Here is a 139691-nt window from a genome sequence, read left to right as displayed (position 1 = left end):
TTCTTTCCCTTGGCACAGTACTCTAATTAATTCTGAACCATTTCTTGAGTAATGTTTTTAAGGTCACTAGCTTGGTTGGGTATTTGGTAATAAAAATTACACCCCATGTCTGCAATAGGACCACTAATTTAAAATAGCCATTTGATTCAAACTGACCTGCTTGCCAGCATAACTAATGAAGTGTCACTTTAATATTTAAAGTACTGTTCTTTCAAGGTAATTGTTATTTACTGGTAATTCTTCTTCATTTGATGGTTTATTAGGTACCTATAGGAATTTAAATTGGGCAACTGAAAAACTGTAATTGTCTAACTAGCATAATACTTCACTATAAATATGCCTGGGCACCTGTTTAAGGAAGGTTTTTTTTGTTTGTTTCTGTTTTTTCCACTCTGAAAGAATGGGGAAGGCTGATTTGGGAAAGAGATTTTACCTGTTAGTAAGATATTAGGAAAGAGCCAACAGAAGGGGGCTGACATCCTAAGGAATGCGAGGACTTGTTTTGGCTAATTCTGCACCCACCCACGTGGGCGTCAACATTCCACTCAAACACTGCAGGGCTCAGTCTCTCCTCATGGAGGGACTGGCAAAATAGATGTGTGTGTGTGTGTGTGAGAGAGAGAGAACATCCAGGAAAGAATTAGTCTGAAAAGTAATCGCAGAAAAGGTGCAAAATGTGTGTTCTCCTAGCAAAGGGGGGGTCAGGAGAAAGGACAATTGTACTGGAAAAAAATAAAAAATAAAAATGCATCACTTGTTCATTTTTTATTTTAGCTTATTAGTGAATGTCTTTTTTTGGTCCTCAATGCACCATAAAGCTTTATTTTACCCAAGAAATATAGGTATTTAAACTAATCACCTTGCTAGACAGATGTTGAGCTTTGACATGTCCCCCTCAATCTAACAAAGACATTTAAAAAGGCCAGCTACAAAGCAAACACTTACCTGAGAAATTCCTGCTCACTTTGGTTTATAATTCCTCCTTAATAAAAGGGCTTTGTGACTGGACATTGCAGGTTACAGTCTTATTAACTTCTTTCTTCACACTTTTCTTTTTTGGTGGTTGAAGCTTGAGTCCCCAGTCCTGTATCTGTAAATGATTTTGAGTATTGTTTCTGTAACATTTGTGTTTTGTTGTTAGCCTTTAGCAGTGATGGCTGTTGATCAATGTTTAGATTACATGACTTTAAAAGCTTTTATATGCCTGCTTAATTTTTTTTTGGTAATATCTGAATACTTCAATTATTACAAACTTATTTTCATGCCTGTAGATTGGGACTTAAGAAGCAAAGCAAAATACGTGTTTTAGTAGCTTATGGAGGACTTTTCCATGAAGTAGGAATCTCCTTTTCCCAAGATTAGAAGTCAACTCATTTATACCATCTTCATTGCAAAAAGGGGAGGGAGGGGAAATATAGATGGAAACAGATCCTGTCATGGAAATTTCAGCTTTGATAGCTGAAGTTTAGTCAATTTATAGTTGAACAAAAATGAAGCACTTATACTGGGAAATGCTAGGCAGCTCCAGCTTTTGGTAGCTCTACTATTACTTTTTTTTTTTTTCCTCTCTCTCTCTCTTTTTTTTTTTTTTTTTTTTTTTTTTTTTTTTTTCTGCTAGAGTTTAAACTTAATAAACTTAAGAAAGAAAGCAATAGTGTTCCCTCCTCCAAAGATACAACAAGTTAGGTTTGGTTTGTGACTTGTCCACACTTGGGCAATGGGGATCACTGGAATATCTGAGCATTAGAGCTGTCTGCACCCAGATTCCAGTCTAGTGGTGTATCCAGTGGGTGGTGTGAATATGCTATGTCATTTGCTCCTAGGTGCATCATCCAGTGGAGATTTGCCAGATGACTTCATCATCCCACTCACTCTTGCTACTGTATTTTATAATTCTGCAGCAGGGAGACAGCACAATATCCTGGCAATCTGTGCATGCATTAATGAAGTGTCTGCCCACACTTCTTAACATAGGGTTACTAACAATGATTGCTACCATAATGAACTATTTAAATGGCCTGTACCGTCTAGTGTAGCTATATACATGCATAAATAAACCACAAATTATTTTGTCAGTTTGCTGTACTTTGTGCAAACGTTTAATGAAAAGCACTGTTGCAATACTGAGAATACCAACTTATTTTCTTCATTTTTCATAACTGAACAATTTCATTCTTCACAGTTGTGTTAATATTGTTCTTGTCCACTTGCAAATTGGAAGAGTTAATATTGACACATTTTGTTCTATGTCAGATCCAATGGAAAGCTCAAAAACAAGTAAACTTTATGATGAGGCTCTGGAGAGGATTGAACCTGAAATCAGATTTGCTGCTTAGGCCTATTGTTAGTCTAGATCCAATGCTTGAAAAAAAAAGTGGGTGTTCTGACTGAGAAGTGCAATTCTCCAAGTACAGAAGAAACTCCTCTGGAAAGAATGGTCTACATTTAGGACTGCGCTTATGTGAAATGAGTATTTATGTACATGTTCATACATTCATGTGAACACAAGCTCTTTAGATGTGATGTTTTGCTTAGATTCACAGCAAAAGCTTTATACCTTGTATTTTCTAATGTATGTATAATTTTTTTTATATACTAATAGAAAACTCAGTGTGAATAAGTAAGAAATTTACTTTGCTTTTTTGAAGTGTTTTTCCCCCTCTTCTCCATTCTTCTACGTCACAAAACCCCTCTTTCAGAATAAGATGGAAACAGGAATGTAAAGTGAACCACTATGAAAAAAGCTCATGACATCCACTACTGTGGTTGTTGATTGCTATTTTTCCCTCCCTGTGCAAGCTCACAAATACCATTCTGAGCACTCACAGCTTATTTCTTCATTGTCTTAGCTCCTCACACGTGCAGAGCCAATGGGAAAACTTGCGAAGGCTTAAATAAATACATGTATTCAAATTAAAACTGAGCTGGCTTCCAGCAGTCAGATTTCCCATTATCTCATCTTGTTTCAGTCAAAATGCTTACAAGCAATGCAATTAGAGTAAACAACAATGCATACGAATTTATAAATACTCTGCCCTGCCCACAACTGTTCTACTCCTGAATAAGGAGCTTTCCTGCCTTGAATAGGTTCTCAGAGTACTGAGTAGGTGCTGTTTCTCTCATGTAGGTAACTTTATCACCAGTGGCATACGGGATGTGGGGGTAGAAGTTGCTGATGGAGTTGTCGCTCCAGTCCATCTTCAATTCATATTTTGTTTATGTTCAAAGAAAGAAAAATTGAAGGATAGTCATCAGGGTGATGAACCATTCTATAGTGGGATACTGGAAAAAGGTTTCCAAAAACATTTTCTCATGCTAAATAGTTCAGGGGTTTTGTAATAGTTCAGGGGTTTTGTCTCTCTCTTGTGAGGGAGGGAGTTCAGGAATGAAGTTTCTTTGCCCTACTTCCCTTCTGTCCTGTCCCCCCCCCCCCCCCCATCATAGATGCTTGGGGTTTTTTAGGTCCCATTTCCTAATGGCTTCCCTCTGTGTAGTTTCACGTTAGAAGTCTATGTAATCTTGTCTTATAATGCTGAGGACTGGCACAGCTACATTCCTGCAACATTCAGTTTCTGGTCCATGAAAAGCTGACTGAGATGTGGAAGGCTTAGTCAATGGGAAGCTGGCATGAAGGGTTTTCAGACCATGAAGGCTGGTGTCAATAGTTTTCATGACAGTGGCTCCTAAGGAAGGTCGCAATTTTGGGACTCACCTGATGTGGTCACAAGGCATGCTGGGAGGAGAGAGGACATGCTTGGTGCTTAACTCTGTTTGCTCTTGGACATTCTTCTGTGAAACACCTGCTGCTTTCTGCTTTCTAACTGCCCCCTGGCCTTGAGCTTTTCCGCTCCCTTGCAGAGGGAATAGAAGGTACTACGTATTGGTAAGCTACCACCTAATTGTATTTCCCTTCCACCTAAGCACCTGGTCTTTTTTCCACAGTATTTCAATGCTTAGATTTCTCACTACTACTCACAATTACAGGATGCAATTTTGTGTCCCAAATGTTCATTAGGTCTTTGTCTTCCACTGTATTTTTCTAATCTTGCCTGCAAAATGGTGCTTTTAATGTCAGCTCCAGTTCCCCATACTCAGTATAAAACTGACGGAACTTGAAAGAAATTTTGAGTTTGGCTTATCCATGTGGCATGGTCTCCCAAAATGAGTGACACAGGCAAGGTTCCATTGCAGTGCATGCTTACAGTAGGGGCATATGAAAGGATTGCCTTTTGAGAATGTACATGAGCTGTCCTGTGAAACATAATTCATCTCCCGGACGATGGCAGAAGTGTTTGTGTGTTATGGTAATGGCCAGAGTTCTCAGTTGATGTCTAGGTTCCTCTCTACCACAGCTAATATAAATAGAGACTAGAAATCTTTCTTACGCAGACTGAAATTTGCTGATCTGTTTCTGCTTAATTACAGTAAAGAGAAATCAGGGGTATCTGAGATCCACAGTCCCGTGTGGTTACACTCTATCATATCTTCTCAAAGAAGCCCAATTTTGTATCTCTAGAGTGAAAAGACACTTTTTTTTTTTTCCTATAGGCTTGCCTAATAAGATATTCATATTTAATATAAAGCTTTGAAGTATTGTTATGGTAATGTCAGGTAACTGCTCTTCAACATAGATTGACAGCTAGCTATTAAATAAGGGTAGGGAAGAATGTGGCATCTGTGTACTGAATGATGCATGTGGTTTTTTAAAAATGTTTTTTTATAAGCAGAGACACGGCAATTGCAGGTTTTCTATGCCTTTTTGATTTAACAGCATTTCAGAGTTCTTTGCCAAACCACAAGTAAGAGCTGTGTTTAGATCAAACTGCAGTCTCAAAATATTTTCCCCCACCCTGTTTCAAGCACAAAGGATTTAATTTCTAATTGATTGCAAAATGGGCTACTGGAAGGTATCTTCTGCATATGTCCATTTGAGCCCCTGAAACTAGTAGAACTGTATCGGTTTCTAAAGTCACTCACTTTCTGACCAGTTTTCACCAAGGTTTAAATTGGCAGGTACCTGACAGCTGTAATGAATTCATCTTCAGTAACAAGCTGAGCTCTGAATTGCTGCTAGTTGGCACTGGTACGGATACCAAGATGAGCTCACAGAGCTCAATACATACGCTCCTTTTCACAGTAGAAATGACATGTTCTGTCAACCCAAACAGTTGTTAGCAGGAAAAATAATATTTTTCCATGCCTCCTTGCTGCAGGTTTTTGGGACTGCCATCTTTTTCCCAGGCCTGGTTTTTAATATATATATTTTCACGTAGCAAAGGGTATGGTGAGAAACAGGACAGACGTCTCATAGAAACAGTGGCCCCCTTGGGACAGAACACAATAATGAGAGCTCTGTGATGTCTGGAGTTGCAGTGTGACAAGTTATTTTCCATGCCTCTCTCCTTTGGTTCCAGCAGCCTCCTACAAAGAGCCAGTGCTGCTCATGTATCACTTGCATAGACTGGCCCTTCACTCTGTACAAATCATCTAAGCAGAGGAACACAAATTCCTTTTTTTTTTTTTTTTTTTTTTTAAGAAAATGGTGAATTTTTGAACCTTTTTCTCTTACAATTTTAACTGAACTTGACCTAAATATAAAGATAGAAATCTGCATCAACTTTTTTCTCCTGGTTGTGGTTGAGAAAGGGAAGACAAAAATATCAGACTGATTACTTGTTCTTGTAGCTTGTCCAGCCTGACAGGCTGGTGGGAATGCCCATCAGTCTCCCACCCAGCTCTCAGGCTCCTTGGGGCAAAATCTGAAGTGGGTCTAGTGTGGTGTAACTTGCATTCCAGCCAGAGAACAATTGCTTACTAAAGTACTCCTGAAAATTGTTTGTTGAGTTTCCCTTGTTTGTAGCAACTTTAACATAGCTTATGAAGCCAACTTTCAACTCTGTGTGCAAGTCATATCTTTTCAGGTTCCACCACGCAAAGCTAAGCAGGCATAAAAGTAACTTTAAGAAAGTCTCTCTCGATTTATTTATTTGAGTGGGACTATGCTATAGTATGGGAGTCTAATTAAGTAACACTGCATAGGTCATTGCTGAGTCTGCCTCAGGAGAATGGCTTCTGGGCTCTCAGGCCCATTGAAGTCATTATTTCTTTCCATATGTTGCTTTGAATTTGGCATTTCTTGTTGATGCTGTACTTGAAAACAATTGCAGATCCAGAGAAGCACAACAAGAATGCTGAGAATTTTTCAAAATGCAGAAAATCAGGGTATTGGCTTTACTTTTTTTCTTAGAAAAACAGATGATAAATATGACCATGCTTAAAAAGTCATTATGGAGAGGACAGTGATCAATCCTTTCCTCAATGAAAACAGCTAAAATAAGGGGAAATTGACTTTGTTAGCAACAAATCTAATTAATGCTGGTTATTAGGAGAAATAGTCTTCTGAGAAACACTTAAGTATTCCAAAAAGCTACTCGCAAAAGCAGTTGGTGCTCTCCTTCACAAGAGAATTTAAACTGTAAGTTTGATAAACCTTTGCTCGGAATGGTCTTGGGATACTTGTTCCTGTTTCCTGAAACTTCAAATTTTATTCTGGTCTAGCATTCCTGTGGACTTCAGCTTTAACTCCATAACTTCCCCTGAAGAGGAATCCCCAACATACATGTATGCTGATAGCAAATTGTCCAAATAAATACCATTAAGACAAAAGGACGTTTAGAAGGACCTCCCAAGAGTCCTCAGCCTTCTATGGTGAAGTGGGTATCAATGTCTACCAGCAATGTTTAGAATGCCTGTAAAGTTTATTGGAAAATAAAGCAGTGATGGTATCTAATCTGTTAACCCTAGCAGAGGATCTGTTCCTTTGCTTCAGATTGCAGGCATACCATGAAGTGCTGAGATTGGCATGAGTAGCGCACATTTTTATTTGAGGGGAACATAAATCCTAAGTATCTTGTTTGTGTATAATTACTCTTGCCCTGCGGTTGCAGCATCTTGTGCACACAGCTGCATTGTGAACATTTTTCCAAGTTTATTTAGCACTGAGTGCAAGTACTTTACATGTCAGAGCTGGGAACGCTCCTGTTTCAGCTGACTCCACTCCTTTGGGGTGTTGTACAGCGCTTAGGTGACTAAGCGAGAGGCAGTTGCACAAGCCTGGGGAGACAGGGAGCTTATTTAATCACATTAGAGAAAGAGAGAGTAGGCACCCAGGAGCAGATTGAACTAATCTGCGAACAGAGAGAGAGTGAGAAAGTACGTCTTAAGGAAAGGATTTGGAGGTCGATGGATTGGCAGAGTCAATGCACCTTTAACAGGGATTTTCTACGTACTTTATTAATTTACATATGTCCACATTTAAGAGCCAAACTAAGGGCTGCAACTCTTGTAAACACACAGCTTGCGATCTTAAACTATCTTTCAGGAAGAGGGTTTTTCTTTGCTTTTTTTTTTTTTTTCTTCACCCACCTTAATTTTTAAAAGATTAGCAAATATGTCAGTAGCAGTGGCCTGAAATGCGATTAACCAGTACCCTGGTATTTTCCTGTTCTCTTTGAATTGATTGTCTGTTTTTGTTAAATGGTACAGAGGGCAAAATGAACCTGCTGTGTGGCAGAGATGCCACCTGGAAATAGGGACCCAGCAGCAACATGCTGGTTCTCTAGACTGTCTAGCCTCAGTATTACTGTGGATACAGTGGACAGCTTGAGAGGCTGCAGTGTTTGTTATTTTATAGTATAAATCTGTAGCATCTGTCCTTGGTGGAAACAGGCACAGCATAAAGATGTGATCCGTGTGATTCTGACTAAATGCCAGTAATAGTATGTCTGAAATGCTTATGTGTACATTGTGAAAGCATCTAGGGCACCTATTTACAGCCCTTGCAGCTTACTGTTTTTTTTTTTAAATATTTCCTAGAGTAATATTTTGTCATAAATGATAAATTTTATTCTTCAATCAGCCCTTTTATAATAGCTTCTTCTTAATGGAAGTACATCATATGGCAAGTCTGGGTGTAACCATAGTGCAGGTCACTGTGTAGTTTTGTATTTCTGCTGTAAGAAAGACCAGTATAGGATGCAGGAAGAGAACAAGGAAGAAATGCCTATAATATACATTCATCCTTAGCAGTGCTGCCGGTTATGGTTTGTAGTTGTTTTTGTTTTGACAGTCAAAGGTGGAACATAAATGAAACCCAGCTTTCGTCTTTTCAATGTAGAGCTTAGAGGGAAACATTTTTGTGAGTGTGTGCGCAGAGCTATACACACACACACACAACTTCTTGACCTCCAATCTGCAGGCAGTCCAGGAACATTGTGATCGATTGAGACTTGGTGTGGGAAAAATTTTGATCATGGTGTGACTTTATGAGGTGACTGATCTCTTGAATGATGTCAGTAGGCTGTAAGACCAGCCACATGAGAAAGATATCATGTTTTAATATGGCTCAGACGTTGGCCCCTTGTTGGAAAACAGCATTGTTAGAGCAGGTATGAAACTGAGTCATATGGGGCATTCAAAGAGCTGGAATTCAGAATTTGAGTTACGGCTCATTTCAAATCAACACCAGTTCCTTGTAAAACAGAAACAGTGACAGAGATATGGTGATAACAGTAGCGTAACGTACAGCTCTTGATGCAGTTTTTTTCTGGGTGACAATATAGGAAAATCCCCTCCTCTCCCTTTTCTTTGTGGTGTCAAAAGAACCAAGCAGATAGCTGTGTAAAACAAATGTTATGAATGTTCTAAGTAGATGAATCTCCATTTCAGGTTTTATTGCAGCCTTGCAATTTGGGCTCAGTTCTCTGAACTTTGCTAACCTTGGCAGATCTACAGGGAAAGCCTGCAAAATCCTTGAGTTCAAAGCAGGTAAAATATATGACACCTTTTGAAAGTTTGGCTTTGAGTGTTGAGTTTATTTGAACTTGTGTTAACCAAAGCCAATAAAAAATGGTTTGCATGAGCTCCCGCAAGGTGAAATTCCAGCAAGTAGTAGAATATGAGAGTAGACAACCTGTTTGCCAACCACATTTATTTTTATTTGTGTTAAAGGGAGAAAGTTGATAGAGTTTTAGTACTTTTATGTTTTATTTAAGGTAGGAATAAGGGAGATTATAGTTTAAGGATATTATGTAAGAATATTAGCCCTCTGTGAAGATCTCCCAAGCAACCTGGACTATATATATTGATCAGGTAATAATGCAAAAGAACTCTTTCTTCGCCATTTATATTTCACTGTATCTGTAAATACTAAGGAAGAGGATAAGGTGGGGAGCAGAGGTCAAACTACTAATGACACCTTTGAAAAATAAATATATTTTGGCCAGATTTTTATTTCTGCTTCATAAATTGTTGTTTGCAGTGGTAGAATCACTCTATGGACTCCATATTGGGAGTAGGTTAGGGGCTCTGCATCTGGAGGTACAAGGCTGATTTCTTCCCTTGATGATAGCTAAAATCTGGGTTAGCATCATGCTGCGAGGAGGAGCTGTGCTTGTACTAGGCAAGAAATTAGCATGAATAGTCAAGAACCAATGGTAGGAAGTGGTCCTACAGATATGGAATTAAACATATTGTAACTGGGAGGGTACTAGGTGGGGAGAAGGACTCTTTTTTTTTTTCTGAAAACTTTAACAAGGAATGAAGAGGATGACAACTGAGGCACAACAGAGCCAACAAAGCAATTGTGGAGGTTAATAGGAAAGTTACAGATTGCATATTATGCCTGAGCATAATTTCTTCACAGAAACTAACCAGGCATGGCATGTTACTGAATGGAGATGCCAGAAGAGTAAAACAGGAGACTTCATTTCCACCTGGAAACGGTGAGGTTAGTTTAAGTGAATATCTAAGAATGACAAAGAAGATGGGACATGGGGCTAAGTACTTATTTGTAGACCTGGAAATGGTTAATAAAGGGAAGGGTGGGAATTAGAGGAGTAGCAACTAAGAGGAGCACAGGTACTGAAGCATACCTGGCTTGTGAAAGACAGATGGTAAGCAGTGTGATGTTACTCTAAGCCTTTAATGAGATAAATAAGGAGAGATAATATGAGTTAAATAACCAACCTAATAGAGCCAAATAAATGCTGGGAAAGTATGATTGCTGAGGCAGTGTGGTGTATCTGCCAGTGACCTCTAGAATTGGATTTGGTAGATAAAGATCTTGCTATTGTTATTAGAGGTCTGTCATTATGGGAGGCTTTGACTTCCTGGATTATGCAGGTGAACAGATAGCTAAATTCAGATATTTCTGAATCAGTAACCAATGGAGTTTCTTGCCAGTCACTGAAACAGCAAGAGGTAATATTGTTTTAGATCTGACACTGTTAAGTTGTATAATGAAGTAGAAAATAACCTTGGTTTAAGGGATTTCAATTTCAATTAAAATGAATGATAAACAGTTGCAGATCTATAGCTAAGCTTCTCAGTTCCAGATGGATGGCATTTGATATGTTTAGGGAACTAGCCTATAGCCTGAAGAGCTCAAGAGAACTGGATTTTAAAGGGAAGCTGTCCCTTCTTTGAGGCAAAGGTGCAAAAAATATCTGGAACAGATGTATCTTGCGAAGTGGAAAACATGGAAGAAAAGCTACCAGACCTGACTGAATAAGGAGTAGAAAAAATAACAGGTCAGAAAAGAAAGCCACGTGTAAGAAGTCAGGAAATGTATGGGTAAAATGAGAAATGGCAGAAGTCATGTTGAGTTTTACTCTGCAAAAGAGATTTAAATAGTAAAAGGTCCTTCAGACATATAAATAAAATAAAACAAAAATGATAATAAATTGTTCAAGGCCCCAAAATTTGGCAGATACTTTGCTTCTGTTTCTGTTAGATGCAGACACTGAATATACGGGTATAGAAGGCTTTTTAGTGGAATTCAAAATAGTTTCAGCTGAAGTGGGAGAAAAAAACCTCAAGGAGCTCAATGTTGAGGAAGGCTAGAGCCTTGCTGTCACAGAATTTGGAAAAGACTGATACATGTGGTTGCAGATTCAACAACGGTGTTTTCTGTTGGACTTGACACATGGCAGAAGACACCATTCAACTGGAGACTATAGATCCATCTTTAAGAACTGGCAATGATATCCTGTGTGCGCTGCCAGTAGTGTGCATGCTATTGGTAGCAACTACTCTAAAAGAAAGAGTAGGGCATATGGGGATGGAAAAAGGGAATAAAACAAAAGGGTAAATCTAGCATTATCTAGGTAAACCTAATCACTACCTTTGATAAAATCACTGATACTTCTAGCCATGGAAATGCAGTCCCTTTCATTTAGCTGCTAGCATCGTGTAGCATGTGAAACAGTGAGAGAAGCTGGGAAACGTCAGAAAAATGACATGTGATAGGAAAGTTAAAGAACAGATTTAAGTGAAAAGAGACGTCTCAGACTGGAGGGAAGTTATTGAAAGGTCTCAAGGATTGGTCTGGGGACCAATCTTCTGTACTATTTAACTAATGACTCTCATACAGAAAATGGAAGTGTGCTAATGAAACTGGCTGCAACAGTGGGTGGTAATGTCAGAAGGACTGAATACCTGGAGAACAGTTCAAGTTATAAAATGAGAGACACTGGGAGAAAGAGATGTCAGGTCAGTGATAATAAAAGTAAATGCAAAGCTCTTGCTAAAAGAACTGCTGTAGATGTGGGGCTTACCAGTGAAAGTAGCTGAAGAGGAGGGAAACGTTGATTTGATAAATATCTGATGAACTATTACAACCTGCATGGTATGTATATTTGTGAAACAGACTTCCAGTTCCTAGAGTGGAGCATGCAGGCTATTTTTAGTATGCACATGTACTAGTACTATTGTACTCAATTACACAGTCTGATTCCTAGGATGGGATACCAACCGAGGGATTTTTTCAGTGACAGGCATTTCTGATTTGTGTTCAAATATGAATACAATCATTTGCATGCATTACTCATCCTGCTCCATCTCCTTTGATGCTGAGCTTGGGATTTAAAAGAACATAGAGCTGTCCAATGTTTCTTAATCCAAAACTTCATTTTGACTGTCATTGGCAGGTTGTGTTTTTAAGAAGTTTGCTTTGAAATGTCAAATCTTATCCTAATTGAAATACTACTATCTGATATGGGATTTGTCAAGCCAATTCACTTGGGTGATCTTGCCATGAGATGTACCACTGTTGCCAGTGGACATTAGTCCCTTGGGCTCTGGCTAGAGGTAGATAAGGACTGAAGAGTTGTAAGTTTGGATCCCCTGTCTTCTGTCTCTATCACAGCTGCCATGCTATTCTTCTTCTCTGTTCTCCTTTCTTCCCTCCAAAAAATAAATGTTTGGTTTTCTTCTCCAGGAGTAGCTGTCAGGGCAATATGTGAGACTGACGATATCTAGAGGTTTTTTTTTCTTTTTTTTTTTTTTTTCGGTCTTCTATCATATTTTGAGACTCTTAAATAGAAACTGTCTGCCTACATCTTTCTCTCTGGGCAGCATAGTCCCTCTCCCTTCGGATAAAACAACAATTCATACCTAGTAATTTCCAGCATTGGTTGGAAAAATAGATTCTGCTACATTCTGGGAATTAGTATCTATGCACACCCCTTTCCCTCCTGGATGGCGATGATGTGCTGCAGCATGGTAAATCTGTTCAAGACTCTGCAAAGCTCTACCTCACTGTTATTTTTGATTTTTCCTTTAGATAAGCAGTTGATTCTGTTCACCACAAACATTTTTGTGTTTGAGCATAAATGTTTTTTCTAATAGTAAGATTAAAGTGATCAAGCCTGGCTTGTGATGCTGTATAACTTAGTGCCATGCAGGCTATTAAATTATGTCATGGGAGGGGAGAACTAAGAGGTTTTTGATCTTATGCTCTGAAAGAGGAAGGACATTTTCTGCTTTGGTTTAGATGGCACCTGGAAAAGTCTGACACTTTCTCTGTTTAACGTGTTTGTTCCCAGTCAGGTCAGCCACCATTGCAGGCAGAGTAGATGTAGTTGTGAGGAATGCAAAGGATTTCAGTTGAGAAGAGATGGGTGGGGGCCTTCAGAGTCCGTGAATTCATTAAAATTCCATGTTGTATTGCAGGGTAAATGCGTGGGCCTTAATATGCAGGGCTCCAACAGGTAAATACTCGAATCTTGGATACAAGACGAAGCAAGTTTTTACCTGCCCTTCATCCAAAAAACTCATGAAGTACTCTACACCCACCCAAAAGGCAGTGTTCACCACTACCTGAATGTAATGTAAACTGATAGATGCAAGCACAGGTTAGGGGCAGTAATTCACCTTTAGATGAATATCTACCACAAGTGTGTGCATGTATTTACACTTAAGAAAACTCACTCTCAGTTTTGAGGAAAACAGACTTTCTTTGTCACTGTTCTCTTTGAACACACGTTGCTTTGCTGACAGCATCCATTTGCGCTGTGGATTATATAAACAACTCTCAGTACCTGGAGCTGCCTTCTCAAACTCCGATAGTCACAAAACATCCACCAGGCAATTACTTCCATGGATCAGAAATGCAGAGATTAGGGGCCAAATACTGCCCGAGGGCACCCAGCCTTTGTGCACTCTGGTTGAACTCTGTGAGGCAATTTGGCCCTTTTCAGGCACAGTCTGCTCCATATACTGCAATCCTCTCATAGCAACGCTGGTAACTTTGCTCAGAGCAATTTCACCACAGACCTGACTCTGCAGTCGCCAAGCCAGCGGCAGTGCTCATCATGACATGCAGGAGGAGACTGAGGGAGCTGTGGCTTTCTCCAACCAGTCTCATAGTCCAGATGCATTAAAATCAATTGGGGCCAGACCTGCTCTTCTCAGGGCCTGCAAATAGGTGAATGTGCTTCAGGAGCAGGTGCCGAGCTGTACCTATGGTAGGTCTCAGAGCTTCACTTTCGTGGTTGTTCCCACCTTGTGGGATATCCAGAGTCTTGTCCTTCAGTCAGCCTTCCTCCTTTTCAGTTACTTGCTCCTTTCACTGGACAACTCAGCTGGAGGATATGAAACCACATAGCCTAATCTTTCATTTATTTCTCTTTTAAAAATAAAACAAAAGGTTAAAAGAGAGCTGTGGTTGCAGGAAAAAAAAAAAAAAAGATTACTGTAACAAGGGAATGAAAACATCTGCATGAAGAGAAAACGCTGAAAGTAGAGAATTGTGTTATTCTTAGGAGAGAATGTTGGGATTAAGGTTTAAAAAAATCTTTTTTTTTTTTTTTTTTCTTCAAGCATCCAATTTCTATGGGCTTCAGTTACTTCAGGGATCAGACAATTGTAAGACATTTTCTTGATCTAACTTTTTTTTTGCAGGACCTGAGTATTTTGAAAGACTTCCTGCACATACATGCCAGTTATTTGATCTGATCATTGTTTTACTAAAACTATTATTTAACTAACCACGAGTTAATTTCTTTGGTCCTCTGGGAGCCAGCCACAAATAGTAGCAAGTTATTGTTTAACCTGGCTAAAACTGAGCTCCTTGTCTTCCCTGCTAACTCCCAGCATTGACAAAACCTCTTACAACTGCATTTTTTTTTCTTAATGGAGTTGGCCTTTTATTTAAAACAATAACAGAACAACAACAAAAAGCCCACACCTTGAGATCCTGAAAACTCTTCTTCATGTAGCCTTTTTCTAATACCTTTTAACTTGCTTTTGTGTCCAAGATGGTGTGAATAGATGCTCCCTGAGGACAGAAGAGACTGTCTGAGGTCTGTTGTGTACAGCAATTGGCACAGAGAAGCAGTAATGATAACTAGAGTGCCTGGCCTTTACTTCAATGAGAGGATATTAATTCATTTTAGCACCCTGCCAGATGGAATTATTTTCCCCTTTTGCAAAATTCTTTGAGAATTATTAATCAACCTGCAAGAGCACTTTTTAAAACTATTCTGGAAAAATTCAGAATGTTGGTTCAGGGTTGGGTAATTTTGATTTGAATTATCTTTGCCATCATGTTTCCTCAAGTGTTTCCTTCTGTGGTGTACCAGGACACAGCAACAGAACCCAGGAACTGAAGGTGAGGTGGCAGCTGCAGCCTTGCCATAGCGGCTGTGTGGCAGTGGACAGGCATGGTCCACCGTTTTGTAGTTGGCAACTTTTCTGTTTTGAAACTATTAAGAGTAGGTGCTCCTTGGCACAGAAGTTTGGTGATGAGAAGTGTTTCAAAACTTCCTTCTGTGTTTGCAATGACGCTTTGAAACTGAAAAGATGCTCACGCAAACATGCCAGTGAAAGAAGAGTGATGCTTGTTGGGAGTGATTGCATGAGACTATTATGTTCCATGGTGATGTGTTAGTAAAATATGCATGATGTGTACAAGAGGCTCTGTTCCTAGCAAACACATTCCCCTACACACAGGCATTATCCTCAGTGTTTACTGCTCCCTGAGTCAGAACAGTGGGGGGTAGCTTGGTTTTGTAGAGACGTTGGAGCTGATGCTCCAGTGTAACGGAGGCCTGTACTGGCCCAGATATTTACTCTAAGTGAGAAACAAGCCAACCATTTCCAAAATGATGAGACAGCCATCATGCAATCTGTGAGTGTTTAGTGTAGCATAGGAATCTGTGGCTTCATTTTATGCAGGACAAGATGTGCAGGGTAACCAAGGTCTCTTGGGAAGCATCCTTTCTAATAGCATGTGCTCCAATGCCGGGGGGGCATCTAGGAACAAGTACTTGGCCATGCCTACAAAGCGGTCTGGTGGTATGAGAAGGGAGGAGATACAGCTTGGAGGACATGATTTTGCAGAGGATTTCAGATCAGTGGGCAAGTAAGTTCAGAGGTCTTCCTAGGCTAATATAATGGCCAAAGGGATTAAGGCAGCCTTTGAATGTGTTGAAAACAAAAACAAAACAAAACAAAAAAAACAACAAAACAACAACAACAAAAAACAACAGCCTACTGCTTATTTTTAGTAGCTGTAGTGAAGAGCACTTTACTGGTGAAGACCAGATGGAATGTGATGTCTTCTCCTGAAACACACAAGCCAAAAGGAAGTTGAGAAACAGGAAGGAGGCAGAAAAGACTGAGAAAAGACCTGTTGGAATGGGGAAACGGGAAATCTGTGTGTATTATTTATGTTCCTCTGAGGCTGAGGTCATCTGATGAACAAAAACTTTCAGGATGATCCTGAAATCTCCATCTCTAGAAGTGGCCAAAACAAGACCATGAGACTAGCTGTCTTCTCTGAGACCAGCTGTCTTCCCCAACAGAGACATGTTGCACTTGAGCTAGGTTTTTTGGCAACAGAAAAAATTTTCTCAATCTCTTCTGAAGAATGTCATTTGCAGTAAACACTTTGGCTCAAAAATATGTCAGATCTGTAGGGGGAGCTAGTCAAATTATTTACACTAGCTGAGTCAGGCTGTGTCTGGTGCAAAAGCCAGGAACTGCTTACAAATAAGTGCATGATAAGGCATTTACAGGCCTTGTAGCTGTCCGGAGTCAGACACGGGAGAAAAGGCTTTTCTGTTGTTGGTCAAACCTAAGTTGTCTATGGTTCTCTGTAGCAGGTTAAGCTGTTCAAGGAAATGAAAAAAATAAAAAAAAAAACAAACAACAAAAAACAGCAACGACATACAAATTGTCCCAGTCCCACCAGGCTTTAAATAAACCATAAACACTCCCTGGAATGGTTTATGAGTAGGCAAATAAAACAAAAACAATTTAAAGGTGATAAAGCCCTGTTGACATGAATACCATTCAGGTAAACCACCTTGGACATATTTCAAACATAAGCCAGCACCTATTTAACTTCATCCCAGATGAATGAAACAGCTCACACATGAGGCTTTGCAAATACAAAAGGTCTTGTTTGCCTGCAGACTCCACTGCCTGACAGCACTCCTTGACGACAACAGTATGCTATTTTGAACCAGTTCGGGAAGTTTTGCCTCCATGGAGGCAGTTGTGGAGCCTTGTCTGTGAGGCCTGAGGATCGCTGCCTCCACTCCCTGCCATCTGGAGCCAGTACAGGTTATGTGCCAGAGGAACCTGTGCCACTAGACCTGCTCTCCTTGGATCTGGAGGCAGAAGTAAGAGTTTCTGGAAGGCAGATAATCTGTGTGAGAAGAAGGGAGCAGATCCCATTGCAACTCTGAGGGCCTCCCAAGAGCTAGTTGGGGGCCTCAAAGCTTTTCCAGGTTGAGTATCATTTTTAAGTGTTATTGCATTGTTACAGATGAATTACAGAAGGAGAAAGTAGGGAGGAAGATGTTCTTTCTTCAGCTCCAAAGAGCATGGAACCCATGTCTGTAAGATTTCTCTCTTGGTAGGGTGGAGCAACCCATGCAATTTCCCACTCTGAAGGAGCAATAATATTTTGCTTTGCAGCAGTTTTCAATAAATTGCTGTAATCCTCAGGCTTGCTTACGTCTCTGTTGAGTGCATGTGTCTAATTCACGCCAAGGAACTACCTACATATGGGGAAGCATTGCTATATTTTAGCACTCTTTCTCTTCAAGTTAGAGTCACGGAAGAAGGGAATAGATGCAGCTTGAGCCCAGATGCTATTATTTCTGTGGATGAAAACCTAAAGTATCTTCAGTACTGCTGGGGAATCAGTCAATGTATCATATATGGATATTAGGGGTTTCTCAGGATGCTTTCCTCTGAAAAATAGGCCCACAGTAAAGGGACAGGGCAATGAAAACTTTCACTGATGGTAATTCATATTCATTGCTCTCTGCATCCATGGCTCTAGTCTTAACTACTATGAAACCCAAGTAAGCAACCAGGAATTTATCATCCCTGTAGGTACCATGAAAAAATAAAAATAACAAGAGCATGCTTCCCTTGATAAGTAGGAATTCTCAGACTAATTATTCCTCAGAGACAAAAATGACTGATGAGTGAAGTTTAAGAGTAAAAGGGCAAGAACATTTTTAGACAATGAAGAAATTCATTCGTGTAGTTCATAGAGAGTTGGGTTGTTTTGCACCTTTTGGTCTTGCTCACGTCTTCTCATCAGTTTATTGTTTGTCATGTCTGGAAGGGATACAAAACCAGCCCTTGTGAGGAGAGCTATCTTTAGGATGAAAGCTAGAAATGAAAGTGAATGCTAAGTTTGCAAATGTACCTGCCATAAAGAACAAACTGTGCTGGCACACTGGAACAGGTTTGGCTATGGAGGACACTTGGAAGCTTTTAGAAATAGACTGACATGAATACATCCAGGAAATGACCCCACTTTGGGGCACCAGAATAGTCCATATGACTTTTGGGGGTCCCCTGAAGGCCTATTCTTCTCTAACCGATAGCAGAGTAGTCCACTGGTCTTTTTAGCACCAGAAAATCTCAACCTAAGGTAGTGACATGAGTTTTTGTCTTTTTGTCTTTACATGTTCCAACCTCGTGGTAAAGCATTTTGTCCTTGCATACTTTATTTCCTTCTCTGTACAATAGGGATAGTTGGAGTGCTTCCCCAAACAGCTTGGACTGATGCCCCACATTGTGCTAATATCCTGATTGCAGTGGTGTAATCAGTCCTGCTCACAGACTTTGACCACTGCTGACCGAAACGGGGTCAGAGAGGAAGCCTTGGGATGCTGATCACCCACATTGCTCCTTTCTCTGCATCCTCCTGAGCTTTGTTTGGGCTCACAGCACCTGGCTAGGACTCTCTGGCACAAGTCCCTGGCTAGGGTTCTGACTTCCCTGACTCTGCTTCTCTCTCTCTCTATGAACTCTGCTTGGGCTTGATTTACAAGTACCTTAATACAGTTCAGTTTTGGTGCAGCCTAGCAGAAGTCAGTGGTTTGGACAAATGGAGTAAAGAACAAGATTTCTAACTGATTTGCCTTTCAGTTTGCTCAATGCTTATTGGAGAGAAATATTTTTTTCAGTATTTTTGTCTTTGGCTACCAGAAGTAATTCTGACACATTATATGTTGAATTTATCTTTGCGTCTATCTAGTGTTAGTGGCTTGTTTAATTTGGACATTCCTTGAAAGAGCTGATGTACTCTGTGCACAATACTAACCTAAATGGGTAGAGTGGACGTGAACTGGATACAAAATTGTGCCTAACATCAACATACAGTGAAATTAGCTGGAGCCATGGAGCTGTGTAGCCAGTCATCTATGTCCTGTGGCTTTGTTCATCTGTTCATCTTGGTTGGCTAGTAAGGGGTGGGAGGATTTATGCTGAAGCACTGTTCTTGTTTCATTTCCCCCCCTTTGTGTTGTATTCACAGACCTATGACAGAGGGTAGGACAGCTAGCAAAATATTTTCTGTGTGACACATTTAGACATTTTTAACCATAGCACAACATGCATTCTTTTGTGGATGAACGTATATAAACATGTTACATATATGTAATATATATTAAAGGTATTTTAAATATATGTGCAATATAATATAGTATAAATTTCATATAAACAGACAGACATATTTGCATAATTGTTTGTGAGCATCTGTGCAAATATGCAGGTGGAAAAAACACACTTATTAGTATCAGCATGCATGTAGAGAGAAGATATGAGTCAGGCTTATTTGTTCGTTTTTATTTTGTGCGACTGAGAAAATAGCAACTAAAATGTGCCATGTTAATTCTCATATCCAATAGGCTGTATATAATGTAATCCAAATAAGTTGGTGTAATATGGCATTTGGATTCATAGGTAGGTTCCTTCTTGATTCTGCTTTTATAAAGAGACACAGTTGGATGATTCAGTATTATTCTAATCTGGATTTCAAGTACTGATGTATGAGCACTCATACAGTTTGTGTGTTTATATTAGTGTCCTAAAGCTTTGGTCTTGCTTCTTACAGAGGAAGAAGCAGGGATCTACAAATATGAAAAGAAGGTGGATCAGAAGACGGGAAGAAAGTGAGCTAGCTCTCTCTCTTCTACCTTAAACTAGGCTGGTGTGAACACAAGAGGCTGTATATGCAGATCAAGGTTACCAAGGGACAGAGACACCTCTGGCTTAAGTTATTTTCCTTATTAAACTGGCAGTGGAAGAAGTAAGTGGTGTAAAATTCTCTACATCAACTCAAAAGTACTGAAAGATCATCCGTGCCCTAGAAAATTAAATTGGCTTTATGGTCAGACAATGCCCAGCAGTGTAATCCAGAGACACGGGAGGATTTGTATTGTAAAGTACTCGAATTAAAGGAGTGCTTGTATTCTGGGAGTTTGATTCTTCCCACCACAAATGGTGTTTGGATCTGGGATTTTTGTTTGGACCTGCCTGTGCCTCTTACAAAACCAAAACAAGCAAGCTGTCATTTTTACAAAAGCCCAGATGTATTTTTATTTTTTACAAAGACAGACAAATATCAGTACCAAGGTACTAAAAAACATAACTACTAAAATGTGTCACAGCTTTTTTCTGTTAATTTCTCCCCCCTTTCTGTGTTTGCCTACTTTTTTTTTTTTTGTGCTGTTCAACTTGTTTGCTTGTAAAATCTTCCTTGGGGCCACATTCGTGCAGACAGACTAAAACATTTTTGACTCTGAAGGAATCCCCTGAGGTAAAATTTACTCAGATAATATCTCGGTTACTACCTAACCTGTTTGGGTTATTTTTGAACACTATAAAGCGGTAGCACCAACAAAGAAAAACCCTGCATGCTTCATACCAGTAGCAGCTCACTTCAAGTTACTTAGGAGCACAAAACCCATACATTTTGTGGCTCTCTGGATTTCAGAAATGAGAAACTGAAATGTTTGAGGTGATTCCCCTCTGTGCTCCTGCCATCCAGCATTTTAGCTCCTTTGTTTGAAAGCAAAAAATCGTTTCAATTTACCTGATCGTAGACAAAAGTAGGTAAAGGATGCCAAGTATACATAACAGCACAGAAGTAAGTAGTACAGAGACTACAAAATGAATGAACTGGACAAGCAGTGCTGAGTAATCACTTTATAACCAGCTGTGACTAGGCATAGGGCCCAAACCAAAAGCCAGGTTCTGAACATGCCTGAGTTTTCTGATTCAGATCAAAACCTCATGGCTCTTTGTTTCTATAATATTGAAATGAGTCTCCAGTTCTTTAATTTGGAAATAAACTCCGATTTGGATTCCAAACCTGTAGCTTAGCTTCATCTCTAATAATGCTGATGTTCCACAGAGTTTGATTTCCAGTCATTCCCCCAGATGTGTGTTGTAAGAAGGATGCTGTTCCAGCGGAGGCTGCCAACCTGGCAGCATGGCTCCTTCTGCCATGTGTGACATGGGGGACTAAGACAAACAGTTCTGCTAGCACTGCACATTGGGGAGAAAGATGGAAAAGTGATAATCAAGTTTTTTTGTTTGTTTGTTTGTTTGTTTTGCCTTATAGGTAAAATGTATTTTTTTCCTCTCTGCTGCTGCAAATTTAGGAGAGCATATATCAGAATTTATCTGCTTTAGGACTGCAAGACAGGCCCAAAAGTAGTGGGAAAGTTTTTAAAGGGAAAGCAGTATAAAAGACAAGCTAATGGACATAAGAAGAAACCATGAAGAACAAGTCCAGACACATGAGTCAGAATGAGTTGAATTATAGCTATGCGACTCTTAAAAATAAATAAATCTCTATTAAGCTCTACAGACTTACTCCCTAAGAAGGATTTCTATTATGCACAAGATTTCAGGTTGTATTTAGGAATAGTATAAAACATAGTCTTGTCAGACTCCTCTATGCTGCTGAGGTATTTTACCCATCAGCTCACAGGTGAAGAAGTCAAAGCCCTGCGAGGCTGAAGGACTTGACAAGGTACACCTGCTGAGCTGTGCTGGGGCAGAACCTTGTTCTCCTAAAAAACTCTCTTATATCTTTTGCACATAGAGAAAAGTGCTCTTCTCTGCAGGTAACAAATGTGCCTAACGTGTATTGTCTTGTGTAATGATGGTGGTAGGAAAGTTTTCAAGGAGTGCTACTGTCTTGGTCCTGTGTTTGAATAGTGACAGCAGGGCTCTGGAGAGAATGTCTTTGTCCTGCAGCAACTGAGGTAAGTAATGACTAGGAGAGATAATAGTTGCATGCAGCAATGGAGCAGGTCTGGCCTAGGGAGGAATTCTGTGGAAAAGTCAGAACTTCATATTTTGGTGGAAGTCATAATGAAAACCACAAACAGATGACAGCAACAAGAAAACAAACCAGCAGATTGATCCTGCACTTGGCTTAGATAATTTTTAACTCACTTTAACTCCTATTGATTTAAAGGAGGGAGAAGTAGCATCATGTATGCAGGAATTCAGAGACAGGGTTTGTTTCCTTTCTCACAATAAGGGCTTTCCTCTGAATAAAACAGTGGAAGAATTCACACAGTAAGGAGCTATTACTCTAATAAGCTGCTGGTAAAAATAGGATGAAATGTTGTAGTTCCATAAGGAGGAGTTTTACTAAGAAAAGTACAGAGAAAATTCTAACCCAGAACACTTTTAAAGCTGTTTTATCTATCAAAGCCTATTTCAGGCAGAAATCCTTCCTGAACCAATGCTGGTGCCATGTTTATAATCATGGCTGTGTGTGTCTTCTGTCAAATGTAAGCATCTTTTTTTTCTTCTAATACATAAATGTTTCTAGACAGAATCACAGAGGTTCTGACTGAGTCCTAATTTATTATATGTATCAACGTTTTTTCAGTTCTGAAATGTCTTTTTATTCTTGGGAGTATAGACTGGAAGCACCAGAACCTACTTTTAGGATTGAATCGAACTTAGTATGACTTCAGAGGTTACAAAAGTTCTCAGATTTCACTCTATTCCTATTTACTAATCTGTGAATAGGCATGTGAATTTAGGGACTTAAATGTAGGTGTCCATCATCAAAAATGAGGGTTGATACCAGTTAGCAGAGTGATGACATCCATTTTTCAGACAGGCTCCACCACTGTACAGATTCACAGACTATCCTGTTGAAGGACTACAGTGTGATACAAAGCAGAAAAGTAAATTTTTTTCAAAGGTATTTTAGTTGATAATTTGTTTGGTGTAAACACCAAACTATCACAATTTGCTGAACAATTAAGCTCTGATTCTGTAAAGCATGGAAGTACATATGTTTTTTAAGTTTCATTGACCTTAGTAAGTGCTTACATGCCTTGCTTATGTCTTAGTGAATCAAGACCTTATGGTTGCTTTTTGTACTGAAACTGTGAATGCCCAATTGAACAGATACAACGGCAATCTGTGCATGCTCATGCCTTGTTTACTAATCAAAATGGGCTGCTTTGTTTAAACCTGAATTAAACTCAATCATTTTGGTTTATGCTTTCAGAAGCAGTCTGAGATGTGTGCAGACTGCACTACAGACACTGACGTGCTCCTTTTTTTTTTTTTTTTTTTCTTCTTATTTATAGCTACCTAGATAAATTCAGGGTAAACTTCTCCTCCCTTTTGAGGAACTTGGGCAGTTCCTCAGATTACCGCTCCTTGGTTTAGCTGGGTGTGCCTTTAGTTTTTAATTAACGCTGTTAAATAAACAAAACAACTAACAAACAAATCCCAAAGAGAAATAAACCACAAGAACAATTTTGAAATACTCATAAGAGCTAAGCCTGAGACCCAGCATACGCAATGTTATGGCCATGACTCTGCCCTTGACGTGTCCTTTTGCTCCAAGAAGAGGCACTTTTTCCTGGGCAGAGGGGGAAAGGTGATATAAGACTCAGTGTGGGAAGCAGTGTGAGCTGTTCAGTGCAAGTTCGGGTGCCAACTGTGACTGCCCTCCTAAACTCTGGGGTGGGCATTGACCTCTTTCCTCAGTTTCTCATATAGTGAATGGAAATGCCAATATAAATTCCTGTTGGAAATAATTAGTAGTATTAGTGCTCTTCATTTCTGTCCTTTGAGAGGAACATAAAGGTTCCTCCTACCTTCTGCTGTGGCAGGCTGGGAGGTGGCATAGTTAAGAGGTGCTGTGTTGAAAACAGCTGAGGAGAGGCTTCTCCTTTGGTTCCCATTTCTTTCCAGGTGGATCATGGGCAGGCCCAAAATTGGTCCTTCATCTCCCACCAGTCCTGCATGGGCCAGACCTATGTCAAGAAAGACATAACAAAGGCTGAATATGTCATGTCTTAGTTCCAGGGTAGGAATAAATCCCAGTTGATAATCTGGCTTTTGATGGTTACCAGACACACTGGAGTGATACATCAGAAGCAGTGTTCCTGAGCATTGCTGAAACTTGGTAGCAAAATTCTGGAATAAAGGTATAGGGTAAAGTTTCCAACTTAATAGCATTTAATTGGTTTAACTTAAAGACTTTTAAATGGTGCTAGAATGGATTTTCCTTTGTTTAGCTTCTTTTGGTGTGGTTTAGCAGATTTTAACCATCTAAAACTGACTCTTGGTTGGGGGGACCTTAGGTGGTACAGCACATATCCTTTAGTGGAATAATGAAGTGTTTACATTATGCAGTCCTATTGTGAGATCAATCAGGCTGCAAGGCTGGATGTATAAACAGAATCTGCAGGTGGTCCCTGTGTCTCCTTGCCCAGAAGACATGCTTTAATCCTCAGGAAGTAGGCAGAGTAGAGGTTCCAAGAGGCAGCCAGCCCAAGCAAAATAAAAGAACAAAACCAGCCTGAACAATGCAATGCATGTCAAGCTTATAGCATGATCACTACAAATAGCAACTGACAGGAGACTTTATGACAATTCACCCATCAGCTAAAATTGCCAAACTTAGGATCCTAGGATTAATGAGCATCTCACTCAGGTGGTGCAAGCATGAAATGTGAGGCAGAAAGAGTGGATAATGCATCTCATGTGGCCTCCAAATGGCTTGCTCCCATTCAAGCTGATTTGTTACCGGGCAAGTTCACTTGTGAAAAATCTTTCCATCTCTGCATCTTCTCTACTTTGCTTAGCTATTATAACCTGTAAGTAGTTCTGCCCCTGATGGTGCAAGCAGAATGCTAATTATTGAGTTACTTGGATCAAAAGGTGGAAAGCAAATGGGAGAATTGAGCATTCACACGTTAGTACCTTCGGTGTGGGGATCATGCTAATAATTCAGACACACAAGCACTTCAGGAGTAGGAGTGAAGTAGTGTGGTTCAAGCTGGTGTGGACAGAGATGTAAATGAATAGTCTCTCAAAAGGTTTTAACAGTGTTCTGCCAGGGCTCTCTGGAATGGAGGAAATTTTTGCCTGAGTAAGGGTAAAAAGGACATGACTCAATTAAAAAGAGGTAAAAGAGGATTTTTTGACTATGGAATAATGAAACAAGTAGATGTCAATTTAGAGGAAAAATAATAATAAAAAGCCAAACCCATGTAGTTGAGTTGGCTTACCTGTAGTTTGCTATAGGGTTGTTTTAATTAGATTTGTGAAGCAGGGAAATGCCAACTGAGACGTTCTGCAGCATGAAAAAAATAAATTTTCAAGCTGAAACATGGAATGATGAATTGATTTGTCCACACGGGTGCATTCTCTTCCTCTTTTTGAAGAGAGAACCTAAACCAGTTGAGTCAGGAAGAAGTGAAGGGTAAAGCTCAAAATGTCTGGAGCTCTCCTGTCTCTTAAGATTCTTATCTGAAGTGTGTTTAAGCCTTTGGAGAAGGACTTGCAATCTTAATCTCATGATAGTTTTTTTTTTTTTTCCCCCTCCACCCCAAAAGTGTTCAAACATTTCCTGATTCTGAAAGGACAAGTCATACCTCAGGAATGACTTCTTGGGGTGGTTGGGAGATGGGGACAGGCTTATTAATTTATTTTTAGCACCTTCACATTTCATTCTACCTCAAAACAGGAAGGAGATATTCGTAGTATGTGGAAAAGGAGAAAAACGTCAGCTCCTTTGCTACTAAAGTCATGCAGGTGAAATATGTGAGGACATAGGCAATTTTTATGTTTGACAATCAGGTCCATCTTAATGGATGACATAAACATATAAAGGATGACCTTTATATGGGCGCTAAGATGTTGACCATATACCCCACAAGATCAAACTTGCCTGCTTCCTGAGGCAGGATTTTTGTTGACAAAATTAGAAATAGCAAAGTCTACATTGAGACTTACTTCCCTTTCAGCTACTCTTAGATCTCTGTGCCTAGCTCCGGTTCTGATATATCTTCTTCCCCTCCAATATTATTGCATGCAGGCCAGCAAGTATAACTGAAATGTAACGTCATTGCCATGTCCCCTCTTCCAAGGCAGCCTGACATCTCTTCCATTCTAGCCTATTATCACATTTATCTATCATATAACATCTGTTCAAGCTACTTTAAGGAAAACGCAGTGCTGCTTTCCAGTGATCTTATTCATTTCTGGATCATGCATCCATATTTGGATTTGCTCCAAAGCCTGAGGAATGGTTAGACCTGAGATTCTCTAAATGGTGTCTTTCTTGAAAAACACATATTAGGAATACCTCATTGCACAGAATTTAGGAAAACCTTGCATGGCTTAACGTGCAAATTACAGGCAACATTTTTTTTAAAGTCCTTGCTATTTATTTACTTATAGGAATATTTATAGCAGCTGAGCAATATTAGCATGTAGTCCAAGTTTTGCCCTTTGGAGTTGTCCTGTTTTACTATTGCTTATGGCCTTCTGATTTGATCCTACAGAACTGCATGAAAGCTCTGCTTTTTGAGCTGTTCCATGGAAAACAGTGAAACTAAAACTTTGTAAAGTTAAAATCATGCCCTCTCTTTGTGAAGTTCTGACTTTAGCATGTCACAGGAGCTAGTAGGTTGTTGACATGAAGAAGCAAGAATAATTGGGGTACCAAAGATGATGGGTTGCTACGATTATTACTGGTTTTCTTTTTTTTTTTTTTTTTTCCTACTGACCATGGAGATTGTATGTCAGCAAGTCCTATGTAAAACTGGTATTGGTGTAACAGTTTCCATTAAGTTATGTTATGGAAACATCCCTTTTTGGTCAGAATGGTTTAGGGCTAACAGGAGTGCTTGAACTGTGTCAGATGAAAACGGGGTCTCAAAACAATGTCTTTATGAGAGTAAGAGTGATCAGGCTCAAGAGAGCTGTCTAATCACCTCTAAAAAAAACTGTCCCCAGAGCTCATGTTCCTCTTGAAAATTTATATTAAGGTCTCATATAGTTTATGCTTGGCTTTTTGCTTCTGGTAGTCCCAGAGCAGCTAAGTTTTTATTGTGCTTATACAGAAGGTCTTTGATGTGTTTGGAATTAATCCATCAATGGTGACATGAGAATCTATTCTAAACTAGTGATGTGAACATCTTGTAAGTGCCAACACTTACAAAAATGACAGCAAATTATAAGCTGAGAACCCCAGTTTACCATCTGCCCTACCCATTTATTGTGAAGTAAGATCTGAAGGAAAAGGAAATAGTAGATTTAGAGATTTTTCTAGAATGAATTGCCTAGGCTCGTGCACATCAGTACTTGGGAGAATTACTAGGAGGTTGCAGGATAAGAATCACAATTTGAGATGTACTAAAAGATGTACAGGAAGACAGCATAAAGTTAATTTGTCAGTGACTCTTCAAGTGAAAAGTCAAGGCAAGAAGGTTGTGTGTGTTGGATGGAGAGTGCTAGGTGAGCAGAAGAATGGCACGGACAGAGCTGAGGAAGTGACCTCGGCAACTGCTTTGACCTATGTGGAGCACAGACTGGGGTGGAAGCAAAGGTAGACTAGGTCACAAAAATGGTGAAGTAATAGCCAAAACAGCAAAAGATTTGGATTCTTAAGGACTTCTATGTAATTTAGGAAGATTTAGCTTTGTTTACCTGTTTTGTATGTCTTTGCCGTGAAAATCTGAAGGTGCTTGGCTTATCTTAGGTAACTCAACTGCAAATGAGCAGCTAGGTATGATGTCACACAGTTTTCTACAGCAAATATGCAATATACCAAAGCCATTCTAGTACAAAGGGTTTTTTATTTTTTTTATTTTTTTTCCTTTGTTAGTTTCAGTAGCATTTTAGTGCTTGTGTAGTTCTGCACTTCAATTTTACAAGACTGTGGTATCTCAGCCAGTGAGGAAGAAGTCAGGGTCTTCTTAACCTCAAAGACTACGTGCAGCCCCTAGGGTTTCCAAAGTGTCCAAGCTGCAGAATGGAAAAAAACAGAAGGGTAGCTAGGACAGTATATGTTGCTGTATGTTTGCCTTGTTCTTACGTACTTTCATAAATAGCTGCCACTGGCTATGAGATGCAGTTTTCTGATATCCTGTGCTATCAGATACAAGATAACAGCTGAAAGTTATGCAGCTTTTCTTCCATCTAAATGCTACTAATTTGTACACTCTTTGTGGAGGAAGCATGTTAAGTAGCATCACATGTCTTTGCACAGTTGTCTTCCAGTGGACTGAGGAAATCATCAAATTCTTCCCAACTCCTAGGTATCATGGAGAAAACAAAGTACAGTAGTAGCAGGTGCTGTAGGTAACTTCAGTCTCAGCAGTTAATCCTCTTTTTCTGCTAAATATATGGTTTGTTTAACAAAAATGATTCTCACTACAGCAAGCTGATTCAGCAAGGCTTACAGGTGCTGTGTAGTTGCCTAAACAGATGAGTGAAAGAAGCCCATGTTTCCTGAACTGGTGAACCATGTGAGGAAGTGTGTCTCTAATGTAGCAGGCTGGTTCTGCAACCTAGAAGCACCACCATGTGATGAATCCTTACAGAAGCGGCAGGATGTGACTTTGAGATCTTTTGGAAAACTGAAGGTAGATGCAATGTAGGACATGGGCATTAACTAAAAGAGTTAATTAAAATAAGACTTAGTATGAGGTGCTGTGAGACAGATACGCTAAGTTAGTGCAGCTCTCCAAAATCTTCTTATTAAAAACCAGGCCTGCAATTTTTAGGTGATCACAAAATGTCAACGTGCTCAGTCTGAATAAGAAACTTTGGCCTCGGTCCACATATGTAAAACAAGTTCATTTATACATACTCCCCTAAGAGCTATATACGTATGTATATATTCCAACAATGTAAGACAAATATGGAAAGATTATTCATAGAGCAGGACTACTTTTAAATTGCCTGTGGCCTGAGCTGGATCTTACATGCATGTAACAATTAAAGAAAAAAGGGTAATCTTTTTTTCTACCCCATCTTACAGGTGTGGAAACACAGGCACACGGAACTGAAATGGCTAGCACAAGAGCACAAAACTTATGAAGGACAGAGCACAGTTTCTACTCTAGAGTAATTTGCCAAAAATCAAGTGAGCAGAAAACTCCACCACCCTTGGTATGCAGAGAGCCGGAAACATCTATTGCTATTTGACCCGTAGTCAGTTTACTATTTTCTGCTTCTCAGTCAGACTGTTTATTTGTTTCAGCTGCTTTTCAGGATGACGACTTGTCTAAGAATGTGATGGTGTTTAGCAGGAAGGGGGTGTCTTTTAACAGGCCCAGCTACCTGAGAAGAAGTATTGAAAAGTGAACCGCATCACTGAGCTTAAACCTCAACCACTGCCTGACAAGCAAAAAGAATTCAATCAATGAGCAAAGTGTCAGCCTTGCATCTTGAAGTGTTGCCTGTTGTATGACTGCATGGAAAGGGTTCATTGTTCAGTTAAATACAGTTCTGATAGCAGGGCTGGGTCAAGGAGTAATCAAGTTTATCAGGGTCTGCCATTTTCAGACTCTTCTTCATGCCAATCGTTTTTATTCTTGTAGTAGTTGTATTAGCTAAATGGTGATGACTGCTCATGCAATATGAGATTTATTGCTTTTAGGAAACAAACATTACAAAAAATCAGTGTCATAGTTTTAGGAAATGTGTGAGTCAGTCTCTGTAAGTACAGTAAGATCTCTTTACATATGATTCTATGTTAGGAATTTGGGTACAGGAACCGATTCTTCCACCAAAGCTCTTGAGGAAGAACCAGAAAGAGGATGGATAAATGAAGGTGATCAGGCAACCAATTAGACTGATGTCTTCTGACTTCTAAGTCACACTCACTGCCTTTCTTGTTTTCAGTCCAAGCAAGTTTAGGGAAGGGTGCTGTCACTTTATAATGAGTGGAGGTCTGTGGTCAGTACAGTAGATGTAACTAGCAGTCACCACAACTTAAAAATACTCTTGCATCTGCTGTTAAGTGAGAATAGCCTCCTAGTTTCTGTTCGTGTTGCTTCTGATTACAGTAGCCCCAGAATCATTCCCTGCTTTGTGGGAGAAGGATTCTGCAGTGCAGAGGAATTTTGCAGGAGGGTCATAATGGCTTCAGGAGATACTGCATTAATAACTCTCCTCCATCATTTTCCCTGCCAAATCTTATCCTGAATCATGAAATACACCCTGTTTGTCTCCACTTTATGCAGCCCCTCCATGGCACCTGCAGAACATGTATTAGCAGCACAATACCCAGCACTTTCTTTGCCTTTAGACTGTGTCTGTCACAAGGTCAGGAAACAAGAGGGATGTTGCAGTCCTGAGCCTTGGAGAAGGATCCTCTGCAGAGGCAGCAGTATAGCATTGAGTGTTTGTCTCCTTCACAGGGCATGTGGGTCCAGAGGAGAGTTCTGTGTGTGCCTTTTTCAGCATGAGATTCCCCTCAGCGGACCTCAAGACTCGGATTGACATCCAGAAACAGTCAGAGGTCTGGGTAAAATTTGATATGGAAACTTGGACATTGCTAGCATTACTTCTTGCTTTGTGATTTTTAAACACAAGGTGTAGACAGGTAGTCTGAGAGTCCAAGAGAAAGATGGTAATTGCTCCCTTTTTTTTGAAGCAAATGACTGTTCAGCAGGTTGGAGATATGCTCCAACACTTCCTCTCAGTTAGAAAGAAAGGAAAAAGGAGACTTTTTCTGCAAGTCTTCTTTGACTTAAAAAAAAAGAAAAGAAAAGAAAATGAACAGATAATTAAATACAAGTTAGGATGTCACAAAAGATAGCATATTTCAAAGGTAGTTTCACTTGCCAGCTGGTGGTCATTATACCCAGGAGAGCACCAACAGGAACAATTTTGTCACTCTGAAACACTTGGCATTTATAAGGACTCGTATTGTACCAGGTAGTGATGTGCTGGCAAGCTTTGTGTTAACACAAGAATGCCTGTCTTTAGAAATATTTGGAGCCTTTAGCTTTTTTTTTTTTTTTTTTTTTTTATATATATATATATATATATATATATTTAGTAACTACTGGTTCAGACTTTGGGATCTCTCTCTTTTTTGATTATGGCAAAATTATCTTAGAAGATTACCGGAGGCTCAAAGAATATAATCACATCTACCTGAGTCTAATCAGAACACTGCTACTTAAGGTGTGCAATTTTCAGTAGACAAAGGCACCAAATAAAGTGATGAGCTCAGCTCTGGTTGCCTTTGATTCTTTTTATCAACTGGGTAATAATGCATTTACAGAAGCATTGATTTAAGGTAGTATTGAAGCGAGTGTGTAACATGCTATTTGACTTCCAGAGTGAGATGCCTAAGCCTGCTCTAATTTAGTACATGCTTAAAGTGAAAATGCAGGTTTTGATGGTCATTATCATGGCTTGCAGTTGTGCCTGAACTGTTGAGAAACAAGTACGTAGAAAACAGTTTTTCTTTCTTACAACTACTTCATCTTTTTCTGGTGCAACTATATAGGACACTGTTTGCAGCTATTTGAATTCTGACTCACTGGCAATAGGGAACAAAAATAATAAATATATAATAAAGTAAATATCAATGATTATTTTAATTAATGTTTAATGATAGGACTAGCATTATTAGGTTCTCATGATCTTTTAGGCCCATTCATTCCATTAGCAGTATATTTAGTGACATGCTTTCTCTGTGTAATCCACTCTATGAGGGGGGAAAAAAAGCAAAAAAATCACAAGATCTATCTTTATGTATACAACAGTGCATGTGCAGAAGCCCTTCTACAGTTAGGTAGATGTTTTGATCTTTGTCAAACTTCCTTCATCTGCAGGAAGTCTGAGTTCAGATTAACATTTGAGGTTGCTCCCATTGAAGTACAAAGCAGTTGTTCTTGCATACATATCTTTCCAGTAGATCAATCCATTAAATATGAGCTAAAGAGAATGTTTCAAGATAAGCGTAATGGAACTGTCATGAATTTATCTTAGACTTTACCTGAATACAAAAACAAAGTCCAGGTTTAAAAAAGTAAACCAAGAACTAGTTATTCACATTAAAATAAAACAAACAAGCAAAAAAAGGAGGGAGATGCTGTGATTTATAAAACATCCTTTGGGTCTTAGTCTTGTGGCTTAGAAACTCACTGAAACTTCCATAGTTTTTCAGAGAAAGTTATCACTGAATTAGGATTAGGGGAAAAAATAAACCAAAATACTTTCTTTTCCCCTGTTCCAATGCAAATGACTACTAAATACAGGAAACAAAATTACCCTTTTCTCTTGTAGGGGAAAATGGGTGTGGATTTTGCCAGATCTATGCCTGCTCTCCTGGCTAGCAGCCATGATGTGGAGGTGGGGAGCATGCTTGCTGCTGCACAGCACTCCAAGTTTATAGCAGCATTAAGAAGTTATAGTAAATGTTTCTGTGAAACTTCTCCTCTCCCAATCTGAACATGATTGCTGTTGAGACAAATCCTCTCTGCATGACCTGAGTTCAGAGGTGAATTCTCCTTTGCACATGTGATCCAATCATGTACTTCCAATAAATGTAAATGTGAAGATTAACGTAGTTCTTTCTTCTATAAAAGTGATTGTGGATTGTCACAAGTTGCCTCAGAATGACTAAGCTTTTGAAACAAATTATGCAAGCATAAATTAATGCAACTCCAGTAATGAAGTTGCACTGATTTATACCTGCAGTGCTATGGCCTTAAAGCGTTCTTTTTTTTTTTTTTAAGGTGGTTAAGCCTCTAGCCTACTCCCCAGACAGATTTACATAAAATTACCCTTAAAACATTAGATTGTAAGGACTTGAGAAATCAGTTTTACACTAGAACAGTGTGAAATTTCCATTACAATGGAGAAAATGTAAATATTTAATAGCTATTTTCATTACACAGATAGGTGTGGTTCTTATAGTAAGTACTGTTTCCCCGTGGGGGGAGGAAAAAGCTGCATACATTTTTCTTAACTACAGAACTATGAACATGTGCAGTGAAATCAGTTGAGAGATTTGAAATCCATTTTTCCTTTTATCTCTAAACAAAGCAATTAAATTAAACACATGTACATTAATATAAAGTTAAAGTTACAATTATGATCATGGAGTCTTTGAAATTGGTGGCAGAATTCCCATTCTGTAATGATGAAAGCCAACACTCAGGATAGGGGGAAAAAAAAAGACTTGGCAAAATTTTTTCTTCCTCCTGGGACTGTAAGAAGCAGGCTGAAAGTGCTATCACTCTATAGCAATGTTAGATGAAAGGCACACTCGTACTTGCAATAGTATGATAGCTGATTTTCTGTTGAAAGTATTTTCTTATAGAAAATCAACATTATTTTTTCCTCCCAGTACTTTTTTTTTTTTTTTTTTTTTTTTTACTGTGTTGCACTTGCTGTGAAGATGTTGCCCTTGGGCTTCTGTAGCTCAGGAGAATTCTTGTTTTCCTGAATGGATCATGTGTCTTGTTAGGCTATTTCTCCTGTTACAGAGAGTGGCCAAGGATGTGCCTCTACATCCAAGACCTAGTCTGATTGGGAAGCTTGATCTGGCCTACAGAAAAGAGGTCAGAGCAGTATTCTTGGGTTTCTAAGATGCAAGGATTGATCCTTCTGCTGGAGATAGCTCTTTGTGCTGACTAGAGAGAGAGTCTGGGCAGGTAGTTTAAGCCAGACATCTTTTAAAACAGTTAAAGTTGGGTAGGACAAATCTCACTTAATGTGGTCTGGGTCTCTGCATGTGTTCCATTTTGTTGGTAATCCATTTCGTTGAAAAGCATGGAGCTAGAGAGTGGGGAATGAAGTAGCTTGAAGGAAGGGGGATCTTGTGATTGTGTAAGATTTCATACATTTATATGGAAGGCTTTCACTTAGATTGTAGCTGGACAGAAGATGCAGAAGGAAATATGTGGATAAAAGTGGCACATCACTGGATTTCTTGGCTTGCTATCCTGGGGAAGAGCCCCAGTACCAGCCCTTTCTTGTGGCATTTGGGTGAGTCAAATGAGGCCAGTTTTCTTATGTATTATTTGTTGCAAATTAACATTTACTCTGTGGTACCACCTTAAGGTCTGACCAGGTCAGGAACTCAGTATGCTAGTCATAAACATGAAACAAATGACTTTCCCTGTTTCAAAGGCTCATTAGAAATTTTCAACAAATTCTTTCTTTGTGTTCCAGCTCTCAAGTGAGTGTTTACTGGCAGGAAAGTTCAAGAAAGCTGAGAGCATTTAGTACAGATGACGAATGCAGAACCATGAGTATTCCCACCAGAAGCCAACTTCTAGGACTTAATTCATGAGGGAAGAGAAACATAATATTCCAGGTGACCTGTCTATGTAGCTTGAATTACAAATACCAGCTAGTTACAGCAAATTGTTCAAGAGCTCTGTCTGGACTTACTTATGAGTAAGCCACAGCCTGCTTGTGGGCAGACTAGGACAGGGAGATCACTCAGTGATTATCGTCATGGGCAAAACAGACTCAGCATACAGGAGGTTAATGTATTATCTATTGATAAACTGGAGTAGTGAGAACTAAAAGCAAACTAAAAGCACCTTCCCTCATCCACCTCTTCTACCTTCTCGCACCGAGTGGTGCAGGAGAAGGGGGAATGGGGGCTGGGGCTGTGGTCAGTCCCTAACACTTTGTCTCCACTGCTCCTTCACAGTCACTCTCTGCCCCTGCTCCATGTGGGGTCCCTCCCACAGGGTGCTGTTCTTCCCAAACTGATCCCACAGGCAGCAGCTCCTCAAGCACTGCTCCCACACGGCTCCGTCCCACGGGCTCCATCCATCCATCCATCCCCCAGGAGCAAACTGCTCCAGCACGGGTCCCGCACGGCTGGGCGGCAGCTCCCCCCAGACCCCCTGCTCCTGCGGGGGCTCCTCTCCACGGGGGGGCTGCAGCTGCGGCCCGGGGCCTGCTCCTGCCCTGCGGGGGCTCTCCATGGGCCGCAGCCTCCTCCAGGCCACATCCACCTGCTCCACCGGGGGCTCCTCCACCCACGGGGGGGCTGCAGCGTGGAGATCTGCTCCATGGGGGACCCATGGGCTGCAGGGAGACAGCCTGCTCCAACAGGGGCCTCTCCACAGGTTGCAGAGGACCTTCTGCTCCATGCCTGGAGCACCTTCTGTCCTCCTGCACCGACCCTGGTGTCTGCAGGGTGGCTTCTCTAATGTTTTCTCACTCCTCTCTCCTATGTGCTGTTGTGCACCATTTTTAAACCTGTCTTAAATCTGCCTCTCCTAGAGGCCCAACCATCATCGCTCAGCTGGAGCTGGCTCTGATCTAACATTGGGCATCTTCTGGTCTCTTCTCACAGAGGCCATCCCTGTAGGTCGGCAATGCCAAAACCTTGCCACATAAACAATGCAGCTGATGGCAGAAATAGATGCTGCGCTGAAGAATCCAGTCCCCAAGCTTCCACCCTCTTATTTGGGAACATGTGCTCTTAGAAAGATGCATAGCATCATAAAGCTTCTTGGAGAACATGATCTTTTACCCAGTCCTTATAACTCATATATATATATATATATATATATATATATGTACACACATGCATAAATTATATATTATATATATGCATATTCATATATGTTTTATAAACTGGTTTTAAATAAATATATTTTATTAAATATTTATATACATATATTCAATATAAATGTAATAAATATAGAACATATATATGTACCTGTTTATTTCCTCTGTCCCTCTCAATCTTGCTGTACCGTCTCTATGGCATCTAGATTGCATATCCAGTCTTTAGACTGTCTTTATCAAAATTAGTAGTTTTGTATTCTTAGCTTATGTCTACTGCCATTCCTCCAGTTTTCTAGCGGTCTTCTTGTTTTTCAAGAGTCATGGTGTAGCATAGCTAGAATAGCCATTTGTACAACAGCAAAAAAAGACCCCATTTTAGAAAAAGGAAGAGAATGAAGTTGGATTTAATCCATGCTAGTCTTACCTCTGGTTGTAGGTGTGACCTTAGAATGTATTTAGTATATAGATATACACACATGTAGAAACAAGTTGAAATACAAAATGAATTCACAACAGATAGATCATGCAAGACTAATCTGACTAAAGACTAATCTGGATTTGATTAGCTAATTGATGAGCTAAGGAACTGGCTGAAGCAGAAATGATAACATAACTATGCTGGAGCTCCTGCAGGCTGGAGTTCAGTGATTTATCACATCCTGACTACTTGTGATCAAGAAAGAATAGAGCGTAAAAAAAGAGTTTACTAGGTTAACTAAGTTTACTAGGGTAAAACTTAAAAAAGAATGAATAAATAAAATTTGTCTTACAAGAGCAGAGATCCTTGGTAAATTCAGTGTAAAAAAAGTATATGAAAACTCAAGTATTCGTCTGTTCATCTGATGCGTAGATGCCTGATGAAGAAAAGAGCTGTATTTGGTGTCATACATCTCCCAACTGGTCCATGGGTGATTAGGTATCTACATACCACAGACTGAAGTGTATAGCTTAGCTGACCAAGTAAAATCATGTCAGGTTGTACAAGTGTGGGATCTTGCATTGTAGAGCTTGGAAATCTATGAAACACACAGAAGAACTCATCCCTTACAGATCGCCATTACTGCATTCTGTCAGATCTTTCAGGCAGGTTACAAACAGCTTTCTCCTAGATGAATCTGGAAATAATCTACCAGTTTTCATCATGAGGTTAAGTTTTTACAATGCCTTTAAATCTCTGATGCTTAAAATCAGAAAATAGTTTTGCTGTTTGGGCAGCCAATGACGATATTTCTTTCTATGAATGGCATAAGGAAACAGTTCATGAGCTCAGGCTGAAGGGAAGTTGTTCCTCCAGACAGTTTTGTGACATGTGACACAACGTGCCTCTGGAGCACATGATAGATGGTTAATCAAATACATTTCCGGCAGTGATTGTGGGTATTTAGATGTTTATCCCACGTTCTCAGTGATGTGATTTTCTCTTAATCTCCTGCGTGGTGCTTGGGCACAAACACAGAGTCGTTGTGCATGGGTGAGTAAATCTATGTGTACATGCACATGCATGTGTGTGTGTCTTTTGGGGAAAGCCAAACTATAAGACAAGGAGATTATTCAAGCAATGATACGGAGGTGGGCCAGCTTCTCTGTAAATCTTTGTAAAGCCTGTCTTGAAATAAATATTGAATACATTAGGGAAGTAAGATATCCTCTAATCAAACTGTGAACTTAGGGGCCTTACTACTTGTTTTGGGGGACTGAGCAATTGAATTTATTCAAGAACTTTTTGTTGAAGGGTTTGAAATCTTCTGGGAATTTGGACTCTTTGTTTTGCCTTAGTGTAAGCATCAACAGTCTTCTTTCAGGTTTGAGTTAATGAGGATTGCATATCATCATCCACAAAAGTGTAATTCATAGGGGTTAAATTGATAGGAAGGAACAGTTATTAGTTGTCTTTTGAGTCAGTTTCCTATCTACCCTGTGTTTCTGCCTACACATTGATTTCACACATTGAACAAGCAGTGGAAATACTGCTGCCCTGCAATACCGAGTGCTTATACTTTCTGGCATGCTGCCATAGTGCAAGGTCCTCTCTGTTTCTGACAACACTGCAGAAAGTCAAATGTTGTCATAGCGTGCCTGATAACATTCCCATGAAGGGCCATACCACTACGCCATTTTTTGTGTCATGTTGAACATGGAAAATTTTGCCTTTAAAGACAATAATTGCGTGCTTGTGGAAGAAGCATGGGGATCTGCATCTGCTCGCTGACAAACCTTGGAGATCGTATGCAGGCTCGTGACTCATCCTGCTTGATATTAGACACTGTGTTTGTTTAAATTGCACAACATACTGATCCCACCATGTACCAACTGTTTCCTTGTGTTATCCGTCTGGATCTGTTGTCGTGCCTCTTCATGCATGCGTATTGAACAGTGAAGCCAAGTGACACTGTAATCGCTAATTCCATCCTCTGATTTGGCAGGTCTCTCCTATATTATAGCTGCACAAAAATAAATAAATGACACTAACTTCAGTCCATACATTGTCAGCACGTTTAATGCTGTGGGTAAGCAGTTTGTTTTAATAACTTGATTTGGAGGAATTGCCTTTCATTTCCTTGCAGATCAGCCATCTGAATATTCTGCTTATGTGCTGTATTTAAAAGTTTTCTTACAGGCAATAACCATCGGTCTTGAAGCTCAGCTGAGCTCTCAGGAATGTTAGGGGCTAGGAGCTATGGCTGGCTGCTGAGCAGAGAGATCTGTTTTCAAATGGTGCAGCAGGCAAGTGTCTAAAATTTGGACCTGGACAAACCAAATTAAACCTCTGTTTCTAAAGGCAGTTGAAGTGTTGGTGCTGGGAGACCATTGCCGAGCTGTGTGGCAACAGGTTAAGTGAACAGGCCAAAAACTTTTCCTAGGTGCAAGAGGAAGAGCAAGCGTGTAAGCCCACTGGAACTTGCATGCTTATGTTCAGCCCTGACAAAGTCCAGGTCACTCTGGCTCCAGCTGCTAAGGACCGATTTCAAGATTCAAGTAGGCCAGTGGGTGTTTTTCTTTTTCCTTTTCTTTGGAATAGAACCAAACCTTGTGGAAAGCATTTTTCCCCCTCTGAGGTTATGCTAAAAGTGCTGCAACAGTCCACATGGAGTAAGGAAATGCTATTCCCTGAGAAACTGCCCATGAAACAGAATCTTTGCGATATTGAAACCTGATGGTATTAGCATGGAGAAAGTATCACTAGACATCTTTTCCTTTGGCATTTGGTGTCCACTACAAGCTAATAATTGTTTTAACCATTGAGGACATTGCATTTTCTTTTGTGCTCACGAGAACATGTTTAACATATCTTTAACAGACATCATACTGTCTGTGTTAGCGTTACTAAGCGTAACAGGCGAGTGAGCTGTGCATGCTGTAATCCTTGATTTATCCAAATTGTACTCAGATTTTTCTGGGTCACTTGTAAGAGTGTTTTCTTTTTATTGTGTACTTCGTCAGATGAGCATACAGAGCAGGAGGTTAATCCTCACTGCATCAAAGAACAGGCATACTTGAGTCTACTGCAAATGTTTGGGAGCGAGAAGAGAAAGCAGTCTTCCATAAGCCACGTTCGTTTTGCCAAAATGATTTGTGTCAGTCCGCTAGTTTTGCACTGAACTATACCAGATAGCAAATACAGCAATCTTTTTTTTTTTTTTTTTTTGCATATAAAGTGTCTCTTTTAGATAACTCAATCCAAGAGTGAAATTGTTTTCCTACCCAGAGAAAATTGCTTGATGTCTGGTCATTAGCATAGTTCAAAGCTGGAGCTGTTCTATAGATATTTAACATTTGGAGCAGTGCATGGAACCAGTTGGTAAGGAGAACATGGTGTACTTCCAAAAAAGAAACCTCTCTGTTAACTAGGGATAAGTTAATTCCTGGGAATTTCTTTCTCAAATCCCAACTGTTCTTTTTATTATTAAAACTACGGTGATGTCTTCAGCCTCTTTAATTGGTAATATTAAAATGTTAATTTCTGTGAAATTTCTGACTCAAATGTCAGTTATTTGCATTCTGATGAACAATCTTTGGTTGACTGAAAGGAATCTGTAGGTTGCTATAATTTGTTTTTAAGGCTACTTACTTGATAGGGCAAGCTGATTCATATTTTCCTTGTTAGGGTCATCTTGGCTGTTATATTATATAAATTCAATACTGCTAATGCATTTATGTAACATGAATTGTATTTTGTAGTGGAACAGATATGTGTGCAATGTGTAACTGTAATAATACCCAGCCTCTCTTCACATTAGTAATTTGAACAGTAAGACAGAATCCCTCTTTATGGCTTCACCTTGGTGAACCTGGTGAATAGTGAGGCTGATGGTGAAGATGATGACAACAACATTCAAGGTTATTATTAATTGGGTGGAAATAATCTGACAAAAAAAAAAATAAAGGAAAAAGTTGTACACCTCAACCCACATATGTAAATATGAGAAGGGACTCTGCAAGTCATTGCAAAGACTTTCAGAGGTGCCCTGAAGCAGAAGGTCTCAGGGAAGCTCTGTCAGCACCTGCAGCTGCATGGGCTGGAGGTCCCATTTCGGGCACCTGCCTTGCAGGCTGTAGGTCTGTACCTGGCTCTGTGTCCCAGTGCAGTGGGAAATAGGCACTTTGCACTTTCTCAGGGACACAGAGTCAGCTAGCGTGCAAAGCACTCAGCACCTGGGGCAGAGTAGGCTGCCTGGAGAGCCCCTTGACATATCCCATGGAAGCAGGAGCAGATGGGAACAGGGCAGATGGTTTTCTTCATCCAGAAGTAGTGGATCTCACCTGAAACCACTGTTAAAGAGCAATCTCCTCCATGTGGATACCATATGCCCAAGCATTATGAGGAGTGATGTGTGACAAAGGTGCTCTAGTTGTTACCAGCATATGGTGTTGAATGCAAATGCTTTATTTTGATATGGCTATTGCCTTTGAATAAGTGATGTTGCAGATGCATTCAGGTTATCTTCAAAAGGACTATTAGGGATTACCTAATGTAGGTGGGTGTGTGAGAGCACAGTAATCTGTGTAGGACATATCAACACTCTAAAGCAGGAGGAAGCTGATCGCAGTGAAGAAAGTGCTGCAGATCTGTAGGAGTGTTAGCTTTTTGGTTTCTCTAAGTTCACTCTTGGATTATTGAAATCTCTTAGTAGTCTCCTGTGACTTATCCTTTTCCTGTCTGTAGACTGTGTAGGGCTTTGGTTGGGTGGCAAAAGGAAATATTTTCAAAAGCACTGACATTTGAACAGCACATGGTGAAGTTTTTGCCATAGAAATTGTCCAGAAGGTCTCCAGTCTCATATCAAAACCTCATTTCTTCTGGAAACATCTTCAGCTTCTGAAAGCACCCTCTTCTTCCAGCAGCCTGCACCTCAGTCTGGCAAATTGTCCTGTGACACTTGTATAGTGCCTGATTTGATTGCTGTGCCTGGCAGTACCTAGGAAAGCAGCCACTGAATTGGAAAGAGTTACCTCTGGTCCAACATAAGAAGCATTGTACTTGTCTCATGGGATTCATGGTGTTTCATGGCTAACAGCTTAAGTATTTTCCACCCTGTAAACATGTTTACACTGAGATTAACAGGACAATTTATCCAGGAGAGGAAAGTATGTTTTGGAATATTTCTTGAAATGGAGTTGAAGTTTTCAATCTTTGTTAGAAATTTACCGTGTTCTTCCCTTCATTAGCATGGCTTTTAAAGAAAAGTTAGACAAACATCTGCCAGGATTGGTTTAGGCATCACTGATCATACTTAGTTGACCTCTCAGGGTCCATTTCATCCCTGTTTTCTCAGATACTGTGACTTTCTAGGCTCATTCTTATGAGTTTCTAAAAATGTTTGAAGATTAATGGTAAGCAATGAAATTGCTACTTCCACAAAATATTAAAGTAGCTGCAAAACAATAAGATTGAAAATTGCCAACAACTTAGCGTATATTGGATTTAGAGAAAGTAAATTGCTTCTTGTAAACTTTACTGCTGTGTAATTGTCCAACAGTTTTTTTAAGAATGTTCCCTAAGAAAATGAGTTTTTTTTCTTCTTCCTTTTTTCTTCTTCTTTTCCTGGGAGTCCAACTGAAACTTCTAGATATCTTATATAACAAGCATTGTATAATTTGACAAATAGATTTGTTATTTGTGAATTTTGTATAAACAATATAAGTCTTTCAGAATCTGTCATTGCCTGCAATAGGAGCCACAGATATAAAACGGTGAAATCACAGAATGGTTTGAGTTGAAAGGGACCTTAAAGATCATCAGATCCACCCCTGATCACAATCAACTGTCCAGGTAAACTGAATTAATTGAAAGGCAATAGTACTGCAGGGCAGAACAGACGCAGAAATCCATTTGTAGGTGGATGCCCAAATGCTTTTTCCCTCCAGAGAGACTTGCTCTGTGTTGTTATTATTGCACTGTTACGTGACTTCTCTGTTCTTATCTATGGTCAGCCCTCCCCTACTCCCCTGTTGTTTAATCAGAGGTTTTCAGGTAAGGGCACATTACCACATCTATGAAAAATGTTTTGCTGCCATGTGATTTGGTAGTCAGTTATTACCTTACTATCAGATAAAGCCTATCTGATTCAAGCGTTTTATTCACTGTTGAATAAACATTTCTGATAATTTTATTTTTTTAATGGGGATTACTGAAAGAGTAAAGCTCAGATATTGCCTTTTGGAGGCACGCCAATTTAAGAGGCGCCATTTTATTTCCTTCCAGTTCCTCAGCAGGCTGTAGGTGGATCTCCCACCCATCTCCCTTTTTCTGAAATTTTGTGCTATTCCTAGCTGAAGCAGATCCACGATTCCTGCATTTCTTAGTTGATTATTCCAGGCTTAGCAAGCATGGCAGATAGGTGCTACTGTGAATTTGGGTTGATGTGGGCAGGATTAGATCAGATTTCTAGTCAAATTAGGGAAAATAAAAAGAAAGGGAAAGTGCATAGCAGGTCTCTGCGCATAAACAAGGAGCTCTGATCTTCCCCAGATGTACCAATTGCCAGCTAACTCCAGGCTGGTTTCCAGCTCTCTTCCTCCAGTGAGCAGCACCTCACTCCTCAGTGAACACTGCCAATTTCAGAGAAAGATAGTACAAAAATCTAGCTCAGTGGAAGCCAGAAGCAGCAGCACGAATGGCCCTAAAGCCTGTGAGACTCATCATCTCTGCAGATGAGCTTGCAGTCTGATGGGAATCCAGTTGCCGAACCAGGCCAGCCTTTGTTTCTTCTCAGAAACAGCAAAATTAGCTGTGCAGATGGGAGCTCGACAAGCAGGAGTTGATGGGAGAAGAGATCTATTCAGGTTTTCCAAGCTGCTGCTATCTTCTCTCCTCCTCCTCCTTCTCCTCCTCCTCATGTATGCTACCACAAGATGTCAAGAACGTAGTGATTGCCCTGCTCTCCTAGGGGTGATGAAGGAGTTACTGTGTGCAAGCTACAGTCCCTGAGCAAATTGTCAGAAGCGTGGTTGGGCTTGAGGGAACATTTTTCTTTTTTAAGAAGAATGAAAATATCTAAATCTAAGTAACACTGTCAAATTTTATTTCGGATGGGAAAAATTCAATATGGAAAAAAGCCTTTTTTTTTTTGAAGGAAGGATTTTGGAATTTAATGCTTTTTTGTCCTCCTTTCAAAGACATGTTTAAAGTCTTCTCATTTTTCTTTAAATGTGGCAAAAGAATTTTAGGGGAGAAAAGACAATTTCCCACATTTATTACATTTTCTAAAACTTTCCAAATCCGTTTGCCAGCAATGGAGGAAAAAATGATTTTTTTTTTTTTTTTCTGTAATAATATACTTCTCTCATGTATCTATTTTAATTGCAGTTACTTTAACTTTTAAATAAGAAAAAGCTTTTCAAGGGAATAAAATCCACCACCCCCTCCCCCCCCTTTAAGTTTTGACAGAGAGCCTTCAACAAACTTTGGCTGGAGTGATGAATATCATCATGTAACCAATGTTTCCTTTTTCTTTACTCATTGCAATTCTATCTGTGAGTCAGATTATTCTTTCAGCAGCATTGAATTAATAGTAGGTGGCCCACTTTCTTCCATTCATGGCACAATTTCTCTTTTTATTTTCCTGGGAAAATTGGCTCATAATATATATATATAAGGAAAACAAGTTTTCACAAATTTTTTGAATGAAGGATTCAATCAATGTTTTTTTAAGTTAATTGCAGAGAGAGTGCAGCCTTTATTATTTACTGCAGTCACTACCTTTAAGTTTGCCTAAGTATTTTTGTTCATACCCTTTCTGTTAGTGGGCCAGAATTACCTATAATTTTCACCCCTGTCCAAAATCTTCCAACCTTGATTTCTGTAGAAATCCTGAGTCTAATGTCTCCCTTTTCCATTCTAACAGTCAAGCTGCAGTTCTTTTTTTTCTGGCATTTTAATGCTGGTGTGATGCAATGAAGTGATAATTTCTTTAGCACAGTTAGAAGTTATGTGGGAACACGTATAACAAATCCATTACACAGGATTGGAGACAGGAGTGCAGTGTTGACAAAGGGCAGGGCTTCATGATAATGTTTGTTAGCTCATTCTGCTTCTGGTAAAATTCAATTTGCCATTTCCATAAACTGGGTCTGAATCCAGGTTAGTGATTGCAATCAGGTTGGCTGGCACTAATGCTCAAGAGTATTGTCTTTAGAGAGATAGGCTGGGCTGGGCTGATTGTTACAAGGGATGGTTAAATTCAGGTTGGATAAACAATGAGCCCTAGGGCAAGACAAGAGTGCTTGTGTTCTCTTCCTCCTTTTTCTTTTTTTACTTTTTACATAAACTCTTATAACATTTTTTTTAAAACGTTGAATGTTCCTGTCATGAATAAATGCTTGTTCTCCGAATGAAACTACTGAGAAAAGAACTACTCAGTTGAAGAACGTTTCTTAAGAAAAGTAGCATATTCTCATGTAAAGGCTCCTCATGGTGATGTTTATCACTCTAAAAAGTTAAAACAGTATAAAATGCAAACTCCCTTGTCTTTAATATGTTAAACATTCACTCTGCAGGGTTTTGAACCATCTTGCATCCTCAATGTATCTCTAGGCCTTAGATTTCTTGTCTGCTGAAGGGAATAGTGTTATTTGCAAGCTTCTACAAAGAGGTTTGAGATCCAGCCCTGTGAGTACGCTAAACATGTCAAAGCAATGATGTTAATGAAGTTAGAAAACCTAAACCTATGCTCATTCCAGTGAGATTTAAGACTGATATAAAGACTTAATGAAAACAAAAGACTCCAGAAAATGGCTTGTTTCTATCATCCGAGAGGTTGCCTGGGCAATCTTTTCCTATTTGTTGCTCTTTGATGAAAACACTACCAACATGTTTGTCTAACTTGGGCAGGTAGGGAGGATGGTGATCTTTCTTTTAAAAACAGTTCCTTGAAAGGTGATAGATGATCTACTGAAGGACAAATCAGATAGGATCTGAAATCATGTGGCAGCTTTTCCTTGGAGTGATGAAGTCTCCTTTTGTTAACATTTAGGTGGTTGTATAGTTCATCAGGTTGGGTCAAATGGGAATATCTGATCTCTGGCAGTGAAAAAGCATCTGCTCTGTGGTGGCCAAGGGGTGACAAAGCTTCTAATCAGGTGAGGGAGTGCCAGTGGACAGGTGCTTTCCTGTGTCCTCCACCATCCAAGGCTTTTAAAGGAAGTTTACACAAAAGTTGCATCAACATTTTTTTCCCACCAACTCTTTCCAGGTGTCCTTTGAAAATATACCTGTGAAGCTGGTAAAGCATAACAGAGAGCAGTGGCTTTCTGTCAGAACAAGTTTTTTTCTTTTTTCAAAAATTCCCTTCTTTACTTCTGCAGTTTATCTTGGTTAAAACCAGCAGTGTGTACACGCAGTTACGTCTCTCAAAGATACAATCATCTGCAAAACATCTCCTTAAATAAACAGCCCCCTCCTACAAAAGGCAGGTATGCCAGGGGTCAAAAGGGTCACTTCTTAGTTAGATTTTTTTTCCCTGCAGTGGGGCAAATTTTCCATGTGAGGTTTGCCTTTGTATACATAGATAGATACATAGCCTAGCTTACATATATATATAGCTGCCTATAACAGCTAAAAATGTATACAGGTATATGTTTATATGCATGTGTACGTGTGTGTCTGTACGAAGTTTCTTCAGCTAAGCCATGGACAACCCATGATAGACACAAAGCAAAACCAGTAAGTCTCCAGACAGCCTTACAAGAATGCAAAATCTGTTATGCATTAAGTGGATGGAGTAAAAGAGGTCACAGTTTATTGTTTGCTCTTGGGTTGCTTGCTCAGTTTTGCCAGGGTGGAGAGCTGCAGGGGCAGCTTTGGAAGGCAAAGTTACTGGTAGAAGAGGTCCCTGAAAGTAGATGAAATAGGGGTGAGTGCCTTGGGATCTGCCTGTTAGCAGGGGTGTGTTTTTTTTTTTTTTTTTTTTTTTTTTTTAGCAAAGGAGTGCTGCCTTCTGGAATAAGCTCCTCTGCATACCTTTTCAGGAGCTCACATCTTTTTATGCTGGGCCACTGCAAAATGTTTTATTTCACAGCAGCATAAGACAGTACACCAGCAAGCTCTCACGATTGCACCAGTGAGAGCTAAGGGAATTTGTCCCAACAGAGACCCAGGCATTTTTCTATGAGTTCCACGGCAAAACATAAGTGAGTATTTATTACTGTACTAATCACTTGTGAGAGCCAAAGCATTTTGCTGGGGAGCCGAGCATGTGAACAAACCTCACTGTGGTATTTGTGCTCCACTTAGTGCATCAGGAGGTTGTTTAGACATCTTGAAGGGAGAGGAGGGTGGATTGCTGAAGTCTGTATAACATCTGTAGTTTATATAATGTTACTTGGACAGAAGGGTCAGATAGAAAGATAGGAAAGCAAGCATGGGTGAATCACTGAGTGACTTCTTGCTTTTCTGACAGAAACATGAAATGAGCTCGTAAACATCTGTGTAAGTGTTTTTTCTTAATATCAAGGGCTGCAACGAACCTGAACCATCTCATCAAACACAGTAAAGCTGGACTGCTCTGGTTGAGAGCTTTTTAGCACTCTTTTGCTGTTACTGAGGTACGTCAGTAGGATACTGGAACGACGAGGAATGATTAGGAGTTATTATAGGGGGATGAAGGAGGAGATCATGTGAGCAGCTAAGTGTACCATTTCCCATCAGCACACAACTCCCTTGCAAATGTGTTTTATTTGGTTGCTGAAAACGGAAAACAAGAACTGAGGTGACGGGATTAAGGAGGGAAGAGCAGGGAAGTAGTACCAGAAGCTGTGCTGGGAGTAGGGAGTTGTAGTAGTTATGTTTCTGAATTCAACAGATCAAGATAAAATGCCAAGATATTTTCATTCCCGTGTTTGTGCATGTGTCCCCTTTCCTCTCAGGAAGTGGTAAAGGAGCAGTCCTTATTTTCCTCATAGGCAGAGGGATTTGGTACTGCTGGAAGTGTCTTGGCAATTTAAGCTCTCTTTTTTATGAGCTTGGGGCCAAAAGAGAACTAGAAAAAGAAGCACCAAAGGAAATTTTAAATTGAACAGGTGGATTTGACTCCTCCCCCTCCCCCCCCCCCCCAACTTCATTTGTTATTGAAGGAACCTGGGAAAATTCTTTCTGCCTCTCCAAAGGGCAACATGCTCTTCACCTAGCACACCTGTGTACCCAAACACTTTTCTTCATTTGGGCTCCGCAGGAATTCCTGTGGTCCCAAAGAGATGTGGAGAAATTATCTCATCAACTATGTGGTTCTAGCTGAACTAGAGTTGGTATTTTTCACTCTTCCACTCTGATGTGAAAACCTTCTTGCAGTGAATGCAAAGAAACGCCGTCCCCAACTGCTTTCATGGCAGAATGGGTTCTGTAAGAGCTGTCTTCTTCCTCTGGTGAGAAGACATGAGAACACCTTTTTCACATCAGTTGTGCAAGAATATGCCAAAAGCTCTGTGATTTTTTTCAAGCTATTTGTGAGTGTTGGCAAGGCTGGTAATTGTTGACTAACCGCTGAGATTCTCCAGCTGTGAGACTTCTCCACAGCAGTTTACTTCAAAACCTGAATGTTTTTCTTTCAACAGAACAATCTATGGTGGTGAAGAGAAAGAATAGCTTGAATAAATTGTCCTATAAGACAAGACACATGAGGAGCAGCTAAGGAAACTGGAGTTGTTTAGTCTGGAGAAGAGGAGGCTCAGGGGAGACCTCGTCACTGTCTACAACTACCTGAAAAGTGATGGTAGCGAGGTGGGTGTCTACTTCTTTTCTCAGGTGACAAGTGATAGGACATGAGGAAAAGTCCTCAAGTTGTGCCAGGGGAGGTTTAGATTAGATACTAGGAAGAACTTCTTCACAGAAAGGCACTGAAACAGGCTGCCCAGGGAAGTGGTAGAGTCCCCATCCAGGAAGTATTTAAGAGATGTGTAGGTTTAACGGGACATGGGACATGGTTTAGTGGTGGAGTTGGTAGTGTTAGGTGATGGTTGGACTTGATGATGTTAAGGGTCTAAATGATTCAATGGTTCTGTTCTAAACCAGTCTCTAGCATGCCACATCCTTTATAAATTGATTTCAAGTTATTCCCCATTTTCTGTGCGAAGAAGAGAACATCCAGTCATCTCTTACTGAGTATGAAGTAATAAAATACAGTGGATAAATGCCTTCAGAAGAACAACAAATTGCTTGTGAGACTGCCTTTCTCATGAAGAATCAATAGCCTAAAAACCAAGAGTGTCTGAAAGCTCTATCTGGGTACTTTTAAGATATGATAGAGAGAACATTTCAACATAAAGTGGTGGACTACACCCTGCAAGAAACTCTAAGGCACACTGATCAATTCTTGGTTCCTTCAAATCTGTATCAGAAGCCCTTAGTTAAATGCAAACTTTTGGTTCAATAATGGTATGAAATATAATGATTTATGAGATACGAGAGGTCAAAATATTTTGGAAGATTTTATAACCATAATGGCTGTGCATCTGTGAATGAAATCTGTTAAGTTGTGGGCAGATGAAAACTAAACAGAATAAAAGGAAAATCAAATCCAGGTTGAGAAGGAAAGCATTAAATTCTATTATCCACATTCCTGCTTGAAATCTGTGAAGCTTCTTTATTGCTTGGCTAGATCCAAGCCTATATGAGTAAAAATCTTTCCTTCTAGTGTCTTCTACCATGCACTAAGTTCCCAATTATTGTCCAGACATCTTGAAACCAGAGATTTAGCGTTAGATAAATAGCATCTATCATACAGAGGAATGAATGTGAAGACAGACATTCTAGTTTCATATCAGTCCAAATAATGATCAGGAGCAAGATCATCTCTTCCAGCCCCTTACTGAAAACAAGGCTGGTTACAGAGCTCCAACCAAAGATCCTAAGCTCATTCTGGTTATCCAAACAATGACCTCTTTCCTCCAGAGCATGGATGGGGCCAGTGAGAGGCAATGGAGTCTCTCCACCACTGCTGAATGCCCCTTCCCTTCTCTTATGCTGAGGGGAGCTGCAGGGATGTTTGTCCTTGCAAGTTGTGCTTCTTGATACTGCAGAATAACTGCAACATCTATTGCACAGGGAGGTTCCTAGGGTGGCAGGACTTGCAGATATAATAGTCTGTGATAAAGCCAACTCTCACCTCAAATCACAAAGTCATTTGCATATAAAACTTTACTGTGGTACAATGTGTAGACAACTGCAAAGGCCTGCCAAATTCAATTTATCAGGAAGGAAAGTTTTAAGCAGTGTGCAGGAAAGCACCGCTGCCCCACATCAGAGAAACATAAACAGAGAATAAGCCTCAAGCTTTCTTGGTATGGGAAGCCTGGAGATATGAAACATCACTCAGTGACAACTACGAGTTGTTCACATGTAAGTGGGTTATTATAAGGCTGAAATGAGACTCCTGAGGCATCAAAATAACACCAAAAGCAATCTTGGAAAAGGTGGGAGTGGTGCTGTTGACTCTCATCACTTTGACATAGCCCAGTTCTTCAGCAAAACTTAAGAACAAAAATACATCTTCAAGGAAGAAAATATATTAAAAAAACTGCTGAGCCTTTGGAAGGAAGCAAATGCCTCAGGAGAAGTTTTACAAAGGGAACTCATTTGACTGGTAAAAATGGACTCTCTTACTTGACCCAAACACAGTATCACTGTTTGGAATCTTGTTACAGAACATGCTTTTCACAAACAACACTTGTTGCTGCATACTTTGCAGTTAGAGATGTCCCACTCATTGTCTGGATGCCTGCCTGAATTGTCTCGTGGTGTGGACTTTATTGGGCTCTCACATGACTGTCCCTGCAGGCAATTTTGCCTGTGGGTTTAACCCACGACATTTGAAAGTTGCTTTGAATCTGTCCTTCTTGAGCTTAGAGTTTTAATAGCTGTGCTTTGAGTGAATGTACTGGAGGGGAGAGAACTCCATGTTCTAAAAGTGAAGAAGTTCTCCACCTGCTTATATTAAAATATACAAGGTGTAGCAACTCAGAAGCAATTAATTTCAATAATAACATTAGCTAGTTATTTCAGACCTGCATTTGGCTGTCTGGATATGTGCCAGATTGTGCAGCCATTCTTCATGAGGGGTGATCTGATGCAGACAACTAGTTTTGTTGGTGCTTGGGTGACTTGCATGGGCTGAAGTGTTGGTCTGTGCCATCCCCTAAATTATTTGCCTTTGAAGCTCAGACATTCCTTTGCTCAATTGTGATGATTGTACTTGTCTTTTCCTCATATGTGCTTGCCACATTCTCTCCTTTCACACCTGAACAAGACAGAGTGCTCTCATTGTAGGATAAGGTTCATGCACCTGACCAGCTCCAGATGTTGACCTCCAAAAGCAGGGCACCCACAATGGCAAATGAAAAAGAAGAGAAAGATTTTAGCTGTATAGCTGAGAGGTGTTTGAATGAGCAAGCCAGCTTAGCAGTCAGATTCATTTAATTAGGGTTATTTATTTCTCTTGTCCAATCACTTTCACACCTGTAAGCAAGTGGGCTCATTGCCTTCAAGTAGCTGTGGTGGGAAATCTGACTCTCTTGTTCTCAATAGGGAAAGGAAGGGGTTGTTTATCACTTAGCTCATCTACAGAGTCTGGCCCGCTAACATTGTTGCTTATGAATCTGAGCGTGAGAATGTATTTCACAGTTCATATGAGGGTTTGCTGCTTGGACTGTTGGGTTCTTGTGGCTGTTGGTGATGCAATCGTGTTGGGAAGGTGCAGCTCCAGGCAGAGCAGCTTTTCTTTGAACTCCTCCTGTTATAGCTATTAAAAATAGGTCAGGGTAGAGAAAAGTCGGTCTAGTTTTCAGGAGTATATTAAGTTAATTCATCTTGTACTGTAGACTGATACACAATCAAGGAAATAGTGATAGAGCTTTTCTCATGAACACTAAAAGATAGTTTCAATCAAAAGCAGTACAAGAAGTGGGAATGGTTAAGAATCTGACATTTCCCATAGCTAATTCCTTCCATAGCTAATTCCCTTTTTTCCTTCCCCAGACCCTCAAAGAAAACAGTCTGCCTGCCAGCTTCTGGCTTTGTTTAATGGATTACTTTGCACAATGATAAATTAAAAATGAAGTCCCACAATAACAAATCAAGATGAGCTGGTAGGCAGAGATTTCAGAGATATAAAGGAGAATTATAAACTAAGCCAATGGATGAAATTGATGAATACTGGATGGAAAAGAAATCAACTTCTTGGAGCTACTGTCTGAACAGCATTAGGGCTATTGATTAACCCAAATGATGTATGGATAACTTCTATGAGCTTCACACACAAGCAGAAAGTAGTTAGTCCTTTATATAGAGTTATACTTTTACCCTGTGCCAAATCAGTGTTGTACAAATAGGCTCAGCTCAGTTGATTTCATGTGTATTTGTGCATCTCAAGGTTTTTGATATGTTTTACATTGCCTCAATCTCTATGGAAGGACAAACCAAATGTTTCAGAAGTGTCTAACAAATGTAAGAAATTTGAAATCCAGTAAGTACTCAATCTAGATAGCTTCATTTTGAGGTTAGAAAAAATTATTCTAGTTCTTTTTTCACTTCACATGAGAAAATGTGTGCTGCCACCCTACTTAAGGGTGATAGAAGAGATTTGTGGTAGCTTCCGTCTTGTTGTTTCCCCATGATAATCAGATAAAAAATACACCAGGATTTTTTTGCTGCCTTAGCTGTTCTCAATACCTCATCTTTGTGGCCTTCTGCATGCTTTTCGGCCAATGGAATCTAGGATGCTAGCACAGCAGGAAGAAAGAAGCCAGGCAAATACATGCATGATGCAGAGGTTCATACTCCGATCCAGAAGAGTCCACGTATATTGGGATGTCTTTAGCTGCAATATTTTCGGACTTTGTGGCAACTAGGGTAGTGCTGCCCATAGTCATAGGAGATAGTGAGTCTGGGAGGCATAATAAAAAGCCAGGCAACCTTCCCTTCTTCCAGCAAAGTAGGAAAAAAACCTGTCCCCTGCAGTCATGATAGAAAGCAGAGGATTTTCCAGGGAATGGAATTGACCCTGCATTCTCTATTTATCCTGAGACTGATATGAAGCTACCTGGGTGTGCTTGGTGGGGCTACCTCAGAGTGACATGGGTTCTGATGGCAGCTCCATTTGGGGCCACATCAATATATCATTGATGCAGTCATAAATCACTTGCAGAACTGGTGCTACACTTGGATGTTCTCAGGTAACTTATGAACTGTCCCTCTACTTTACTATGTGCTTTGACGTGATAATCAAAAACGTGTATTTACTTTAGAAATTTTTATATTATCTCATTATTTTCCTTTCCAAATTTACAGCAACTGGTGTCAAAACAAACAAAGAAAGAAACAAACAAAAAAAAGCCCTGACCCAACATCCCCTCCCTCTGTACTACTGCAGAATTTGTGTGTTTTCTGTAAGGATGCATTTTGCTGGAAGCATAATCTGAAGGTACTTTCCAGAAATGCCAGCAAGTGTTTGACGCATTGCTTTAATTTGTTGTGGCCATTATGGTTGCTATGATATTCTTGAAGCTTCCAAGGGATGACCCTGACCTGTGTTTGAGCACGGCCAGTTCAGACATCTTTTTGGTGGTGCTGACAAAATTAAATTTGCTGGCCCAAGGTAAAAGAGCTAATGCCTGTCTGCTCCTGCCACCAAGCTGGGGAAGTGCCCTGAAGAAAACCTGGGCTGGCTGCCTCTCCTTCTTTTGCATGACGAGAAAGCTGGGGGAAAGGAACAGCTGTCTCAGGAAAGCTGTTCTTTCACCTGTCAGCCCTGGACAATGGTATTTTGTACCTTTCTGTCCCCCACTCTCCCTTGCCCACAGCAGAAGCGTGGCTTTTCTGGGCTCTGGCATAGGCGACAGCAAGCAGTCTGCTGCCTTAAGTAACCCCCTTTATTACCTGGCCTGAAAAACACAAGGTAATCCTTGCCATGCCACTGAGGTCTTGAAAAGGCTTGGATAAGTTGCCTTGCTTAGCATGACTGTTTCCTCCCCCAGAAGCTTTGGTATCCCCATGTCTTCTCACTCACCTCACAGCGGGAGCAAAGAGGAGTCTTGTGTAACAACCATCCTGTTTTTTTCCCAGAACATCATTGCCCCTCAGATATCTGGGGAAGAGGGGAAGATAGTTGAGAGTCAAGCTTCCTGCCAGTAATTGTCTTATTTTACATAGGCTAAGCAGAGGAAAACTTGAGGGAGGAGAAGGCAGTGCAAAGAATGATCTCACTGAGGCAAAGACAAAATGCAGAAGCCAGAGCTGTACTTGGAGCCAGCTGGCCCCTTAGCCTGCCTGCTATAGGGCTCTCTCCAGCTGAAAATCAGCCTGCTTTACTTCTCCCCTCCTATTTGAGACAAAGTGGCTGAATGCTGGATGGCACAAGAAGAGCCTCATTTCCACTTTGTGGGTTAAAGGGTCCTCCTGACTGAGTCCAGGAATAGCAAAAGTATAACTTGTTGATCTCACATTGGCTGCAGAGGCTTGGCTCTCTGGGAGGCTGTCTTCCAGGGACTTTTCAGCAAACAATAAAGTCATGAAACAGAGCTAGACTTAATGGTTCTTAATCGAGCAAATCTCCCATGGAGTGAGTGGGTTGTTAACTGCATTGCAGCCCAAAGAATTTGACCCAGTATTTGTTTTTGGACTCCTATTTTCTCTGTTTGAAGGAAAACAAGCACAACTCATAGAACGAATTTTGAGCTGAATTCTGCTCCTTAGTGCTGCTATTTATTCTTTATTTATTTTTTTTTAACATTTTCTGTGGATTGGAAAGGAACAAGGGAATTGTCCTGATGTAAGGAGCTCTCACCCAGTGTAGCATTGACCTACTAAACTCCCATTTTACCTTCATCTCTGCACTGTCCCATATACAGATAGGGAACTGTGGTGGTTCCAGGTGCAGCTGGAACATGGTGTGCTGAACTGTATCAGAAACTGGCTGCCATGGACAGTCAGTCTGGGGACTCCTAGAGAGCATGACTTCCTAATCTGGGGGTGGGATTGGATCTTTGCAGTTAGTACAATTTGTTGCATGTTAGAAACAACTGGCAAAGAGAACAGAATGGGGTGGGGAAAGACGAACTAAAATTTACACAATCCAGATAAATTTTGTATAGCAAAACTGTTTTGTACTGGAATTATGGATGGATACTGATCTCCTTAATGTGCCTGGAGCAGTTCATTTTTGCCCTCAGGACCATGAGAATCAAAGTTCTCCATTACCCCAAGCAATCTAGACAACAGGAAGCAGATAATCGGTCGTTTCTGTCTCCACTAAAGAGGGCTTCCATTAAATTGCTTGTAGGTCTTTGGAAAGGTCATTCAAAGCTTAAGCAACCCCCTGTTGTTTGACAACATCAGAGCTCAAACACCATGGTCCTGGAGAACTCTGCGCTTTGAAAAGGGGGGATGTTTAATTACCTTTTGAAAGCTGGCAGCAGGACAGGATGCAAGGATGTTTTCTTTCTTTTGTGTCAGTTGAACAAGTTACTATTTTGGTACATGAGAGCAAGTAACCCACCACACTAGAGGAGACTGTCCCTTCCTCTGACCTGCTGTCGAGAGAAAAGCAAAGGCAGGAGGATATTAGTGAAGGTGAGCCTGCTGCAGGAAGGAAGCCTTGACACAAGAATGTTTGTGGAAAGGGAGACAGAGGCTCCCGATGCCTTTCTTAATGCTCTATCGACATGTCAATTCTGTTAGCCTTTAAATATATACATATTTATTGGCTTTGCTTTGCAGGAAGACATCGGTGCAGTTGCAGGAAATCTACTGCTGTCACTTTAATGATATTTGCTTTCATCATGAAAGGAACTGGCAAAGTGTGTGCAGGATTTTTAATTTTTAAGATTGTAATGCATCTGCTCCCTCCCAGGGGCAGTCTTTCACAGTGCTTTGTTTATGTTCTTCAGCTATATCTTTTCTCTCTCTCTTTTATTTTTATTTTTTTTCCAAGGGTTTGGATTTGTGGCATCTAAACAAGCTAAACAGAAACTGTGCCTCAGGGAGAAACATCCTCTCAAGTAGTTGAAAATAAACTTGCTTGGCATGCCTTGTGTATTACACGCATTCAGCTGTGCACGTGGTGGGAACGGGGCATTAGACATGGTACGTACCACTGTAAAGAGAATGTAAACGTATGTGTCACATATGCTTGTGGTAAACATAAAAGAGATGTATATGAGGAAAACATAATTTGGTTTGTGTCTCTCCAGCCAAGACAGGCCAAGAGGCAGTATGTCCTTCATCCTCATTTCATGCACGGTAGATACGGCAGGGTGAGTGCCCTTGATGTGCTTGTACTTCATCCCATCAGCGTTCACGGGAAGGTTTTCTTGACTTGGTGGACGGGACTGGTTCAGGAACTCCTGGTGGCTGTCTACAGAATCTAAAGCAGATTTGCCTTACCCAGGGCACGCTTCCTGATTGTCAGGCACACCAACTCAGTGAACAGGGAGAGTATGAGCCTGCCAAGGGTTTAGTGGGGCAGGTGTAGCACTGTGTGGACATAGCAGTCTTGGAAAATCAAAGTCTTGCTAGGAACAAAAGTTGATGTGACGTGTAATACAAGTTTATCTGCAGTGTAATATATATGACACTGGAGTGCAATGATCAGGTCTAGGTTTAATGAAGCCATGAATTTATCTATTCATCATGGGCAAATTACATGACCATATTTTTCATAACTCCATTTGTGAGCTGGTAGACCACAATGTTCTCTGCCAACCTTTTGGAGATCTATTCACACAGGGAGCCCAGAGCTCCTGAGCCATAAGTAGCTTTTTTCTTTGATACTAATGGCTAGCTTTGTTGCAGCTAGACAGTGAAAATGAGGTAAGAATTTAGGTAATATTGAGAAAGATCCAGCCATGCACCAGCTTTTCATCATCCCTCACAATACTGCATACATGCAATGGCCAGTCTTGGAGGCCCCAGGCAGGATGGGTCTTGGCAACCTGGACGTGGCCACACCAGAGCTTGCTCAGCTGGACTCTAAGGGCAGCCTGGAAACCCCTGCCCAAACAGCTGCTCATTAGGCTTATAGGTGCTGTGAGTATTCATACTAAAAACTGTTTTGCTGATGGTTGTTTTGGCTGGTATGAAGCAAGGTCCAGAAGCACAGTCTGAAGCATACAGAGGTTGGGCTTTGTATATCTCAGAACTGGAAATATGGCATTTGCTATGTCTGGATGATTAGTTTTAATGCCACATATTACGCAGAGAGATGTTGGCTAAGACAGGTAAGAAGTGCTAATTACACAGTAAAGGAATGCTGCAACGCTAATAGGCGGAAACAGGCATGTGATACGTCTCAGATTTGTTGTTACTGGTTAGTGCTAGCACAGGATTATTTTTTCTGGTACAGTGCAACTTTGGCTTCATGCACCTGTGATGATTCAGATTTCTTACCTTGCTTTGCAAGTATCATTCAGAACAAAAAGAAAAATCTCGGCAACTAACTGTATATTTTCAATCCCAGGTGCTACTCATCCAATCAAGAGGTGATATAATTATGTAGGAGTTGTCCTGTAGAATTTAAAACATTCTGTGTAACACCTATTCTGGGTGTTACAGACTAATCATCTATAAACCCTCACCCATTTTTCTCATCAGCTTAGCAGGAAGGTTTGCATCTTGATTGCCCTGTGAACAAGAATATACCCTCCCACCCCATTCTACCTGGAAATACTTGCACTTTAATTTGTTTCCGAAAAAGGGAGCATATAAATGAAGTATTTTTGCTTTGCCATGCACACTAACAATTTTGTGATGAGCCTGTTTGACAACTAATTGGCTTCTGACCAAAAGTGAAAACAATGGACACCTATTTTCAGCTGGGAAAGCCACACTCAATATGTTCCCTGGCTGAGATAAAGCACCAAAGCAGCATGACACAAACTGCTTAAAGCTCCCTCCATGGCTTTTCTTTTTTAATTGTCTTGTTATCAACTTACCTATTTTTCTCCCACGTCTTCTCTGTTCTAAGGCATAGACCATTGACCAAAAGCATGTTTTCCCAGAGTCCCAATTTTTTTCTGTTTTCTTTAGCAGAGTGATGGTGTACATGTTGCTTCTTGAGAACAGGCTCGGAGCCATGCATGTTACTGAAGGAGATGCATGATGCTAGGCTTAGTGGGAAGTCCTGATGTGATGAAAAAATGTTGCAAGCTAGACTGAAAATGAAATCCTAGAAAATGTTTGACTTGACTCTGTTGTTTTATTTAATAGGTGAAAACCTGTGCAAATAAATTGGATCTGTAGAAAGATTAATAACACCTGAAATGCTAACTGCTTTGATTGACAGGGGAGTGGTAACTTACCTTTTCATGTGCCAGTGGGTAAAAGTGAGCAGTCATTCAACCTTTGCACACTTGCATAGATGTATTCAAAATATACTTCTCAGCAGTGTCTAAAACTGGAAAGGATTTTTAGGAAGATGTATTTGCGGATGAAAATGCATGTATGTATGTATTCTAAGTCTGAATATATAATGTACATTTTAACCATCCCTTGTAAGTGCAGCAGTTCCTACCAAATTCAGTCCAGGCAGGGTATGTAAGTACAGAACCAAAAATCAGTATTAAAGCAGCTTCTGCTCCAAGCATCTTTTGTGTTAATTTAAGCTTCCTTCCTCAGTGGAACAGTCATTTTTTTTTTCCCTTTTGCCTTCTCCCCTCACTTTGCCTTTGCCAACCATAACAACACATGAGGTGGATTTAGATCTTCAAACACGCAAGGTGCCAGGAGCATATATAGCCAAGAGTCTTTTTACTCAGTGTTACACTAGCATCTTTCTGAGGAAGGAGGTATTTTAGCAGAGAACGAGTTTTATAAAGCGAGGTGGCTGTCTCCCCCTGCACACAGCTCCCTGGCAGGTCAGAAGTGCACGTAGTGTCCCTGCTATCCAGCTCTTTAGGACTGTTTATCTTATTTTCCTGATGTTTTGTTTAGTTGGTGGTGATGCATAAGATACAACTGGTTTTGACTTCCAGGTAGACAAAGTCTGTGGAGCAACCAGAAAGAATCTCAACCACTTGTTGCTGGCAGAGTGCTAAATAAACAGTAGCAACACCTACCTGTGTGGGTGGCAATTAATCACATCAATCAACCAGATCAGCTAGCAAAGCTTTTTTATTTCTTTTTTTTTTTTTCCTTCCCCCTTTCCTTTTGTTCCCTGTCTCCTCCTACCTGCTGATTTCCTGGGTGTTGCTGCTGCTGGCGGTAGAGCTGGTGCTCAGCCACGCAGTAGGTCAAATGCCATTACGTGGCTGGGTTACGTAAACCTCGTGGCAACTTTTCTCCAATAGCCAATTTGGAAGAGGAGACTTGGCCTATCTTCTTGAGATTTCTTCTTGTTTTAGGTTTCCTAAAGGAATGAGCCAAAACTACTGCCTGTGTGCTTGTGGACTTGTGTGTGCCTGTCCATCTGAACGAACCTTTGAGGAACTTCTGAACTCATTGTTTACTTTTAGCTAAAATTGATGGAGGAGTAGAATTTTCAAAGGTAATCAGCTCCTACAAGTTTTCTAAAATGCACAGAACAGAAAAATAGTTCGTCATAGGAAAAGATACCATCACAAACTCTTCTTTTATTAGGCACTTGCAATCAACATGGAAGAGAGATTTTATGAGTGGCAGGACTATGGGAAAAATGTACTTTAAGACTGGTGTCGTGATAAGCACCACTGTTAACTGGTTGTCAGACACAGGTCTGTAGCTTTGTATTTCCAAATCTCTGTTCCTTATTTATCCTTTATTATATATAGAGAGGTGATTAATTTGCTAAAGTTTTTACTGAAACAAAAAATATTAATTAGAAAGATACCATCCTTTCTCTTAAAATCAGAAAAAAATATTTCTGATCCTTTAGTTTTGTTTTGTTTTAATTTTTTATTCTTAAGTAGATGCTAGGCAAGTATTTGTTGATGTGAAATTGCAGAGATTGAAGGAACTGGTACCTGTAAAAAAGTACAGACTCCCAGCCAATAGGTAGACTAACAATGGTAGCTAATGGAGAAGAAAAGGTGACCCACTGGAGACACTGGGTACTTCTTTAAAGATCTGACTCCTTCCAGACACCAATTTATCCTGAAGTTGAAAGAACAGAGTGAATAACACATTTATTTCTTGGTTGATTGTTATTTTAAAGTGTCTGAAACTTTTATGAGTCAATAAAGAATTAAAAAAATAAATCACAAACCGCAGACAGCATCCAGTTTTCCTTCCTACCAACACTATTTCAGATTCTTTTGGTGTTAACCTCATAATTGGGTCTTAAGATAATTTTTGTCACCATATCCATACTGTCATTTTTTTCTGGGGCTGAATTCACCAGTTACTAGAAGCAAGATCCTGGCTGTGGACATGCATATCCTGTTCACAGGCACTTCCTCTAGCCTTGATTCCACTTTCATGTTGTGCATCTAATGGAAGAGCAATCTAACAGGACTTGGGAGAAGAAATAAAATAGTGTACATGTATAAATGTCTGTCTGAAGTTGTGCTTGCTTATACCAAAGAACAGTATCAGGTGTACCAAGCCAGACTAAAGGTTTTTCTTGCCTTGAATCCTCTCCCCGAAGGGGTTAAATGTGGATACCTAAGGAAGAGTGTATGGGTAGGGCAAGCAAGCAGTGATGTTCTTCCAGCCTCCTGTGATGTGTGGTTGTGAGACTTCCTGAACCAGAGATGAAGTTTTTGTATAATTATACAATACTATGAAAAAGTTCCAACTGTAAAGCAAAATTTTACATTAACATACTATAACATTAATTAATTATCCCTGCAATTCTCCCATACTTGCCAGGAGAGAGCTGCCTAAGCTGTTTTATCTCCCTGGTGGTGGTAATTGATTACCACATAATAGGCTAAGAAATACCAAAACAGGAAGAAAATATGCAGGAAATGTGCAGGTGGGAAATTTTTGCCATCATCTGTAGCTGGGCAGATAATAGTTTATTTCCATGCAGACTAGAAGCTGTGAGTAGTCTTAACTTGTCTGCAATATTCATACATCTTTTGCATAAACTTAGAACAGTTTTGCAGCTGACCTGATTTGTGGGTACTTGGAGAAGGAAAACTTGTGGTATTATTGGTCTGTGTGTGAAGCAGGAGGAAGTGCAGAGCTTCACTTAGTGGCTTATGCTCATGAGATCCTCAGACTTATGCTGGAAGGATCAAGGTGCATGTTCTCATCCAGCATGCAACCAAGGGAGAGTTTAATACTAACACTGCCTGCCATGCAGCTATAATAGACAGTTCATCTTGAGGGGCTGCAGAAATTATTTCTGAATAGCTTACAGGTTATTTTTGAAACTCAATCCATTTAATTTCTTTAATGGCATAGGCAGCAATTGACATTCTGGAACATTGTGGACTTTGCAATACAGTACACACTAGCTTTTAGTATATTAAATAGCTCATTTTAACTCTGTCTTAAAAATGGAATCCTTTTGCATCTTTCATTTGATGCTCATTACATAAGAAACAAGCATAAACCATGACCTTAGTTCTTGGCCCTAGTGGAAAGCATACTGAATAAATCTGTCTCTTCATTGCGGTCCTTGGCAATAACAGATTTAATTTAGTGAATTTAACATTGAAGTTTATTCCTGTGTGTGTCATAACAAAGCTTGTACATTCTTCTAAGTCTTAAACCTCCACTAGAGAGAAAGAATATCCCAGATTAAAATACCTGATCCAAAGTATAGGAACCTCTCTGTCTGCTCTGTAGATTATACAGTAGTTCCAGTTAATGCTACAGGGAGAAATAACATGTTCAGATGAATAGTGGTGAAGTAATAGAGACTTCAGCTAGGAAATTCCATGTTTTCATCTCCTCAGTGCTTTGTTAAAATGCCAGTTGCTTTTCCAGTGTTTGTTAAAAATTCAGGAATTTGTTGCTCCAGAGCAAAACTGTAGACAAACCACTAGTCCCACTTGAATGGAAATGGCTTAAGGAATCAGTATGAAATTTAAGACTCAATTTGCTATTATGAGTTCAAGTTAAAAACAATAACAGAACCAACCAACCAAAAAAAAAAAAAAAAAAAAAAAGCACCACCCAAAACAAAACAAAAACAATACCTTCTAGTTTAAGAATAACTTCAATCACAACAAGAATTTAGAGAAACCTTCCTATATGAGTATTTCCCCTGTGGTTGCTGTATCTAGAAAATATTATTTGATTTTTTTCACTTTTGTGCACCATCTGAGAGAAATCTGAACAGCTCAGGACTTTCCTTGGAGCCTTCCAAGCTGAGCACTGTATAAGCAGCAACATGACTGAAGAGCTGAATCCAGTCTGAATCCAAGCTGCTGTTGCAGCATCACTGGAATTCAGTGGCACCAAGGCTTCACTTTAGGCCTATTTAAAAAAAAAAAGGGAAAACTTTGTTCTCCACTTCTGTCTTTGCCTCACACCCCTTAACTTTTCTCCTGTTTTTCTTCTTTTCTGTTTTTTTCTTGTTTATTCTTTCTTCTAAAACTCTTCAAAAATATTGAGATAAATTTAAAGTTCTTGGAAATCATTTCTTCAGCACCATCAATGAATAAATTGATCAAATCTCGTTGGTTTTAGGCTCAAAATAAGACAAGAATCTCTATATGCCAGAAAAGGTTTTCTTTGGCCCCTCTTCAGAGATGGTTGGCAAAGGTGAAAGCAAAATGAATCATCTACTGTGTAAGTACTTGCTCAGCAATTGATTTAAAGGAATTTTACATCAGTGTTAGATAAACCTCTTACAGTCAAGGAATTTGTTGTTTGTAAAATTTATATATATAAAAAAAACATGTACATGACAATGCTTTAGCAAATTTTATCCGGTAGCTCTGCAGTCTCCCCTTTTCTTGGAAATGGAAAGCAACCAGAAGTCATCGGTTGTGAAGTTGTTCATGTTTCACTTGCCAGTCTCCTTACAAATAGGTCTTTGACTTGTATTTGCCTTCAAATGTCTTTGGGCTGTCTTCTCTCCTCACTCTCCACTTACATGTAAAGGTCACTTACATGTTAAGGTCATTTGCTGAGTAAAGGATATAGGGTCTTCCGTCTGCCACAGAAAGTGTCAGGCTGCCATACAGCTTAACTAGCTTTTCTTATACAAGGTTTTTCTCACCAAGATTAAATGAAATTTCTTCCAGTAAAAGGATGACTCACTTCAGTGATTGATAGGAATATGAACAGGAGATTTGAAAGCATCAGAACAGAAATCTCTCTACTAAATCCGGCATGTTCTGCTTTTTACAAAATTAGCTCATCCAGGTCTAGCAGAGATTAACATTGTTGGCAACTCAAAAGATAGAGTATGAAAAAAAATAAATTATTTGTGGTGTTATTCACAGCTACCTGTGCAAAAGTATCTAATGCCATTTTTCACTTAAAAGAAAAACAACACTGAAATTTGTAATCTGACTTCAGTGAAGAAATTTTAAGGTGTTCAACTGTTAAAATATAGGATTGGAAAATAACAGCTACATAAGTGGAAAATGGCTACCATTTAATTTGCATCTTCTAAGTACTACCTGTTAGTTCTTTAATTTATTTTTCTATAATTCCCAACAATTCAACACATCTCCATGTCTGATTTTTGTTCACTGATCTAGCAGCAGTATTTTTAATAGGAATATGTGTATTACTTATATTAACAATGGAAGGTTAAGGGGGTGTTGCTTAGTCTAAGTAATAGTTGCATTGTGACTTGCTTTTCTTTTCTTCCCTCCTCCTTCTACCTTGTGCTTCAGCAAAAGTAGTACATCTTAAGAAAATCTCCGCTTCTTGTCAACCTGTCAGGCTGAACTGCAATGCAGATCTGTAGTAACTTTAGCAGAAATTATGTTAAGAGGCGTAACTCCACCAATCACACAGCCCAAGAGTAAGCATGTTTTTTGTCTATCAATCTCTCTTTTCTACTGATTTCTGGGGAATCTAGAATTTCATGCAAAGACCAAAGGGATCATGCCTTTCCTGAGTAAAGAGAGAAGAGGTTCAAAGACAAAAGTCCCTAGGACAATCTGTTGATTCTTTATAAATGTGAATATAAGCATCCTCTTGGTGTGTCGTCCCCCACCCCTTTTGTGTTCCCCTCTAGGTCCTTATGTTATCTAGAAGAGAGATGTAGAACTACATTCTCAAGTAGTAACATTCCCAGACATGTAGACCTCCTTGAATCCCTTGTGCTGTTCACCATTTATTCCTTTTCTGCTTTAAATACCTGCACTCCTCTCTCTGATGCATATTTATGTTTAGAAGGTTACTTTTCATTGTGCCTTATATATAGCTATTTGTCTCTGAATGGATGCAAATGAATATATGTAATAAAACACACGTTGTTGTTGTTGTTTTCTTTTATTATGTGAGCCATAGATGGACATAATTTTCTTTGAATATCTATTCAAGTTGTCCTTCTCAAGATATTTTGGACCTTAATTTTAAAAATATTCTGGTGATGGAAGTTAGAGTTTGCAATGTTTGCAGATGAGGGATAGCCAGAGATTTCTGGTGCTTTATGCTTAAGGATGAATTGTGAGGATTAATTAAACAGCAAAATTTCTGACTAAAAAGGGACTCTGAGTAAGCAAAGATTTACTAAGGGTGCAACCCTGAGGCTCATATAAATTTTATTCTCTGAAGCTGTTTTGATATAATTGATATAATGTAACAGGGGAGGCGCTTAATGACATAAACCCGGATAAATATATCACTGAAACAAAAACATCAAAATTTCAGTTTAGTATAAAATGCCACCCAAACATGCTTTCCAAAGACTTTCTAGTTCTCTTTTGGAAGCCTTACAGGCATTTGTTTCCCCTTGGGACTTCTAGAATTTCCCTGTTTAGACTGAAGGCTCTCTGAAGCCAAGGCTGTTTTGATAAACTGTGTGTACAGCACCTTACACAATGGACCTCTGATCACAGCCTGCATCTCCGCAATATGGCAATGCAAATAAATATATGAACAACTGTCCTTGAAAGGTAAGGGAAAATAAAAACTGGATCCTCTGGAGGGCTGACACATACATGGTAACCAGTACTCTAACATAATAACGTTGTATTTATTGAAATTCAGGATTTAGTAGATGTGATTCCATCTTTCTTGGAATAGAAGAAATACCCTCCCATGTAGTCCCATATCCATGTGCTCAATTTCTTGCTTGTTTGCCTTTTATCCTGTTTTGCCTGACATTAGGGGAGACTTTGTTTTGCTAACATTTGTAGCCATCACTTTGATCTGTAACAGGAAAGCTCAAGATTGGCTTCTCTGCCCATAGGGAAACAGATGAGATCAGAATATGCCAGTTTTAAAAACCTCATTAGATTGGCTCTAGAAGAAATAGTTCTTGCTCTCTAGTTAATTGCAAATTACATCTTTATTTTTAACAAAAACACTATGTTTTCTACCCATGATTATTCATTTGTAAAGGCTGGAGGCTGATTTCCATTTATTCCTGACTCTCATGAGCTTATTTTTTCCTTGTAAATAAAAGAAAGATGATCATTTCCAAAGTTCCTCATTTTTTTTTTCTTTTTCTTTGTCTTTTTTTTTTTCTTTTCTCTCTCTTTTTTTTTTTTTTTCTTGTTTGTTTGCTAACGTTCCTTTGTCCTAGAATTTGTTAGCAAAATTGTCATAGTTGACAAGTATCTCCATAAATCTATGTAGTTACAGAGCAGGGTAATAGAATATCAGATTGGGTGTGGATAACAAAGGGTTCCCTTCAATTAAACAAGCACTTTGTAATTGCTCTGGTGATCATGACTAAGCTGATTTCAGACCAACTGCCCTCTGTGCTACCAGAGGAGGAAGGGGAATTTTTTCAAGGATCTTTTGGAGAAGCAATAAAATCAACACCAGAGGGACAGATAAAAACTACGCTTCTACTTCTGTCAGTTCCTCCTGCTGTGGTGCTGTGGATTGTGGTGACCATGGAGAGAAGTCCTGGCAAATGTGCTCAGCACTTTGTCTTCAGCCCTTGAAGCAAAGCATGCACCACCTGCTCTGGGATTTTGTAATCACCCAGAAAGGGCTCAAGTGTGTCTCTGGTAATTACTGGATCTGCTGGTGGGTGAAGAAGGTCCAGATAAAAGCCTAGATGCACAAAAAGGCAAGGCTTTTTGGTGATAATCTGCAAGTAGTTCCTGATAACATAGTACATCTTAAGAAAAAGAAAGCTGTACAGCCTCCTATAAAGGACTAACTTTTACAGATTAATATGCAGTGGGTAGGCAGTTTCCTCTACCCAGCCAGCTGTGCTTGGTTAGACCTGCAGAGCTTTTCTCTGTTTCTCCTTGTTGACGCTAGAAATGGAGGGAAAAGTCTGCCTGTGTTCCTCCCACATCACACAGTGACTATTCAAGGGAGCCTGGAGTTTTGCAAGGTAGGTGTGAATGGCTAGACAGGGCTCTTCCTCATTGCCAGTTTTCTTCCAGATATTACTTTCCTGCTATTCCATGTGAAATGGGAAGTTTTCAGGAGACCAGAAAATTCTAGGGGCTATAAGAGCTCAGCAGGTGCTGGAAAGAGTTTAACAGGGAAACTCCTTTAAAGTTGAAAACAAATTTTCTTTGACCTTTTCTGTGCCCTGTTTGTGCTTGTTTGCCACCAGTGTTCGTGTTGGTGCAATTTGGGGCTGGGGGGTATAGGAGTGGTCATAGAAAAATAATTAAGTTGGAGTATTTGCGGCAAGGCTTTTCATTAGCATCAGAGAAGTGACTGATTATAAAAGGACCTTAAGGCATCGTGAAAGCAAAACAAAACAGTTAAGTTGTGTCCAGTCAGAACAACTCCAGTAGTGAATTTAACTTGTTACAATCCTTACAAAGCATTCAGTCATTATTAACAAGATGATGTAACAGATAATTTTACATGAGTAAATTTGAGAACTCTGGGGTAAGTGGTTGCCAACAGTAGTAACTTTTCTTCCCTATTCTCTGTATATCAAGTGTTATCTTGCTGTGCGTTGGCTAGCTACTGAGACAGTCTGATTATGTTAGAGGAGAACTTGTTTGTCCAATCACAGGGGGAAAGAAGGAAATTATCCCTAGGCCTTCTTGTATTCTGCAGAGTATATTATGAAAATGGTTGAGGTGCTATAGCATGGTATTTTTCAGCATTTTTTCTCCCAAGACATTTGTGAAACATTTAAGTTTTTATTGTGTTGGGAAATATACTGCAGAATATACCTACGTGAATTACTCTGAATAAGAAACATGTCATTTTTCAGTGGAAAAGAGCTGTATACTTGCTTGCAAACTTTGTCTTGAACAAGCACTGGGAAATTTTGTTCTGTGTAACAATTCAATAGTATTTCCCTGAAAATCCTCTTCATCGGAGGTAGATTCATATATTTCTGCAGTTATTTCTAGGCTGATATAGTTTAATTCAAGAGCAAGGTCGTATTTAAAGGTGTTTTGTCGAAAATCGATTTCAAAACTCAAACTTTTCCTTCTTTTAGAATCCAGAAAACAAATAACTAGCTGTTAAGGAGTATGTCTGGCAGGTACCAGCGAGTTAGAAGGTAATGTGACATTCACATGAACTTCCTGTAGATAACTGAACTTTACAGCAAATCCTATAATTCTCTGCTGTTATCCATCTCAAATATTGCAATTATTGCAAATATGACTTGGATATTTCATGAGGCATTAATCATCTTTATCAGATATTTGGCTTCAGAATTTATTTTGTAATGTTGTTTACTTTGTTACTCAGAGATGAGTTATTACGGAACACTGATGTTGGCCATGGGAAAAGGCTAAAAGTAGGGAAAAGGTTTTATTCTTTACATTAAGAAGCAAATGTAAAATGCTTATATGGCTAGGTGAGCGCTTTCAGAGGCAGCTATGCCTGTTCTATCAGGCAGTGAGTAACGGTTCCACGGTCTCCTGCTTAATTGGGGTTTCCATCCAATTCTGCTTTTCTAGGCCTACCAAAGCCAGCACATCTGCAAAACGTGAATTCATTGGGGAAAGCAAGCCCATCAGATGACCTTTCTTAAAAATGAAACAACAATAACAGCAAAATCAACAACTCATTTTTTGTATTAATTATTAGTTATTATTTTATTTATTTATTTGTGCATCTAGTGGTGTGTGTATATGTCCTTATGAAAAGTTGTTTAATCAAAAACCAGGGAATCCAAGCCCTGCACTTCACTGGAGGCATATGCGGTACAAATCCCAGTAGATGTCTCCTACCTGGCTGCACCTGTGAGGCTGCTTGATTGAATTTAATGATGCTGTCCATGGTTGGCAAATAGTTGCCAAAAGCATCTGATAGGCTCTTCTGAAAGTCTGCTCTGTAAGGCTGGCTTTCTGTAACTAATGTTGGGTTAGGCTACTGTATAGCTTCTGTGTAAGATGGTATCACAAATACTAATTTTCCAGGTTAAAAACAACTTAATTCTCTGCTCTTGAAATGAACAATTTATACAACACGGGGAGGTGTTCAGATTTCTTCCCAGATACCCTGATTTAAACCTGCAGTTCAGCATGCTACTTACATCTGAGTAATATCTCTAGCCTCTTGGGGGTAGACTGACCCCTTGAGTTTTGCTGTAATGGGGTAGATGGGCATATTACAGCCTGGTTATATTTAACAGTGTTTTTAATCTAGTGGTCATGGCTGAGGTGTCCAGCAGTGAATTGAACTATGGAAGAGTTTATCCTCCACAGCCATACATTGGGCAATGTATGGAAACCATAAGCTAGACAGTGAAACAGAGTCAGACCTTCTTTACCGACATTTCTTCAGATTGTGCTCCCCCTGCCCCAAGGTTGCTATGAATGAACCTCTGAGAAAAATAATTCCCCAGCAGTTCCCACATAAACTGAAAATAAAAGGAGCCATTGCTCCAGTCCTGTGGAGATAAGTTATTCTCCTATGTAACTGGCACAGGCTAGCATGCCAAAGTGTTTTAAAGTTTTCTTGTGGTTATGACTGTTGTTTAACTGTGAATACAATTCTTTCTAATTTTTAATCAATTTTATCTGATTTTATTGATATTTCAGAGCATAGGAGCAGGCACAGAGAAGTGAGAAGCATGTGATCTACGGTACTGAGCATTTTATCACCTTAAAGTAAAAGTAATGATTTTCTGTAGATTTTTTTTTTTTTGCTTCAGATTCAGATGTCTTCCCATTAAAGAATTCTCTATTTCTCAGTTCCCTTCCCTTCTTGGCTTGTTTTTAAAATAAAGGCAACGGCACGCATAAGCAGCTCATTGCTGAAGGATCCTTTTGGCTGCTGTAATAACTCTGTATTATTAAGAAAATGAGACCAGCCTTGACAATTAGCCTTGGAAAATACACAGGAAGCAGAGAAAGGCAAGGGCTGATCACTACTGGTCTTTCCTGCATGGCATGAGCTGGTCCTGCAAATCTGCATCCATCTTATATGCAAAATGCATCTATGTGCAAGTGAATCTTATGTTATTCACTTGATAGTGGAGCTCAGAACTTAGTGGGTTCAAATCTTAGTTAATTCTTCTAGAAATCATCTTATTCAGGGTTTGTAGAAGTGAAGAGATGAGAAGAAAGTTCTTTTTAAAGAGTTTTTTTTTTTTTTTAATGTTATAGCACAAAACTTCTGCAATACCAGGTAATATCCTTCTGAATGATGAGCTGGAGTCTGGGGTTGAAGGAAATCTTCTGTCTATCATCTTTGGTACTGCCATTTTTTTTTTGCTTTAGGGTAGGAGTGTCTCTTTCAGAATAATATAGTTGAAATGAGAATTATTGTAAAATCATTATGATTTTAGCATGTTGGCTGCATAAATCTCTGTTTTAGAGGACTGGGAGACTAAGCCAGCAATCTGGGAATAATTTACTGTAGGAAACAACATAGTTCTTTTGACTATACAGGCTTAGTGTCCTGCATTCAGGGATGATGAAGTAATTTCTAATGCCCACAAATAGAGGTACATGTCTAAAGGAGGACAAGCTGTGGCAAGAAAACTTCATATCAAAGAGACTCAGACCATGTAGAAATGAGTTCAAAGTAGCAGATATGGAAATACAGTGTGGAGTCTGTCTGCAAAATGGAAATAACAAACACCTATAATGGCCTAATTTGGAAATGTTATGGTGTAATGGTCTAATTTGGAAATATTAAAATGGAAATAATAAAGACCTATAAACTTATCTATTTAATAAAATACTTAGGACTATGATGAAAGGTGTTATAGAGGATGATACTGTTTTTGCTTTCTTGTTTATAAGAGGAGAGTGAAAGACTGGAAGAGAGCAGAGCGAGAACAAGTGGGTGTGGTGGTATATATCATCATTAGATAAATGGTCCTTTTCATTCGTTTTCTTGCTGTTCTTCAATTTCCAAATTACATTGCATTTTCATGAAACATTGTCTTGCTTCCTTAGGCTGCTTCTTACCACCTCTCTCTCCAGCTTATCAAATGTTTTCAAGACTTCTCCATGCAATTTTGCTGAAATGTCAGAAAATTCTGCCAGTGATTATCACAAGCCAACTATGAAAATTCCTGGAAAAAATCCAGGAAAATTCAGGAAATTCCTGAAAAAAATCCAAACTTAAACTGGCAGTTCCTGTCCCTAACAGTGTACAGACTTGGGCACAATGTTGTTATAAGCTAGATCTACAACTGCCCGTTTCCTAGTCAGCTCCTTGTAAAATAACCCATCTATGTGAAAACATTAATTTCTACACCTGGGCTCTCTTCTGCAGGTGTTAAAAGAGGAATTAGTAGGAGTGGTTTGCAAATCGATTTTTGAAGATTTATTCAGCAGGAAATGGTGAGCAAAGCTTGCTGAATTGGACGAGCCCAGGATTCACAGATTACTGTGTATAGAAAGGCTAGAAGGGAACTTTTGATTTTCTAATCTAAACTCAAGCATGAAATAAAGTGTCACCTAAGGTTTCCTGCAGGCTGTTCTCTGATTTGTGGTTGAACAAAGACTTTTGGACTAAAACAATGCTTAGCTACAGAGTTGTGTATAAAATCTGAATTTGATCTTCCATTCTAGTCTCTAACTCATCAAGCTGTAGGCATCAGAAGTCTTAAAAGTGTAGAAGGTGTCTTGGCATCTGTGTGCTCACACGGTTGTATTGCAGCTACTGGAACATCATTACATCTAACCCAACCCGTTCAGCTCTCCTGAAGGATATGAGCAGCAACCCCCCCCCAAAAGGGCTTTGTACCTGTAGACTTCATTAGAAAAGAGTTGCCTAAACAGAATTAAGATTCATATGTACTTTTATTCCAGGGTCCAGCACTCTGTGTCACTTAATGGTATAATCATTTGCTAAATTTTCATTGCTATTTTTAATCATTCAAATAAGGCATTACCGATATGTAAAATTTTCCAATAAAATTATTTTTTCTTTTGAAATCTTCCAATTGGAAAGTTGAAATTGGATGCATCAAAAGGAATGAGCATAGGTTGTTATAATAAAAATGAACACCAATTCAGGCCAGTTTTGGTGGTTTCCAGCTGGCTCTGTTCAACAGCTATGTGTTGTAGTAATTAAGTATTGTGACAAATTAAATTCTATGAAAATGTCACACATTTCTGACTGAAAGAAAATACCAGGTATTTTATAGGGCTGAAAGTGTGAAATTTCCTTATAATAGCAGCATAAACAGGAGAGAACAAAAAAAAAGAAAAAAAGAAATTTCTTCCCCCTTTTAAATGGAAAATTCCACATGTAATTTCAGGAGACAGTAGAGCATAGGTAAATTTGCCAGATCTTTATGTCATCTTGGAAAATTTCTTCTTCCCATTCTCTGGTTTCTGAATTTGAAATCTTTCAGATACACTGCTCCACATGCACAGAAACATCTTATTTTTAAGATATTTATTACAAACTGTGATTTATTTTTTTTTCTCCTGCTTCTTGTCTTATTGAATTATTCTTTAGGAATCTGATCTCCCTGCACAGAAATGTCTGATGACTGATCCTGTATTGGGACACTTAAATAGTTATGGAGATATGAGGCTTGACAGAAAGAGGTAGGTATTGCTGAAAAGTGTTTCTCCCCTTTGAGTCAGAATCAAACTAATAATTCAACAAATCAATTTATTATTCTCCCTTGGAAGTAAAAGAAGTCTATGTTTAGATCTGGGTGGATACAGTGGAGTGCCCTTCAGGTATGAATGACTTAGCTCTCAGAGTTTCAGAGGACTCTAGACATCTTGCATGACAAAATGCTGAAAGAGGCATTATCACACCAGCATTGGGGCTAACAAGATGATTATGCATGAAAGACCCTTGAAAGTTATTGCTTCTTTCCTCCTCTCCTCCAGACTCCTCCTCCTTCATATAGCAACTGAAGATCACCTGCACAACTCTGTGACTTTTTTTTGTTGTTGTTGTTTGTTTGTTTTGATTTGTTTTTATGCTGGGTGGAAAAGTAAAAGGAGGAAGAAACTCTTTTGCCTGCTAAGGGCCATTTCTGCCTGTTGCTGATTTTTGGTTTCAAAATCCCACTTGCAAAATTGTGGTATCTGGCTCCTGCTTTTAAGCTCATGCTGAGCCTAAGTGTCCCTTCAAATATATTCTGCCTAGTGAAAGCTAACTATCAAAGAACAAAGCCTTAGTGGAACTGGATGGTTTGCATTTGTTTTGAAGTTTTTTCATCTTGAGGTCTACAGTGGCCATTGCTGGCCAAAGTGGTTTGTTTTATTTTTTTCTTCTCTTTTCTTTGTTTCTAATCCTATATTAAGATACACCTTGGTATGTTACTTAAGTTGTCTTACCCTGATTGCAGGTTAATTATGTCTGGGGGTTACGGAATCTGTTGCCCAACAGTACTTCAAACTGTTGACGTTTAAAAGCAGATTGAATAAATTAAAATGCTTGCTACAGCTATTAACTGAATTCTGTCCTTAATTACTGAGGCATTATTACAAAATTATTTGCCAAAAAATTAAGGAAGTTCCCTCTCCCCAGATCTCTTTTACAATAAAAGTAGCCACACTGAGAACCAGATACAGAAGGAGGTCTGGTGGGCTGCACTGGAGTTAGAAGGATGTGATGGTAGCTCTTGTTACCAACAGGGTGAATGCTTGCTTAAAACACTTACACATATGAAGATGTAGGACATCTTCTTATCGTTACATATTCCTCAGCAACTAAGAAGACCAGCATGACTGTGGCCAGAGTATTCACGTTCATACATTCATCCTTTCCCTCCTCCTTTAAGGAACAGCAAATAACATGATCAAATGTCTTTCCACTAAACTCTGTGGTAACAGCTGAAGACCTGCTTGCTTCTTTGAAGTGGTCCTGAGTGTGTGCAAGTGGCCAGCAAGATTTTTCACTCCCACGGACTGCTTGGTTATCTTCCCTAACCCTTCTGCAGGAACCCCTTTCACTCTTTCCTTGAGACATTGGTGTTTTTTGGCTTTGTGCAAGTGGAAATATGAGTTGGAAACTGGCACAGCATGATTAGTTATTCAATGGTTTCTCTTCTCTGCAAGTTCGTTCTTTCCTGAGGGATATATCTAAACAGATTGTGACCTATTGGCCAAACAAGTGTTTACCTGTGCAGCAGAGAGCTCTGTCACTGTCTACACTGTAGAGGGAGGGCATGTACAGCTGCCAGGTAGCACTGCTTCATATCATTGGGCTATTTATGTTGTACCAGGCTGTTAAAGTGACAGCCATGGCTAATTTTGCCCCTATAACAATCTGTCTGACTAGCACATTCAAGGGCATTTATTTTGTGCTTTTAGCTTAAAGCACATTCTCAAATCTCTAGGACTTTCAGCAGACTGTCTAAAAGGTCTAGGGTTTCTTATCATATAGCCTTTATAAAACAGTGTAGTCAAATAACAAGCTCACAACACATCCATGGTGAAAGTGGCATGCACAGAATGAATACAAAATGAATATTGACCTGGACTATATATAATCTCTTCTACTATGTGATTTTTGCAATGGTTTGTATAGAACACGGACAGAATTATTTCCTACCCCTGTTGTTAAAGAGGTAGCATGATAACATGAGAATAGGTATAACATACACATATCAGCTTTTGTGAGAGTCAGAATGAAGCACACTGGAAAAGGAAAGATCTATGCTTTATTTCCATTCTGGTGAGAGTCTGTTCTGTGAGAATAAATGGCACCATGAACACAGAGGTGCACAAAAATCCTAATCTTGCTTTTTAGTAGAACTATGCAAGAAAAAGCAGTTAGCACAGACATCGCTAAAAGTTGTGAGAGATGTGAGCAGTGGTAGAAGTTTAATGTAACAGCACTGAAGAAGCATTTTCAAAGACAGAAAAAAAAATAACAACAACCTAGCATAGTGTTCAGAATCAGCTGTAAGTAGTTAGTGGAGAGAAATAAAAATCTAACAGCAGGTTAATATCTGCAACTGCTGGTGCAGTCAAGTGCATTAATCTTGTTAAGCACCTTTTATAAGTTACCATTTATTTAAGGATTCGAAGACACCCATAGGTTTTAAGTTTCTGTCTCTGTATTGATAGAAATGCATGCAAAATGCAGCTCTCCAGCAGATGATTGAGATAAAAAACAGGTTACATTTGCCCGGTGTGAGAGGCAGAAATGGCTCAGAGCTCTGTTTTTGACTGTTAATGAACAGGATTATAATTCTGTCATCTAGTTCTAGTAGACACGAAATATTCCCAATCCAATTTGGCCTTAGGCTCTGCCCTGTACATGTTCAATAACATGATCTATGCAGATATAACAGTTTAGCATTAAAAAAATATATATACACTTTTGCAAAATACTGTTTCATTGTATTGTATGATGCTGAAGACTGACCTGATTTCTGCCAAGGAAAGATTTTTGCATAGCAAGTTTCAATCCTTCAAGCCACTGAAGTTTTCAAGTGTGGTACACCAGAGCTGTCAGAGGTAATCAGAAAATATTAAAAAATGAACTATCAATGGCTAGTTTTAGTGAATTCCTGACCAGGAGTACTTGCTGGTCATATTCACCAAATATTCAGTTGTGATAAAGTGGGGCATCCAGTCCATGTAATCCTATCAACCTAACCCTTTCTGCCTCTTCTCCAAAGTGTCTCTGAATATGCCAAAAATATTTAATACCAGAACGATGTCTAGTTCTCTGTCTTCAGAACAATACCATGCTAACAAATATGACTTCAGGCACTGCCCACCTACCATTCAGATAAATTTTGATAAATTCCAGGATTAGTAAATAACCAGAATTGTTCATTTTTACAGGAAAAAAAAAATCCCTGTAGAGGGTATTGAAAGGCAGAAATTATCAAAAAGAAAGGGTTTATCTAGGAGTTCAGGTGACAGGACAATATATATTAGACAAAAGACTGGGAAGGAGCAAGTGAAGGGAGTGGGATTAAAAGGCATGAAGGGGAATAGGATAGGGGAAAGAAAAAGAAAAAGCAGAAAAATAGTGAGATGTCCAAGGACACCCAGAAGTTCTTCCATAGTTTTGATTTTTGAAGAAGCATTTCTGGTGCTGACCATCAGCTAGATTTTTTGATATACTAATTTTCTGAGAAATGTTCTATATGCAGTCCTACTAGAAGATGGGTCTGGCATTTTTAGCTGACCTTTTCTTTGTAACTTGGGTGGAACCATTAGTTAAACCCTTATGACTCTCAGGGCAAGCCCAGCACAGAAAATCAGTAATAAAGTCTAACACACACGGAGAAAGGATTAGATTGGCACATCCACAGCTTCTTCCCTCTGTTACTGTTAATAGTTTTACCCTAACAAATTATGATGCATCTTTTTTTTTTTTTTTTTTTTTTTTTTTTTTTTTTTCATATCAACAGTAGCCAAGAAACAGTAACCCTGGTAACTTAATCTAATTCAATATTTTGCTTTTTTTCTAACTTAAAAAAACAACAACACAACACTCAATGACATGTTGAAACATGGAAGGGGTGACTGTACAATGGAGCCTAAGGCTAGCCTTTGTGGGCAAGCATTAGTTTAATCACAATGAGACAGATTAGGAGAGAAAAAAATCTAATTGGACATGTTTTATTCAGTAATTTTGTTTTGTTTTTAGAAAAGGGTTTCAGGCAAAAAGATAATGACAGCAATTTATTCAGTTCGTCCAATGAAATCTCACAGATGGTATTAATAGACTGAAGCGATGTTTACATGTGTAGTTGGATGTATAGTTTCCTATGGAGACAAGCTCATTAGGTCAAGATTGTATGTCACTAGTTATTCTCCACCTAGATGCAGGCTACTGAGCTGGTTATTGCAAAATCACAGGACTTGCATAATTGATAATGTGGGCTGGAATTTCTTCAGCAAACTGCCTCTTCCTTGCGGGGAGAGGGGAACAGACAAGCTCTGGTTTGTCAAAACCAGAATGACTTTTGAGAAATCTTCAGTTTACATTTGTTTCTTATTTAAAGAATGTTTTGGAAAAGTTCTGAGGTTGTCAAAATTACCCATTAGAATATTTTCAGGAAATTATTTTGTTGTAAATTTAAACTAAACTCCTACCTATATAGACCAACAATAACAAAATAAATCATACCTGAGATGAGAAAATAAAAATATATTGATTGACTTCAATTGGGGTGGGGGTAGAGCGTTCAATTTCTGCTTTTATTTCCCCCCACACACCTCCACTTTGGCTTTTCAATCCATAAAAATTGTCGATATTCACCCCCAATATGGAATAGGATAAACCCCCCAATATGGAAATGATACATCTTAACTTTCTTGAATTTTTAGGAAAAAAAAAATATCCTGGACTCTAGTAGTCAGGGCAGGAAACTTGTTTTCTGTATGTAGCAATGCAATGTATGTAAAATATGCATATCTTTCACAATGTAGCCCATTCTGGCATGTGGCCAATCTGTAGATGCCTATCAGACATAAGCTTGGGAAGAAATAGATGAAGAAATTTTATGCAGTCACATTGTCTCTTAGTTATGTATTTTTTCTTGTCATGTTTAGTGATTCTTGTATTAACTGAAGATGTACTTGCTTGCTCAGTGGATGAAAAGGAGTAGCCCTGTTTCCACACAGGATTGCACTGTTCTAGCCAGTATATCTTTTCTAGGACTTGGCAAGCAATTAGAGCTATCTATGTTTAGATGAGCCTCATAAAATTTCTGGATTTGCAGAGCCAAATGCACATGCCAGTAGTGCTTGTACAACACCTCACAGCTGTACACCCAGGGAACTTGTGTGGCAGCAAGTACTTCAGCAATTTCACTTTGTGCGACAACTCCTTATGCAGAGAACCCTGAGGATTGAAGTTCAGTGTTAGAGCTGGTCCAAAAACATCCACTGAACTGCATGCACAAGCCCCAGTGTTTTGAGTAACCAGCTTATGAGTAATTGGGCTGAAAGCCTGCTGAGTCTCCCTGGAGCAGGGTGTCTTGGTGGATGGCTGCAGCAGCTCCTTGAAAATGGTGCTAAGAGCATTCCTTATAGTGTAGAGTTGAAAATCTGGGGTGTTTCCAATTAACATTGATCTCTGGTACAATAGACTTTCACGAATGTCATTTCCAGCTGGAGCAGCTGCAAATTACTGTGAAGACAATATCCACTTCTGATTGACTAGGAAGTCATATTCATGTACTAGCAGTGGTGCACAGGGTCATTCATGCAGACAGCCCACAGCCATTCTGCATGTGCAAACATAAAGAGATGCTGAAGTACTTCTCAGCTGTTTTATCCAAATACACCTACTTTTATGTCCAGAGACACACAGGTGTGCATGCTTTCACTCCTGCAGTGCCCTCCATTTGTTTCTTTGGGGTGGGAATCAAAGTGCACAGGCCAGAAGAGAGCGGCAGGTGAGAGGGGTACCAAAGGGGTGGTGAGGGATGCTTCATGCCAGTCCCCTGCCTCACAGCATAGTATCAGAGTCAACAAAATTTCCTTTATATTTTTTTCTCCCCTTCCAACTGTCTGGTTTTCCAGCAGAAACCTTTGTTAGCTGCCAAATGGAGATTCTTCTGCTTTGGGCTACTAAATATTATTCTCTCTATTTTTATGCTAGTTTTCAAGGCTGTCTAGTTTTCCCTGTATAAATTATACATAAATATTTCCCTCTCTATATTCTTAAATTTCCTTTAGGTTGATGCTGCTGCTCATTTTTTCCTTTCAGTACTGTGTACTGTTACATCCCCTTTTTGCCAGCTGCTTAGTTGCTTTATAGTTTCTGATAATCCATATCTTCTCCAGCTTAAAAATGTAAGCTCCTATGTGCCATTATATCAGATGCCTTAGAAGACTTGACACAAACCTGCCACATTTAAGGAAGAGAAGAAAATCATTGCTCAGAGAAAGATTAGGAGTCAGTCTCCTGTGGCACCTTTTTAATCAACCCAAAGTACATTTTATGTTATTTTCTGTCTGCTTCCATGTGTTTGCATACAACAGCAGTCAGCCTTACAGGTCTATAATGGCCATCAAATTCCTCCTTTCACTTTTCTTAACTATAGCTGTAATACTTGCTTTTCTCTATTAATATGGCATTACTCTTTTCTCCATCATAGACCTATAGTATGGTGGAGGAACTTAAAAGTGTGAAAATCCAAGATAGCTCACATCATGCAGGAGTTCCCTGTGTGAACTTTCAAAGTTATCAGAAGGAGTGTGTTCTACAATCCCTTCATAGGATCAGGTTTTACATGAATAATCTATCAAGCTAGTGATTGCACCAGTGTGCTTTTTTTTTTTTTTTTTTTTTTTTTTTTTTTTTTTTTTTTGTGCATTAATAGTTCCCTACACAAAGTCAGCAAAGATTCATCTGTCCAAGTTTATTTAAAAAGCATACAAAACAGAGGGACTTAAGAGTTGAGGAATGTTATTAGCCGTGGTCTTGGTATCTGTAGGTTGCATACTGTGTCAGCAAACTGGAAATAATGTACCTTTAATAGCTTACTAAGTAAACACTATTAGAGTATCAAATAGAAGTTAAAAAAAAAAAAAAAAAGTTAAGGAGAGGTTACTGTAATCCATTGTCAGGACTCAGGATTTATGTGGGAATTACTCGGTACAGAAGTGTGAGAACATTAATGAGTAAAAACTGCAGGAAGAAGCGTGGTGACCCAGCCAGCAGGCACTCTAGGTGCTGGGGTGGCAGCCCGAGCCCTTTGGGCACAGCCGTGGCTCTGGCCATGTGGATATGCACAGTACTAGCTAGAAGCAAAGTGCACGTGGATTGCTATATATCATCAGCTCGCTGTTGTTGTTGATGCTGCAGATCAAATCATCATTTATTTGACTAAAGGATGTTTAACATGATGAAATAGGCCCTAATTATAATGTGCTGAAAGAGTCGATGAAAATTTGTCTGCTCTCTGCTTTTAATTTAGCTGGAGGCATTGGAAAAGAAATCCAGGGGGTGGAAAGAATTTCTTCAGTCACAGTAATGGTTTCATACATGTTCTCCAGAAAACTTCCTTGTCTTTCCTTGGTGGTTCAGGCTGCGTCCCAGCACAGAACAGAAACACGTGCTTGACCTTGGCTATATGATAAGTCCCAGAGAGAGCAGAGAAGAACTTGAAAATAAGCCTATGTTTGTATGTACTTTGGCTGAGTTTGGAGCTACGTAGGTTCCGGTACAAAATTTTGTAGTCAGTTGTTTAAATTGTGTGTCAGGCAGACCTAGATCAGGTTGGCTCCTTTTTGTCCATTTTTTTTTTTTTTTTTCCCCCAGACAGCAATTTCCAGATAAATGTAATGCTCGAACAGTGCTGTCTCATGCCTGGACTGTTTGTTGTCTGTTCCATGAGGTCACGTATCAGTGTGTATACCATAAAACTGTACAGGGCTATCTCTGTTTTCTTTATCGTTATTTTCCTCAGAGCCACATCCTCTTGCCTGTGTAGTTTGTTGTCCTCTCTCACTTCATTTACTTTTGATGTTGTCAAAGTCCTTTGTAGCTTCCCTGTGTTCGTTGTTGTGTATTTGGTGTCTTAGCTCTTATAATGTTCCTTCCAGGCTAGTGCTGGCGATCTGTGTAATATATAGATGATTTCATCTGCTAGGTCATAAATCGCATCCTTCCTCTCTGAGGATTCATTCCGACTGTGTGCTCAGTCACAGCAATTGGGAAGGTGGGTGAGAGTATGAGAGAAGAAGCCACCCTGGTTTCCATGGGTCTCTTCACAGGGCAAAACTAAATTGCTTCAGGGTGGGTTTGGAGGTGCCACAACAGGGCTCAGCCTCACATAGTCACTGCCCATGACTTTACTCCGGAGCCACTTTCTCCATGGCTCAGTACCAAGTCTCCGAGAGCTCAGCCAAAAATGCTTTCCCCACAGGCTCTGGAGCAGTGTTGATGCCAGCAGCTTGGTGGAGGGAGGACTGAGGAGAAGGTGGGTTGCTGAGCCAGAGGGCAGGAAGAGAGAGAAACGGGTTGGAGGCACAGACCGATCCAGGAAAACATGGGGACTTTCCACCAGAAAACTGGCATTTCACCAGGCGATCCTCAGGTCTGCTGGGAGAGGATATTGCTGTTTCCATTCTTGCTGCAGGGAGCTTTGGCTCCCAGGTATAGCTAGATCGCTTCCAGAGTTGTTATTGCAAAGTAGTGTTCATACGAACTGGTCTGGGAGGCAAAAAAATAAAACCCCTTCAGCTGGGTATGTGACCTGTGGTGAAGTTTAATCAGCTTTGCGAGGTATATTTTGTATCCTACTGTTTCAAACAAATAAATAAAGCTTCATGTAAAAATTAGGCATTTGAAAAGACCCTCCAGCCAGGCTTTTTTTTTTTTTTTTTCAGTATTCCTTCTATTTATAACTTTTTGTGAGAAATGGCCACTGTTTTGCCAAGCATTCATTAGAGCTTTTAATTATGCATACTGGCATTTTATGCAATTTGTTGGTTAACTCTTAGCAGACATTTCTGATATTTCAGAGAGATGGATGCTGACAGAATGCATCTGATCTGGGTGTCTATGAACATGCACTGTAGCATCCTATTTTACTTTTCTTTCTTTATGAGATTAGGACAGAAATTAAATGCAAATAAGACAATACTAACAACTTTGTTTAAGCAAAGTTGGACGCAGAAGGAACATGTGAAATTTATCAGTCTAAACATGGGACAATTTTCCTAAATATTGTTGGCTTCTTGGGCTTCCTTCTATGAAGAAAGTTATGATATACACGTAATATAAAATAATAATATATAATATAAAATAACAATTATATAAAATAAAAATATATTATATAAAATAACAATTTTAAGAATATAAACTATTCAGAAGAAGCCCATAAAGCACATATTACACTCTCTTGCTTCTTTTCTAGATATCTGAAGGATTTTTTGTGCTACTTGTGTTCTTTGCAGTAGCTGTGCTCTGTACCTCTCCTCCTAGAGTTGTGTGCCCGCAGCAAGCACTCGGTGTTTGTGCAGATGGAGCAAACTGATCACAGAGCAGCGTCTGCCCCACAAGGACACTGACCAGGGTCAGATCCTCTGGTTTATGTGCAAGCCAATACAGGTGTTCCTATGGCAATATCTGGGGGCATTTCGCCTGTAAACTTGGTAGCATGCCAAGCATTTGCAGTCACTTAGTCTCTCTCTCTCTCTCTTCCCCCTTAGGTGTATATTCTCTTGAATGCTCATGTTATTCCTATATATTTACAGTAACTATTAAATGTAGCCATTATTAGCCTCTGAAAATGATCTGCCATTTGCAAACTGGGTATGGAACTTCAACCACTTTCATGTTCTGCTTATAAAATATATCATTACAAGGTGCTTTCCTGAAATGTCTTCTCTCTGAAAATTTCAGTCTGTGGTTAATCTTGCTCAGAGCTCCAGCACTGTTATTTCAAGTTCAGCCTGCAGTTTATTATAACTCCGCAATCCTTTTTTGAAGAACTGCTAACCAATTATTCTCCATCCTATGACTGTAGAGTTGCATATTTGTGCCAAAACCATAATACTTTGTTCTTGTCTCTACTAAATTGAATACTGTTTTTGCAGACCATTTCTCCAATTTTCCTACAGGCGTGCATATTAATAAGAATAAAGTTGTGCCTCTAAATCAGCCTTAACCAAGCCATTTAATGAAGGTCAGGGTTGTTTAAAATGAAGTCACAGGAGTCCAAAGGGGTGAATAGATGCAGATGGTGAGAGGAGAGCTGTAATATAGCAGCTAAAATCATAATAGTTAAAGCTGTGAAAACGTGAGCTCTAGGAATATTGTTTGTATTGTTGCACAGTTCCATAAGTAAATAAGAAGTGTGTCACTATACCAATACATGTAATTTTAAGTCCTTTTGTGCTAATAATCCAAACAACCAAAATTAAGTCATTTTGCAGAATGTGGTTTCTCAAAATGACCAGCATGCATAATTATGTCTTTATGTAGGTGCATACTAACATGCATTTTCTTTAACAGTGCCTTTATTCAGGTTTGTTCCATAATTCCCATTCTTCATTGTATATACACGTGTAAACATGCATTCGGTGGTTGGGGAAAAAAAAAAGTCCCACTGGGTCTCGTATTTACATCACTTCTCAATTTGGAAAGTAAAAATGTATATATTTAAAAGTGCTGATGTGATCACTGCAATGAATAATACAGATCAACTTAATTCAGCTTTTCTATATACCTGCACAAAATCTGGATATTTATCTTATGCTTGCAGGTTAAAATGAGTAGTGATAATTTCAGTAAGAATGTAAGACTTCTTCAGGTAAAGGCTCAGGGAACCTTTGCCCACTTTCACTTATATTTTCATCTACAGTGGGCCAGCTGTAACAAAAATGTAACACAAATAGCATACAGACACTGATGAGGAACATTAGACTGTCTTGGCATGCTAATGAAATCCTTACTGAAATTCCTCCATCTCTTTCCTCTGCCCTCTTAATTTTTAAAGTACACCTCATCGTAAACTATCCTGATTGCTTGACTACTGAAACACTATTAATGTCTTTTCTTTCCATGGAGCCAAAGATTTTAAGGCTAGATATGGATCATGTTTTCCCATATACATAGAACAAGGCATAGAACTGCACAGTACAATTTCTGCATCAAGCCCAGAGTGACTATTTGAACCCTAGCATCTTTTCTGAAAGCCAGACACAACTTTAGGCTGCAAGTGACAGCAAGTCTACTGCATCTGTGTATGAACTGACCCAGAGGTTAGATTCTGATCTGAATTTCTTTATCCTCAGCTCAAAAATATAAACTGTCATTACAGTTTTATTTTCCGTGGCCTGGTAGACTAAAAAGGTGTTGGATAATGGAAGTTTTTCTAAGTTTCCACTTCATCGGTGTCTAATCCTTTAATTCATTTCATTTTAAAGAAAAAAAAAAAAGCGATGTTCCTTGCCACACCCAGCCCAACACCTGGTCAAAGTTATTACACCAATTTTTATTTCTCTGTTCTCCAATAGAACAATAATCCCTTTAGATTAAAACAATTTTCAACCCATTTTGCAATTCTTACTGCTAGCTCCCTCTCAGAGAATATTGTCTTATGACTGCATCTGAGGTGAGCTCCAGTTGTGCTCTGTGATCTGATCCTTACCCCATAAGCCACCAACACAGTCATGTCTTGTGAGATTACTGCAAGAATCATCCACGTTTGTGAAGCTAAGGCAAGACAGAGGCCATCAAAGCAGAAAAGTGTTATTAATTAGTACTTAGATTACTACAATGAATTACAATGAGTAGGAAGAATTCTTTAATTCTACATTGAACCTTTCTTTTGAAACATAGGGTGGTTTCCTTACAGCAAAAGCCATAAGAAAAAAAAAAAATCAAAATAAACATGTGTTAATTACACTCCTGGACCTGCTTACATGTCAAAACTATTTTTAAAATATTGCTTCATTGTTGAGGGTTAGTGTACTTTAACAGCTAGTGGCAGAACATGTCCTAAGTAGGGATTTTCCATTGCATACAGCAATTACAGACAATTGACATTTGATTATAATAACCGGCAAACTTTCATGAAATAAATGACACCTGAGCAAGTTTCATAACCTTTTGCCTCACCCTACCCTGGAATGTATCTGCTGTGTGAGGGCTAGGAACGTTTCAGTCGACTGAATTATTTCAAACCAAGAGCGCAGAGCTGTCCCGAGATGGGCTCTGCTAGCCAGCTCTTGTGCTGTTGGCAGTGACTTTTAGACGTATTTATTTAAGTGTCATTCTGAATACACAGACAGGAGCAAAACGGTAAAGGGACTGGACTGTCCTCCCTGTCTGTGCAGGGATTATGAGCTTGCATCCATAAGTCCCTGTGTTTCGTGGGCCTGTTTAACAGTGCCTTGCATTTTTATCAGTTCTCTGCTTACGTCAGTGAAGGCAGAGTGGAGGCGGCGCTGCCAAATCAGAATCATTTTGCACAGACATGCAGGAATCGTGCCACTGTTTTTAGTGCCTGTGGTTTGAGCAGCAGCAGGCAGTGTACAACCACTCAGCTATATAACTGTCTGTGGAAATTTGCTTGCTTAATGACCAAGTCCAGATAAACTACCAAGAGCGCACAAACAATGCACGAAGAGGGTTAGATTTGCCAAGATCTCTGGCTTTGAGTAGCGATGGGTCATGATACGGCATAGAAAAGGCATGTAAAGGTGTAGCTTTCAGCATGGATGGCAGAACTGTATTTCCACAGACAGAAGGTTTCTGCTGCAAGGTCAGTTAACAGTTCCTTCTTCTAAAAGGTAATATGGAAGCAAAGTCTTCTTCCTTTGAAGAATAAAAAAGAAAAGACTGAGAAAATGTATTTGTACCCTCTTGATTCTGACCAGAGCATGAAGCACTGCTACCGTGTTATACCTTGAGATTTGTTGCCTAGATTGCTGCCCTCAAAACTATCCCTCCATGCCACAAAGCCATTGTCCTTCACAATCATCCACTCACCTCCTGGATCTTAGCTCAGGCTAAAGAGTGCAGCTAGAGCTGAGAAACTTTGACAGTGCTTGCTTTCCTTTCATTCTGATAGGGAAGAACAAGCCCTTGCAATTGCAGCAGTCAGTGTGACTGGTGTAAATCGGGATCACAGAGAAAGCATGGATAGTGTCTGGAAGATGTTTCGGATACTAAACGGCTGCACAGCACTGAGTACACTTTTACAATGTAATTGGACAACGGTTATTAGGTTCTTGGCAAATCCATTGTTTTCTACCCACTCTCAGTTTTTCTGTTTTTTTACCAGAGACTATTAGACTGTGGAGTTTATTCATCTTACATGTAACGAGCAGCTTAACAGTTCTGACACCTGAACTTTTGAGAACCCTCAAGAACTCTTAACTGCTCAGCTTGAAAAAAAAAAGTCGAGGCCCAGCACAGAACAGATGTATAGTAATAAACTTATCTCATAATGTCAAATGATTAAACAGTGGATTCTTTTTTACATTTAAATATACAAGACTTTCCATTAAGGGGCTTTGTTGACTCTGATAACAGTTTCACAACCATTAAGTTTATTTCTACAGCTATTTGTTAAAAGCTAATAGGGAAAATAATAGAAACTAATTGAAAAGCAAAGCAAACAGAGCAGAGCCCAGAATGTTTCAGTTAATAAGCAATAGAGATTGTATTGATTTCATTTTATAAACAACATTAATCCTCAATAACAATTAAAGTGTAGACAGGTTGCTTGTTTAAGTTATCAGATAAGATGGCCTACTCAGGTATATATCAGGGGCAGTAATTTGAAAAGGATATGAGGATTCAAGAAGCTATTGATCTATCCATCATGAGTTTGTGTCAAGATAAATGTTCTTGGTGAGGTGCAGGAGTTCCATTTCAGCCTTCTTAGAACTAAAAGCTAAAGCTCCAGCTGCTGGAAAACATTGTGAGCCTGGACAAAAATGGTAGATTTTCAAAGCAGCTTTATGTATTTTCCTCTGAATCGTAAAGGTGACTGAAATGGGGTGTCAGATGTTGAGTGCTCCTCATAAACAGATGGTGGAAGTGAGTGCTTGTATCCTCAAAGCAGAATCTGCACTCAAGCCTATGGCAAGGTTTGGTCCTGGGTATCCTCTGCTGGCAGAAAACTGCAAAAGCTGTTCGTGAGACACTTCTGCTCCTAAACCAGAAGCAGAACATAATCCCCTTCGAGCTTGTGGCTTAGAGCTATACTGAAGGATGGAAAATAATGATGAGAATGCAAATCCAAATAAAAGCTTTTTGCATTTTACACAAAGGACAGCGTTGCAATATTCACAGCTCTGGTGTTGACAGGTATTTGCTTGCAATATCTCTGACTCTGAGTGCTAGGTGGTGAATGAAAGCCTCTCAAGGCATGTCAACATAGCTGACCATGGAGGTGTTCCTTTTATTTAGCTGATGGTGTAACAGTGGCTGGGAAGAGAGGCAGGATGGCACCAGCATGGCCCTCTTTTAGTCTCACGAGCAGCCTGGGGACTGAGCTCGGTTGGTCCTCCTCTGCAGCAGGCAATGGTGAAGATGTATCTCATTCTGTTGGCAGAGGTACGACTTGGCTTGCTGTTCTCCTGCAGAAATTGGGCTGATTTTCAGGGACTAATGCAGCATCCATTGGATTAAAAAGGAAGAAGGAGATTAAAAGGAAGAAGGAGAGACACTGATGTCAGTTTCTGTTTTATTAAACAAACGGCATGGAAGTGTGAAATAGGCAGCAGAACAAGGACTGACACTCTGTTTTCTTCCCTCCAGCAGAAAGTCTAAGAGACTACACACTCTCCCTGGCCAAGAAAATATCTGATTATTCCAAGTAGTGTGGAAGCTTCCACAGGAATAGAGGACATTAATCCCAAACTGCCTTACAGGCTCTTCAAGAGAATTAATTCAAATTCTTTTGTGGTGAGGGGGGAAATTGAAGCCCATTCCCCTGTAGATGTGGGTGAGGTCTCTGGTTCTGAGCCAGGTGGATAAACCAGGGGTAACCTCCTCCAGCTGTGCTTGGAGAGAAATGGAGTGTGCTCCTACCTCAGACCATAACAGGGTCTGACTGGGGTACATGGTTTGAAACCCCTGTAAGAGTATCCTGTGTCCTAGAAAAAAGTCAGATTTAACATAGGGTCTTTTCAACAGCACTTTCTGTTCAGTAGAAACCCTAGTGTGTGATACATGTGGACAACCTTAAGCTAGAAAAAAAGGCTTTTACTCTAGGAGGTGCTCTGAGAGGGGCTGTGTGAGGGCAATGTGTTTTTCTCCTTTCTGAACTGAAATGCTGTCCTCTGCAAAAGAACACTGGGATCAAACTCATGACTTTGGTGGAGAAGTAAAATCAAAACTAGCCATGCTAGAAGCTTGTAATTAAATATTCTTTGTTCAAGATAAAATGTATTGCACTGTATACAAATCATAGTTCAAAATGGAGTAGTACACTGCATATATTTGCATTCCTGCTTGTTTCATTTATATTTTTAATTAAAGAGAGCAATAGAGATGGCTGGAGCTAAGAAATGACTGAGAGATAAGCTAGCAAATTGACGTAAATGGAAGTATATTGCCTAGATTTAGCATAGGAGACTAGAAAAGCTGGTAACAAAAAGGAACCAAAAAAAAAAACCTGTCTTAAGGCAGAAGCTTGCAGTTGCCCTGGGTAAAAATTTCCTGTTAACTTTTGCAGCCCTTGGAGAGTAGCCGACTGTCATCAATTCCTAGTCAATATTTGTGTAATGCTCTTTGGCAAGTCACACCGTTTGCTATTTGCTCGATCAATGTATAATAGTCCAATGACTCAATATTATAAAACTCAATGACCTGTGAAACTTCAACATTTACATTTCTGTTAAAGTCTCAAATAGTTTTTTATTAGTAGGAACTCGAGCTAAAATGCCAATCAGATAAGCTTGATGACAATTATTAGGTATTTTCTTAGTCACATTGAGATGAATTCTAGTGCTCTTTCTAAAACTGAAAAATATGAAATGAATGAAGCTACTCACAGGGAAAGATGGGGCTCATCAGACATTTGACATATTAGAAGATGCCGAGATCAAAATCTCTCCCAAGCAGCATCAAAACCTATTTGAAATTTCTGGCTTTATTTGGTCTACTTCTTATGGCATGTTGCAGTTATACGCAAATAGGCATAAAATATTTATTGTCCTACAGTAGAGAAACAGCAGAAACTGCAGCAGAAACTCTCTGCGTGAACCACAATTAGTCATCTGGCTCTCAATGTCTGTGTCGCTTTGCTTGTTTTAGAGTGGTAGATATATTACAGGGTGAAATCCTGACCCCACTGAATTCAAAGTAAAACTCCCAAAGGAGAGTATCTCAATCCTGATGGGGAGCATACCTGCCTTTCCTTTACAGCCTCTTGAAATACTCCCATTATAGACTGTTGCCCATGTTCACACTGGCTCCTGGGTCCAGAAGTCACCACGTTGCTCACGTCAGGTGAAATGACATGAATAAATGAGCACTGTGTGAGAGAGGAGCAGGGCTGCTGCTGCCAGGCTGGGCATTCACCAATGGTGCCATGTCTCTGTGCAGGGCCACCAGCTTCTGCAAATGTATTTCTGCTGATTGGGCACTCCCAATATGTTTCAATGCACAGTCACACCTGGAAATGTGAACTGCTCCTGTAGGTGGCTTGCATGGCTTAAAGCTGTGTCACTGACAGTCCTGAAAGCATTAAAAACATGCAGGTGAGCCACTACATCTGAAAAGTAAATCAGGAAACTTGGTCTGTAAATGGTTACAGCTTCAGTTAACACTCATTGGTGGGTGGTGTCAGCACTTCAGTCCATTTTGGTGCAAGATCAGAAGGGTGAAGTTAAACTAAACTCAACAGAGATGCCTGAGAGTGCTCACAGCAGCAAGTATAACAGAGAGGCAGACCAACAACTTCCACTCGTCTGTTATAAATCACCCCCTCCAAGCTTGTTGTCAGGTGCTGCAGTGTTGTGAAAGTCCTACATCAAACAACGATACTGATTTGACTGACTGGCTCTGGGTAGAAAGTTCAGGTACGCTAACTGTATGAATGTACCATTACAGTAGCAGAGTTGCATGCTAGAGTTGTAATTCTGTGTTAAGAAAATAGATTTAGGTATGTACAGACATTGCCACATAGACAGGAATCCCTTTCCCATTTCTTCTCTTCCCTTCCCTTGAAGGATCTTCAACAAGATAGTTCACAGACATTAGCCAGAGCAACCATTTTGACAAATGGTCTTATTTATTTTTTCTCGTGAGAAACTATTTAACAGTCTATCAAGATTAGGCTCAGTTGTGAAATGAAAACGCTAACAACAAAAATGAATCTATTAGTAATAATCTGATCTGGTTAATAGTGAGGGCTGGAGCAAGGAGGCACAGCACTGGAAGATTTAAGGAGCTAGCAGAGGATGTGATAGAGGACTTGAGAAGCTCTCTGCTGGCCAAGACTGAGTTTGCAAGGGCAATTATATGGAGCATACACAGTTACCCAAATGAGGACTATCTACAGCCCTTCAGAAGGTAGGGTACAAATCTGTGAATCTCAGCAGTCATACCATGACTACTGTGCTCGTTCCTTCAGCGAGGTGGTGGTGATGTGCTCCTGCTCACAGCTGTTCATGTTTTACATTTCGAGTAGCCCCTGTGCGCTGCTCCCACAGCCTCTGAGGAACAGGAATAGTTGAGATATGTGAGGCATTTCAAATAACACACGTGAGAGAAAAAATATTGTCTGGTTGCAGACATGAGAAGATAGATAAGGTTTGTTGTATTATTCCCATATCTCTGAAGAGCTTTTCTGACAATTTTTAACTGACTTGGACCATGCTGGCCATGGTATGGCACCTCTGCTGCAGCAGTGCTTTGCGTCCCTCCCTTAGCACAATGGGCTCTGTTTACTTTGCACGGTATGAATACTCTGTAAACACGTGTGTATATGTAAGTGCAGGTTGTTACATGCACTTACTACTTGAAACGGCTAAAAGCAACTGTTGGGTCACTATTTGCATGAAGAATGTGTGTGGGTTTATCATTATGCAAAAGGTATCAGACACACCTGCTAGAACAAATGAAACATTTCTAGAAAAAACAAACCTGCCTTTTTGCTGGAGTGAATATCTGCAGTCTTTTCTCTTGCGTGTTGCACCATCTCACCACACTTCAAATGTCAACACTGGCTTGGGAAAGTTTGTGTCACCCTGATTCATGCAACCCTTGAAACAAATGCTCATGAGACAAATTAGGTCTGAAGCAACGTGAGGACAGAGTAAAGGGGGGAGGACAAGGAAGAGGCAATCCATCTAGCAAGAAAAGCTAGGATTATGTCAACATAACACAATGCCGTGCAGAGCCAACACAGTATTCCTAAGCAGCATTATACAGTTGGACATAGCTAAGTTAGGTAACTTCTTAAACTACCTCTGTACCACCAGTGCTTGCTTGTCAGAGCTTGGTGGCATTGCAGATCAGCATCGTCAGAGCAGTTTTGCCTGTCTTGCAGGGTGCTTGAGCTGGGGTTGCCCTGCCATGTCCTTCTATTAGGATGGGCTCACATCGGTTTTCAGTTGGAAGGAGCATCTTCAGGCTGCTTGTGAAATCAGGCTCTTGTGTCTGGGAGAAGCAGTTGTCCCAGCTCTGCCTGAGGGCAGCCCTCATCAGGAGTCTCCACTGAGCTGAGTAGCAGCCTGCAGCTCCTGAGAGAAATGTACACTGCTATCCTTTCACCCCTTCATGTGTATGAAAGGGCTTTGTTCAGATCTGGGAGTAAAAGCACACTTTGGAAGCTCAGGTTCAATATACCCTGCCTACCTTTTATTTATTCTGTTTGCACTGTAGTAAATGTAGTCTCACCCACAGCTTCCCTGTTTTAGAAAGTCTGTGAGGCTGTTGGGCCTTTTAAAAAAAGCCCTGATAATTGTGTTACGTTGAGTAAGAAAATTGGAGCTATCAATCACATATGTATAAAAGGAATGAACAGGGTAGCTCTCTTGGGAATAAGCAATGAAAAAAAAAAAACAAACAAAAAAAACAGCCGTACAGAAGGCAAATCACAAATGTTGTTTTTTATCTTCATTATTTGAAGCATGTGAACAAGAAACTACATGGCCATTGAAATAGCACTGACTATGAAATAAAAGGAACAGCAAAGCAGGGAATGCTAGTTCAGGATAAGGTGCACTAGGTAGCAACGTGTTTAATATATTGACACAAAAGATATAAAGAGACTTCTGTTTTTCAATACCACTCAGTGTTAGGCACTACATTTGCTGTGCACGGATGAAACAAGGTCTAATAAGGGACACAGTCAGTCCTAAGAGGTAATTTACCCATAGTGTACCCTCATTGCAAATATAAGAATTTTCTTTATTTAGTAATTCTGTATTTGTTCATACAATTCTGAAATCTGTATTCAGTGTTGTGAGAGGAGTACACTTACAGAGCCCTGAACCTACCACAGTAATTCCATGTTTCCAAGCCAGTAGACTAGCGATATGCCACTTTGTGTTGGTTTCCTCACCTGCATCACTTGTCATCTACCTAAGCCCAGTTAGGCCTGTTTTGTTTTTGCTTTCCCCTCCAAATCTTAATTAGTGCTCAGACCTTTGGTGGAGAAAGAAAGACTTGAGTATAGTTTCTCAATCTCTCTCTGAACTCAGAAGTCATCATGAACCTGGTTAATCCATGCTGTCAAATAACAAGGCTTTCTGCTCATGTCAGTGAAAGAGAATTGAATTGAAGCCTGTATTGTTAATGTCAGGCTTAAAAACCACAACAGAAAGGGAGAATGATGCTACCAAGGTAAATGAAAGAATAATGTACATGCATATTGTGTCTTTATATCCCCTTACAACTGCACACAAATTGTGAAGCAGATTTAGTGAAATCACACTCGTTTCCCAGGTGGTTTCTAAATGAATAAATGAGAAAACAGTGAAGATAATAAGCCGAATGAATCTTTCAAGTCACTCCACTCTGCTCCCCAATTTTGCATTTTTTATTTATATTTTTATTTTTTTGGCCAGTGGGGTGATCTCTGAAATTAATCTGACCTACTATTTTATTTTAAAAACTAAGACCTTGGTCTTGCAAAGATTATCACACCTGTTTCTGGTTAAGTATGTAAGTAATTCCAAGGAATTCAATGTGATTCTTTGCATACTTGAAGTTCTGCATGTTTCGCATCATCAGATCTAGCACCCCCTATCAGCGTCAACGTGTATCCTTGCAGGAAAACATATAATATCTGGGAGTAATGAATTGTGTTTCAGCCCTCTTGTCTGAGAGGCAATGTCATCTGCATAAGAACTGACTGAAAATACTAATAAAAAATGGAAACAATAGGAAAAATAAACTAGTGCCAGAAACATTGTGCTAATAATAATAATAATAATAATAAATCAGTGATGTAAACTGACAGATCAAGCTCTTCTTGTCTTTATGTATTACAAGGAAGGACACGTGATAGCACAAAGAGTACATATTTATTACAACCCACAGAATATGTCTTGTTTTCCTGCTATGCTCTTGTGACCTGTCAAATATATCTTCTGTTATAGCATCTGACTAGGAAATAAAATGAACTGTTATCTTCCATAATTTCTCACCCCTTGAAACAGAATAAAAACAGAGCAGATGCATATAGCTTAGGTAGCTATAGGCTGATTTTGGTAGGAGAGTATGGTCCCTGATAAGGAAGCACCCAGGCTATCGTGTTGTCCATAAATACATTTGAGGAATGCTTCTGTCCAGGGAAATCTGGAGAAATCGCTTTGGTAAACTGGTGATCAGCTCACATTTCCCTGTTGAAACCATAAAATGTGCAGAAAGGCAGCAAAAGAGAATCTCACCTACTTCTGCTGTACAACTTTGGTGCAGTTGTTTGTATTTTCCAGTTGCCAGAATAAATGATGAAAAATAGCTGACTTCTCAATTGTTTTAGTTGAAAGCATTAAAACCTTTAGGCTTTCAAACAGTAAGGACAACTCCATTAGGACAATTCCATTATAACATTTATGTTTTATTCCTCCAGCTTAGATTTTTATGTACAAACAAAATTCTCAATGCTTAAATAGCACTCATCATCCATTATCTTAAAATTAGACCTATAAAAACTACGGGTTCCCTCTGCATGTAGGAAGCTAGTAATAGGGCTAGGAAGTGCTGGTCTAGTAATATCATTTATTCAGATCACAACTATCATCTTAACTTTGATTATAAGGAAACTGAAGGATCAGGACTGGTGCACCTTTGTGGATGTATCATGAATGTGATGATGGTTTATTATATTTTTAGCTACTCTGTTTTCCCTGTGTCTGTGTTATTCAAGTTACCAGTGATTTTTCTGTTGATGGATGTGAGATATTTTTCACTTGGCTGTTTTCTTTTTAGCATAATAAGTCTAATTTGCTAACAATACATCAGGTGTTTTTTCTTGCCTATGATTTTTAGGGACTGAACCAATGAGGTCAGCTTCTCCCATTGCATCATTTGGCACAAGGATTCCTTTCTGTAACTCTTCCTATCTTCTCTCCAAATGATACCATCGTACTATCTCTTGATAGAAACTTTCACAGCACTGCCTGAGGAAAGGGAAAATCCCAACACACATGCACGCACGTGAGTACCTTAAGCATCCTCTCAAAAATGCTTTCAGAAAGGGACTTACTCTTAATGCAGATCACACGGGCTAAAATCAACCTCTCTGTTAGGCCTAATTATATAAGCGGAGCCAGCTGTCCCCCCCCAGCTCCTTTAGTTCCTTGAAGGTTACTCTATCTCCGTGCCTATCAGGTTGCTGTTGCCAAGGATTTTACAGCTCTACTCCGAGAAGATAATCTATGGTCAGTCCATCTCATCTGTATGATCACAGGTAAGCTTGGTTTCTTCAAGAGCACTTCATCCCCCTTCTTTGCTTCCCCCCTATTTCTGACATGTTGCCTTCCGTCATTTGGTTGTTCTTCAAAGGAGGAAATTACTGGAGTACCCAAGACAGCTTCTCATACCCAAGAAATTCACTCATAGTTTAGCTTCAGCAGTGACCTGGAAGGTGGGGTGACTTTTCTTCTGGCTGTGATCACTCATCCATACAGAAAGCAACTCCATAGTGTGGGGTGTTTAAAGGAAGGAAATGTATCTCATATCCCAGTTATTTATTATTCCAAACATGTTGGAAGGCTTATTTTGAGCTGTGGTAGATGTCTTTTTTTTTTCCCCCTATTCAACAGAAAATGTTTAGACAGTTTGAAGAACTCTTGTCTCCTTTCCTCTATTTGAGCTCAAGTCTTCAATTAGATGTAATTGAAAAAGGTAGAGTAAATGGCAGGTGCCTGCCTCTTTTGGAAGTCATAATTATGACTAGCTTGCAGACTTGGAATTTTGATGACTGAATAAATGAAAGAAGACAGATGTGTTTGTGTACACACCGACAGCAGTATTGACAAGATGACACAGTGACATTCGTATCTCTGTAGACCGTAGAATGAGGTGAAAAAGTGAGGGGTTTGGGCTACTTTCCCCCTCTTATTTGGAAAATGAGTATCTGTTTTTTTCTCTCTTCTTGTCTGTGGATGAGGTGAATTTCTATTGTGCCTAGGAAAAATAAATAGCTGTAATTGGGACTTTGGTATTCATTTCTGCTAGCTATAGGGTTCCCATTCAACGTATTCAACAGAGGTCTTGTATTTCTTTTTCCACTCATACTCTTCTTGTATTTTCCCAGTGTATTCTGCAAGTAAGAAATGATCTTGAATCTGATTAAAAATTAGAATGTGTTGCCAGGTAATTCTGACTCCTAAAATCAAAAGATTTCAAAAAACAAACAAACAAACAAACAAAACTTTAAAGTCCTATCTTAGACTTGTCTGTTGTGTGATATTTTTACCAAAGAGCTTAAAAAAAAAAAAAAAAAAGAAAAAGACAAGTATTGCTTTAAGTGGAACAATAAAATAGTTGGGTAACTAGGTTCTTTACAAGGTCTTGATGCTCATTCTGCCATAGCTTATCCGTGGTGATGCTGGGGGCAAAACAAGTTCTGCTAACAAACGAACTGTGAACAAGCTGTTATCTAATCTAGGTCTTAATAAAATATTGATGCCTCTAAGACATTAACTATTTTCTCTTCATATATTTTTATCCTGCCTATCATTATTGTATTTGATATTAAAAAAAAAAAGTTCTCAAAACACTGTTTGGTCAGCAGTTCTCTGTTTGCTGGGCTTTTTTTTTTTTTTTTTTTCTCATTATCTTGCATGTTCAAGATTCATGTGTTCATGTATTATCTTGTTGCATTCTGTGTATGCAGTCACGGCATGGTCCCTGTTGAAAATGACTCCTGATTTCTAATTCTGCAGACCCAATGAGAAAACTTCTGGGTATATTTTTAACACACTTCCTGAGCTCTGTTCAAGAACAGTGTGTTATTTTAAAATAATTTCTTTTACGCTTTGTAACACAGGCTTCATACATGATCGGACTTCACTCTGATGCTGCGCTTGCTGTGTGGGAAGGGTTCCAAATTGCTGTGTCTTACAACTTTCTTCTCTTTTGCTGATATGTAAGCTTAAATACCCAGCAAGTAAATTAAAATAGTGTGATGTTTATAAACATGTTGATGGTATACATGGGGCTAGGGGACTTCAGTGTGAAGTGTGGTAACATAAGTGGATCTTTATTTTCTTGTCTCTTAGGAATTTGCCTCTGTTGTAAAGACAATTTCTAGTGCACAGTATCTAAGAAAGCCCATGCAAAGGGTTGCCTAAAGAAACAGCTTTACTCTTCTATTTATCCTGCAGAAAAAAAAATAATAAAGAAAATCAATTGCCAGGGATATGCTTTCATTGTTCCCAAAGAAATAATAGAGGTAAAGAAACCATCTAAAGTGAGGACAAAACACCTAAGCAAATAGTGAAGAAGAAAGGACTTGAAACAGCTTCTAACAGAATGTCTTTTCCAATGTCAGACTATTAAGGCTTTTTAGACTGGATTTTTTTTGGAATTCAGTTATTCTCCATTAGCTCATACTTCATTTATGTTTTCCCCTGCTATTCTACTCACTGAAATAGCTTATTTCTGTGGCTGAGTGCCCATGATGTTGTATACTGGGGCCCTTCAAACTGAAAATACTTCTTTCCCTCAACCAAAACAAAGGTTCATGCCTGTGAGACATCTGGCTTCTAATCATTGTACCCACTATTGTGTGCTCCTTTGTTGTGCTTTCTAGACCTGCAAAGTCACATCTGCCTTTACACACTTGTACAATGTGCATTGTTTGCTCCAACAAAGCTGTTTTGACATATGTCCCATTTCTACCACATAACTGGCATGATTCCTCAAGTAACTTCCTTCTGCCCTAGAACTGTTCCAGTTTTATACCAAATGCAGAAAGTGCTGAACTATATCAATATTGTGAGGTTTATTCTTGTGGAATTATCTCACTTCTGCCTCTGTTGGCTTGGTCTTTCTGTTCAAATGTATTCTTTCATCTTTCTTTGCTTCATTAAGAGCCGTGCTGTTGTTGCATGCTCAATGAATATAATACATGTCATTGCTGTGAGAGCTAGTTCAGCTTTGTTGCTTTAGATGATGAAGTAACCCCCCATTCCATGCACTGTGGAATAGTAATCTAGACGATGGGAGCACATGCTTAAAATTCCTGGATGTGGAACTAATTCTTGATTATAGCCCTCCTCCTACTGATATCACTATAGCTAATGTATAACATTAAATTTGTAGTTAGAAAATGAGCAACAGGTATATTTAATAAAAACAAATTGCATTTACTGTCTAAGGTCATCTTTCTGCCTGGACTGGTCTGAAGTAACCCTGAGAAGTTCATTGCCAGAGGAGCATTTCTTTGACTAAGGCACATAGTAGCAAAATGGCATTTTTGTTTGTATGATTTATTTTTGCTTCTCTTCCCTTTATTAAAATAAAGGAAGGCAAAACACCCAATGTGCAAATAAAACTGCTTGTGTATCACAGATAATAGCAGAGCTATCTTTGTCATTGGATCTACCTCTTTATAACCTTTGTCACTGCCAGGATGTCAGATAAGTTTGTCATATAACAGTGGTTTGAATCAAGGAAAACTGTGTTGTGAAGATAAAAAGGAAGGAGAAAAGGGAAATTGTTTTCACGAGCTCTTATTCCATTCTTCCATTTATTTTTTATTATTTTTAATAATATTAAAATTTTTAAAAGTCCATATTGTGGCTGTCCCCCTTTTTCCCTGATCCAAACACACACAAACCACCCCCTTTGGCCTAGTTAAAGAGAGGACAAAGAAAGAGTATAGTGGGAAAATTAAAATATTATTACAAGTATAAAAACTTGGCATAGAATGGACAATGCACATCCATCTATAATGTGAAAATGCTGCTCCAGCCATCTTCATCTTACACAATTTGGAGAGCTGGGGACTGTGAGGTGGAGCTGCAGGGGAGTGTTAACATGAGTAAGAAAGGAGACAAAGAGACGCTCTCTAATCACAATAGTTCAGTGCAGTTATTGTCCTGCCTCTGTGAGTTGGAAGTGACCCTGTTTCACAAACTCTTTTGTATTACTACAAAATATCTTGAGGAAAAAATATGTGTTTCAAAATATAAGTCAAAAAAAAAATAAATAAAATAGAGTTCACTCTTTGGATAGCAAGAAAACTTGCATCTTCTGGGGTCAAGAAAGTCTGAAGATCTAAGTGTATGAGTCACAGAGAAATGGAGCAAAATTCAGTTAAAAGATAGTAAACAAACAAACAAAAAAAAACCCCACACATTATTCTGGTCCATATATGTGGCAGATCCACTTGCATCTCAAGTCTATTTTGTGCTGATGTGGGCTGATATGGGTGAGTGGAGTACACCTGTATAGCGTTTGCTTCCCTCACACGACTGGTCTGAGTGCATTTACAACTTGCCTCTGGCCATTGAGTCTGTGCCCAAAGATCCAGTTCCTGACAGCAAAACCCCCTGCTGGATGTTCACGTCAAATGCATTAAAGAATGATTTTAAGAGTTAGAAGTATATATATGGAAACTATTTAGTGGTGCCTCATCTACAACAAGTAAGGAACTATTAAAACATTGAAATTGATTATGCAGTACATTGGAGTGCATGTAATTTTGAGTCGTGCAACATGTACTGCAGTGTAGAAACATTTTACTAGCAGGACATGACTGATATCCTATAAATGATCATCAATTTCAATGCAATTTGGAGCTTTGCCAGTTAAGCTTTTGAAGAAATGCTTGATTTTGATGATGTTCTTATGCTCGCATAAAAATATCCTTTATTATGCCAAATAAACTGTGTATTGCAGTGGATCATGTTCCAAAAATGTATCTCATGTTCCAGTAATGACTTCAAATCACTGTGGGAATTCACCATTTCCTTTGCAACTTGGTTTTCCAGTAGCAATTCTCTCAAATTTTATTATTAAATTATTCACCTGAAAGCTGCAGATTTTGTCTGTATCACTCCAGAACTACTGCAAAAAGTCTGTATTTTCAGTGAGGGGAAAATAGACTAATTTTATAATTCTGAAAAAATGAATGAGATAAATATTTCATTAAGTGATCAGTTAGCAGGAAAGAAAGTGATCAGTCACCTCCCCAAAATACTGAACTGGTGTGTCTATTACAGCATGCCTCTAGGCGCATTGAGACACCAAGTCACTCACTTTGCACACAAATTTTTTCTGTTTCTGGGCTGTTTCTTCCTTCATTGAATAATTATACTCACTGCTATATAATATGCTGACTTAATGCAATGAGTAAGTGTTCCCTTAAGCAAAATTATTAAATATTTGAAAGTATCATAGACATCTGACGTAGAAAGCATTTTTAATGTCCTTTGATTGACAGTGATGTTTCGCTCCTAGTATTTCTGCATAGGCATCCTAGTCTTTAGGGATGAGTTGCACCTGTTTAGACATGAGTTGTTAATAATCCATGAAAAAGTCATTTTCTGTTTTGTGTGATCTGTTGAGTACACACAATATGCTTCAGCTAATGTTAATTCTATTGAAAAGAAAAGTCGCTTTTTGAATATGTAAAGAATTGGTTCCATTCCATCACCAATTTCTGTATCAAGACATGCATTTGGGAGGGTTGTTACTTCCTAAGGTACTCGGTTGTGTTGCTACTCGATGTAGTTCTTGAAAAGCTCTCTCAGGATGCTTTCACTCTCTTGCAAAGGGCAACATCTGTCACCTTATCAGCAACCGATATGCAACGCTGTTTTTCTTTCAATACAGTTTACTATCTCTTTGTCTCATCTTAATCTCACAGCAATTTCAACTGTGGTATTTTCATTGTGCATTCAGTTTTATTTCTGGGTTTGTTTTTTTATTTCATTTTATTTTATTTCCTGGAACATTTTAAGAAGTTCTTAGGAGTTTTCTCTGCTTCAGTCATTGGCATAGCATAGCACTGTCCTGACAATTTGTCCGCAGTCATTTCCTGTTCTAAGCACTGCCATATCTCATATTATATCGCTGTGTGTAACTCCTGGCTAGTTGTGCCAGGAAAAAAGGGTCTAGATTTGATTTTTTTTTTTTTTTTCATAGAAAAACATGGATATATTTATTTGGCTTGCTACTACAAATATTCTTCCTCTAGGTTGTGACCGGGTGAATTCCAGGCCTGTGGAGGCCAATGGAAATTTGGCACTTGTTTTCAGTGGAGCCAGGATTTCCACTGAGATTTTTGGCTGTTTGGAGAATTAGAACTGACAATGACTGTTGACAAAAACCTTGGAAAAACACAGCACTTAAGAAAACAATAACAACAAACAACACATGATTCAGTCATTTCTGTTCCTATCAAATAATGATTTTATTTTATTTTTCCAACATTGTGAAAGTAATTCAAACAACTCAACTGTATGTTTTGCTTGGCACTTCTTTTGAATCATTACCTGTTGTTATTTGTGTGATGATAGGATCAAGGAGTCCTAGCCACAGATAAGAAACTCATTGTTGTATAAACAGAGTGAAAAGACAGCCTCCTTAAGGCTTGCCAAATAGGTACCTACCAAGATATGAGGGAACATGGGAAAACACTACAGCTACACTGATCAGTATTTAGGTTGTGCATCGGCATTGCTTAGGTGGTGTTTTGGTACCCCAGCAGCCTCTTCTCATTTTTTTTTTTTTAGGTGTCATGACAGGAGAATTTTACAAGACATTTTGAGGGATATAGAGGAGATCTGTGCAGGTGTTCATGGATATTTTTTTTTTCAAAGCAAGAAGAAAAGAGAAAGGTGTGTGTTGATGAAACATCTAGAAAGTGGGTAGGGGAGGCTGTAGTTATGAGCTGCTGCCTTTGGCAGTGAGAATAATGGAGGTGACAGAAGAATAAGTCTGGGAAGTGCAGGGAAGCACCTGTGAAACAGTAATAGCACTAACAGCAGGACCAGGAAAACTGGGCGACCTTTCCTCAGGAGAGGGAGCTATCTCAACTCACTGCTCCCCTTGTCTTACTGTCCTCAGTGTGGCTTCTTACTACTTATCTCTGGTTGTTCTGGTATTGGTTTTATCCAGAATCCCAAATCCAGAAGCTCAATTCAAATAACTATCCATATCCAGACACTTCTCTCACACCATCAACAAATACTTTTGGAATTGGATGTAGTCCAGCTGGAAATAAGATAAGAACAAATTTTCTTGAAAGATTTCTGGTACAGACAGCATTTGGCTGCATTGGAGACATTTTGAAAGGACTACTTTTTCATGCTATTTCAGCATTTCTTCAGCCAGTTAAAGCCAGGAAGTGTAGGGATTATATATATGTGTGTGTATGTATGTATGTATATGTTGTGTGTATATATATATAAAAAGGGACAGAAACCTAATTACAAAGGTACAGTAACTGGTACAATAGGCATAGGATAGGCAGACTTCTTACTTGAAAAAGTAATGTGGTTTCAAATAATCTGTGATATAGATTCAGGCTGATTACTCCTTCAATGCAACTTCGGTTCATCTTTGCTTATTATAGTTGGGTCCAAAACAGATGCTGTCCCCTAGATATTTTTAAACTTTGAGGCTGTTTGAAATCTCCACCTTCGTTATATGCAACTCTCTCATGTTGCATCTCCAGCAACACAAGAGAGCATCTTCTCGGTAAAACTGGGGCTCAGAGACTGCCGTGTATTAGATATACATATATTTCACTTAAACATGAAGAGTATAGGCTAACCTCTGTCTTTATAACTGCAGGGCCGATAGTTCAGTGTAGGTGTTTGAAACATTCATTTTGATTTTGAGGCTTGTACCCCACTCTATTTAGCTACCACAAAGTAGATCTCCTTTTCTTTTTCATCTCAGGTTCACATTGTTCTTTCCTTGATTTGTGGTACCACATTCTTCTGCCTCCGCTTCTTCAGATTTTTGTTTCCTGTCTTACTTTTTCTGATCCCTTCCTATCTGAGCACTTTGCTCATGGAGACACTATATGGGACTCTATTTTTCTAATAGCGGTGGGAAGAGGAGATAAATATTGTTCTTGTGTGTGAACTTGGGCGAGCTTTATCGTGTGTTCTTTTGACTGCTAAGCCATATTTCCTGCTTGCTTTGTTACACACAGCAGTATGTAACTTTCCTTCCTTTGTCCTATTCAAATTCTTAAAAAAAGGAATCGATTCAGAAAGCAGTTATGGGTTCACAATTTCTGAATTTTCTGCTTTCCTTTTTTTCTTTAACTTGCAAGCAAATTCTTTAACTTTATGAGAACAAGCACTTAGCTCCAGCTTACCTGTGCCATTCCAAAGGAGATCAACACTCATCTTCAGTTTTCCAAGGTGAATACTCATATCCTCTCTGACCACAGCAGGTTAAGAGTCAGAGGTCGTACTCCTGTGCTTGTGAAGCTGGGTATCTGACATTACAATGGCTAGAATTGGGCAAGAAACAGCTTTCTTGTCCCACAGTTTGGTTTCAAAATTGTGGCATCTTAGTGTAGTGATACATTAGGAAACAGTTTTAAAAACTTTATTTGCACTATTCAGTCAGTAGTAACAGAGCTTTCTCCCAAGGCCTGATCCCAAACTTATTGTAGGCAGCCACTTTTTGCATTTGATGGACTTTAAACCTGAAGATATTTCAAAGCAATTTCTTTGCTGATTTTTGACAGATATTAGTAGTTTCACGTGGTTTCTCTTTGGAGCTCAGTGCATTTTCTGAGGTTTACAGATGTTGAACCTGAAGTATACAAAAAGGACTTCCCAAGGACATGCTTTGGGTCAGTAGTGTAATCTTGAGCAGAACCAGCATCACAAGACTTTGGCCTTCAGGGTATAAGACAGAAAGTATAGACCAGGCAGTAACAATAATCCTGATGTTCAAAGTTTTGATTCATTTATGATTCCAATAGCAATACAAGCTTAGGATATGTTAAACTCAAGTGGATGTACAAGTTCATTAATAAAGTCCTGTGCTACGCTTAATACTGCTTCAGTTGGTAGGAAGCCACTGGAGTTGGATAATAAAGCATTGATTCAGAGGGAGCAGCATGGCATTCAGGGATCACCTAGTGCATACATAAAAGAACTACATTTTACTGCATCCCAACTGGCTGTGCCTAATGCTGATAAGAGCTTCAGAGTCCCAACTCAGCCCTTAAGTCTCTGTGTAGCTTAAGGGTTTAAGACACTGTTCACTGTTCTCAGAATTTTTTTTTTCTTTTCTTTTTTTTTCTCTCAGTGGAGAAATAGCAACCAAGTAGCTGTAAAACAAACTATAGATTGTTATGCTCTCTCAGTGGGGTCACATCCCAAGCAGTTGTTCTAGCAAGAAAAGATTTCACGGTCTGTATTCTGCTTCGACAGAGCTTTTAAAATCAGATTGACTTCTATCAAATTTAGTGTTCTGTCCTTGACTTTCCTTGAAGGCTGAAATGTGTATGCCTGCAGCATGAGCCTCAGTTAAATTTGTTTTGCAGATCATATATTTGGTAGATGGGAAAAAAATAAATATTACTGCACTTTTTTCAAAATGTTTGCCAGGTCCTTTTTGGCACAAACAGAGGAGAGATGATAGTTAAACAAGCTAATACAGACTCCTGTCAGTAAAGATTTCAACCCTTTTCTATCAACAGCTAAGAATTACAGCTGTCTTCTCTCACTGCTGGAGCTGTTAATGTTTCAAGGCATCAGTTGTCAGTTTTGACTGGATTTTGCTCTCAGAAACTGAAAAAAGCAACTTTCTTGGGTGATTCAAATGTTATGCTTTCTGATATATATGGAGTTCTGAGCCATCTTTAATTCTTCCATTGCTTCTTTTTTTTACAATGTTCCTGCTCCACCAGATCAATAAGCCACAATTTTCTCAATATATAGTTTGTTATTCTGGATTATCTTTGTGTTCCTTTTTTGTCTTTTGGGGTTGGATCTCAACTGAAGTACCCTTTTCTGTGTTGTCCTTTTTGCCATAGATGCTTTCTCCCCTTACATGAAGTTTTTCTTGTTATTGTCAGTCTAGATATAGCACATGTTTTTTCTTTTTCCTGTTACCGTGAGGCTCTAATCGTATTCTCCCACTGGTTTTCCCATAGTCAGAAAATGCTGCCTCTGTTGACCTAATGCCTATTGTAGACCTCGGCAATTTAAGCCTTCATGCATTCTGATGTAACTTTTGTGTCTTGAAATCAACCCAAATGCATTTTCAGGAAGTAATGTCACTTAAAGTACTGTATCTGTCCAGACTTGTTGGGCATTATCGTGGTAAGCATTAGCTGTCATAATGCCATGAGTTATATGGGTCATCTGTTGCTGGGTTCCAAATTAAACTGTCTTATTGCCACCAGTCTTTTGTCATTTTGGATCATCTTTTGGATTTTCTCAGGTAAATCCAGTGGGTTTCTTCATTTGGGTGATCCTGAGTATTGTGTCAAGGTCTGTTTGTCCTCCAGTGGTCTGCCTTGGAGCTCTTTGCCTCTGTTGTGCGTGTGTCTCTCATTCAGCATTTTTCCCTTCACAAAGACTGCAAAGTTCTGCAGCCTAAGTTCATTTGCAAATATCCAATTTTATTATTATTTCTGTTTGTAGTCTCTGTTGAGGAGCTGCTTTCTATCACATTTCATTTTTTTTCCCTGGAATATAGCAGGCTTCAAATTTTTGTAATGGGATTTCACTTTTGCTTCTTTCTGTCTGGATTAACTAAAGACTGTAAAAACCTGTCAACAGCTTCAGAACCCACTGTTGTCAGAAACAAGAAGATGCTCTGTTTATATTTTTTCCTAACATCTGGGATCTCAGACTCAAAATAAACAACTTGCTGTATCATTCCAATTTAGTGTAATCTCAAAGAGATTCAGCTCCAATGGAGCTTCTGGGTGTGCTATTTTCCCACCAATATATTGTCTTATCTCTTTCATATGTATAGCACTCGAAGTTCAGTGATCATTAGGTGCTTAAATTTGGACGTGGAAGAGATGAGCCTTTTATTTCTAGGTCTGGTTCCATCTGGATGCTCATAACACGAGTCTGACTGAAGCCCAAACAGACCCCTCCTGGAAAACTTAAGTGTAAAGAAAAAAGCCTTAGTAACAAAAGGAATGGTTTAAGCTCCACCTGCTGAAGGCACGAAAATCAGTCCAATGACTGATGGTACTTGTGGAGTAGAACTAACTTGGAGATGCCATAAAGAAAGCTTACCATGGTGACCCAGGAAGCTGTGCCTGGTATTTCAGTTAGGTCTGAGGCGTGCTTTAGAATAGCATCTTTAACTTCATCAGGAATGAATCAGGAATCGATGATGTAAGTGGTCATTGCAGAGCAGAGGTAGGTCATATCTAGCTCAGTTTATTGCTAGTCTCACTCCCATGACTGCTTCCAGTCTATGTGGAAGAGACTCTGTAAGAAGCAACCTTAGGAATGCAGATTTTAAAAATTCTTACTGAAGCTTAAGCCATGAAAAAACAAGGATTGACTTGTTACAGTCCAGTGCTTACGTGGCAGAGGACTGTGTTGCCTTCTTCCTTTCTCAGAATTGGGCCACCTCTTTGGTCCAGTCCAGAAAAAAAATAAATAATAAAAATAATAAAAAATAGAGGGTGTTTTTTCTTTTTCTTTGTCCTTTTCCACCTCTGTAGTGCATTGCTATGGCTGTTTAACAGCAACCTGTAAGCTGCTGGTTTGTGTCCTTGCTCCTTAATGTCAGCCTTGGCCAGGTGCTGCCAGGAGCACAGCACAGAAGTTGGAAGTAGGGGAAGGCAGAGAGGTATGAGAGGGCAAAAAATGCCACAGCTCAGCCTGCTGTGTGTGTGAAAGGGAGGTCTAATATCCCTAGAGGGGATTACTCCTTTGAACTACCTCTGGGGTAAGAGCAGCAACATGTTAGCCATCAGATAAGATGTAACAGCCAGATAGCTGCTCCTGTTCCCGCCTCAGTTCCTGAGCACCCACATGAAGTCTCCTAAGGAAATTTCTGTTCATTTGCCCAGAAGATGTGCAATACCTCTATATTAGCACAGTTTAAACAGTCATGGCAACATGCTAAGCCTTCTAACAGGCTGATACACTTGCACTTTCACCAGTTTGGAAGGACCAGATGAGATTGTGAGGATATCATCTTGGAAAGAGTTACTTGTTATGTGTAGCATATCATCCAGTTGTTGATTTCTTAATGTATACATGCTTTGGTAGCAACTTCATTGTCATGTCTGTAGTTACATACCTGTCTCACAGGCATCTTTGCCATGTCTAATTTCTAGTGACATTTTCAAAGCAGCTCTAGGACTTAGTTCAGCACACATCCCAACGTAACAGGTAATTGTACTGTGTGCTCTGTTTCCTAATTAACATCAATCTCTGTTTCCCTTGCAGGGGAGAAAAAGCAAATAGCTACACAAACTCTTCTCTCATTCATTTATTCTGTGCATATTGCCAAACTCTCACCAGTTACGCCTCTGAGGGCAGATACTTTTCTTCTTTTTGCTATGCTGTGTTTCTAAAAGCCTTGCAGAGTGGCAGGGTGACAATTTGTGAAATTCAGACCTGCCTGCTGCCTCTGTGTTACATGTCAGCCCAGGTCTGGAGAGGGGTAGGGTGCAACAAATAGGCCAGATATGTAAAAAATGATAAGAGATAATAGCCCAAGAATGAGCATTTGGGAAAACAATTTATTCAGAAAACTATAAATGCTCTAGGACTTATTCCTTAATAATTATAATTATTTCCACACCTTCTGTTTGTGAATATCCAACAAATAACAGCAAAACAAGTAAGTTAAATGTCTTTATAACTTTGCAGTAAGGGGAGCTTTGAAGCCCAAGTGAGAAAGGTCCACTGGTTTTTGCAGAACGTTTTATGGTCAATGTGCCTTCACCCTTCCTAACCTGCAAAGCAAAATACAAGTTTTCAACCAAGTTAATGTAGAGAAGGCATTAGTAAAAGCCTGTGCATTTTGTTATTGAACTCTGTTCCTGCTTCTCTTTTAATGTGTTGATTTGATCTGTGCTTTGGTGGAAGGTGCACCATATGTACTCTTCTGACTACAGGCACCTCACAGGCGCTCCAGCTAGCACATAGAAGTTAACCAAATGGGAAGTTTAGGACTGAGAGCAGATTGCTGTGGGGCACGGGAGGAAGTTTTCCCCCCAGGTTGATGAAAGGCCCACCCCCAGCTCCTGCTGGCGTGCTATAATGCTCCTGGAAAGGAGAGCAGAGAAGATCAAAGACAAAATAGTACCAAAGAGCAAAACCTATAAAGATTCCTCACCCTGCCTAATTATCACATCATGCTTTGAGTCAACATGTGAGGCTTCTGGTGCCAGCTGTGAAAAAGGCAATTAATAACTCTAAACTGAGCCCCAGATGAGAAGCTGTAAACAGCTATGTAGAGGTAACAGACCCGCTGTCTCCATCCCTTCATGCAGCACGCCAACAGTTTTGTGGCCGTGTAGTAGGGATGTTGGAAAATGCCTTTGAGTGAGTTTAAGAAATATGATGAAGTCTCTGCAGGTTTTTAAAGGTCTCTGTTGATCTTAACAAAGAAGTGATGGCATTTCAAGAGGACAAGGTGCGTACTGCTCACATTGTAAAGATTAGAGTGCTGTGTTGCTACTCCCCTCGTAGCACTTGCTAGGGGTTTAAGTTCTGCTGTCCTGAAATGAACTTTCCAAAGCAAATAGGGCTCTTTACCAACACAAATTATGCTCTGTCTTCCTTCAAAGGAGATTGAAGACTTTCTAAACATTCCTAAATCACTGCAGCAGCTGGCGATGTAAACTTTGTAAATAGTGCTATCTCCATCTTACACATGTGAAAGCTAAAGCCCAGAAGGCAACACTGACCTGAGCAAGAGGTCCACGAGAGTCCACAGGGATGTCAGTTGTTTGCAACCAATCTAATGCTGGCTGTCCAGATGGGTTCATAATTGCAGTGGTGAGTCTGTGCCTAGGTTGTGTCCACCAAAATGGGGCACTTTTTTGGCATTGAATGAGTTTCTCTGGCTCAGAGGGGAAGGATGTGGCTGAGCGAAGTCTAGGAAGCAAGAGTGTTCATTTCAGTGCCTGTCCTTGAAACAGAAGACCTCTATTTCACCATCTTAGCATGTGAACAATAACCTGTTGCACCCACTTTGTAATATCTCTTTGCACCACACACAAAGCATTTTCCATCAATGGCAGATTTGGCAGCCAGAGAAGTGTTCCCCAATACCTGATGTGTGGTTTATGGAAAGAAGGATTTCATGACCAATTTTACTATGCATTAAGGGCAAAAAAATGCCCAAGTGTGTTTTATATATACATATAGAAGAAATCCCTGGTATTTCTGAAGTTGTTTCTAAGCCACCTTGTTTCAATTTAAGATTTTTCTATAAAATAAACCTTCTTAAAAGCTGCATGTCGTTATGTTTTGACTTAAAATTAAAGGAACATTGTAACTCCTTTTATTTTGCTAATATTCCAAAAATAAACATTTTTACTTATAAAGCTTTTAGGAAAATTCATTCCTGTTTACAGTCCCAGCACATGCATCGCGCCAGTTCCAATTCTGTCAGCCAAGCAGCTGTCTTGCCATTAACGCTCTTTAGCAGCTGTGTTCTTTCTGCTACCTGGGGACCTGTTAAGAAGCGTTTACAGAGTTTCATGCAGACAGGTGTCTTGCAAAAGCAACGCCGCCTGCAAAGGAATGCAATAAGAGCGACCGCTCTCCCAACACCCTCAGATATTTTAAATATTTAATTCAGTTGTAAAAGAGAAAAGCAAATTATTAAGGTGCTCCACCCTCCTGCCACTCAGCCACTCAGATAATTTAAACAAGGAAGTTAAACCTTCGCAAAAAGGAAAAACCTTCGCACTTGAATGGAAAATCTGCCTGCCCTGCTTTCTGTCCATAGTGCTTTCTGGGGAAAATAAAATAATAATAATAATAAAAAAATATATCAGAAAAGTCAGTCTCATATTTGGGGACATAAGCTGTCCTTTTGTTTGGCAAAGAAGTACATCTAGGTCTCTGTCATATCTTAATACCAAGATATTTTTCACTTACATTAAAATTAATTCAATTGCAGAACTGGCCATGACTGTGGTCTTGAGAAAAATTATTTGGATTATATATCAGCAGTAACTATGAATTACATTTCAACATTCAGAAATGTATCAGGCAGGCCAGTTCTACCCCTCACCAAATTTTCAAATGTACAGCATTTTCAGAGGCAGTACAAAAAGAAGCTACTAGCTAACATTTTCATTGGTGAGTGGCCAGTGTTAGGCACGTTGAGCACCTCAGTAAAACTCACCTGATTACCAGGCAATGCAGAAATGAGCATGCTCCCTTGCAGTCAGCGTGGCTTGATCCTGTGTTTTAGGCAAGTCTTCTTGCAGATAATGGGAAATGGAGTCATGGGTGTTTTGTTGTTGTTTGTTTTTTGTTGTTGTTTGTTTGTTTGCTTGCTTGCTTGCTTGTTAAGTGTTACCCTAAACCTTTAAGAGACTATTGAAGTCTGCAAAGGTTCCTTGAGAGCCAGATGGATATAACTAATCCAGTGTTGAAATGCTTTTGTTATGCTCAACTGCATCATGAGTTGTAGGCTTTGTGGTTGATTGGGTGTTGATTGTGGCTGGTCTGGCAGCGGCTGCCTGGTACAGAAAAATTAGCAGAAAGCCATTGGGTCAGATTTGTTTACCTGTAGCTGAACAAGTAATATTTTCCTATGTCTGAGATAAGAAACAGTCTCTGGGGAAAGGTAGGTGCTTCGTCACTGGCCCACATGTGGTCTAAGTGGCCTTGGACAACACAAGGATCTCTCACTAATCAGAGGGTGACCTGGTGTACCCGCTGAGCGATGACAGAGGACAGATGAGCACCTGTTGCCAGTGCCTTTCTGTAGAGCTGAAGGGAGGGCATATTAGTTAGGTGTCCACTTCAAGGCTGACCTAGAAGTATTTGGATGAGCTCCAGGCCTTCTGGAATAGCTGCCCAGCAAAGCAAAGCACTACTCAGACCCCAGATGCAATGAGGCTGCATTAGTCAAGCTTCTGCTCAGAGTCCTCAGTCCTGCTTCACAGAACACTTGCATGGGACACAGGGTCCTTGGATCTCTGCCCTGGACTGGAGAGAGGTGAGATCTAGACAAACATACCCAAGACTGCTGGAAAAAGTTCCTGGTTTCTAGTCTGTTGGAGAAAGGAACAATAGTGACTTGGTTTTGTCTGTTTAGCACTCCCCCCTCTTTTTTTTTCTTCAAATATATGAGAAATTCCTTAAGTAAGTGTATGTCTGATTGTCTAGCCCTCTTTGTTGGTGGGGAAAAAAAAAAACAACATAATAATAAAAAATAAAAAAGGAAAAAAAATAAAAAGGAAAAAAAAAAAAACAGTATCAGAGGAGAAAGATAACTTTGGTAATCTGCCAGGAATGAGAAATATTTTCTTAACTGAGTAAGGCCACAGGATCACAGAAATTGTTGAGAGAAGCCTCTGGATTTCAGACCTCCACTTGGACTTCACCAGCAAAATCCTAATTGTTATACTACGGTTCAAGAAGGTAGTATTGCATTTGAGTTGTGTAACTTCTTCATGTCCAGTTTCCTGTCCTACAGTAAGACACATCTGAGGATTTCCCCTTTGCTTGTCAGAGTCTGTCCTGTTTCTACCAACTTCACAAATTTTACAGCTAGCTGTATTTACATCCCCTTTTTATGCAGCTCCCTAGCATACCTAGAATTGGCACTCAGCAAAGCCAAGCTCCTTTCTGCAGATGGTAGTTATGACAAATGGACCACAAACTCAGGGGAGAAAGGCAAAAATAATCTCTTCACTTACATACTAAGACATCTGCAACTGGAAACAAAGACACACACTGGGGGAGCATGATGCCCCTCACACTAGCATCTTTATTTTCAGCTTCACTTTCAGGGTTAAAAACTTTCAATTAAAGAGAAATAAACAAAAGTGGCCAGCATTACTTTCACAGACACGACCAAAAGGGTTTTAACCAGTAAAGGAAACAGATCTGAGAGATTATCTTAAACTTCTTCCCTATTAAAACAATTCATTTCACGTACTGCCACAATGCATCAACTTTATCTGAACTTCCTTACAGCCTCTATAAACATGTCCTCAAAATAAATGCTGTGAATTAATATTTGAGAAATATGCTCTCACTGTGACATAGGGGAATGTTTTTTGAGGAGTAGTAGTAGAACTTGCTTTGAAACAAAGCACCGCATTATTGGATCAAACAGAACTTAGTTGGAAAATATGCTTAGTGTGTAAACCAACCACTGCCTTAATGACATTTGTTCTGTCTTTTGGTGAGCTTTGTTGTATAAAATTGAGGTTTGGATCCAACTGTTTTTCTGGGGCAAAACCTCCATTAAAATAGTTTGAAAAAATCTGTGAAATAAAATGGATAAGGGATTGTCATTTGTTGTCTGCTGTATCCTGAAAGGAATTGTAAAAGCTTCTGTTAAGGAATATCCTATTCTGATAATCAGTTCCAGACTTCGGAAGGTGTAATGTGTTTTCAAAGCATAGTGGGGGGAAAAAAAAAAAAAAAAGGTGAATTAAGAGACAAAACACCTGTTTTAGGCACCCACTCAAAGCTGTGGCGTTGTTAGAAAGGACAAAACTGTTTTATCATTGAGGTTGTGTGGAGGATGCTTCTGCTGCAAACCATGAAAGATGTTACAGGAGAGAAAGTTTCATATATACGTGACCCCAAAACAAGTGAAGAAAAATAAGTTTGCTTATCTAGTCATTTTATTGCTTTATTTTTTTAAGCTCTAACAGTTGGATTTGGACTTGATTCATGTTAATGTATCATGCTGCTTTGTGAGAGCTGTGTACTTGTATACTTGCTGTGTCAATCGGAGAAAACTGTTCTGGGCAGACAGCACGTACAATAGAAAATTTAAGACTCAGGATCAAGGGAACGACTAACAGGCTGCAGGCCTTTCCCTTAGCTCTTGCCCTCCATTTCACGCTTTCCCTCCTGTGCCTGGCTTCCCTCCTTTTCGAATCTGTTGCAGTGCATTCCAAGAAGATTTGGCTCCATGGAGTGGTTGTATAGATTTTAACATTGTTGCCTCCAGGTCTGTAAATCCAATTTCTTGCACCGTAAATGGATATCAACAAATCAATGTGGGTGAGAAAACATTTCGGTGTGTTTCAAGTTGTGAATAAGTGACACACCTTTGCCTCTTTCCCCTCTCTCTCCCAGCCATGCAGGTGTCTTCAGGAGGACATTTTCTGGTGCTTCTGCACTGGCTCCCTCATTTCTAAACAGTGAGCAGTTTTGGGTGCCCTCACTTGACACACCATTGGGTAATTAAATGCAGGAAGTAACGTAAGAGCTGCTGTTTTTAAAAGACCTTTGTGAGGTCTCAGACAGATACGTGCAGGCAGGTACAGAACTCAGCCAAACCCTGTGCCCATGGTGAGCTCTGTGATTTTGAAAGGAGGGCTGCATCTGAGGGGCACCCTGCACCTCCAGCCCGCTCCCTTTTCTCCTCCTGTGTGTTCCTTTTTGCCCCAGGGATTTTTATTTTTTTTTTCTTTCCCTTGGCAGCAGCTCCTTGGTGGTTTTACTTCACTGACACCAGCAGTTGCTGTGCACACCTTGAAACAATTTCTCTCCCAGGCCACGCTGTGGAATGAATCTGAGAAGCTTAGGTGCTATAAGCACAGGGGAGCTGGGTTTCTCTGTGTTTCATGGGGAACGAGGATTCAAGTAAATCCCATTGACCTTAGCAGGAGATGGTTAAATGTATGTTTAGGATTTGGGGGAAATCAGTGAAATGCGTAGGAGAGAATGGAGTCCTAAGGAGATGGAATTTCACGATGAATACTGAGCTCCATAGTTTTTCAAATTAAACAAAAAAAAATAATAATAATAAAATGAAAGAAAAAGAAAGAAAGCACTTAAAACAATGAAGTAAAAAATGTATTTTTAAAATTCCACTCATTTTGGCAACATCCAGGTTAAGGGAGGTTAAAGTGCCCCAGGAATTCTGGATGTCTAGAGGATGGATTAGATCCCCAGAGTCAGCTAGAGCTGCCTGGAGGGCTGCTCTGCGTTGATACCACTCCCACCAGGGATAATTTAAATGTTGACTGCAGTCTAAACCAACCACGAGACCTGACTTTTCCTTTGCAGTGAAGTTTGCATTTGAACCTGGACCTGCTTACAGATATCTCCCACCCCCCTTACTAAAGTACAGACAGTGAAAAATAAGTTGAAGTAAGTCATGTCTTGTTGCCTGTGCCATTAGATAGCACTTCAACATGCAGTCACTGTTAACGAGAGAAGAGGAAAAGGCTTCCAGTGTGATGGAAAAATTCTTACAGATAATAGGATGACCTACAGGACAAAAGGCCTTGAACTGAAAAATGGAGATTCAAATCTAGAATACCTGAATATGAAGTATGTGGAGAAAACTAGGGGTGGCCTTCAGCTTGAATAGCCACCCTAGTGTCATACACACAGTATCTAAGGGCTAAAAAGTGCTATTGAGATGCTCATCTCAAAGTCCCTGTAGGAGTAAACATTGCATTTACACAATGCCATGGCCTTGCCTCACAGATATATTGAAATAGTGTTGTTACAGTGCTTTTGCAGAGCTGTCTTTTCTGTGTCCCCATTGCAATCGATCTCTAAATATAAAAGAAGGGTTACCTGCATGCCTGCCTGCTGCGTATTCCCCCCAGAAGATGACAGCAGCTTCATGCTGGCACTTTCCTAAAGAAGCTAATTCTAATTTTCTGTTTATTTGCCAGGGGAGTGTGATCAGACACGCTATTGGAATGGTGTATTGGGGCTTCTAAGCCTCATGAAACAAGGCAGAGGTTAACCCAGGCAACCATCAGGCTGTAGCTGAAAATTGGCCTGCCTTCAGAGGATAAAAGAGCAGTGGGAGGGTCTCTTCAGGCAAACACAGCTAGTGAGTGAATTGCTAAAAATCCTTGATCTTCAAGACACGGAAAGAAGGAGCTTTCTGACCTTGGAGGAGATTGGTAAACTACACGCTGACAGCAAAACCTTGGTGCCCCCCCACATAGTGGGGATGGGGACTATGTTGCATGGACATCCTCCAGTTGGAGGAGAGCTTTGTTCTGAGGAGATGCTCTTGGGTCAGGTGAAGACAGCGGGATTCTTGCAAACCAGATAGGTAAGTCAACTCCTCAGAGCTGGATTTCAAATGAAACCTGGACTGGTTCATTATTCCGGGGTGGAACCAGGAATTTCCATGGCTTTGATCAAAATCATGCAAAAGTAATGGCTGTGGAGATGGCTTGCTTTGAAGTTTTGAATTTCAATTTTGAGAGAATCCAAAATGCAAAGTAGAATAGGCTGAAATTTGTTTCAAAATAAATAAAGGAACAAATTATAAAATCTCATGGAAAGAAGGGTGTTTTAAAAATATTGTTTCAAATTCAGTGGAAAATGTGCATCACATTTCAATTCACCTTCCTCTAAGAAGGTGGTAAGATTCTTAAAATGGAAAACAGTAATGTTTCCGCTGAATAGGGGATTGGCTTTTAAACACTATGCTCTCTCTGATTTTTTTTCATTTTTTCTTTTATGAGAAAGAATTCAATACAGACCTCATTGCAGCATGATAACACAATAGTGTGAGGAGACACATTCCTAATTTTTTCCCTATTTTCCAACTTGAAAAGATATTGAAAAAGATAAATAAGTTCCCATTTATTCCCTGAACCTTTCTTTGGGAAAATCTTTCAACATTTAAAACATTCTTTCTTCTGGAAAAATTCTTATGAGGAAAAGTTCTAACTTGATTGTCATCTCTAGTGCAAATGAAATGTAAAATTACCTTGTACAAATAGTGGTGATTAGAGACTGCTGAGATTAGCCCTGTCCTCTTCCTTCTAGGAAAATTGATTACTGTAACCGTGGTTATTAAGGAGGTGGGAATGGAACTCCAGATGTGGGGTGTGTCTGTGTGTGTGTACACACAAACATATATATGTATAGGTCCTACCTACATATGTACAGGTCCTACATACTATATATGTGTGTGTATACATGGGTTTGTGTTTTCCAGATTACTAGGAACTTTTCCATCAAGGCACTGATACTCAGTTACAACCTGTAGGGAAAAAAAATAAAATTAAAAATTAGTTTGCACACAGCTGAAGAAGAAACACTATTTAAATTCTAATATTTTCTGTTTTGCACTGCTTTTGTCTTGATGGACATGAATGTAACTTTCTTTTCCCAAGATGAAGATAAAATGTTTGTCTTACGGTCTTATTCCAAAATAGAGAAATGACTTTAAGTGCTTCGCCTCTAGAAGGAACAGTATGTGATGAAACAGAATATGCCTGCACCTATATTTAATTTTGCTGAAAAATGTCTTTTGACTGACTGGTAGCTCCTCTACTTCTTTTCCAGTCCTCTATTTTTATGAGGTTTCTTTAATACTGATCTTTCCACAAACTGGTGACATAATCTCAAGATTGGAATTGGTCAGAACATGTTTGATTAAATATATTTTAACTGAAATATGCCGCTCCTTGGCCGCCAAAACATTTTGCAGAGAGGCTGGTGTTGATGAATGGGGGTTTTCAGTACCCCAGGATGAGGTCTCTGGTCATGTCTGATCTGAAAGCCTGACTGAAAACTTGATCCATCTAACCCAAAAATAGATGTTTCAACACCCTTCCAGCTGAAAAGCTTTTGTTTTCATTTCAAGACCATAGACAAAACTGGAATACCTACAAAGTATTGAAATCAACTTATTCCACTGTCACCCAGCCAGCTCAGATCGAGACCGTCTCTCCCAGAAATGGCTGTGCCAGATTTCCAAGAAAGGGTGCGGGGCTACAGTCACAGTTTTGTTCCTCAGAAATTACCTGTCACTTTCACTCTAGCTGAGGTGTGAGCACACTTTTTCGTTCCCACCAAGGCAGCCTGAGCAAGGTCTGTCAGAGCAGACTGCGGTCCGGCAGGCCCATGACTCTGTTGGCTCTGGGTGGCTGCTGCATCAGGCCCAGCTGGCTTCAGCACCGTGACTGCTGAGGCCTACCCAGATTTTTGGCTTTTGTGGCAGCTCTAAAATGATAATAATAACAATAATTAGAAATGTTTGACTTCAAATTCCTCTAAAAGAGTGACTTGATTGAAACCCACAGCTGGTTGAAGAGGGTTAGGCTGTGTCAAAGAAAGCCTCCGTGCCTGTTTCATTTGAAACCAATGGAGGAAGATAGGTAGTCAAGTGTGCAGTTTCTATAAATGTCTCTGATGTGGATATATATATATATATATATATTTATCTCTTGTTTTGTTAAATGAGAGTAACTTTAGTTGTGCTGACTGAATTTTAATGATTTGTTTCTTGGTTTAAAGAGATGAAGTCACATTTTCAACCTATGAGGCTGTGGTTGGGCATTAGCTAGATAATATAAAAACCTCAGCAACTCCCCTGATTAGACTTTGGTTCTTTCAGTATATGCTGGACTTTGCTGGTCATGTTTCCACTCACTGAACTCTCTGGCCATTTCCCAACACCTTGAACTTAGAGTGAAACCTGAAATATCTTATCTGAAACAGTTTTTGTTTTGATTCCTTGAAAGTATTAAACTTGATATAGAGACTCTTTTTTTTTTTTTTCCCATTACTATTATGAGCAAACACTCTGTTCTTTGAAAAGTATAATGCAGAGCAGTAGTCACTTCTATCAAACTCTTCTTCCATAGAGGACCTTGTGGTGCTGTTCTCAGGAATATGCGAGGTGTGTATTCTCCAAGATGTCATACAACCTGTCAACGATACCTGAAGTCAAATGTCTAGTCACTGTTTGAGGATCTGTGCTTTGGAGAATGAAGCATATGCATCCTTCTGACAGGCTGTGGAAGGTGGGCTCCTGATCAGACCAATTCAGAAACCAGGAATTGGAGTGATTGAAGTGTGAATGGTTTCCCAACGGTGTCTGTAATATCGAATCTGACAAGGTGGATGGTTTTTAACTAGCTTAAACCAAGCAAAACACATGCTCCACAGCTGGTGGGTGGAAACCTGCAAGGTGCTTTAAGGGGATGTCACCAAGTTGACTACAGTTCATTAAGGGGAAAATACCCATTTCCACCTTCTCAAAGTAGGAATTTATCATCATGCTTAGCTGTTACTGTGGGTGGTCTCTGTGCTACTAACATGCTATAGCTGTTAGAAAGGTATTCCCATCCCTCATAATTTTGTGGTGTTTACTTACCCTTGCTGTGACACTGCTATTGACTCTGCAATTGTAATTATGACCAATAATTCAGTAATCCTGATGATATATTGCAACAAATTGACCAATCATTACATAAGCAATTGTATAGTGGCAGTCACTGGAAACTGCCTAGCATTAGACGACGTTAATTAGAGATGACTAATACCTTATCTAGCCTCCAGGGTGCGGAGGATGTTGAAAACTAAATGCTAACATTTCTATTAATTTATATGATCTTATATGATGGCAGTTTGCTAATAGCTCAAATCAGGGGGTCTCCTTTCGGGGAAAAAAAAAAAAAAAGGTCTGTTGCATACCAAGGAACAACATTTTAGCTGCCATTAGCTTTAGCTGACGTCATTGGTATCCTGGATTGTCAAAATCATTTGCGTAAGGAGGAGAAGGAGTGCCTATAGAAGTGCCTTGCTCCTCTACAGATATTAAGCTGAAATCTCTTCTTCCAGTACTCGAAAAATATTTTAAAATCCAAAATATGTTCGTGGTAATTAGAGGCAGTTACCAAAAAAAAAAAAAAAAAGCAAACACCTGTGAATATGAACTGAAGTGGAAAACTATCCGCTCTCTATCCCAGCATTCCCAATAATTATATTTTTATTTGGCTGATATGTGTGGCATGTGCCATGCTGTTTTTTTCTTAATATAGTGAGCTACAACATGAGAAGACCTTGGTGTCTTTGGGCTATTTGTAAGGGATCTGTAGACCACAAATTAGGAAAAGAAAGTTCATATCTTCTGTGTACAACCTACATTTGTGAGAATTTCAAAATATGTCTGTGTTTGCTTTAGAAAATTTGCACTTTTTCAAAAGTGGAAGTCACAGGTTGCTACAAACACCTTAGCAAAGTTCAACAGATACCTTTGATGTGCAGGGCTACCATTTGTAGTATTTCTGTGCCTTCTTCCATAGTACCCCGAGCACAGGCCCAACCTTCATCCTTTTCTTCCTTTTAACTTGCTTATCCACATGCAGTTCTACTGAGAAAACAGCCCCTTCTGTAGTGGCTTCACAGCAGTGGAAGAGATACATTTAATTACAAACATAACCGTGAAAGTTGAAATGGGTTCAGCTAGGCACCTTCTCCCATACCTTTCTTATCTTGCTTATTTTATAAGGTTTGGGATGGGAGCCTTGTTTAAACACAAGCTAGCATTACACCCTAACTTTAAATATGGGCCTGTAGGCAGCAGTGTAATCCAAGTGTTAATACAATAACTTTGACTGCAGACCTTAGCTGAACCCTAGAGCCCTGTGTATTCTGCAGTACAAATATAGCCATTTGGGGTGATCCTTTGCTTGGATAAAATGCTTCCCTTCAAAAGTAATGACAGTGTTTAAATCAATTAAGTTATAACTGAAGTTTTTCCATGATGCTATCTTAGAATTATAACCCAGTAGTGGTACACACAGCCTAATCAGAATCAGGCTTTGTGGTTTTAGGTAACATACAAACACTTCTGTAGACCTGAGGTTAACGAAGTAGAGCATTTCTAAGGGAGTTAAGCACCTCAGTCTCACCTTCTGAAGTTACTTCACTACATACAACAAGATTTTTGAATCTTTGCTTTCAACAGAAGTAAAGGGTAAATGATAAAGAGAGAGCTGCAAATTATAGATGCTACTTTCAATAGGCCTCAGGTGCCTGGGTGCACTTCAACAGCTATTTGCACCTATGTGCTTTGAAAAGCCTGAGCTTAGCTCCCTTGCTTTTAAAACTGGGAATTAACACTGAAACACCTAAGCATGAGCAGAGAAATGTGAGCCAAAATATCTTTAGAAAGCAATTTTCAAAGGTATACTGTTACATCAGGTTGTAAATAAGGTGCCTGAGAAAGGTGTGTGTGGTTTTCTGTTTTTTTTTTTTTTTTTTGTTTTGTTTTTGTTTTTTTGGTATGAGTTGTAGAAGTAACTTGAAATATCCTACCAGGCATCTGTCTGCATACTTAGGGGGAATGCTATTTAGAAAACCAGTGAGATAAACCTCCACATCTGGTAGTTAAGGTTCTAAGTCACCATTGAAAATACCGTCTTTAGAGTTGTTCTGAGGTAACTTTACTGGACCTGGTAAATGGAAGCACAAAGGAATAGTTAAAAGCAAGTACTTACAGCTAAAGAAGGCTTTTTATGATAAAAGAAATGGTATGTCATGTGTAGTGTGCCTTCTAATGTTAGCAGCTCTTCTCTCTGAAGCAGTGCTGTGAAGTCAACATAAGGCAGAAGGAAAACTCCTTAAAGGCATTGACTCGCTTTGAGCTTCATTTGTAGAAATATTTTTTTTTAACCGTGTCTTATATAAATTAATTTAGTGTCAATTGTGCTGAAAGGATATGTTGTCTCTTGATCTTATTGCTCACAGGCAGTTTTTTTTATATATCAGAGAGATAAGAAAGATTCCATCAAATCACAGCACTTAAAAGAAAGAGGCAGAGAGATCTCCCTCCTTCCTCCCTGCCCGTACTTTTTAGCAACAGGAATTTCTGAAAGTGCTGTGTTGCTGCTCAGCTCAACTCTCCAGCATTACCCTACTGTTCAGACCATCCCTAGCACCTCTTTGCAATAGAGATGCATGAGGTTGAGATGAGATTTAGTTAAGTTGGTGGAATCAGGAAGAGGGCTTGAACGTGGTTACAGTGAAGGATATACTTAAGGGATTTTGGACTGCATCTGAGCCAAGCCTGTGTTAATTTTGAAGCTAATTTGAGATCAAAAGGACAGAGACTGTTTGAAACCTTATCTGAATCAGACTGCCAGATCATTTAAGGCAAATGTTAAGTAAGATCACTTCAATTACTCAAATTAGTCGTTCTTAGTAAGTGGGATTGGGGCTGATCAGGGGCTGATCTCCTACTATTAGATTAGAGTAGTAAGTGGGGTAATTTAACTTACATATTTGTTAATGCTGTGGCTAGGCATCTAGACAGCTAGCTCATCCATATCTGGACCACAGAGGTAGCTATAACCTGAGCTCACAATTCCAAGGCTGTTGTCTCCAGCATCTAAAAGGCTCAGAGTAAGGGTATGAATTTTGACACACCACCAGTTTGGGCACAAAGCAATTCTCACCTTTACAGGGTCATTGTCTTTATGAATAGGGTTATGCTATTGGATTTGTATATACATAGTGTGTGAGTCTTCATGACAGCTGAGAGGCTACAGTAGAGTTTCACTGTGATAAAAGATATTAAAAATATCTTAACTGAACCATCAGGATGCTCAGGTGCTAGCTCAAATGCTGACAAAATCAACTCATTTAAAGATGTACCTGTGTGTGAGGAAGTTTAATTTGTTTCATCTGCAATGGTTTGTTTTAGGATGTAGGTAGTTCTGATATCAGTTTATAAGTAGAAAATTTTGCAGAGCCTTTTTCTGGCAGAGCAAATTTCACAACTGGCTTTGACTTGCATTTTCCATGGTTTCAGAATGTAGGTTTGGTAGCAAGGACTGAGAACTGGAGATATGGAGCCAATTTTCCGGTCTTTGCTTTCTGGTACAAGCCTTAAGCAAGTTCCTTTCATACATCTCTGCCCTTCTTCCCAGCCAGTAACACAACTATCAAAACTTGTGCCCATCTTAAAAATGAGTTGAAGCCTTTGACTGACTATGGAAGTGAAAAGGGCTTTTACTTTTCCACCTGTTTTAGGCTGCTTTAGACCTATGCCTCTTAAGCTTTTCCTTTTGGTAATTTCTTTTCTTTCTTGGAGTAAGGAGAATGTATAAAGAAAGCTACTTAAGAAAAAATTGTGGTTAACAATAATAACAATAACAATGATGTTTACTACGAATTACAAATTTTCATCTTTCAAAAATTCAAACTTGTGGTTCAAACTAGAGCTGGGCATTGGTATGATCTTTTTCCTTGGTATGTGTGCAGCTGTTTCTGGTCTTGCAGAAAGAAACACACACATTTTTAAGAGAGAAAGTGGGCCCAGCTCTGAGGGTTTCATTGTGCCACTCTGTGGAGGTACATCAGCACTGTTCTGCAGAGCCCACTTTCGCAGGAGCTCTGAGCAGGCTGGTGGCTTAATAACACACTTAAATGGAAGCTTAGAATAAGGCTACCAGATTAATTTTCACTCTGAAAGTCAAGCAGGATCCAAAAGCAGATTAAAGGCTGAGGCCCCAACCCACCAAGTCACCTTACTTATAAAAGAGGATAAAGAGGATTCTCTTATAAAAGAGAATCAATAACATATGTAATTTACAGCACAGCAGTAATAGTAGAATTTTGTAGTGGCTTTCAGTTATAGCATTGCAATTGATTTCTTTACCTTCTGTGTATTAAATATTCATAACACTAGCTGTGTTGTGTTATGCACGGGACCAGAGCAAGCCAAGTGATGTGCGTTAGGTCCTAGTTCAGCTAAGACATCTCAGTGTAATGTTGCTGCACATATTATTCTGGATGCCTCTTGTGTATGACAAGCTCCCATGGCTCACATATCCTTGACCGTCTTTCCATATATTTCACAAGTTCACAAGACATACTTGTTATTAACACCAGAATTTTTTTATTTTTTTATTTTTTTTAAAAAAAGCAGATTCTTTTGTAAATACAAGCAACATCTGGTTGTGATTGGGAAGGAGATTGGCATTGAAAGTCATTCTGAGAGGTTTATAATGCTTGCCCTAAAACTATCTACAAAATCCCCTCATTCTTCTGCCCCAAGCCCTAAAAAAATTCTTTCCTTTTTTTTTTCTTCTTCTTCTTTTTTTTTTTTTTCCTTTGAGACTCTGACACTTTTTCTAAGGAAAGCTCTGGTAGGGAACAGTGCTTAAGATCCAAGGGAAAAGTTCTTATCTATTGCCTCAAGCTACAGCCTTTACCTGCTTAACACCTGTAGTTTGATTGATAACACTTTACAAGATACGATAAAGGCACTTAATGTCATTAGTAATATTCACACACTAGTAGTCTTTGCTCAGAGTTATAGGTTCAGCCATTATGAATAGCAGTTTCTATTTTCTGCTGCAAGCCAATTGATTGGGGTGTGCAAACTTTACTTTGTACATGCAGTTCCAGTACAAATGTGACCAAGCACATTCTTGTTCCATGATTAGATCTGTATGAAAATCAGGAGGAATTGACTCCAGTTACTTTGTGCTATGAAGTAGCTATGGACAAACACATCAATGGGACAATGCAGGAGAGCAGCTGAGAGATCTGGTGCACAAACACTGCATGAAAATGTCTCAAACATTTTTTTCTGTGAGACTTCTCAGATGTGATCTACTGTCTGGTGAGATCCTCAATTGCTTTGCACCTTCAGGCACATTTGGGGTATGACAAACACACTGCCATGAGCACAACCCTGTACTTCACTCTGCAGTTCTCTTGGTTCACACCCTCGCACTTTTGGTGATGAAGGAATGTCATATTGGCACACAGAGCCTGTTTTTTCCCCACTCTGGCTTCTTGTGTGGTTACTGTTTGTTTTCACAAAGTGAGTGCAGGCTGCTCTGTAGTGGTGTAAATAATTTTTACCAGATGCCGGTAAACATCAGAGAATCAAACCAAAGGAAAAAAAAGGAAAAAAAAAAAAAAAAAAAAATCAGAAAACATAATCATCTTAATGTCCCCTGGGGCTTTGCAGCCTTACTAGCAGCCTGGAGATCTTTAGAAAAGGAAATTTCAGCTCAATGAATCTTGGAGAGAGGAATAGGCCAATCCTATAAGAGATCCATAAGTCGGGGCAGTCACTTGGACTGCTGGTGTTTAAGGATAACCTGAATAATTATAGAATCACAGAATGGTTTGGGTTAGACGGGACCTTTAAGGATCTCCTGGTTCCAACCCCCCTGCCATGGGCAGGGACACCTCCCACCAGACCAGGTTGGCCAAAGCCCCATCCAGCCTGGCCTTGAGCACCTCCAGGGATGGGGCATCCACAGCTTCTCTGGGCAGCCTGTACCAGTGCCTCATCACCCTCTGAGTGAAGAATTTCTTCCTTATATCTAGTCTAAATCTACCTTCTTTTAGTTTAAGGCCATTTCCCCTTGTCCTATCACTACACTTTCTGACAAAGAGTCCCTCCCCAGCTTTACTGCAGGTCCCCTTTAGTTACTGGAAGGCCTCTAGAGACTTTAGTCTCCATGGAGCCTTCTCTTTTCCAGACTGAACAACCCCAGCTCCCTCAGCCTCCCTTCAGTCTGTGCTCCAGCCCCTTGGTGGTCTTCACTGTCCTCCTGTTGGCTCACTCTAACATGTCTGTGTCCTTCTGATGCTGGGGGCCCCAGAGCTGAAACAAGGTCTTCAGGTGAGGTCTCATGAGAGCAGACCAGAGAAGCAGAATCACTTCCCTCACCCTGCTGGCCATGTTTCTCTTGATGCAGCCCAGGATACGGTTGGCTTTCTGGGCTGCAAGTGCACCTTGCCAGCTCACGCTGAGCTTCTCATCAACCAACATCCCCAGGTCCTTCTAACCCCCCGTTCTCAATCCATTCTCTGCCCAGCCTGTATTTGTGCTTGGGATTGCCACAACCCAGGTGTAGGACCTTGCAGTTGGCCTTGTTGAACCTCATGAGGTTTGCACGGGCCCACTTCTCAAGCCTGTCCAGGTCCCTTTCGACGGCATCCCTGCACCATACAGCTTGGTGTCATCAGAAAACTTGCTGAGAGGGCACTCAATCCCAGTGTGCATGTTGCTGACAAAGATGCTAAACAGATAAGTCTTAATAGTATTTTATAGTTACCATTATACAGAGTGAAAAAGCGGTGAAGGATCAGGGCCAGATCCTCGAAACTTGCCAGTCTTGTCCCTGTTTTTATCTCATTCCAAGCCGGTGCTGCTGTGTGTGCCTCTGTAACATCAAATCTCACCCTCAGAAAAGGCCTTGCAGCCACAGGGGTTGTCCACAGAAAGCTACCTAGCTCTGATCAGCTCCCAGGGTGAAATTAATGAAATAAGCATTTCCACTCAGCCTAGGTGCAATGGCAGTTGGCAGCTGGCTGAAGCTCTGCCCAGAGGACTCCTTCACATCACTCTTTGGCTTCTCCAAAGAGACACAAAGAGGGATGGTGTTTGTAAAGTTCTTCATGGACACACATTCAACAGGAAAGTTATGTTTTAATTTTTGAGTTTTTGTTGTTGTTGTTGTTTGTTTGTTTTGTTTTGGTAATATTATTAAATATTAACAACAAGTATCTTAACAAATAGCACAAAGTGCCTTAAATACCTGTTCAAAAAAAAAAAAAAAACAAAAAACAATTTTATTGCAGGCTCCTCAGCAGGACAGTTGTGCTTTTTATTTCTTCACTTCCATTGCAGCGAGTTGCTAATTAAAGATGTCATGTGGACCCACACAGGAAGGAAAGAATTTCACAAAATATCCTGTTTCCCACCCGAAGGATGGGAATAGAGTGGGGGGAGAGAGAATGAATCAAAGGATGAGCACAAGAATATAAAGTTAAAACTGCAATAGTGACAATAAAGGTTTGTTCTTTTCCACAGGAGCCCGTCCCAAGAAAGGATTCCTGGTGGGCCACTTCCTGTTCACATTGCTGTCTTTCTCACGAGAATCCACTCTTAATCCCTGTGCCTTCTTGTAGGCTCTGACAGATGGTGGCATCCTACTGGACTCTGACTGAGCAAAGCAAGAAAGAGCCAATGACATGAGATAGCAGCAGTGGTGCTGGAGTGTGAGGCAAAATCCACAGCCAACACTGCAGCAAGAGTGAAAAATACTTGTGTGACTGCTTGTGGCAACTCCAGATAAAAATAAAGCAGAGACACTTCAAGAGCTCTACTCTATTTTGGTTAATGCATGTTAGGTTATATCTATGGGGTCCCAATTCTATGAAGAGATTTCTTGAGAAGTGTTAAGCACTTATGATGCTTATCAAGAAGGCTTAGGAATAATCAAGAGATATTTGATACAGTTGCTGTTGAAATAACTCTTCTGCCAGCAATTCTGATAATCTAAACACCTATCTTATCCACCTTGAGTGAAGAACACTCCATGAGAGGGTTTGAGAACGCAATTCTTGCTAAGTAGATATTGTAAGGATGGTGCTGTTAGGTTGTATAGTGGCACACTGCACCTGTGTACTGGTGCTGTGCATATCGTGTGGAGAAACAGAAAGCATTGGGAAGCTGAGGTCTACTGAATCCGATGATTAATAAATCATACACTTTAGGCTTGGAAACCACTGCCTTGGTTACTCTTGTAGATGCAGAAAGAAACCTATTTAGACAAGACTTTACCTTATAGAAAATATCCAAGTTTTTAAACTGTTAGTTAAGAACAGTGGCTTTGATAACAGGAAGGCAGAGAATCTAATCCTTTCACTTTCCTCTCACTAGTAAAACCAACTTATTAACCAGTTGTCTCACTCCAAGTTTCAGAAATGAGAGAGACACCTAAATGTGAAAGACAGGTGATTATGGAAAAGTATGTCAAGGCATCTTCCACCTGGAGGCAGATTGTGGTATAAAACAAATACAGAAAGCCTGTGATGCAGATATAAGAGAAAAATTGATATATCTTTGGTGGTTTTTGTTGTTTGTTTGTTTTTAAAGAAAAGTTATCTCTAAAATTTAAGAGGGACTTCCTTATTTAATAGGACTCCATTACTGGATAGAAATAATCAATAAGCCACTGAGTAAAGGACTCTTTTTCTCCCCTAACTACTTCCTTTTTGGAAATACCTTTTATTCCTTATAAATTGGCAGAAACTTGACAGGAAATTGATAAGAGAATGACAACGCTGTTCTTTAGATGAAGGGTATAACTGGCTGAGTGTATCCACCAAAGCCCATTGGTGCCACATGAATAAACATCAAGCCAGAGCCCTGCCCTGGAGGGTAGCATGAGATTGTGTTGCTCTAGACAAAGTCCTGGAGAAAATCTTGGAATGTTTCTTGTGAAATGAAAAATATGTTTGAATTCCCCTTTCTGTTAAAATGGTATTCTATTCCCTGACATTTCATAAATGTTTCTGTGTATTACTTATCTTAGTGGATCCTAGTATTGAATAATAAGTGCAGATGGTGGAAATGTGCCAGAGGGTGCAGTTTCAAAAACACCATCACATGCTGTAGTTTCCAGCTTTGTCCCCAAAGACCAGAGAGAACACTTGCAAGAAGGCTGTGGCCTTTAGAGGAGCAAAGATTTGGCCATGCACTTTTAGAGCAGTGGGTGTGCATTTGATTTTTATCAGACTTCTAGGGGTCTGTCTGGGTTTGATAATACTAGTTTTCCTCAGAGTACTAAAATTAAAATACTCAAAGGCAACATAGAGCATAAATTCTTATAATTCTCTGTGTAACTGGGGTGATTCATTGCACAATGGCAGCAACACAGGTAAGACTGTAAGATAAAGCCTTGAAGACTTTTAAGTTCAGTTTCTTTCACCAAGAAAAGATGGTTAAAATACATTTATATGTTCTCTATTGCATCTTAAACAAACAGAAAAACAGGTACAGGAAAATAAAGAGTTTAGCTGAAAAAATTGATAACACTAACTCATATTGGAGTTTTCTTCTTACAAAATTGCTTTCTTATTGCAATTCATAGAATCGCTTGGCTTGGAGGAGACCCTGAAGGATAATCCAGTTCCAACCCCTTGCCATGGGCAAGGATACCTCTCACCAGACCAGGCTGCCCAAGGCCCCATCCAGCCTGGCCTTGAACACCTCCAGGGATGGGGCATCCACAGCTTCTCTGGGCAGCCTGTGCCAGGGCCTCACTGCCTTCACAGTAAAACTTAAGTAAAGTTCACCCACACAGTTGTTCAGGAAGAGCTGCAGAAAGGCTGTACTATAATAACATCTCTTGGAGACAGACTTGTCAGTGAACAAATGAATATTTTGTTCTAATTTTCATATCACTGGCTAAAAAGAGAGGGAATAGCATACTGTTCCTATCATATCTGTGATTGATCAAGATCAATGTAAAATTCAATAGAAGATGTGTGCAAGTTGTGAGATGTAAGATCAAGCATTACTGCAGAGAAGTCCTCAATATTTTTGCTTCATGGTCAGTGACAAAATTCACATTTATGCTCCTGTATTTGAGTAATTTCAGTGCCACCTCTCCCTCAGAAAATGTTTAATTTTTTTTTTTATTGTTCCTTTCTAACTGATCAATTGTTACTTTTAACCTGAAATCATTGTTTATATCATTCAGTAGTTTATCACCCAGAACACCTGTGTGGGAACTGAAGGTGATAAGGAAACTTTCAATACATCACTGCTTTCTATTATCAAAGTGTGAGGAGGTATAGAAGTCATTATCTGTCTCCTGTTTAGGTAAGATAAGGGAATTATAAAACAGGGTGTGTTCTACTTATGGTCAATATGTAAAATCCCACCTGAAGTGATAAAGACTTGGAAACTGTAAATTAAATGTGAAAAGCAAGGTCTCAAATCTGTTCACTTGGGGATTTTATCATGCATTTGTGTTCCAGAGAAAATCTTTATTTATTTTCTTTTTGCTATAACACTTGTTAATGGTGGTGCCACTGTGAGATATTCACTTATATCTCACTTCTTGGGAACTGTGTTTGGGCAGCTTCTGGCTCTTATCCTGGATTGGTGCTTGCAAGGATTTATGGCTGAATAAAAGTGTAGGGATATTCCTAAATCTAAGAGTGTTTTTAGCCAAACATGTCCTGAGGGGCTGTGCTGAGTTAGAATTGAGGGATCATGTTAGCAACTTCTCTGCAAATAGATTGGAAAGGGCACTTGACCTTAGAAAATACTCTTATTTTTGAAAACATCCTGTGCTAAGAATGATTTAGCCAAGAGGAAGGATGGATTTTGTGGACAGCACTGGCCTTGGAATCAGGAGGCCCATCATGGATTTTCCCTCATGGGTATAAAGTGCCTATATTGTGCTGAACTCAGTAGCCTCAATACTTTTGTGAGTCTGTGTGTTGCCCTTTACTTTTTTGAGTTGAAATACCAACATCACTAATATGATCTGTCTTGCTTTTTCAGACTGGAAGATTTTTAAGCTACTCTTGCTTTGTGAATATCACCATGATAATGTAAGGTGGATCTGCTCCCCTCAGACTGGTGTAGCTGGGTGCCTGTAGTGTGTCCTTCACACAAACAGCTGGAAAGCATTATGTGCATAGAAACACTGTTTAACCTGAGGCATTTTCCTTCCTCCATGTTTAGTATGCAAATATGTAGTCTGTTTTGGGGATCTGTTGAATGCCTGGAGCATCTTACCACTCTTTGGAGAGTTGGTTCTGCTTATCTTGCTTTCTCAAAATGTCTCAAAAATCTGTTTTTGTCCTGCACACAAGACAAGATTTCTCAATGGCATAATGCAGACCTTCTGGCATGCTAGCCCATCACTTGTTTTGCATCAGTCAAGATTTCTCACTGTAACCATGCTTCTTGACAAAGACTATACAGAAGTCCTGGGACAAAGGACAATCAGGAAGCTTTTTAATGGCTCAGAGATCCTGGCTCTGCTTCACTGATCAGCCCCAAGTTGAAGCAGTCCTGTTATGCTTCTTTTTAGGGTTCCTCTCACAACTCCCACTGTTACCAGTGTAAGCCGTGATCTTCTGATATCAAAACAGAGAAGTCTGCTTGGGTGAGCTTAGTTCTCTCTGCCCATGTCAGACAGCCTCTGCTGTTAACAGCTGTTTTGCTGTATGTAGGGGCTTAACTGTTGCTTGCACTGAATTGAGAAGAGTGTACTTGGCAAGCTCATTGGCTTAATGAGGTCTGCAAGCTGTCTTTGAAACCAAGACTCCCATGATGGCAATTGCTTGCACTTTTCAACACAGCAGTCTTTATTTGGGGTAAAATTTTCAAAAGTGCTTAAGTGAAGGTCAATAAGACCTAGCTATTAAAATAAAGAAAGAAATAAAACCTGGACCCGTAATTAACAGATGTTTGTGGTCCTGCAATAAGTGAAACTATTTTAACAGCACTTTGGTAGAAACCAAATGCTGAAGCAACCCTTTCCTTAAAAAGTGGCTTAACTGTGTAGCCTGATGGTAAGGACTCTCTCCCCAAGAAATAGCAACCCTTGGGTTCAGGGAACATTTAATTATACAGACCAAATGAAACAGCAGCAAAAGGAAGATGGCTTGAAACTGCTTCCACCCCCACTGCTGTACATCAGGAGAGCATCTACAGCAGGGTTACATGCTCCTTTGGAGGCAGCAGTTCAGGCTCTGGTGCCATTCTTCACCTTATTTCCCCACATATCACTTCCATCTTCAGGACAGCACAAAACAGATGGCATGGAGGAAAGCTAAGCAGCTGGCAGGCAGCTAGGAAAGCCACAGTCTGGTTGTCTCCCTTAACTTCAGGGACAGTGAGTGGCATCCTCAGGGAGGAGAGACAACGACTTCAGACACCCCATGAAGCTGAAAGAGTTATCTTTTGTACAGGTTACTGAAAAGAAAAAAAAAAAAAAAGACAGAACATCACTTCTTGCTTTGTGAAATCTAGCCCTTTAATTTCCTTTGTTTTTACTACATGTGTCCAAAAATGAAGTGTTTCATTTTGGGGGTCAGAAGGAGCTTTTCAGTTCAAAATGACATTTTCTTGTTTTTTATTTCATGTAAGAAATGAGGGCGGAAGTTATTTCAGTTTAATCCAAGCTTCCAAAATGTTTCCCAGTTGGCAGTTGTGCTGAAAATAAATGCAATTATTCATGCAGCCCTATGCACTTTGCACACGGTAGCAATGAGTTACACAAATACATATATTTCATTGTAAGGCATTCGTTTACACAGTGAAGTAGCAAGACTAAGCATGGGAATATATGTTTCAGATTCAGGGCCTGGATTTGTGAGCACATACGATGGACATGGATGATAGAAAATGAGTACAAATTCCACTTAGATTTATTTGAGTTCCTTCTCCTGTTAAAGCCTGGAGCTTGTGCGTTATATCTGATTGTTACTTGCTTTAATAATAACAACCCTGTGTGGGATGGAATGAAAGCTTTCCACAATAAACCTCAGCTCTACTGACCTGACTAGCTTTGACCCGAGTATTAGGCTGCTTTCCATGACAGGCTGTGGGGGCATGGCGTAAAATGAGAGAAGCATCTGTCCCTAGGTCGAGTAAATGAAACAGAGTTTATGGCAAGAAAAAACATGAGGCTAACTGGATATCTCATTTATCCTTCTAAATGTAAATGAAAATCACATGTAAAATATTATTAATAAAACAACCAGCACCTTTGGTTATTTTAAGCCTCAACTCTGCCAAATGCAAATACAATAAATAATTTTAGAGAGAGAACTGGGTAGGCTAGTCCAAAATCTGTTTTTGTATTTTTTTTATAGAGATGCCAAGACTGTTTGATCAGCATGGGAGAGCAATTTGTTGACTCACGAACTTAGCTCTCTCTGATTACTGCTTACATAGCACTTTGGAAAGGTTGGCCAAATACCTTCAAGTCAAGTACCTTGTTATTATGAATGTGAGTGCCAATAACAAAGAAAAAATAGCCTACATGTCACTGAATAATAAATCACGGAGGCAAATAAATGGCTTTTCTAAGAAATGCTCTATTTACATTTTGTCATGTGACACGGCTTTGCTTATGCTCATGGACGTGATAACACTTAAAAGAATATTTCCCGTTCAGTGCAGCATCTTGGCATCAATCATCTTAGCACAACTACATACTCAGGATCTGTTTGCAATCAGGCAAACGAAGTGGCAAGGGAGACTTAGCGGTAAGACCAATTTTTAGTTTAAGTGATGAAGCTCTGTAGGTAAACATAGCTGGCCTTGTTCAGCGGTCATAAACGACCTCCTTCACATGAGCCTTTGGCATAATTACTCATGCAGAACAGGTATTCATCCTCTTTAAGCACCACATGAATGAGGCCATGGTAAAGTTATGCAAAGGGAATATGTATCCAATCTGATAAGAAGTCCCTAATAATTGCTGGTATTTTCCATAATATTAGTTTAGGGCTTGAGCCACAAAAAAGGTTTAGGCACGTAAGCTCTGCCTAACTGCCTCTGTAGGTATCTGCGGCCAAAATTTAGATCCTCAAAACCCCTGTTCAGCTACTGCCTAACCCTGGAGGCGTCTGAAGTCTGCAAGTGCCTGCACTCCTGCCAGGAAAATTCCTGAGGTGCCCAAAGGTCTGCTCCTGGGCATGCCTGGAACTGCCTTTAGCTTTTCTTTTTTTTTTCTTTTCTTTCCTTTTTTTTTTTTTTTTTTTTTTTCCATCCCTCCCTGTGCTCAGTAAGTAGACACCCAGCTCATGTTTAACCCCTGATGGCATCCACAAATGAGGTCTCTGACAAACACCCTTTGAGAAGGCCTGATTGTCTCCTGATCACAAAAATACATAGTGCAGCTGGAGGAAGTCGTGGTTTAGCCTCAGTTGACCCCTCCATGGTGGCAGGAGACACAAGTTCACATTGCGTCTGCCAGAGAGGGCATAGATGGCTATACTGCCGTGGTCCAAGCAGAACACAAAGAAGGTTAGCTAGGCTAGAGCATCATGAAGGCTCCCTGGCCCTGCCAAGTTTGACACTCTGCTGCATGGACCTGACTCTCCAAGTTATAAGAGAGGTCAGCCCTGCTGCATGCACCCTGCTGCCCACATGGCTCTGTCCAGGGAATGGCTTGGGGTGCCAGGCAAGGTGCCAGCTCCAGCCTGAGGAGCCCACGGACCTCATCTTGCTTCCAGCCTGGTGACTGAGCATTTGGCAGAAGGCTTGGGCTGCACTTCCACAGGAAACCCAGCCAACGTGATCCCTTCCTGCTGCCAAAAAGGGAAGGCCTGGCTCCCTCATCCCATGCCCTTTGGTCACAAGGCCCTGCTCTCCCCTGTGGTAGTTCTGGCATGCATTGGCCTCTGCTGAGGCAAATCAACTTCCTGAAAACACCAGAAGGACTTTTCCCCCCTCCCTCCTTTTTGCAGGTATAACTTCATTCTGGTTTTGGGAGTTATGTCATCCTGTGAAGGGATCCAGTGATCCCCACAGCTGGCTCAGAGAAAGCACACGAGCAGCCATAAGTTATTGGCAGCGCAAGCAAAGCCTTTCTTCAGACATCAGACCCACACATCCTCTCATGGGATGTACTCAGTACACCACCAAAATTATTTCCGTTGCAAATGAGAAAAACTCTGAAGTGATCTTATTTTTGTTCCACCTTTTTTTTTTTTTTTTTTTCCAGAAGCAGTTCAATTGCTGGCATGTAAAATCAGCGTTTGACCATTATGTGTAGGAGTTCATGATCATGTGAAGGTGCTGAATTGTACTCTGCACCAAGAAAAGTACAGGACAACAGGAGACAGCTATTTCATTGCCAACAAAGGGAAGAAGGAGGGTGATTCCTTTCAGACACACACATTACATTGTCTACTGGTTTATTAACTGCCTTCAGGTGAGTTGAATGAAAGCAGGTGATGCGACTGTGCTTCAAATCATGTAAAAGGGATGCATTTTCCCCTTCTGCCTTTTCAGTCTGTCATAGGAAACTGTGGAGATCAATAATGCAGTGAATGCTAAATGTAACAAGCGGGAGACCCAGCAGAAGGAAAGTGAGTTAAAGCATTGGTAAGACTAAGAGGGAGAAGGAAGAGCCTATGGCTCTCCAGGTGGCTGTGTTTCCAGCAGCTTTCCAGATTTAACACCCTACTGCTGTGAGTACCTCTAGCTTCTCTAGTTAAACAAGTCAGAGTATGTCATAACAGACCAATGTCCTTCCTGATGGACTATTTGGTAGAAATACCTCAGTCTGGACCTTGTCTAGCCCGGTCAGGTATAGGTGAGCACCAGCATTCAGTGCTGAGCTCAAATGCCTTGCTGACTCAGATGTGGCACTGAGACTCGCATCCCTCAAAGCACCAGGATTCTTCAGAGGTGTGCTGTCATGCAGAGGTAGGTGATTTCATGATTTCAAATCTATAACTAATCCATCTTTTATCTCAGTGGCAAAATTCGGGAGAAATTTTGTTTGTGGCCATCCAGACTTGGCTGAACTATGCTCATGTGTGTGCCTGTCTATAGAGGCTCCAGTTTGTTGATGTATTTCTTGGCTATGGTTACACTGGTAGAAATAGGAGGTGAATCCACATCTTTCCAGCAGATATCCCAGTATCAAGAACATAGTAATGCTGATGTTTGGGCAAGCAAATAGGGCAATTGGTTAGCAGAGCTAGCAAGCTTTAAGTTAGAGAGCATAAGGAAGGCAAGGCTCATGCCTCACACCTGCCAGTCTCTCTTTTGCTCAATGCCAGTTTGGCTACATGACATCTCTTATTTAGCCTCAAAAAGAAATATTTCATCCTTTTGACTCTTCAGTCTGTGGTCCAATCTGCCAAGATTGCTAATTAGGACAAGCTTGTGGTAATTAAAAATGTGTTGTGGTATTCTTTTTTTTTTTTTTTTTCTTCTACGGACCAGACTTAAAGTGCTAAGGAAATTTATTTATCTCCAGCCCTCAGACCTCACAAAGCAAGCCTGTCTAGGCTCAGAAGGCACTATCAGTCCCTAATATTTCTTCCAGGGTTCCCCTGCACCTGTCTCAGGACCCCATGCTTCCAGTCCCTGTCCCAGGGATGCTGCAGCAGGGCTGGTCTCCAGCTCAGCCCCTGGATGGACCTTGGGCCCACTTTGCATGTTACTTATGTCCAGAATGAACCCCTCGTACATGTGCTGCAGTCATGTCTCCAGCCCTGCTTCTGTCCTCGTTCCCTCACTGCCACCTGATAATGCACCTTGGCCTTGGCAAATCTCTTGCCCTGCCTGGGGCTGTCTAGGGACATGGTTACAGCACTCAGCTCTGGTGCTCTCCCTGAAGGATGGTGCCCATCAGTGAGGGCACTCCCTGCCCTGCACTTGCCTTTGGCTTCTGCTTCCCTGACCTGTAAGGAGCAGCTGCTCCCAGATAAAGCTTCACGCAATTGGGTCCTCCAACCTCAGGCTGCATCCTACAGCCGATATTATAATGGCAAGCAAATACTTCACTGACACTGGCCAGAGTGCAGATTCATACAGAATAGCTCACAGAAAAGTTGTTCTGTGTGGGTTTTCTATACCCACCTGTTTGCTGGGTGACATTCAGTAAATAACATGATATATCTTGGCCTCAGCTACGGATACCTAAACACTGTGTCTTAATAGATGTGCTACAGAACAGCAGAATAACCCCTTTTCTGTTTCATGTACCCTTACCTACACATTTTATGTCAGTACTGTGTGCTGGAGGGCTCCTTCTGTGTATCTGCCACTTGAATAGCACCTGCAAAGGCCAGAGCCCTAAGAGCCCTAGCCACCTGGGGGGCTTCCTTATAGTATGACAAAGGGTCATCAACAAGCAGCATGCTATATCCAGCGAGAAAACAAGCAAAATGCTTCACTGCTCAAGTGTCTACTTCTTCCATATTGCACAGGATAGTGGGTTTAAAATGTCTGGGGTGCTTTGCTTTTTCCATATCTCACTCAGTTTCAAGCATCTGTAAGCGATGTTTTTTATCAATCAAAGAATTTACTTTAGGATAAATAAGCAGTGTTGTCAGCTTCTGTGTCTTACAACCATCTGATTTTGAGACACGTATTATAGAAGGTCTCCGGTGTCCCTGCTCTCTCACCCCCCTCCCTGCTCTGCTGCTTGATCTGTGAGAAAATGTGTCGTCCTGGTAGTGCCATATTAGAAAGGAGGGGTGAGTGTTTCCTGTCTAGTGGAGCTATCATCAAGTTTCAGTCCAAATAAAGCTGAAAGGGTCTGCAGATTGGGAGGCTTTTCTGGTGAGACTTGCTCTGTACATTTGTTTTTATAGTACTATAGTTGCCAATCAAAGAAGCAAGCAAGTCACTGCTTAATCCAATGCAGACTAAACAGCAAAGGGACTGGTTATGGGAATTTGCTTACAAAGAGATTTCCTGTTCTGTTTGGAGGTCAGTCCCAGTAAAAATAAGACAGTGGAGGGATTTACTTGGTCCCCCAACATAGAAGTGCAGGAGTGATAATCCCAGTTTAGCATGTAAATAACATGGGCAGGAACCGATGCAGTGCCTGCAGAGAGACTTTTTTTCTGTTAGTTTGTGAGTGGCATGGAGAATTATTTTCAAAGTGAAACAATACCTCAGCTTTTCCTTGGTCACCGTAGTTCTCAGGCCATAATGAGAATGCAGGTCCTTGAAAGGAAAATTAGGATGGGTTATTCTTTTGCAATCATATTGGTAGACTTCACTCCTTCACTCAGAGTGATGAGCTAAACAATTAGTATGTTTTATTATTAGTAGTATTATTAGTAGTATTAGTATTATTAGTTTTATTATTTATTAGTATGTTTAAATGCAAACTCATTTGCATTTAGTTGTCCTAGTTTTCCATGTAAATAAGGGAGTCATCACTCAAAAAAAAAAAAAAAAAAGGGGGAGGGTGCAATCTCTAGGCATAATCTGAGGGATGATCTAGAACATCTAATTACTTCATTTCATGCGATTACACTCTTCCAAATGGATAGAATAGAGCATATTTGTCATTTGTGTTGCCTCGGGGAGCTCCAGGATATGGTTTATGTAACTGCACCACTGTATTATGATAGATGGTTAGAATGAAGCTGTGGTCAAGAGTCACAAAAGTAGGATGCTCCTGAGCAGCAGTGGTCAGCGCACTAAAAAGCACAGCCTGGGAATGTTTTCCATGGGGCAGTAAGGGGTTGCTTGTTCCATTATGTTGTACGGAAGTATAGCTGCAGCAGTGTATTTTTTTCTTTTTCAAAGAGAATTGGAACTGAACACCGTCTTCCCTCCTGCTTCATAATAAAAGTCCTGCAAAAATAGCTGCCAAGAGCAGCCAGATTATGTTACTCTTTTTTTTTTTTCCCCTTGGAAATGCCCTCTCCTTAACCAATGATGACTTGCATGCAAGTAAGCTGGTGCACTGCAAGGGGATATTGCTAGCAAGCAGTATGGTTAATAACTGAAATGCTTGCTTTGCTTATTACATGTTCACATGACTTTACACCCTTCTCTGAGGAAGGGAGCAGAAATAAGCTTTCGCACTGTGAGATTTGACCATGCATAGCAAGGGCATGGAAACAGTAATGGCAAGAGGTGCAGCAAAAGGGCTGGACAAAGATGAGAGCTGCAATTTTTGGTCAATGGCATTTTTTTCCTGTACTGAGTAGTGTTTTTGTTCTTCTACCCTGTATAACTCTATCACAGCAGATGCTCTATCATCATTCTTAACACACATCCTGGAAGTTTTCTTATGCTTTTCTGAATAAGTTTTTGTTGTGGAGCTACCAAATTTGTCCTGATACTTGCCAGAGGTTTGTTCCATTATGTGCCTAAATATTTCCTTAAAGTATATAGGCATCTGTTTTTTTTTAATGCATTTCCAGCCTCCATTTCCATGTATTAACATGGAAATAAAGTTGAAAATCTGTAGTTTGGTTCTTAAGATACAGAATTGTGATTAACAAATTTAGGTTATTGTTGTAAATGCAGTTATGTTGTATGACACTGAAATTCCTTCCATTTTTCTAGATTAATTTCACTCATTTTCACTTCTTACGTAGGCTGGAACTAGGAACTGCCGTGGGTCTTGTTAGATTCTTCTTTTGGGGTGGGGTGTGTGGAGATTATAGCAGATCATTTATTTTCCAAAAATACTTTGATTCTGTTTTGCAACCCTGGCAAAAAATCTTTGCCTGTACTTGCATGCAAACCATGTTGTCAAGCATATAAGCTATATATTACTATACTATTTCTCTGAGTCTCCTGGTGTAACATTATCAAATCACGCAATACTTGTGTTGCATTCATCTGCACTTTGTCTTCTTTGTGACACTGAAGGCAAAGCCAAATGAGCAATGAAAGAAGGCTCCATAGTTTGACACTGGGGTCTGTGCTGCATTTCTTTAATTGGTAAATTGAATCTTGATATAGAACTTTGTTCATATCAATTATTTTTGCTTGTGTACACTAACTTGGTCAGTAAGTGCAGATTTCTCCAGTTATTTGTTTTGCTAAATCTACCATTTCTTCATTTGGATGTGAGATACAGTGGTTCATGGTTCTTGGTGTTAATCTTGTTGTCTAAATCAATCACTTCTTATGACATTGATCTGTTTGGCAACTCTTGAAAGCATTCTGCAGTTTTCATAGTTTCATTCATCCTCACTTTAGGTTTCCTCATCTGAGAACAATTATAGTTTTAGCCAAATACACAATGCTGTCATGTGGAAAGAGCCATGACATACCAATATTGACTACTGGTGGTGAATCTGACTGTAGTAACTCAGATCTGTTAGCCTCGTCTATTTAAAATTACTGCTTTTATGCTTAGTGCACTCGCTTATTGCTGTTAATTTTCTCAGTGCTTCACGGGTAGGCTGGACTTTTTTCAGGTTTGAGCTTCAGTTTTGCCAAATGTCAGAGTAATTTCTCAGTTCATCTGTAAACTTGGATATCCTGGAAAGCTGATTCAAATTTCCTTCTGCAGCACGGATCAGTTAATCTGGTTTGCAGCAACTCTGCCTAGGGAGCTCCATGTTGTCTAGTGGATACTGTTGCTCATGAACATTTTTCTTCTCATTATAAACCAGGGCACTGGACCCAGTTCCACCAGCCTTCCCAAAATCTGATGGGGGAATAAAGATTGAGAAAGGTAAAGACAAGCACGAACACTTCCTGTCATCTATGACTTCGGCAATATTTCCCAATGGTTAAGCAGGTCTCATTATTTGGGCTTTTGAAATCTAGGCATGGTAAACCTACTTGTGCTTTTGTACATGTTGCTTTGTTTTGATAGTACAGGTATCATTTTGGGGAACTGTTTGTTATCTATTGGAGCAATTGGTTAATGATTTGCTGCTGAGCTGCAAGCAGTCTCTTTGCTTTAGAAATTACAAGCTACATGGTTACGTTGGAAGGTAACCAAATTTGGCTCCAAAAGTTATTTCCAAAGCAAAATTATTATTTTAAGAATTCAAATTGTTTTCTGTCATCTCTTGCTCCTGACAGCTAGATATCCAAAACTAAAGATTTTAAGTGTGGCTTAATTTCCTCTCATCACTTATGCTGCTTGTATAACTTAGGATTGCTTCTTATGTTTGAAAAATAAATTTTCATATTTTCTTTTTCATAAAGAACTTATCAATCATCACTTTCTGTATGCTTTTTTAGCTTTTTAGACTAGTTAAATGTACTGGGATGTAATCCATTCCTTAGAATGACTACCTGATTTTCATTCTGTAGGGTTTCTGTATTTTGAATTTTTAAAAGAGGCCTCTAGACCACTATTGCTCCTTTGTCACTTTGAAAGGACCCTGGGACATCCCTTCTGACCTCGCAGATGATACAGATTCCCTTTCCATGGGCTCCCTGTCCCCACGATCCTGGCAGTTCTTGCTCAGGGGGCTGAGGATCGTGCTTCTGGCTGAGGCAGGTGATGATCCCCCACCCAGAATAGTCTGAGGCCCAAGGGGAGCTAAAAACATCAAGCCTGGAGATGTGACTGAGATCTCCACCTAAACCAGGGCTGAGAAACGGTGGCACCACCATGTACACCTCTTCAAGCAAAAAATAAGTAAATAAAAATCCATTAGTGTGCATATTAAATACATTGTTTTTGGTTTTCTGCCTCACAGTTGACCTTTGTCTTAAGTAAAATACTGTTCTGTGCAAACTTTCAGTAAAACTGAAACTTCAGTTTCTCCTCCCATGGTATAGACTCTAGGTCTTACTTTCCAGAATTCATTATTCTTTCTTCAAGAAAGAACATCTTTATTTTCAACATTTTGTGTGCTTGAAGTAGCTGAAATTTTCATGTAATGTTTGGGAGCAACAGTAGCTATGCACTTTTTAAAAATCTCTTTTGACGGTCTCCATAAGCTTTCTAATATACTTTGAAATTATTTTGGATTCTCTGTGTTTCCAACAAATCAAAGCCAATACAGATCATATGTTGTATTAAGCACTTGATCTCCCCCCAAAAATTCAGCTACTTTTTCCTCAATGGCCTGTCCAAACAATGAATTAGTTTCTTCATTAACTGGATAACAAAGGCCAGTCACAACATATGTTTTCTTTCTTTTGAAGTGCTCTCTTAAAAATTCAGCTTACATTCAGATGTTTACCCGTTTAAAAAATAGTTTCCTCTGAGAGAAATGTATCTAGGGAATTTTAAAATGTTTTATCATTGCTGTAAATTTAGTAACACATAGAAGCAGGAACACCAGTAAAATCTGAAAATTAAGGGAACTTGAACAGTAGTATGTTCTGTGTATAATGCTTCCTCATTCCCTGAAGTGTATCTTTTTAAAAAGTGCTTTGAATAATGGCCATAGTTACGGATAAATGTTAGTGAAAGCACATACTAAAATTCTGATCGAAAGAGTCAAACTTCTAATTGCACAGAAACATGCAGAAATTTGTAAAGGAATTAGAGGAACAATGTTTAAAATGTAGTTATGAGAACTCAGACTCATAGACATGAATACTCTTAATTTTCACAGAGCTATTTGTCTAATGAAGAGGGAGGCTTTAAAAATAGCACAATATATATTTTTAATATTAACTGTTGTCTAAGAATTAAAAGTGCTGTAAAAGGTGTAGTGCCAGAATCAAAATGCTTTAAGTAATCAGCCTGTTGTCAAAGGAATGTTTTGTGATGTTCTGCAACCCTAAGACAATAAAGTTGTAACAGTTGTGAAACTATTTTTTGACTGGTTTAGGTCAATACATGTTTACAGCATTTTCACTGTATTGTCAAAATTTGTTCTGCCACATTCCTCCTGCAGGATCTCTGTATGTGGGCAACCCTTGATCCTCCCAAAATTTTCTGAGACTTGGTTTATCTTCCATGTGAAAAGGAATAGTGAAAATATGGTCTCACTTAAACATAAAAAAGGTAGCAACTGGAGGTATATAAAACAACAATAGGCAGTAATATAAATAAAATCCAGTGCTCCTGTTTCTTCATTCATAGAAGGAGGACAAGAGAACAATTTGCAGGATTCAAAGGAAGAAGTTTGAGCTACTAGAAGACTTCTTATTGTTGTCTTAAAATGCAAAAGTGATTTATTTTTTTTAAATACAACCCTGATAAATTGTCTTACAACTAATCTATCTCGCAGTTCAAAGGTAACATTCTTAGATCTGGTTGTACCACTTAAAAGCTAAATAAATGTTTTGGCTAAGTGATGAGTCAGGTAGTATGCATTATGCTCCTTGGGTGGTAGAAAAGGGCTTCAGCTTTTATTGCTTTGAAGGAAGTTCCTGACCTCTCTGGATAAACCTGCTGGAGGGAGGAACTGTTGCACCATTAGGTAGCTGGGAAGGAGGCAATGCTCAAGCATGGCTTATCCCATCAGTTGCTGTAGGCATGTATGTCCACACCAGCCTGTAACTTGGCAGGATATACCTGCATCAAAGGGCAATCCAAGGACAGTCAGGTTCATGGTCCTCTTTCCACCTACTCAGACATCAGAAGTATAGAGGTATGTCTATGTCCCTAATGGCCTGTGTTATAGTGAAAGTTTGCAGAAGGTGTATTTTTCGCTATTTATGGAGCCTACAAGGAACTTATTTCTTCCAACGGGAGGAGCTCAGGAAATCAAACATCTAGATTCCCAGAAAATCTGAAGGTCAAACTCCTGCAGATTGCCCCCCCACCAGAAATGTCTACATTTGGGAGGGGAAAAAATAAAAGGGTTCTTAGAAGAGCTGCATTGAGTTTGTGAGTGATAAAACTGCTGAACCCTTCCTCAGCCTTCTCCAGTGCTCATTGAAAGAAACAGACACTCCAAACACTTTGTTTATAAGTAACTGGAGTAAAGGGTATTTCCGCATAAAATGAAAAGATGTAATAGTAGCCAAGGATGTACTCTTAACCACTTCTTAAAGTTGAAAAACCTATAGAGTCAATGGGATAAAGGACTTCTAACATTATGCTTTGCCAGTACTAAGAATTATTCACCTCTGACTTCTTTTTAAGAAGCATCTGCCTTTCTACTTCCTTGTAGATGTTATTCATTGTGAGGAATTACCCTTAATTTTAGGGAATAACTGTGGATTTAACCACAACATACAGAATTTTTGCATGAAGTTCCATTGTTTGCAGTGGAATAACTCATGTTAATGTTGGGGAGGGGAGGGAGAAGAGATCAAGACCTATTTTAGAACTCGTATCTGAACTTGGGATCTGCTTTTAGTTGGATGTGAGTCCTAAGTTTTGAAGGAATTTATTTTGAATCTACTGCTTTTGATTGTAGTTTAAATACCCTTCAAAATATTTAACCAAGGTGACTTGTTTTTTGTTGCACAATAAAAATTAACTCTGAAGATAGTTGTTCACTTTCTTCTGTTGGTCTCT

The 139691-nt window shown here is 39.7% G+C and overlaps 3 long non-coding RNA genes across 3 annotated transcripts; 2 read left to right on the top strand and 1 right to left on the bottom strand.

Moving 5' to 3' along the window:
* The first annotated feature begins 64795 nt into the window (after positions 1-64795).
* On the top strand, positions 64796-79966 carry LOC110353319 (uncharacterized). The gene is made up of 3 exons (XR_005263057.2): positions 64796-65267; positions 70781-70872; positions 79131-79966. It is a non-coding gene; the product is annotated as an uncharacterized lncRNA (long non-coding RNA).
* A 12138-nt stretch (positions 79967-92104) lies between these two features.
* On the top strand, positions 92105-139300 carry LOC106018100 (uncharacterized). Its single transcript, XR_011807727.1, has 5 exons — positions 92105-92591; positions 111939-112330; positions 130536-130745; positions 135922-135983; positions 136574-139300. It is a non-coding gene; the product is annotated as an uncharacterized lncRNA (long non-coding RNA).
* LOC140001925 (uncharacterized) lies at positions 104922-113056 on the bottom strand. Its single transcript, XR_011807728.1, has 3 exons — positions 112997-113056; positions 106008-106197; positions 104922-105050 (listed from the first exon to the last, which is right to left on the bottom strand). It is a non-coding gene; the product is annotated as an uncharacterized lncRNA (long non-coding RNA).
* Positions 139301-139691: the final 391 nt, after the last annotated feature.

Source organism: Anas platyrhynchos, chromosome 2 (assembly GCF_047663525.1).
Source record: "Anas platyrhynchos isolate ZD024472 breed Pekin duck chromosome 2, IASCAAS_PekinDuck_T2T, whole genome shotgun sequence".
Classification (NCBI taxonomy): domain Eukaryota; kingdom Metazoa; phylum Chordata; class Aves; order Anseriformes; family Anatidae; genus Anas; species Anas platyrhynchos.
Note: the sequence above shows the minus strand (reverse complement) of the source record. Positions and strands in the feature narration are given on the sequence as shown.